The 144,179-nt window shown below is 40.4% G+C and overlaps 1 protein-coding gene across 1 annotated transcript; it reads right to left on the bottom strand.

Annotated features, from left to right (window-relative positions):
• Positions 1-45,668: 45,668 nt before the first annotated feature.
• NR5A2 (nuclear receptor subfamily 5 group A member 2) lies at positions 45,669-133,421 on the bottom strand. Its single transcript, XM_050900792.1, has 7 exons — positions 133,284-133,421; positions 130,632-130,750; positions 129,201-129,342; positions 125,819-126,465; positions 88,398-88,517; positions 75,208-75,355; positions 45,669-47,812 (listed from the first exon to the last, which is right to left on the bottom strand). Exons 1-7 carry the CDS (start codon positions 133,363-133,365, stop codon positions 47,565-47,567), a joined length of 1,506 nt encoding a protein of 501 aa, XP_050756749.1. The 5' UTR covers positions 133,366-133,421; the 3' UTR covers positions 45,669-47,564.
• Positions 133,422-144,179: the final 10,758 nt, after the last annotated feature.

Below are 144,179 nucleotides of genomic sequence, written 5' to 3'. Positions count from 1 at the left end.
AATAAGTCAACTTCAAATAGTTTTTCATCATGAAGGAAAAATACAAAATACAACAAAAATAACAACTGGTGTCACTTTTTCTATTGTAACATCTATTAAATACCACCTTTTAAGTTTTTCTTAAGAAGACGTGTAAAATAGTGCTACAGCAAGGCAAATGTAGGTCTGTTTCTGAAAAAATGCTTTATTTGACATTCTGCTTGCCATATCAGCTGTTCTTTATCACTGAGTTTGCTCTAGTTACTTCCTGTAACTTTAGCAAGCTGGACAACAACCTCTTTTGTTTAGTAGTTGTTTAATTTGATATAATATTTCATTTTTTAAATTTAGATAATTTCCTTGTAAGTATTAGAACATTTGGAGAGATTGGAATACAATGCCATACTCGTGACATCGTAGTAAACTGTAATCTGGTCACCTATTTAAAAATGCTGTGCTGTTGAGAGGTGTTAGACCCCCTGAGGCCACACCAGTTCAGTTGCTGGCAGTGTGCTGTGTAGCGATGATAGCTCTAGTTCCCCTGTGTGTGTTGCTCTTCAAATACGGACAAACATAATGTTCACGTTGAACCTGCATCCCCACCTGTACCAGGCTTGAGATCACCTGTTGTTATGTTTGGGGGAAAAGGTGCCATTTAGCTCCGGGGGTTGAGTGGCTGCTTGTGCTTTGTGTTCCTCAAGAGCTGCTCCTTCTCCCTGGACCCTCTTGGGACCTCCCCTGAAGGAATAAGCATGGAGCAGCTACAGCATCCCAAATACTGTGCTGGGAACCATTTGGGCTCCTGCTTGCTTGGGAGGAGGAACCTGCTAAACCCCTGCCTGAAGGGACCAGGGAATTTCAGCTGTTTTCCAGTCATCCCAACCACATCCTATGAAAATCTGTTAATTATGCATGCACATGCAATGCTTTGGGACAATTAATGCGTCTTGAAACTCAGACTGGAGAGAGTGTTCACTTGGGTTGTCTTTTGCAATTGCAGAGAAAACACGTTTTTAATTCTTAGTTCAGTCAAGTTAATATTACACAACCTTTAAACAGAACTCTTTAAGAGGCTTACTTAAAGCTGTATTATCTTACTGTGCTTTCGTATGGGAGGAACTTTAGCAACAGTGTGTAATATAATTTCAAATTCAGATTGTCCCTTAAGAGAGTTTCAGTTCTACTGCACTGACTTGGTTGCGAGCAGCCTTTTGCCTGTGAGAATCCGGGACAAATGCATGGGGAACACTGAGGGATGATAAGCACTAAGGCTTCAAAAAAGAAGCACAATCCTCTAGCTATGGAAGTATTAAATAAATCTCTGTGGCATTTCTAGTAAGTGGACTTCCTTGTGCATTAAACCGGTTTGTAGGGACAGAGGTACATTTTCTTGTCCATGTTTGCTCCCTTCCTTCTGCTGAGACAGTGGTGTACCTGTTATGATGGAACATTTATTCAGCTGGACTGAAACCATCAATTCATTTTTGCAGAGGTCACCAAAAATCCATCAGGTGGTAATGACACTCAGTCACTACTGATGTGGGCTGGATGTGAGCCAGCGATCTAGAGGAGGAAGGCAGTCTAACCCATTACCAATCCCCTGGAGCCATTGAGTCCCCCACTTTTTGCTCATCTTTCTGCTTCTGCAGCTCTCATAGGTTAATCTTTCTTCTTCTATGTCTAATGTGATAATCTTTCTTCTCTTACATATCTGCTTTTGACTTTCATGACAGTATGGCTGACAAACATCCTCAGCATTTTTCCTTCTGATGCAGAAGATATTAGTCAGTAGTGCAATGGTCAATAGCAGTTATTAAAAAAAGAAGGGAAAAAAAAAAAGAGAAAACAGAGAGCGAGAGAGAGAAGGAAAAAAGGTCCACTAAACAAAAGGAACTCTTTGTTTTAGACTTTCACACTAGGGAATAACTCAATGTTTTAAAATTTGTATCTTCTAATAAGAATATGGATATGAACGCCTGCTGCCTATATACTGTGCCTCTGGTATAGTGTCCTGTAATTTAGGGTACCCCATAACAGGAAAGCAAAAATACCCACCTCAGCTACTAAAGAGGAGTGCCTTGGCAATTGGTGCTTTTCGGGCTCTAGTGTTCCTGGCAGTGATGTGGAAATGTCCCGAGTCGTCTGAGTGCTGAGAACAGTCTCACTGTATTAAATAGCAGCACTCTTTCAGCATCTCGACCCTGCTGGGAATCAGGTTATGTTAACTCAGGTGCAGTGCTGTGCTTGGGTGGCTATACTGCTTCAGATGTTTATGTTGGATTGTACTCTAAGATACGTCTGAAAATCTGTGTGTCTATGGGCCAAGTGATAAGAATTCAGACTTGGATTCAAAACTGGATACTGGTGAAGATTTGCCTGGGCTGTGTTCATTTTGGGGCAGTAAAATCCAAGAATTCTTCCTGATTTTTTTAAATTGTTCCTCCTTACTGCTATACTGTATAAATGCATCCAAGAGAGTATTTCTAAGAAAAATTGCAAAAGGGGCTATAAACTATTAAGTCACATAAGTACTTTCATTCTGGAACAAGGTTTGCAGCCATCATGAGAATACTTTGTTGCTGATGGAGCGTACCTAGGTAGGGAGAGAAAATATCCTGTGACAAAATAATAACTTGCAGGAGTTGCTGTGAATACTTTGGGAAGAGTATGCGTGCTGAGATGCTTTTCCGTAACAAATCAAAGGCTATTTTTATATGCTTTGTCAACATTAAAAAAGCTTTGTTACTTGAATTAAGTCTTGCTGCATCACCTAGGATTAAAATGGGTCCTTTGCCCTTTATTGTGCAGTATTCCGATGAACTGAGAGTATAATAAGAACATCTCCCCTTGTATCCTGTACCACTTTCCTCCCCACCTCCCCTTCCAAAATAAAGAAACCAGGGCCTACTGTTTCTATTTAACAGAAATTGTTTTAAATTAGCCTGGAGGTGTGGTCACTCCTGTAATCTGGTGCTTGTAAACATATGATCCTGCCAATAGAACAGCATAGGGTATTTTAAACTGATATGAAGTGGACCTATGCCAAGAATCTTTTTGCAGGAATAATTAAGTCTATTTTTCAATGTCATGCTTTGCTCTATGCAGCCTCAGTTATAAAATAGTCCTGAAAATAATCTTGAACCTTCTGTGAGGAAGTAAGTTGGAAGTGTTGAAAATTATACTACGGCAAACACAGCAAGCCTTCTTTCACTGTGTAAGCAGCCTGTTATTGGAAATTTCCTTTAATTTACATATATGAAATTTGAAATTACTGTAAATTAATTGGTGCAAAGCTAATATTGTCACCACTTCCCTTTTGCATTTTATTACATCTTATATCTTTTCAGGAACAGTTTGCACTTATCTGTGGAGCTTTAAATGCTGCCCAAGTGAATAAACATTTCATTTCAGTAAACAATCCCCAGAAATAGATTTTTACTGCAAGTAGTTTGTTTTTAATAACACATGCTGCCTCTTGGAGTTAGATTCCTAAAGGAACTGTAAAATGAATTTCTATCGCAGCATCTGACTTCCCTTCTTTGTCAACCTTTTAACAGATGTGTTGGGTTCTCTGTAGTTACAGGTCAGCTTCTGTTTATTAAAAACAAAATTAAAACAAACCAAAAGAAAAAAAAAATGGGGGTGGCGAAAAGGAGTGCACGTATACCAAGATAGGTATTCAAATTCTAAATTGAAAATTTTGGGTCCGAAGCAATTTTTTTCAAGTAAAAAATGCTGACTTCTAAGACACTAATTTCAAACTCTGAGTGTGGTGCGAAGGTTGCTGTTAGGAAGTCAGCATTATGATTATTTATGGTGTCTTTTTTAGTCAAAGGGCAGTTTTCACTGCCATTTTGGGGTTGCCAGTTGTCGTGGTTTAACCCCAGCCGGCAGCTAAGCACCACGCAGCCGCTCGCCGAAACCAGGACACCAGTATTTTTCAAGAACGAACCTAATTTCTGGAAGAGAAACTGATTTTAAAGTATTTGCTTTTTGTGCATTTGATGTTTCACGCTTCTTTTAGTGGTGGGCTGTGGACATGTATCGCATGAGCTAGTCGTTTTACTGATCTGTGTAGGGCATGGAGGTGCTGACACAGGAGTTGTGTGGTGTGGACAGGGAGGAGTGTGCAGGAGCCTGCTGAGTTCAAGCAGGATGAGGTGCTACCCACCAGATATGTCCACGACACACCGGAGGAGTGCAAGGGCCCAGCACCAAAGTCCATTTGAGGCAGTGGAAAAATATCTCCCTTTAGTTTAATGGGCTTTACTGGGTGTTTTTTTATGCCGTGGGTTTTGAGCCACAAGAAGGCTATGCAGAAGCTAAGGTCTTCTGGCAAATTTGGAACTCGGTGAAGTTATCTGAGACTTGAGCCTGGAACTTTGAACAGTGGCCTTTCTCACCAAAACTGCATTCTGGGGATGCAGGTACTTTTGCACCCAAATCCAGTGATGTGTTTAATCTGTATAATTTAGATTTTATGTTTTCTGAGAGCTGGGCATGTTAGACTAATGATCATAATTTTTCTTTTTTTTTAAAAATCCCTCTTTTTCCAGCTTTTTTTTGTCAGAAATGAATTGTGATTCAATTATATATATTGCATTCAGCACTGATATGTGGTGAACAGCTGTGAGCACTGTTGCTTGTACCTGGGAATCTGAGGATATGAAAAGAGTTTCTGGATTGGGCTAATCTAGTTGTAAGGTATTTACATCAGCATAGTTAAAAGCAGAACTTGACCCATTAATATTTTATGTTTCTCCCCTCCTTTTTTAATATCTTTGGTAGGATGCCATATGTAATGTTTGCTACACCTTTATAGTGGATGGTATTCAAATCTCCTTTTAAAGTAGTGTAAAACAAAACATGATTTGCCTGGAAGAGGTGACAATATATTCAAATTGGGTTCTGCAGCAGAAAGCTCCCCTACAACTTGTACTTTTTTACATACGTATTTTTGGAAAACACCTGGGCCTGTCATTAGTTTTCTCGCAAAAATTTCGGCTGTGAGATTTTTGTGAACGAAAGAGAAAAAAATCAATTCTCTGTGGATTCATAGTGCTTGTATATGAGGATTAGGCTAATGCAGATTCACAGGCAAAAATCAATATAGATTTCAGAAATCTCTTCTGCTAACGATGGAACTGACCATGCAGTTCACAGCCTTAATTATGTATCTTCTTTATGAGACAATAGTAATATCTCTTCACATGGACATACAAGTTGAATTTAACCTTCACCCTATACTAATTTTTTTTCTTGCTGGGAAAATATAGGTAAAGTACTAAATATTATTTCCTTGGTCAAGGAGTAATAAAAATGATAGGCCATTGTATAATTTGTTCAAAATAATCATACTGTAAGGAATAGATTAACTTCTCCCATCTCCTGTCCTCCAAAATAACAAATATAAAGAGTATTTCCAAAGTAGTGTTGTCTACAGAAGTTGCAGCATTAGACAGAGGTTTACAGTCATTAGAATAGTTATCACTCAGATTTTATGCTTTTATGGAGTAATATCGCAGAGACCTTGTAATCTGAGGCTAATAAACATTTCTCAAGAGGAATGAAGGACCCATTTCTTTTAAAGGGCAGTATGTTTCACATGAAATCACCCACCTTATTCTGATAGTTATTGAAAAGCTGAAATGCAGTGAAACCACTAGTGGGTTTTTGTGCTTACAGATTGCAGAATGGTGCTCCAGGATGGAGTTGTCTGAAGGCATGTAGGATGCAGGGGTGATGCACACTCCAGTAAAATTTATGTTCACCATAGGCATATTGGTGGTTGTAACAGATGGGGCAGTCCTCGTGAGCTCTTGCACTGCCTGCCATGCTTCATTTTGAGGCAGCCCAGCCCTGTTGGTATTCGGCAGATTTCTTTCCCTAGAAAGGGTTTTCGTTCTTTCTTCTGGTTTCTGAGTAATCTATCCTGAGTTCCACTGCATATTCTGTTGAATATCAAATAATATATTAAGTCCGGTTTCTACCTTCCCACCCCTTTCATCTCTTTTCTTCTATCTCTCATCCACACACCATGGTAATAATTACTTCAGCTGTTTCTGCAATGGTATGTGGTTCTGTATTAAGGTGAAACTCCTCTGTGGTCTTGAACAAGGAGGATATATTTGAAACCAGTGTCTCTTGTGATGCTCACAGAATAAGCTGAGAGTTTTTGTTATCAGCTTCTCTGGTTTGATGCACCTGGAAAGTAGAAATACTTTTATTTGGTACCCTCTGGGGGACAAGCAAGGTTCCCAGCAAGCATACATCAAAGAAGCAAATTTTGCCACCTATTAATGACGTTTTTGATTTGTGTATTTTTTTTAAATGAAAAAATTATGTGAAAAGAAACACTTGGGTTAATTTGATATGTTGCTGAGCTGGAGATGCATCCATTCTTTGTTGCTTCTAGGGTAACGCAGCATACGGTGGTTATTGCTGGATTAAAGGAAAAGGCCCAATTTTAATTCCAGCTGTGATCATGTGATTTTTTTTTGTGACTTGCAAAGGCTGATGAGGAATGGATTTAGAATATGGGATTTGAATTTTATGACCTTGATATTCTCTTAAAAGGGAGCTTTAAATTGTCAGTTCTTTATAGATTGTGTGAATATGCTGGAGCTGTAATGTTAATAGAAGTTGGGCACAGCTGGTGTTGGTTAGAATCATCTTCTCGAGGACACTCCACCATGTGACTGCAGAACAGAGAGAAATAATTTGTTAGGTGTTTAGAGTAGTTGAAATTAACCAATTAGGCCTGAAATTGTCATTTTGAGATGTAATATGTTTATAACATAGAATGTGCAAAAGATGTTTTAGCTCATGATTAGGAACTAAAATGAGGAGGGAAACCCTAGAGATGATGATAATTAAGGTCAGATGGAAGAAAACTGTCTGGATGGAAGAAATGTAGAGCTCTACAGCCTTTTCAAAACTGTAGTTTGAGTTTGCCTTGTATCCTGCCATGGAGTAGCTGAAGTTTTAGTGTTCAGAGGGAGATTTTGCTGTTTTGGAGAATTTTGTTCTTTCCAGTGTTATGCTGAAGTAATATAGGAGGGGATTTACAAGGAGAATAAAATTCATGGATGGGAACTTCCATGCCCTTTCAAATACACTCGGCATTGTCCAAAAGAATAAATAAAATCTCTTGACTTCATGAATGCTTCCAGATACTTTTCCCATTTCCTTCCTACACCTTTCAAACATAAACATGCCACTTCTGTACTTGATTTTGCTTCTTTTCTTGCTAATTTTTGCATGGTGAATAGTCAGATTCTTTCTTTCTTCACCACAATTGGATTTTCCTTGAATAAGGTCAGTAACAGATTCTTCAAGGCAAAATCTGCCTGGTTTGTTGCTTTTTTTCGTACAAGCAGTATCCTTTCTTTAAACTTTCGTTCTTTGGGTTTCCAGGGTTCAGTCAATGCTTTTCAGTTGTTCTTTGCGCCTTTTCCTTCATTTTCACTGTTACTGGTTCCTGTTCAGTCTTCTCTGCAATAATTCTTCCAAATTCTCATCCCTTCTTTCTGTATCTTCCCTGTGACTGGCTGCTGCATTTAAAGCTTCGAACTGTATTTTCATGTTGATGACATCCGAATTCCCTATGAAATCTTTTCACATCTCTCTGGCTTTTTCATTCCTTGTTCTGATTACCTCCAGCTCAGTCCCAATCACTGTTAACATCACCATTCTCAATACTGATTGCTAAACTATTGATCTCGACTCTTGAGCCTTTCCTCCTGTATCTTGGCAGACAAACCTTGTTGGTTCTTCCTGTGTGTACAGCTTATTTAAATTCCTGCAATAAAATGCCTGTCTTTGCTTTAGTAACTAGTTTTCTTAACTAATACCATTTCTTCCAGTTTGGTCTCCCTTATTCTCTCTACAGTCCTGCTCAAGCCTGTGCAAAATCTTGCTTTCTTGTTCTGTACCTCAAGATACACCAAAGCCTGTCTGATTCACTGAGTGCTTTCTTTCCAACTTCCTTATCAGTGACAGGACTGTTGTCCTTTGCCTTGTATGCTGTTGTCCCAAAGTCCCCTGTTTTTTCTTCATCTTCCTGCTGTATTTGTTTCCTTGTTGTTTTATTTCCTCTGTCCCCTCAGGGGCTTCTTCTCTTCTGCTGTTGCATGCCCCATGGAGGTTAGACCAAAAGGTCTATACGGTATTTAAAAAAAAATAAAGATTTTGTTAGTTCAAAAGAGGAGAATCTGGTTTATTGTTCTAAGTAGTGGGTTATCGGTGCAATTCAGGAACTTGAACATGAAATTTTTCACCTTCGTAACTTGTTATTCGAAAGCAATGAGGTGACACTCAAGGGTTCTTATGAATAATAAGTCACATTTAGGAATAATTTAAACTCCAACTTTTTTTAAAAAAAAAGATTATTCTGAATTGATAGTAAAGAATCAATGAATAGAACAGAGAATGTTTAATAAGCTTACTGGAGGTCTGCAGTGCTGGGACCTCTTCCCAATGACTTAAAATGCATTTCATGTTGATTTTCCAAGGTTTAGGGGGATTTATACATGAAACTAAGAGCCTTTTCAATGTTTATTCCCCATACTTGGCAAGTCCTTACTGCTGTTATAATGCCATCTATTTGGACTGAATACAAATGAAAAAATAAAAACAAAACCAAAGCAAAACTCATATTTTGGTTCTACATGCCTCAGTGGCATACTAGCAGTATGTGCTTGCTTGTTTAGAATTCAAAGTAGGATGAGTTTTGTGGTTGGTATTTATGGTAGAACATTTTCCTCTCCAATAGTTGTTAGTATCATCCTGTAGTGAGTGGAGTCCTTGCTACAGTTTATGTTGACTGCTAAAGGATGTGAAAACTATGTGGACTGTTGTTCACAGGAGAGTTTCGCCATGTATTAATTACTTTTGAATCATGGTTAAGTTAGATACCCTCCACCCCCGCTTTTTCCAATGTGGGCGCACTCCTATGAAGGGTAGAAACGTAGTGTATCAGCTTTCACTTAAGAAATGCCAAAGCACTTCTTAGAATTGCTTCGTTTGAAGAGCTGGGGCTTTAAGAAGAAATACAAAGCTATTATGAGTTGAAAGTGAAGTTCTTAAATTGGGCGAGATGTAATACTTCCATCTCAGACCATATATATTTTTATACGTTCGGGAAGTAACAAATGTAGCAAATAATATGAGTGTATACTAGTGCAAATGTTGAAATGCTGTGTTACCTTCTAGCATTTGTATTGCCTGGCTACCCTGGGCTTCATTTAATTTTTAAATCTGCCTATTTATTTTGCATTTCTCTTAAATTTTATGGGCTTGTGAAGGTCTGAACACTGGAATATTACGTATTAAAAGTAACTCTGACCAAAAATGCTTTCTTAGGATGCTTGTGGAAAATTAAGCTGGTTATTTTCACTTTGGTATATTACGTTTTTCATGTATTCGTATCATACAGTTTTCTATACAGAACATTTTCCACATAAGGAGTGTAAAAATCTGCTAAAAATACATTTGCATGTGCAAACATACACATGTATAGTCGTAACTGCCAGATAGCCTCTGTGTTAAATGTCTTCTCATCACACCATTTGAGTCAGGCATTTAATGATAATCTCTTACAGTTATAATCTCTTACAAAGAGAAAAAAGTTTCAGGAGGATAAAATAGACGAATTTGAGTTAAATTGCCATGAGAAAGCAGTCTGTGTCTTTTATGACAGCCCTCAGTGCCTCTAAGGAAAAAGAGCAGCTACCATTGTGCATAAGCAGAGTACTTTGCTTTTTTTCTCCTCCATAATTTCTAATTTCTATTAGTTTCCTGGTTAAATGCACTAAATTATTTCTCATTCCTCCTCACGCTAAAAAGGATAACCTAGTATATCCTCACACAGAATATCTTAAATAATGCTGTTGTTGGCACCTCTCCTTTCCTTCTCAGTAAGATCCCATTTGCTTGTGCTTGAAAACTTCTGTTGTGCCTATTTAAATCATTTTAAGATGCTGTTTGCTGGCTTTGGCAGATAAGACTGATTATGGTTATAGCTCTGTACCTCAGGAAAGTGAAACAAGTGCGTATGGCTGTATAAAAATGCCCCAAACATTTGTTATCTGGAAAACTTTACCGGTCTGTCTTGCGAGATTTCAGGCTGTTCTTGTTGCTTGTCAGTGGGGAAATACGTCCTGTGTAGGTGTAGGCACTGCTGTTTCTGCTGGAGAACTGGGATCAGAAGGAGTGTGGAAACTTTTAAAAAACAGGCAAGAGCTCATCCAGCAGGATTAAGAGCTGATTTCTTAATATTGAATGAGAACTTGTAGGCAGCATGTGTTTGGGTTTTGAGGGACACTGGAAGTGAAGACTTTTCATTATTTATATTCCAACAGAAGCTCATTCAAGATCAAAATCCTATTCTGCTACCTACTGTTCCCCTCTGCAGGGACACTCCCTTGCCTACCATGAATCTTGAAGTCTGTCTACGGTTCTAGCTGTTACCTGTAAATTTACAGAATATCTGCTGAACTTCCTGATTTCCTAAGGATAATGTGGTGATTTCTCTGGTCAAAAACAATTCTGACCTGGAAAAGTAAATCATAGAATTATTTAGGTTGGAAAAGACCTTTAAGATCATAGAGTCCACCCGTAAACCTAACACTGCCAAGTCCACCACTAAACCATGTTCCTAAACATCACATCTACACACCTTTTAAATACCTCCAGGGATGGTGACTCAACCCTGGGCAGCCTGTTCCAATGCTTGATAACCCTTTTCGTGAAGAAATTTTTCCTAATATCCAATCTAAACCTCCCTGGCACAACTTGAGGCCGTTTCCTCTTGTCCTATCGCTTGTTACTTGGGAAAGAGACCAACACCCACCTCGCTACAACCTCCTTTCAGGTAGTTGTAGAGAGCAATAAGGTCTCCCCTGAGCTCCTTTTCTGCAGGCTAAACAACCCCAGTTCTCGCAGCCGCTCCTCATCAGACTTGTGCTCTAGACCCTTCACCAGCTTCGTTGCCCTTCTCTGGACACGCTCCAGCACCTCAATGTCTTTCTTGTAGTGAGGGGCCCAAAACTGAATACAGTATTCGAGGTGCGGCCTCACCAGTGCCGAGTACAGGGGGACAATCACTTCCCTAGTCCTGCTGGCCACACTATTTCTGACACAAGCCAGGGTGCTGTTGGCCTTCTTGGCCACCAGGGCAATGTCCAGTAGCTCTCATCCTGCACCATCTGCAGGCACTGCTTTGACTCCGATCCCTTATCTCCTCTAGTAATAGCTCACTTGCTCCTACTTCTCCTTGAGTACAGGGAGAGAAAGGAAGTGGAAACAGCAACACCTTCCCCATTCAACCTCCTTGCTTGTGATGAAATATGGAAAGGGGGAGCTTGCTCTGTAAAAATTGTAAAGGGGAAGCAAATCTGTTCTTCTCACAGCCTTGTTGGAAGGAAGGGGGGGGGGGAAGGCAAGGAGACAGCAAACGGGTACATGAGAAGCTCTGCCCACAGGAGCTTGATAAGGAGAGGGGCATGATGGCGCCCATCTGCCTGCTGTAGCAGGACTTCCACTTCTTCCCGGTTTTGCCTGTATTGCTAATACTGACGGTGTGAGCAAACGCTGCATGTATTGGGATGAAGCGTCACCTCTTGCTTGACAGTCACACCAAGCACAATGTTTTTGGCTCTAGCCTGATGAGAGGAGTACCTGACCAGAGGAGGCAGCGGAGATCAGAGCCAGCCCCTATGCTATTTGGTTGGTGTCTGTGGGGCGGGGAGATCAGTTCATTTTGCTGAGTGTGTAGAGTATAAGATGAACTAAACCAGCCATCTACACAGTTGCCTTATTGATACTTTACAATTAAAGGTTAATTTATTGTTGAAGTCTGTAAAATAATGCATGCAAAATGCTGCTGTATAGATTTGTATTGTGGGATGACAGGCAGCATACAAGTAAAGTGAGTCATAACCGTCTCATGTGGCCTCTCACCTGCCATCGAAGGTGCCCATTTTATGTAGCAGCCATGTGAATGTCAATTAAAAGGAAGCATTAAAAAATTAAGCAGTAGTTTGTTAAAAGAGTATTGAAGGAATTGTTAAATTTTCTTAAGATCGTTTCATTAACTGTTCTGTATCCTTTGGGTTTACCTGATGCTATCTAGATGATGCAGTATTTCTATTGTAAACATGAATAATTTCAGATACTACTTTACCTCTTTCTAAGCGCAGATTCAAAGCATGTGTGGCACGTAGTGCCTCCTGAAAACCTGCACTCTTTGCAGCAGACATTTCTCTCTTATATTTACTCAAATAGAAGTGGATATAGTGTTTTCTTCTCAAATTTTTGGTCTGACTCCTGTGACTCTGACTCAAGTAAGTAATGCCAGTAGCATGGGTAGATGGATCTGACAGGGTTGAGAACTAACAGCATGTCAGACGCTTTTCTCCAATGAAGGCTATAGATCAGAGCTAGGAATCTGCTGGAGCTGGAGAGGGTGACAGGGGAATAACATCCCTTTCTCTTCCATCGACAAGGGTAATAACTCCTGGCTCTCTAGGGACAGATTGTAAAAGCCAATAGCCAGAAGCTGTGAAGCAGGGAGGGTAGAAGAATTGAAAATTAAAGAGGGAGTGAAAATTTTGTGTAAGGCTTTAGTGAGATGTTGGAATAAACCATCAAGTGTCATTCTTTTAATTGCCTTATCGTTGATAGACAGAGTTCTTGCAATATTAGTTTTTATTACTTTATAAAGTTAAAATATTGGTAAAATACTAGTTAAAATGATTAAGACATACCATGCATGCTTTTATGTGTAGCTAGGTATCATATATTCTATGATAACTGTTGTTATTGAAAGAGTGTGGAAAAAATGTTTTACAAATATTACTTTAAAATTAAAGATCTTTGAATAGTAAAAAAAATTGTTTATCATTACAGTATATAGACATATTTTGAGCATGGTGGTGCTGTCCATTGTATACAAATCAGATCATGAATTCAAATGGCTATGTGATTTATAGTTGATATCTCTTCATATGTAAATTTTCACGGTGTTGAATCTTTCATAGTTCACAAGCATTTAAACTTTGGCTGTGTTTGTGTCCAGGAGGAGTGTTCCAGTACTACTAGATTTTGCTAATGTTATGATACCTGTGTTATACCATGAGTCTTTCATTCATTTCTTTGTGGAGCAGTAGCTTTTAACAGTTTAATGACAAACACTTAAAAAACCAAAACCATAATAAAAAGGCATAGCTCCTGGACTTTTAAGAATCAGAAGCGCTTAAAAGCGGTACTTTTTATATGAGTTGTTCTTGCTTAGTTTTTAAGCTGTGACTGGTGTTTAGTTAAATCTTTTACAGACTCAGTTCACTGAAGGTGACAGAAGTACTCACTTGAGCTCAATGAAAAGTAGACATGACAGTAAATTTTTCAGTCGGAGACAGGAGATCTTGTTATAGGAGTCAGTATGGGGGTCAGGGCAGAGCCTGTTGATGATTGAGGAAAAGAGAAGTAAATTCATTCTGCTTCAGGCACTTTGTCAAGTGCCAGTAGCTTACCATTGAGAACTAGTCACCCGTTCTAGTCTTACGGCCCTAGAGGTCACTCATTTGATATAAATCATAGCACTGCATAGGCTCAGCAACCTATTGCCATTTGAGATGAAATAAAAAAAGAAGAATGCTTCATTCTGAATTGAAATGACTGTGAATATCCCACCACATGTTGCTGTTTAATGCAATATGTGGTTAGATATTGATCTCCAAAATCAAGTCATTAAAATGTGCAGTTTTTGTTTATTGGAATGAAGCAATTAAATGGTTCAGTTATGCCAGACCTTACCTTTTCTGATGAAAACTATTGATTTCTTGCCACAGCTTTATAAGCGACAATGTTTTTGATTACTCTTGACAAACCTCCTTGGAGTGTTAATTAAAATTGTACCAGATGAGCAGGTGTGGGAGATCATTAGATCGCCCGGATCACACACTACACTTCATATTCTGCAGCCTTGCATAATGAATAGGGCACAAGAGGGGAAAAACAATATCTTCATCAGCAGAATTAGCATCTTCTCTCTCTTTTCTTTTTTTAACTAGGTGACATTACATTTTACAGTACATCCATTTATCAGCTATTGAATAACTTCTACTGCGTCCGATTAAATTCAATTTCTTTTGAAATATTATATTGCTACACGAACACAAAAAATTAAATACTCGGCTGGTTTGTGTGTGAATCCTCATAAACTCGTGATACCCACTGCATTCTTTCAAAAACAAAGCTGAAACTTTAGACACTTTCCTAGATAAGACATTTTAATAACGTCTGCATTTTTCTTTTGCTTAACTACATGATGGTATAAAATAGCATGAGAACTATTGATTATATTGGTTTTGAAAGAGCAAATTATTTCATGATTTATTAATTTACAATAGATTTCTTGTCAGATGCAATATTAATCAGTTGATAATTTTTTCACACCTTAATATTATGCTAAGACAATAACAGTCTATTGCATTTGTTGTACTTGTGTTGTACAGTACAAGGATGGAGTATGCTACTGATTATGAAGCCTGCTGTGATGGGCAGCTCTGACTAGACCATGTAAGGGGGAAAAAAAGGGAGTTAAAACAACTAAGAAAATTAAGGCTGTAATGTGAGGATGGGATATGTGTTTGGAACAGCAGAGAGAAGTGTGCAAAACATGATTGCAAACTGCTTGGCCTGTAAATAAAGAGCTTCAATTTCCATTTACATCGCAGGTGAGTCCTGGTCATCAGCTAACTGAAAGCTTGTGTGATATGTTTGTAGCTCGGCCCAAGTCTTACTGAGCTGGCAGTTTGGGGCTTAATGGTTTTAAACTAAAAACGGGGGGGGATATTTAAAAAAAAAAATACTTCAAGTAATAATTGGAAAACGGTAGTGCCTGAGCATCAGCAGCATTTGGGATAGGTGTTCTCTTGAACGGAGCCAGAGCTAGACATCTTATGCCCTTTGACTAAGTTGCCTTCTCTGTGCCTGTTTATCTTCCTGGAAATTAGACAAAACTTACTGTGTAGTACTTGCAGTTCAATGGTATTGCAGCGTTTATTTAATGTTTATAAAAGTATTTGAAATCCTAGCATAAATGTAAATTCAAATTGCAAATCTGATACACATTTCTTAATGCTTAATTGGCTGTGCATTATGCTTTCCAAACACTCTCCAAAATGGAAATAATGTTGAAAAGAGACAATCCTGTGTTAATTGTTCCAATTGCAGAATTATAAAAGCTAGCACATTACAACAATGGAAGAGAAGGTTTAGAAGTTACCTACACATTGGAAATGTAGATATATTATTGTCTTCCAGCAGAAATCCAGCTGAATAACTTGAGTTGTCCCATTGATTTAGGCAAGCAATATAAATGAGCTGGGTATTAACTCCAGTTGCAGCAGTGACTCCTTTACAGTAGTGGTCTATGTTTGAATGTTGTAACTTGATCGTGTTTTTGAGCTTGAATGCAGAATGTGTTGATCACCTTTATTTTTTTGACCTGATTCTGTAAGATGTGGATATTTTTGAAGTTATGTAAAGCATTCTTTAAATTAATGAGTTTACTACTTGCTGACTTCACTCGGAGACATTGCTTCTTTTCATTACATTTGAAAAGGATGACATTCATTCAAATGCATATAATTTGCAGGACAATTTTCCGTAGACTTCAAATATAATTTGGAGGCTCTCTCTGTAATCTTTTTAGAAAAAGGTATTTCTATTCCTGGACTATAATTTCTTCTGGGTTAGACTGAAAAAAAGGAAAGAGGAGGCTATTTCCAAACAGTGACTGAAATTGCCATGTACATAATGTTTGCTTGGTAGCTTCGAAGTGGATGAAACAAAATTGATTCTCGCAGAATGGTTTAACTTTGGATACCTCTGTAACAGCCAGTATCACCTGGTACCCTTTGGAATAGCCTTCGTGAGAGGCTGTGAAATAAAGTGGAATGGAAACTAACATGTACTCTCAGCCCCTGTCAGAGCTGAGGTATAATGTGAGAAACCTTGAATGTTGCTGCTTGTGTGCCACCTTTTTGGGGGATAAATAGTTTACTGCAACAGCTTGTAAGAGTCAAACTTATAAGAGCTAAACTTTGCAGGAAAAAGCCAGTGACAAAAAAGGTTAAATAATCTAACATATAACTGAAAGAGAAAGAAGAGAAGATCATATGCTGTGAGCATCTAGGGTGTGTTTTTCCATGTTATTCAATACTTTTGTTCCTGTTGATATGAGATTTAAAAAAAAAAAAAAAATTAAGATTTTCACTGGCATTCCAGATATATCACATGATTTATTAAATGATACTACTTCCGGAGGTAGAAGTAATCATGTAGGCATTGCGCTACATGATCAACATCCTAAGGGAAGGCTAAACGAAACTATTTCAGTTTTGTACCCTAAAATTGGAAATACTTTTTTTTTGTATGTGAATGCATCCACATAAGCTTTCAGATTTCTGTCTTTTCTGCTTTCCAAAAGTTAATACTTTTGTATTGTATAAAGCTGAACTGAAGTGGTGGTTATGTGAAGATGCAGAATAGTGGCAATAATAGTAATAATAATTCTCCTTCACATACTTCCTTTAATTTCAGGAGTCAAAGCATTTCACAATCAGTGATTAAAAGTGAAATGGCCAACATGCCTGAAAGACAGCTTTGATTTCCCGCAGAGGATGCATCACCAACTATCCAAAATGTAGGCAGCATATAATGTAGTATATTATTGGATAGGCATAGAAAAATCTCTGTGCTTCTAACTGTTGATTTCCTATCTTTTCTTCAGAACAATAACATCATTGTGTTTATTAGTAACTTTTTTCTTTTGTTGCATTCAAATGGCTGTTAGCCACATTGCATGTAAAATGAGTGAAACCTGGAATCTCTCAGGATTAGTGGTTCTCTTTATTCTTTGCTCCATATTGAAAATCATTCCTTTCAGCTGATGCTCTCCAAGCTGCTTGGAAGAACTTTGGCATAGTTTTCCTAACCTTTCAAACAGTAAAAGCAAAACTCTGCTTTGATTTAAAAAAAAAAAAAAAAAAAAAAAAGCTAGAGGACTTTGGCCCAGAGCCATTAAGGATGCAGGCGACTGCACTGCGGTCTGACAGCATATTCCACAAAACACCGAGAAGTTCTCCTCGGGGTCCCTGGAGTGGGCTGGGGCACTTTGCTTGTACTTAACATATATCAACTGTCACCCGACGGCAGTCTGTGTTGAACTGAACACAATGGAACATCCAGATGGTCTAAACAAAGCGAACAAATGTTCGCTGCTATTAAAAGCTGTTTACATCAACTTCCAGTATTTCATGTGCTGAAGTTTATATTGTGTCACTACTGGGGTGCTTAGCTCTATCCTCAGTTCGTATCAGGGATTTCTAAACTATTGTTGCTTATGTGTTAAAATAACATTCTGAATATGCCTGAAATACATGCCACTGAACATTTTTTTTTTTTTAAATAGGAAATTGGTCATTGTATGCTAATCACATGCTTTCAAATATTGTAATTGATTGTCCCATCTAATTTCCCTTTGCTTTTCCCCCAGTGTAGCCTCCTTCCAGCACCTCCTCCAACAAACATGCGTTGAGCATGTACTGCGCCGTGCCGGCTCCTCTCGGGCACATAGCTGATCACTACCGGCCCGCCTTGCTGCCTTAGCAGAGAGTGCCACCAGTGCTTGCTGGCTGTCCCATGGGGATGTTTGTGCGTGGCATAGTTTGCTTTCTTCCCTGAAAGACTCCGAGATATCTACTGCTGTCTTATTAGTGATTAAGATGTGTAAGTGACAAATGGACATTTTACATCTCCTTCCTCTGACCCTTATTCCTGGTGTCCACTTTACTGAAAGTCCAGATCCCTGCCTTCTACTTGCTAAAATAAATTAATTGGTGGGACACAAGCTTAGCTCAGTCTATTGTTTTTCCTGAAGCTGCAATGAAATTCTTAGGAAGACTGTGAATGAGGAAATCTTTCCAAAACAGTGCTGTATTTTGCAAGCATGGTTTCTGGTTAATTGTATACCATTCTCGAAAGAATGACCAAAAGTGCTTGAAGCACTAAAAAAACCCTTAATTGCACTGATTTAAAGAATTGAGAGATATAATATTCTTTCAAATATATGAGTGAAAGATCACATCCAAGCTGTTATCCATCTGCAGACTATTTGCAAAATACAAATCAACTGTTTTTTCAATTCATTTTAAAATGAAACCTAATCAGCCCTCCCTCCTCCCCACAAACATCAGATTGTTAAGGTCTTGGAGAAGATCGAATTGGACCGTTAGCCTTTTCAGGTAAGGACTTTTTTCTTTGGTTTGTGCGCTGTAGACCTAGCTGTTACTGGTCACCATGGTACAAATAATAAAATGGAAAAAAAAAAGATGCTTGAAAAACATTTTTAAACCACAAGAATCTAATATTGGCATTCACTATTTGTGGTGAATACTCTGTAATACCAGTTGTATTTATCCCAGCATATGTCATTCAGCTGCTTGTTAGTGATAGCACTAACAAAATGGACAAAAACATGCATATTTCTTCCAAGAGAGAAATCCTGTCACACTTTATAGGTGTTGAATAAATAGAGCTCTGCAGCATCGAAACAGGACTACTGTGAACATGTTCTGAAGGTCTATATGGAGTATGCTAGCGATAGTCTTTCTAAGAGGTTTATACCATGGAGAAGATTTTTGAAGAAGTATTGTAATTCTCAAAGTTAGTGCATTTACAAAGTGGTTAGGGAAATTATCATTCTGAATTCAGGAGGTTTCATTAATAAGCTATTAATATTAAAAAAGGATGGTAATTTTATAATACGTAATACACAATATTTTGCTTGTTTACAAATAGTAGTTGTTACTCTCTAAGCCTGTTAATTACAATGTTGAATACAAGAGTTTGGATACTACAAGACTTTTATTTTAGTATTGAGAAATATGTGATTTGCTACTTTGTAAGTGTGATTTTTAACTGCCTCTGTAAATGTATGAATGAACAATTGAAGCTGTCTCAATCTTACTTGGTGTTTTTAAAAACTTACAAAACAGAGGTAGTTGTAATAAAATGTAATGTTTTACAGAGCCATTTTTCTTTCTGACAACAATATATGACCGTAATGTAAGATAAAAATATTAAATTTTAATATCTGGTTTCACTATTAGTTGCAAAGGTGATACGGCAAATATCACCTTTGCATGGCTAAATCTCCTTTCCTTAGTGCAGTGTCTGTTGTACAAAGACCAAATCCTTGGCTTGGCCGACATCCTTAGGAATAAAGTTACTGCTGGTAATTTCCTTTGAGTTCTGCAACGCCCGCATCATTTTCAGAGATGAAATGGCTCCTTACAGACGTCTTTATCTGTGGAATGTAGTGGAAGGAGTCTGATACATCTCTGTCATGAAAGGTCTGTGATTCATCTTATTGTCCTGAGTTTTTCTGTCATTTTCCTGTGCCCTGAATTCTTGAACCTATCAGGTATACAGCACTGCTTTGCAAGGAGATCATCTCCTGGCATTATGGTGAACTTTGCTTGCAGGACACGTGCTCTAGAAACACCAGGGTAAGGTTTTGCACAATGAACTTGCACAATGTTTAATTCTTATGGGGTCAGTGCATCAGAAACATATGAAATATATAGAAGAAGTAGGGTTAAACCCTGGTGAGACTGGTGGCATAGCATTTGAGACTTCTTTTCTAGAAGGTCAAGCTAGCTCCTGTGTTATGTTGGAACATGACAATAAAAGAACCGAATATTATTCTGCATTATAAAATGATTAATTTCTGATGTTTCCATTCCAGGGGGTTTATTGCCAAAACTATAGGAAGCGGATGCATGAGAAAATGTTTTACAATAAAGGTGACATCATTAATTTTAAGTATTTCACTAAGTGAGACCTTTCTCAACCACGCAGAATGATAAAGATTTTACTTTAGTTAAGGGAGCCCCGAGAGGTATCAGGACAGAAAACCTTACAAAACCATGGTTCTCATGTTTGACACGGGTCAAGCATTGTGCCCGCTGTAGATGAGCCATTTGGAGCCAGATTGTCAATCCAAACGCAAGCTGCTCCGTTTCCTGTTTATGCCTGTGCAGAGTTACACATCCGGACTCGCTCGCCTTCAGCTGCAGGTTTTTCCGCACTCCCTAGGAGATTTCTTCCTTAAAATGGCTTGTTATTTATCATGTAAGTAAGCCACTGGAATTTTGTTAATTCCTGTTTTACTTAGCACATGCAAAATGATATGGTTAGCTAAAGGAAGATAATGTTAAGGTAGTAAGAGTTACTGATACTACTAATTAAATGACCTTTGCAAAACAAAATCTGATCAGACTATGCCTGAATGTAGAGAACCGATGCCAAGTTTACTGCTTCACAGAGGCCTGGCCTATTGTATATCTGACCTGAGGTTATCAGCAATTAAAACCTGGTCTAGTAATTTAAAAATAAGCTTTTTGTATATTACACATTTACATTTTTCCATCTGTCATAAGATTAATTAAACATGTTTGCACCATAAAGGGACATTCTTAGCAGAGCAGTTTGCTTGGTATGTCTATGAAGTTCCTCCACGGACAGAGATTGTTAGGATTTTTTTGTTATTCAGCAGTATAGCTCCTAAGTAGTGGTCTTTTTTTTTTTTTTTTTTTTTTTTTTTTTTTTAAACACCCCCCCGCCCATCCAATAAAGTGAACTGGAAACCAAACATACCTGACAGTTCACTGTGCTTTGTCCTTTCCCCTTAAATTGGAGCACAATGAGAAATAATTCTGATTATAGCCAGGTTAGCCCTGTCAGAGTTCTTCTGCATTGGCTAAGTTATGCCTTTCTTTAAAGCTAAAGTTTTACTAAATTTAATGGGCTTTCTTGTAGGTAGCAAAGAGCTTCTGTTAATTACCTACATGCCTGGCTTAAAAGGTAAAGGAAGGTAGTTACTGAGGAAGGAGATTGCTAATTAAGCCTTACTTCCAAGCAAATGTGGATGCTATTTGATAAAATGACTGACAATGAACTACATATTCCTCCCTCCACCTCTTTTGTTGCTTTACTGTAATTAGAAATTAGATCTTTAACACATGCTACACAGATTGATACAAAAGCACCAGACTGAAGTTCGAAGGGATTTTACTAGCCTAACAGTAGACCTTCCCATAAAATAACTGATATAAGGCATGAGCAGAGTAAGCTTATAATAAAAAGTCAGAGTATGTTGAACCAGCATAATTGCAAGGAAAAAAAAGAGCATTTTGCAGCTTTTCTGCAAATTTGACAGAATTAGGAGAAGTCATATTTTCACTGTACTCAGCAGGAGCAGGATTGGACATGATCTTCAGCTGGGGTCAATTGGCCTAGTTTTAAAGTTAATGGCCCTTTTACCCTTTACACTGTCAAATAATATAACCTGTGAGATACTGATAAAGACTTTGACAAAAAAATCTAAGCACCTATAATGAAAATTAAGAAGTTCTTCCTTTGATCACTTATTCCTATTTTGTGAATAACTCTGTTAAACTTGGTAGCACTATCTTTGCTTATTAATATGATTTGTATCGATATGGTATCTAAATACTTGCCAAGGATTAATGGGTTTTAATTTAGTGATACCACTATGAGACAGAAAAATCTCATTGTTCCCATTTTACAGACTGAAACCGAGCAACTTTATGTAGTGATTTGTGTAACTTAGTGTAAGACAGTTTGAGACATGTCTTAAGCCCTTGGTTTTTCCAGTCTCAACTCAGAGGCGGGCTCAGCCACTCATCCTACAAACTTAAGTGCCAAAGATTCATACCTGATACCTGTGTTCTGAACTTTGTCCCCATTCAAAACTCCCTCCCTCCCTCCCCAACAAAAAGAAAACCCAAAGCAAACAAAAAACCCAAACAAACCACCCCAAGCCACAAGTCAGCTTTGGAAAAGTCATTACAGAAAATATCATTCATATACACAACTGAATGAATTCCTTTTCTCCCAAGGGATGATTATATTTAATGATAGAGTAGAGCTGAGGTTTGGAAATTTGATTTTAATAGATGTTAAACTAATCATTAAATGCAATCAAGTTTATCTCCTATGTTATTTGAAGTCAAAAGGGTGGTCAGAGTCTCTTTCCAGACATTCCCTGTTGTCTTGATAAATTTTGTTAAATAACAGCTGATGAGAGTATTTATATCTTGAGTAAAGTGAGTATTGTTTGACTATAATTTTCTATTTTTATCATCATTTATTGTCTGCTTCTTACATTTTGATGTTCTTGATGTAAATTGCAGAAAATAGCATTTTAAACCTTTTTTCCTCAATTGTCTTTTCAGTGCACGTAAGATCATGAAAACACTCTGCAGTACCCAAGTTAACTTTGGAATGGTTAAGCAGCAATTCCCTTGATGACCATGTTCACATTGTGAGATGCATCAACACACATGTTTTGTCTATCAGGCCCAAAGAACATCCCATTTAGGGCTTTTCCCCACAGTAATCAAGGCTGAAGACAGCAAAACAGCATTCCCTTCAGAGGATGAAGCAATAAAATGAGCTGAACATTTGTTAAAGGCTAAGACCTGGTACTAATTCCTTTTTGCAATATATTGTAGTGTGACTTCAGTTTCCTATAGTGAAGGCAGCCAAGGTAAAAAGTACCAGACTGCAGATTAATTTAGCAAAAACGCGTTGCTGTGCATAAAGCTCCTTAGGGTTCAGACTTGTTGCTGGTTGAAGCTGGCCTATTGACCCTCGTCCACTCTAGCTGGGTAAACCTGCAGGTCTTTGCTAAGGTATGTTTGCAGCATGAAAGGTCTCAGGCTCTAATTAAATGCAGAACGCATGTAAATAGCCTTTCCAGATGTTTTAGTTAATGTAACTAGTATCAGTCTGAGCCTAATGCCTTCCTTTATTTAGGAGGTGAAAGAGTTGGTGTGAAATATTTGTGTCTTTGAAAATTTTAAAACATGCTATTTGTTTTTCTCTTATGATTTTCACTAATTTTTGTCTTTTATTTATAGCACAACACATTTTGCCTACAAGAAGCATATCGGCTGCCTTTTCCTGGAAAAAAACTGGCTGGCATAAAAGCAAAGAGCCTGTGGATTTGGCAAGATGATAAGCAGAAAGATTGTCATTAGTTTCAAAAGATTTCTCTTCCATTTGCAGTGGAATATTGCATTATGCCTCTAGTTGAGAAATGTGAATAGTAATTTCACTTTTATGCACCTTGGGATGGCTTGCTGGAGACCACTCAAAACTTTACTTTAAAAACCAAACAAAAGCAAGGCAAACAAAACAAGCTGTGTTCACGGTTTTGTTTTAAAATATCGTAGGCATATTTTTACTAAGGACCCAGTTTTACCAGCCTCTTCTCTGTAGAATTCTCATCTGCTCTGATTATTTGATAAAGGCTAATTTTGTCGGGTTGCTTTGCCTTTGTTTAGTTTTTGGTTGTTTTTTTTTTTTTCCCAGAATTCTTAACCTTTCCATACTTTCAGTGTATTTTTAAATTATTGCAAAAATTCCCCTTCCTTCTCCTGTGGCTAGCAGGAAGCCAGCAGGATACCAATACTGCTTACTTACGGAAATTAAAAACAAAACAATAGGTAAGAAAAATAAAGAAATAGAACAAACAAGAGACACTATCTTTTCTGTTAAAGCTTAATGTGTTGTGCATTGGTTTTTCAATATACCAGAGCTTAAAGTATTGAAACTTCCCCGAGAGAGTTTCTGCAGAATTTGGATCCTAGTTATTTCAGTGTCTGCAACTGAAATATGGTGGTGAACTACTAGTCCTGTCTGTGTGCCCATAAAATGGGTAAAAAAGCAGTAAGCCAGCAACAGTAGCCTTGCAGCTCAGAGTCCATATTTAAGGTGTGATAGTTTATACGGAGAGGCAGTCTGTTAATTTATTTTTCTGGTACCCCTGCAAATGTTGGCATTTACGGGACTTGCCAGGCAGGCACAGGTGATGTCGGGTTGTCTGCACACGTGTGTTCATCGTACCCTCAATGTGTGAGGTCTCTCGCACTCTCCTGTCAGTTCCTTCCTGAGGTGCTTGGACTAGCCTGTGCCACTGCTCCCAAGCAGAACCGCAGGGCATGCCAGTGGAGCTCTTTCCTTTGAGTGCACCAGCCCAGACAAGGGAACCAACAACTCCTCATTACCATGCTCGTGCAGTTAAAAAAGACCTTAGTAAAAAAGAAAAGGAAAGTATGCTTCCATCTTCTTTTCTCTTTCTCCTAGTGATGCTAGTGATATGATTAAGTGATCAAGTTGCCTATTTCCCCTTGAATCAAAATATAGCTTCTTAGGGTGTCTATTTGAAACATTTTTTGATGCAACTACTTAATTTGCATTTATGTAACTTGTAACCTACCCCTCCTTCCAAAACATTGATTCCAAGTTCTCAGTCTCGTATTTTTTTTCCAAAGTTGCATATCTTTTATTTTCTTAAATCTTTATTCTAAGTTCATCAGCACGGTGGACATATGATCGGAGACCTGTATCCAGTTCAACATCTTCACTCTAGACTTTGGGATAAATAGACTTCTCCATTTGCCACTGACACATGTGTGAAGAACAGCTCGTAACATGATTGAACTCCATTGATTTTTCATAAAAGTTTAATAAGATGATACAGGTCAAAAGCTTTGCCAAATTTGCAATAAATTCCTGTGGTGATCTGAACAAGACTTAGCGGAGAGCGCTGACACCAGATGAATTTAAATACACATTGAATTATATGGAGGGTAACGAGGACTTGAAACTTTTAGGTTAATAATTTTGAACATTGGACTTCAGATTATGAGATTTATAACTTTGCATGACTCTCCTTGTTTATGTTTTGTTTTTGTTTACAGGTGACTCGCACATAGCTGCTTTAGTAGGTAACAGATCTCAGAAAAATAGTTGAATCACTCCCCCCCAAAAAGGAAACCTCAGGTTTACATGTGAGTAAATAGTTTCACATTTCCCCCTGAAATAGTTGACTAACATTGCATGAGTGCATTCAAGTCAGGTGAGGCTCCAGCTGTGCTACAGTTTTAAACCAAATCCGGGGCACAACTGTGTCATAAGTTCCCTGAGCTGGTTGCAGTACGAGTTAGATGATGTTTAAAAATTGGCTGGGCAAAATGCGGAATCAGTGGTACAGCAGTTACAGATGTCCTCTGGGCTTACAATACAGAAAACACCTCTGCAGAAAGCCTCCGTAGCCCCTCCAAGAGCTTGGAGTTGTCCCCAGGTCCCATCCCCTCCTCTGTGCCGGTCTGGGAGCACTGAGCACCGATGGGGGAAGCCTCGTGCAGCACACGGCTGCTGCTGTGCTCGTGGCTGCAGGCCAGAGTCGCGGGCTGAAGACTGGCCGGGTCGGTCTGAGGAGTCATCCCTCAGGACATGAATTTTTCATGAGCAGCAAAACCTTTTTATGGCTTAACTTTGTTCCCTGAGCTTGCAGACTGCAGAGGAACAGGATGTTTATTGTATGTACGGCGACCGTTCCCACTGAAGAGGGGCTGCCTCTAGGGTGGGCATAGCTCCCTTCTGGGGGCTGTGCAACCATACCTTGTAACGATGTTGTGTAGGTGCAGGTCCTGAGGACCTCCAGTGGGAATGGGGGCTACACCTGGGAAGTCTGTGCCTGGCGGTCCTTCTTTCCCTTTTCAGGAGCAGGAGGCGTATTTTTTCCTCTCGTGCTTAGTACTTGCCTCTTCCCAGTGCCGGCAGGCGTGTTGCCTGTTTTTGCCCTCCACACTGAACTCCAGAACTCGGTGCAGCTCTGCTCGGATGGAGGGGACAGCACAAGGATTGAAAACCTGGGTTTGGTCCCTGACCCTGCCACTGAAGCACCCCAGGACTGATTCATTCCCTTTGCTTCTCTTTAGCTTGATTATCTCCTTTGGAAAAAAAAAAAAAACAACAAACCACCCCAAAACATCATCACTCCCACCTTTAGAGACTTATGCTGCCTTCAGTGGTCTTTGGGCTAGAAGTCCCATGAGTTAAGATGAGGATTTCATTAAATTCCAGTCTTGCCTGTAGTGTGATAGTGGTTCCACACAGCTTTTCAGGAAAGTGTGTGCTATGTTCCTCTCGAATGCACTAAGAATAGAATTTAATGCAAGTAAGGTGCCATGTTTAATCTAATCCTCAGGTTAGCATTATCAAATGATGTTTCAGATATAGGATATGGTAAAAGCCTTCTTATCATTAACTGATGTTTTTGTGTCACATATACTATATGGACGACTTCATGAAAAGGTGTAGAATTTTCTTTTGAATTCAAAAATCACAAAATATAGTTTGTTGAGAACATTAATAAGTTTTGGTCACAGGTTTTGTGGCATGGGGCAGTATCCTATTAAAGATAACCAAGAATGCCAACTTTCATATGAATCTAACACACTGAAAAATGAGCTTTGTGCTCCCTTGTTAGCTGGGCAGTATGAGAGGGGACAATTCAGTGCATAAATCTAAAACCCTCTGGAAAACATTCTTTATAGCTCCAGTAAAGTCCTCTAGCTAGTTCAGTGTTTGCTGTTGACACCAAAGACACCTGTATATTCCTTAATGTACTGACATGTCCCAGAGGGTCACCAGTAAGAATAGTGCATTTTCTGGTATGGCACACAGTTTTTAAAGGTTCCTCTCTATTATCATCTTCATTGCTGTCCTATAGATGAAAAACCAGACAATTTTCTATTTGCTTTATGCGCTGCCTCAGTGCAACGGCTGTGTCCCAGAGCGATGCACTCCAAGTGTCAACTACAAACCCAAAACTGGTGAGAGGATTCTGCAGGAGCTATAAATTCCCTCTTCTCCAGAGGTTATTCTGCACTCACCTTTGGTGTGCAGAACTTATTTCTGTGCTTGGGTTAATGTTTAGGTTTTCTTTGTGGGTCATCTTATATTCTAAAAACTAAATTGAAATCCTTCTGTTCACCTATTAAATTTGTGGGTTCTGTATATTGTATAATATTTTTTAAGCAGGAGAATTCTTTTTTGAATTATAGTTCAAGTGAAATAGTTATTCTCTCTATAACCTTTCCTGTCAGTACCTTTCAGAAAGACAGTCCAGCAATGGTTTAGGTGCTGGTATTTTATAATTAGTATCTTATAATTGAAATAATGTTTTCATATAATTTTAATTTATCCAGTACATATGTCAGGCTCTAGATCTTTGCACAATATCTGTTGCTACTAAGATACTGTAATTTGTTAGTACTTCAGCATCTGATCTGTTCTACATTTCCTTCAGAGGTGTGTCTTGATGATGTTTCCATTAGTATTTATTCTGATAGAGTGTATTTGTGTGAAGATTAGGACCTGGAGCTGGTTAGCAGGTTTCAAAAGTCATCACCCTGGAGGGAGTGCTACTTTAGCTATGTCAGCAAGCCAAGGTGGCTCACCAAGGAAAAAGCATCTTCTGAGCTGAGGATGGACCCAGGAAAGGGATATGGAGGACAGGACTCTGTTGCCCACTGGCGGGTGGAGAGCACAGGTCTTGCCTGCTGCCTCCTGCCTTTCCTCCAGCTCTGCTCTCAGGTGTAGCTGGAAGGGCAGGGTCCTATGGATCACCTAGCCCTGTGAGGCATGTTGAATACTGAGGACTAAGCTACTGGACAAGGTAGGAGATGAAAATAGTTTATTTTCCATTTCTGTTCTGCACTCCGTAGTTTTCCCCAAAGTTACTTGGGTTCAATAGGTTTTGTTCCCCCTCCCCCCCGCCCCATGTTTGTAAAGTGGGAATTCACCTAGGTGAAATATTTTTGGGACCTACAGGGGAAAGGGACTGTATATATGCAAAGAACTGCTTTTTTCAGGTCTGTTATACGGTAGTTGATTTTATGCATAAGCAAAGTTATTTTTATGAGGTCTTTCCCACCCTTTGAAAATTGAGCACCTCTTTTTGTTTTCTTGGCTACATTTTCTCATGAATCTCTTACTCTGCTAATGTGTGTTATTTTTTTCCTTCTCTGCAAAGACTTGTGATTTTCAAATGTGTATGACTAGCATTTATCCCCCCTCCAGTAATGTTATGACTACTTATGTTTTATGCTTCTGAAGGATTCAGCACTGTGGGAAAATAGAGAATGCTGTGTACGAAAGAAATAGAAGAATATTAATGTATTCAAATGAAGGGAAATAAAAATTGAATCCAGACTCACATTTGCCTGTAAATTATTAGAAAGTGTACAAGTGTAATTTAATAGAGAGTAACTTAACTGTAGCGTAGTAATGACATACTTTATCCTGCATGCAAACAATAAGAAATGTGTTTTTTCTTCAGAAATAGAGTTGATGTGTTAGGCAGGGAAAACAGTGTCTCTTATAGGTTACATTAGACCATTGGAAAATATTAATGTAGGGAATCGTAGAGATAAGACTAGAAAAAACAAGTCGGCATTCATAAAATGGGCTTATTTATGTATAAATGGATTTCTTTATAGGGGTTGAGTGTTTTTGTCTTCAGCCAGACTCATCCAAGGGATGAGCTCTGAACTGGGGATGCAGTTAACTCCAAACACTCAGGAAACTGTAAGCACTGATTTCTGTCAGAGCCCTCTGCATTGTCTCCTTGTCTCCTGTTTGTCTTCTCTGCCCTCCCTGCCATGTCCCTCTTGCTTTCCTCCTCCCTCCTTGGCAGTTCTTGCCCCCCTTGCTTTGTCTCAGGTCTGCTCACCTGCCCATGGAGAGGGACCCTAATGCCAGTACGTGGCACTGACGTCCACAAGACTGTCTGAAAGTGGAGGCACTCCAGGAGCCACCGAGTTGAGGACTGCCAATGCCGGCAACATTGGGCTCTTACCATTTTCACAGCGGCTTTGTGGCCCAGCGTAACTTCCGCTGTCCTGAGCAGGGACAAAGGACCCCCAGAGAGGCTGCAAGACATCCCAGCGCCATCAGCACACACCATGCAGGTAGCAGGAAGGACCAGCTGTTGAGCGACAGTGACCTGTGCGCCAAACACAGCCACCTCTGAATAGCAGGAGCTACGGGAGCACGGAGAAGGAGGGCAAAAAGAGCCTGGAGTTTATGGGGAGCCGTATGTATGTAGAAATAGGCCATGTCTTCTCTGGTGGGAGAAACGTGCTGCCTTGGGCATGCCATGGTGTGAGCGAGTGGGGGGAAGATCCCTGAGGAGGGGGCTTGGCTCAACCCTGGGGATGCTCATAGGAACTTCAGCCAAGTGCTTTAAAATTAAATGTGTTCTTGTTTCCTGTCTGGGAAGAGCTGTGCCCTTAGGAGATGGGCAACTCTTTGAATGTAGAGGGCTTGTGTTTAAGCTAACTTCTCTGGTGCCAGAAAAGGAGGAGCCCAGCGAGCGTGGGGCTGAAGAAAGGGAATGCAGCTGAAGGCTTTGTATATGTTACTATTGTTTTCAGCAATAATTGAAGCACCTGCATAATTGTGTTTGAAGTGCTTTAAGTGAAATTAATGAATAATTTATGAATAAATAATAGGAGGAAAGATTTACATTGTGGCCATAAAAATAATTTTGGATTAAGCTTTTAAACTTTCACCTTTGTATGTCAGGCTCTGTAGTCCCAAAGAACAACCAAGCAGCTTTCATTAATTTTTATTTCCCTTTTGCCATGTAATTTGCACGGTCAGTTGTTTGTCAGGGTGTGGGGCACTAGTCCATGGAGTGACGGGCACCTTTCCTCATTCAGCCCCTGCGCGGAATTCCCTTCTGCCACCAGTCTTTGAGCCTGGGAGACAAGTGCTCTTGGGCTTCTGCTCCACTGCCTCCTGTGACAGTCTGAATGCCTCGCAAGGTCCATTGGGAGAGAGGGAGAAAAAAAGGATGTGTTTGTCCTTCAAAATAGAGGCAAGCAAATATCAAAACACCTGAAAGCTTGTAAGACCTTATCTGAAAGAAGGAGCTTCAGATCCAATGTTCACCATCACCGATGCTTCGAAGAGCTCCCTATCCATGCTCTAGTTTCTGCTTTTGCTTTTGCTAGAGGAGTGACAGTAACAGAGAATCATAGGTCTGAAATTTTCCATTGTTGATGTTGCTTGGGTTTAGTTTTTCTGAAAGAGTTTTGAGGAAGGCACTTTCTTCTCATTTTCCTTCAGTTTATTTTTATTTGTGAGGATTTTTTTTTCTTTTCTTTCTGCTTTTTTTTTTCTTTTCTGTTTGTTTCCAGATGATAATTTTGTTTTCTCCTTTCTGTCTTTATTTTGCTGCAGGTACTTTGTTCTAACTTTTGTACTTTCTCTTCTGTTATGTTCCAGCCTGTGTTCTGGTTTTGACCTTTGAACTTTTGCAAAATATTCCTTTCCAAAACACGTATGCCTGCATAACCTGATCTACTTTGTAGACATACAGACTCATTGGTCAGACTGTTTTTTGGCGTGGTTTTGGCAATCATGCAAGAAAACATCTAGAGGAGACCTACATATTCTGTGTGAACAGTGGAATGCAATTCTTCTATATCAGAGAAATTAAAAAGTGATTTATTCGTACAAACATTGCCTGTATTGCCAGGTGATTGGTGTTACTGTCTGCACTGACTAAAGTCTCACAATATCACAGAAAGGCATGTGATACAGATGATCAGTTAAAGTTTTTCTTAAAGGAATTGAAACAGGGTGGAAGACCTCTCTCTTTAAGACAGTTTTTTCCCTCCTGTCTTTCTGCAAATAATCTGTTAGTAATTTAAGATATAGCTCACTAGTATGGTCTATGTTCTATGTTGCTGTCATGAAATGAGTAACTAAAAGGTTAAATTTTCATTTCATTAAGGTTCTCCATAGATTGCCAGCAGAGGAGAGAGTCTGGTGAGTAGTGTGGGGTGTGTGAATAATACGATGAGTACCCATCTCACTGTTTTGGTGGGTTTTTTGATATGTCACTGCAAAAGTGAGTGGAGTGTTTAAAAGTAGGGAATTTTTTTGAAATAAATCCCATCTCTTCTCCAGCAACCCTTTTTGAGGAAGGTTGTCTTTAAGAAACCCTTCATTTTACAGAGCCTTTGCTGGCCGTTTTAAGGAGGAGCTGGTTGTGTGCAGCATTTTGGTGTGCCTGCAGAGGGGATGATCAGTTCCCCTTCCTCTAGCACCGTGGGCAGGGGCTCAGGGCAGAAAGCAGGTACGCACCAGCACTCCCCTCCTCCCCAACTATGTGTAGCCTGGCATAATAATCCACGCTGTGGATTAAGGTGTATTAGGTGGTGGACTGTGAAATAGCTTCTTAGGAATATTGATATTTATCAGTAGATAACTACAGTCTTCTGTCCCTAGTGAACACTGTTATTTCTCAGAAATTTAAAAAAAAATAATAACCCAAACTCATATAATGTAAATAAGTTGAAAAAACCACAAAACTCATATTGAGAGCTTTCTGGCTGTTGCTATGTTTTGGAGTAATACATTGTCCAAGATATGGCACTGCTATGATATATTAAACTAATATATCATAAGAGTGTCATAGCTTTGATGATGTATTAATGTAATACATCGTTAAGGTGCCATTGCTCTTATGATGCATTACTCAAAACATTACCAACTGGTTGGGTTAGCACACAAGCATCTGTGTGTATGAAGTAGTGTTTCTATACCTAAAACTACAGTGAAACTTAAAAAAATCTTGCACGTGCAAGAACAAGTTAGGAAGATCTGAAAGCCAAGGGCTTCTGAAGAGAGGCTTGAGCTGGGTGGGACCAAAACGGAGGTCGGAGCTGTGTGCTTGCAAAATCTCTGTCTGAATGTACAGAAAATATGGGGAGGGGAGGAGAAAGTGCCTTTATTGGAACCAATGGCAAGTTTTCATTCCCTTTCAAAGAGCAATGTGATCTGTGCTATAATACATGAACAAGTTCAGCATTTTTCCAAAATGTCTTGATGTGATTTTTTTTTCAGGGTACTTTTTGCAATTTGCCTTACACCTGGCAGTTTGTTATCATATTTTCTGGGAAAATTAGGTTGAACAGGTGACGTGGTTTAACCCCAGCCAGCAACTAAGCACCACACAGCTGCTGGCTCACTCCCCCCGCGCCCCCCTGCCCAGCGGGATGGGGGAGAGAATCGGGGGGGGGGGGGGGGGGGGGGGGGGCGGGGAGTAAAATTCGTGGGTTGAGATAAAGACAGTTTAATAGGACAGAAAGGAAGAAATTAATAATAATGATAATAATAATAAAAGAGTTAGAATATATAAAACAAGTGATGGACGATGCAATTGCTCACCACTTGCTGACCGATGCCCAGCCAGTTCCTGAGCAGTGGCCCCCGGCCAGCTTTCCCCCCAGTTTATATACTGGGCATGACGCCATATGGTATGGAATATCCCTTTGGCCAGTTTGGGTCAGCTGCCCTGGCTGTGTCCCCTCCCAACTGCTTGTGCCCCTCCAGCCTTCTCGCTGGCTGGGCATGAGAAGCTGAAAAGTCCTTGACTTGGTATAAACACTACTTAGCAACAACTAAAAACATCAGTGTGTTGTCAACATTATTCTCACACTAAATCCAAACCACAGCACTGTACCAGCTACTAGGAAGAAAATTAACTCTATCCCAGCCGAAACCAGGACAACAGGTTTTATGCAGACATAAAAGCTCTTTTGCCTTGGCTTTTATTTGTCAATTTTTTTTGTGTATGTCAGCCATTTCTGGTTTCAGAAAGGAAAGTAGGGTAGGTTCTGGTAAGCAGTGACCGTCTTTCAACAAGGTTTGTTTTTACCACATTTCCAGACATATCCAGTTTTGGACAAGCTTTGGAGAAGCATTCTGAAGCAAACTGAAAAATCCCCCTCACCCTGAACTGGATATCAAACTTGAACAGAAGGTATTACAAAACAGGTTAAATACTGATGATGATGATGATAAATACTCATCTCCTTGTTTTCTAACAAAAAGACTTTAGGTGTCAAGTATGCATTTATCCTTATGAACTTTCTATTTCTTGCTGCCTTTAAATGCACTGTAATGTTATGGATGTTATTGACTGCGTGTATGTCCTTGAATGGACTGTATTTATTGCGTGGTTTTGTTGAAAATCCAGCTCACAAATGCTCTAGTCTCGCAATGGTACATATTTATTAAATTTAAATTTTGGTGTTTAATCTAATTAATCTCTTTTTTGCCATTCATAGAGCTGGGTGCAAGGTTTGCCCATTATTGATATATTTTTTTCATCTACCATGTTTAGAAACAGAAGGATGCAGAGGCAGATGTAAAATACAATTCTTGGCTGAACCCATTGAGACAGAAGTTCAGGAACATTTCCAGGTACCAAAAAACAATCTTTCCAGTATAAATTGCTCTTTTGTTCTTTATGATGAGAGGTGTGTATAAAAAGTGACATTTCTCAGGTTTCACCCCAAGCAATATTTGCGTAACTTTACCCACTTTTTTACATCACAGTATCTTGACCGCTAGATGGCATTGACATTGTTAGTGTAAGTGGGGAGGAGATGGAGGATGCTCAGACCTCCTCCCTTCAATGGCCCCCATCTTCCTTCCTGCCATTGAAGAAGGCCAACCGGACGAGAAAATCCTCAAGTACCCAGAGTTAAGACCATACCAACTGCTGAATTTTCAAGAGGTCTTCACTGATTACTGCACAGTCGCTGCAGAAATGTTGACGCAACCTACGTGGGAGATTCCTACTACTGGACAGTTTTCAACTGACTGTGAACAGCTGAGATTACACCTGCAGCAACCCCAAAAATAACATGTGGAAGACACTGGTGCATAGACTTGCCAGCAACTGTGTTATAATGCATTCACAGTGCTTAGCAGACTACTTTTTGTCTTGGTTTTTTTTGGTATTCTGATAATCTCTGTAATGATTATTGCTATAGTTGAGTTCTCCTGATCCTGTCACCACTCTTGCTTATGATTACTGGAAATTATGACGTTAGTGGGTATTCCAGGCAACTCTCGTAATAAGAAGGAGTTATAGTTGGCATTACCAACCAGGGATGTTAAAACAGATCTGTATATATAGATTTACATCCTTTTCAGGCCAACAGAACAGTGTTTTGCAGCATAAAAAGTGATATTGGAAAGTCATATTACTGTCCTTTAAGACCGCTGGTATGACCTTGGCTTTGCATAACATTTTTGTCTTATTTACGAAAGCCTAGGTGGAGAGCTTGAAGAAAATCTTGGGAAGTTGGTTGTGAGAAGTAATTTCTCTGGAAAAAAATATGATGAGGAAAGTTATATATAAGATACACTTCTAACTTTTTCATCTGTCACTCTTTTGATATTTTTGAAATTGGGGTTCCAGCGGTGTGCTCCAACCTCAGTACTAGGACTGTGCTCTGGCCGCTACATGGGCCTCACACCCTCCTCCCTTAGGCAGAAAGGGAATTTATATTCAGGTTTCTTCGTAGCAGAAACACAAGCTTGTTTGTATTTAGTCTGGGAAACAATAGGTGTTTTCTGCTAACCTGTGCAGTACTGGAGGAGCGTTTTGTTGGGTGAAAGTCCTAGGAGAGGTTTCTGCTGCTAGGTTTGTCATGCTGTTACTGATACAGAAATGAGAGAAAAACCACACAAACAAACCAACCCCAAACCTTTTCCAATGGTTCCTTCAGTCACGATGGCGTCTGTGTGTCTTGTTGGCTTTGATGGCAACTCAAGTAGTGTAGCAGCAGTGGCTGTGATAGGTCACAGGCAATTCAACAGTTTGGCATATTTTGTGACAAGAAGCAGTTCCTAGACCTAACACATGTTGCCTTGCTAGTCTCTGCATGCTTGGGAGGGTCTGCTGCTGTGTGTGCGTGTCATTTCTGTTTCAGAGCTTGATGTCGATTGATATCAAGTGACTAGCTCTGGCACCAAGAGGGTAGCCTGCATGACATGGGAACTCGGCATCTCCTCAGTGATGCCCTAGACCTTCTTTAAAGGTCCCTTCTGACCGAAACCATTCTATGATAATAGAAGTTTGCTTCCACTGACTGATCGTGTTTCTTTTGGGATGGCTGTGTAAAAAAGGGCTGTGAAAGCCATTTGTGCTTGGAGGTACAGCAGGATGAGATCAGTAGTAGAACCACAATCCCCTTTTTCCAGAAATGTGCTGATTAAAATATCCTAGGTGGGTTCCCCTCCCTTAAATTTGCATTATTTGTGGAATTTACATATCATAAGTAGCAAATTAATTGTTTTAAGAAACAATGCTTGTGTTCCTCCAATATAGCAGTGTATTTTATACAAGTAGCTGTAGTCTTTGACTGGGGAGTCATTTATAACCTGCTATTAGAGGCAATTATTTTAATGACGGTTTAGTGACATGACACCAGACTTGGAGCAGATGGGTAAATGGATTCTCAGAAAACTATGGGTTTTGTTTTGTGATTATTATCTAGTTTTTGCTGATTAAAATTGAGGCAGGAGGTGGCATAAGAATGAAAGTAGCAGAGTCTGAAAAACTGAGAGGCAACGAAGCAAGTGAACTGTTTCATACGGGTAGTAGTAGAGAAGTATGAGAGCAGTTCCTTTGTTAAGCATTAAACTTTTTCAAATGCGTGTTGTTGTAGTAGCTAGGTACTCAGCCAGGTCAGGGCTTTGTCATGCTAGTGATAAACAGCTTCCTGCACAATGGATGAAATTTGATAGTTTTTTTTAAAAAAAACTATCATAGAGATTATATCAGTGATATTATTAGAGAGCAGTACCTCCCAGTTGTAGACATGCTGTATTTCAACCTCTCTGAACACAAAAACATTCAGTGCTAAGGCAACGTGATAGAAAAACTCATGGAAACGGTTTGACATTGCATGTTGATTCTTCACTCTTAATGTACTTACTATGTGCTGCATCAGCCAGAGCTGGAGTGTGAGCGCACGGTTCTCAATGTTTGAAATTCACTGTTTTGAAGAAAAAAAAAAAATAGTAATAATTGAGCTGTAAGAGCTATGCGCTGTTGCTTTACCCTTTACTAAATTATATGCCACCAGTCACAGGTCGGTCCAGTCTATATGGGTGTATTTGAAATGTCAAGTGTCCCTCAAACTGAGATTCCTCTGCAAAGAAGCTGTGAACGTGAAGCATGTGCGGACCTTCCCTGGGAGTTCTGTAGTTTGCTCCGTTGCCCACAGCTTAGTTCATCAGGAAACCCTTGGTAGTGTCAAAGAAGAAAGGAGACTCGTTCTTACCTGGAGTTGAACGAGGAGGTCCAAAGCAGAATTTTCTTAGGGATATATTTCCAGATTAGTCTCCTTTCTCCAAGGAAAGTTGGAAGTTGTGTGCCAGGACCCTGTCTCTTCTCCTACAGCTGGATTTAGTTACTACATTGTCAACACATTTGCTTTAATATTGTAAAACAATCCATTACCTTTCACTCTGGTTTCACAGGCTTAATGTTTCTAAAACGTTTGCTGTGTGGAGACTTCCTTCCCAGCCGTGGCTCTCGGCTGCAGCTGGGCACAGTCACGCTCTGCTCGCTGTCCCAGGCAGCGCTGGCGAGGGACAGCCAGGCCATCTCCCGAGGGGACGGTTCAGAGCAGAGGAGGCGAGGCAGGAGGAAGAGGCTGGTGGCCTCTGGGACTACTTACTTGGAGATGTCCCTGTAGTAATGAAACAGCTAGTCAGCAGCTGCACTGGGGCTTGCACATTGGCCAGCTCATACCAAATTTTCTAGTGCTGGCTCTGCTCCATTTAAAGCTTGAAAATCAAACCAGAGTGATGTTTTTGGCCACTGAGTTAGGCCTGAGCTAAGCTTGAGGGTTTGTGCTGCAGGTAGGTGGGGAATGAATAGGACGAAGGTTAGAGGAAGAGTGAGAAGCACAAACTTCTGGTAACTTTATAGGGGATATTTTCTCGCTTCTGGAAAGAAATTCTGTAACTGGTATGTTTCAATGGATTTGTCTGGCCTCACTGCAAGGTTGCAGTCGATTTGGAGAGCAAATTCTTAAAAATCAGTGCAACTCTCAGCACTTTCATTGTAATAGTATGATGCAGGGTCCTGGCAAGTTTTGTAACATAAATTTATCGATGTCAGTGCTGGTTGTACATGCCAATGACCTAAGTGTTGTTGCAGCTCTGACAGTGGTAGCGTGTGGTCTTCCTGAAAATGTCTTAAGTTATTATGTGTATTACTAGAAACTGCCATGTATCCCTCTTTAAAAAGAGAGGCTGGTCTTGGAAATCGAAAGAGCTCATTTTTTTATCTATTAGCTTCACAAGGAGTTCCTTATAACTATAACCACTGACCCAATGAGCCAAGTACCTCCATCAAATGTTTCACTTAATGATGTCTTTTATTACAGTTCAGCGACCCAATAGACTGAGTATCTGCATGGTGAGCTAAGTGCCTCCAAAAGCTCAGCAGTAAAACTTTCTGCACATCAAGTGCTGTGAAAATGTTCTCCCATGACTCGAGCAGGCATTTTTTTTTTAGTGTAGCTTAGAAGAAATTACACAGTAGCAAAACAAATCAGGAGAGTCAGTGGCCACAAACCTACAGGTAATAATCAAAGATGAGTGTGCTCAAGAGAGATGTTTTACAGTGTGTCGATATCACCAAGCACATCTCTGTGCTCAGAACTTCAACAGCAAATACAGAATGAGACCCATTCCTAAACTAACTGCGAAGTTTTATATTTGGAAGTGATTGTTCTCTTAAATGCAGTTCTACCTGAGCTGCTTTTCTTTTTTTTTTTTTCTTTTCTTTTTTTAATGACTCCATGCAATCCTTCTGCCTCCTAGCTCTTGCAGAAAAACGCACTCTTGGATTGATTAGCTTGTGGAGTTTACATTTTGCAGTGCATTGGAGTGACCAGAAACCAAATAAACTATGGTATGTGAATGGGCTATGGAAATAAACTTTTGTGTAATGAAGTGAATTGACTGCCCTAAGTCATTTTCAGCTTCTTTCTTTGCCCTAATTGGAATGAATTACTTTGTCCGCATTTCTCTTGTGGCTTTGCATGGCTTCTTGTAAAGCCTTGTCTTTTTAACTTTTCCATTCTAACTTACCTGTGCAACAGGTCTGCTAACTACCTTTTAACAGCTCAGCCTGTAAAAGGAGGAAAATGTCCATCAGCAATGTCTCCTTGGTTGTACCCGTCATACACGTGCCATGTGAGTGCTGCTCGTAAACCAACCCGGGCTGGGACACAGAGATCCTTTTGTAGTTTCTGAGGTATATGCTGCCTACAGGAATGAGGTATGGCAAAGGTCTAAAACTCAAGATTTTTATTTCTGGGGAAGTTCAGATCCTTAAGATCAGTTTTGTAATGCAAGCTCAGTTTCTTGGAAAAGGCCCCACTTAGTTTTACGTTAATAGAAGATGTGTATTTGGCTTCATGTCAGAAATAGGAATACAGAGAGTTTGAAAAACCTTTGAAGACTGTTACAGCTGTAATTGGTGTGTTTTGTCTTGGGTGGAGAATTTGAAAGGTTTATTTCGAGAATATACACTCTTAAGGGCAGGAACTGTTACTCATCTGTGTTTGGAAAGCAGCACCAACACAATCTGGATAACAATAATACTACAGAAGGCTGAAAGAACAATTAAAGAGTGGAAATAATGACCTAAGGGAGGAACACTTAACTTAGCACGCCGATGACCGCACATCGTGCGTTTGGGGAAATCCGAGGGGGGAGAGAGACCAAGAGGGTTGTTAGCAAGGCTAATAATCTCAGAAGAAACATGTTGAAATCTCTGCTTACACTTGATTGAAATGATATCAAATAACCTGAAGAAAAATCCTTTGAAACGGAAAGAGGGAATTTGTCCTCATTTGTGTTTGCTCCCACGAGAGCTTGCCTCGTTCTTCAGTTCTTTCTCCGTCCTTCCTTAGTACCGTGGGACAGGGGGAGTCTGTCAATAACACACCATCCTCAAAGCCAGGCTTTATTTGTGAATGCCAGGAGATGTGCACGACAGCTGCCTTCTGCCTGGTAAAGCCAACCTCTCAAGGCCACCCCTCCGGAGCAGCCTGGGTGCACTCGAGGTAGCCGGTCTCCCTCCAAGGTGGACACACTAGTAACACCTCACATCCTGATGGCACTTATCAACTATTTCTCGTGTTTGTTACAGGCTTTAAATGTTATTGTGACAAATAATCATGTTTCTGGAACAGCGCAGGATGTAGGTCAGCCTTGGCTGTGTTTTACAGGTGGGAAGATCGAGGCAGCGCATCCTGGGGATTTTCCGGGATTACAGGGGAGTTTGTGACTGCAAAGAATTAGGGATTCCTGGGTTGTCTGCTCTGGATCTCCAGGAAGCATCTCTCACACAAGCTGTACTACAGACCTGAGCCTGAAATACCTCATAACTAACAGACCTATCGAAATAGAACAGACTTTTTTTTCTTTTCTTTTCTTTTTTTTTTTTTTTTTTTTTTAAAAAGAAAAGTGGGGCGAGACTTTTTGCTCTTTTTATCTATCTTCTGGAACACGTCAAGTATGTCTGTACATACACTTTTTTTCTAAAATAATTCTTTAAACTACAAACATTATTATTTTCTTCCTGGCTACATTAGTTTGTATTGTATTACTTATGGCTTTCATGAGAAGACATTAAAACAAAGCAGAACAACTACAAAGTAACTACCAGGAAGAAAACAAGGTTTTTCTAGTGTCCTTGGCCTCGATTTTATCACCCTAAAGTGATCACTTCCTTTCTGGAGCTTTTTTTCTTGTTTTGTGTATATTATTTCTGTTTGTAGTTGTTCACATGAAATCAACCTCCAAACAGTGCCAAAATGTAAATTTAACAAATTAGGTGAGAGATAAATCGGGGTGAAGCTCATAGCATCAGTACAGTGATCCTTTAATAAATCAATTATAGTCTAAATATTTGAAAATATCTGTTATTAACATTCTGCTATTTTCTTCACAACTCCCACACTCAATAAATGGACAATGATTCTGCATTATTAATTACTTCCAAGTATATAAATGGGGGAAGATAGTTCTAGAGCAGCAGATAATCCCACTAAATCTGCCTCCTCTATTCACAGGCTGGCAACCCCTGACACCAACGTGCTGTAGCATCACACAGGGAGGAGGCAGGCTGTGCAGTGCTCACTTGCAGCAAGTGCCCCTGTTGCCTCCTTGGAGTTGTTGCTCCATCTTGAAGAAAACATTACCGAGACGCTGTTGATGCTGCTCCGCCAGGACCCTGGCACACCAGGTGACGTACCAGCCAGTTTTTCTGGCAGCAAGGAAAGGTGTCTTAAATCTGTCAGCCCAGAAAGTACAGTGGGTTTTCTTTTTAGTTTTCTTTTTTCCCTGCAGGATGCCCAAGGGATAAAGTTGTGTCAAAGTCTGATATATAAAAAAACAAAGAAAAAAAAAAAATTTGTTCCCTTTACTCTTTTTGGCAAAGGCTGTTCTCTTGGTTATGTTGAATATTGCTAAATGTGTTGTTGAAGCAAAAAAAGTTTGTCTTAAAATAATTTAATCCTAGCCCTGATGCCGCTCCTCTGTTTAGATTCCACTATTAATATTTATGTGCTGTTCTTGAACTAAAATTCTTGGATGTTTCCTATTTTCCCTCTGAAAACAATGTTTGGTAAGTATTGTTGATCATTTAGGTCTGTAGAGCTGGTCATTGTAAGCCAAGACACAGCGGACTGACTGGTGACCTTGCCTTGCTTTTGGCTGGGGTTTCTTCAGCCTGGTCTGAGCAGGCCCAGCAGTCACTTTCCTGTTTTGACACTTGTGGTCACTTTGCTGCTTCGAAACATGCAGACAATACTGTGTCCTTGACCTTTCCCCCGTCCCCAACATATAGGTAACTCTCCTGAAAATCTTGATGCGTTGGGTGAAGTTGACTTGTGAGTTTTGTTTGTGATACCAAGAAAAGGAAAATTAAAGCGGAAATGTGTAGCATGAATTGGGGTGGAGGGAATCTGAGTGGTACGAAAGGAGTGGAAAGGCAGCAAGAGGCTCACATGAGGAATGAGGGCTGTCACTGGGAGGGAGTGGGGAGGTTCAGCTGGGTTTTCAGTAACGTAAGTGAGCAGAGGAGGGAGACTAACATAAAGAAAGAAAGAAACAAAAATCGTGAGGTGCGCCCCAGCCCCACCTTCTCGGGGTCCGCGCCTCTCTCAGCTTCAGCGTCTGAGGTTCTGTATGCAAAGACATGCAGGACTTGGGGGAGGTTGCAACTGCAAATCCAAGTGGTGTGGGACTCATAGCAAGGTCGTCTTAGGAAGAGTAGGACGTTGCTGTAGAATATTTCAACTGAATTTGCTAAGTGAAAAAACAATTTGCCATAGTTTGTGAGGCAGCTGCAGCGTTTGATTTTAAATAAAAACATACTCTAATAATAAGCATCCGTTTTCACAGCATGAGCTGAATGAATTGATTAAACATATTCAATCAATTATTCCATGCCATGTTTTTTATCTGAAATTTATATACATTGTAAAATAAAACTATGTTTATTAAATTAAAATTAAAAACAATATCACTTACTGTGGCAGGTCCCTAAAATACATAAATGATAATTTATTCAGACCTTGTTAATACTTCAAAGCAATGATAATAATCCAGCATATTTTATTTAGGTTTTTTCCTTTAGATTAAAAGTGAATCAAGATTAAATATTTATGAAACATAAATATCCTTGCGTCTCCTCCATGTCCGTGTGCTTCCTTTTTCTTTTCTTTTCTTTTGGAGTTATTCCTCCCTTGTTATCTCTTTTGCTTTCTACTGTAGTTTATGGACTGATCATAATAGACATTTACAATACTCCATATTTCTTACTGTGGAATTCAAATGCAGGCAGTCCTACAGACCTTCTCTTAACATACAGCTGTATGTGCTGCTTTGCTATAGGAAGTAGAGTCCCTTGAAGAACTTCCCTTCTTTGATGCATGTAGGTTGAGATCAAGTTGTAAAGAGCAGGACAGCTGTAGTGATGTAGTGCAAGATATAAACACCACAGTATTGATTAGAAAGGCTTGCCTCACTTTGCTGTTGTTCTGCGCCAACACTCTTCTGCTCACACGAGTGGAAGGACACCACTGCGAAACAGGAGTCGAGCCGCGCGGATGACTGAAGCTCGGTGTCCCCCAGGGAGCAGTGCCTCATGAAATATTTTATATAGGAACTGAAGTACTGGATGTTTGAATGTGCTTTAGGAATTCCCATAGGTGCCATGTGGCGTGTGTGCATGCGTCTGTAGGCATGCCAGCAGCTACTGAATGGCCGTCAGCAGTTTCTGTTGTACAAACAGTGACTTGTTTGGGGTCCTTCCCACAAACACGCTTTATTCCCTCTGGTGCAGAGTCCCTGTTTTACTATATAATTGCAACTGACAGCCTGGATTGGTAGTATCCAGCAAACATTCAGCAGCATCAGTCGCAGAGTGATTGACGTGAATGCTGCACAGGGAGGCTCTTGCTCTGTGAAGGTTTTGATTTGCAGCAGCATGATAAACAATTGGTGTTACTGGAAGCGTCCTAACATCCTGCATCTCAAACTGAGAGTCATTTCATGCTTTTACAGGGAATTTACTGATCCTGAAGCTTAGGAGGAGCAAGATGTGAATGGATAAAATTATGACTCCAACGCTAGGTTTTTCTGCTGTTTGTTTCAGCCTGTGTTTTATTACTAACTCATGTTAAAACCTGTAGTCCTTACCGAGGCAGGGCACCAGTGGTCTGAGCAGGGCACTACAGCTGAGCCACCATGAATACAGACAGCATCAGCATTCCACCATCTTGCTTTACCTTGCGTCTGATTTATCCACGTGGGTGTGCACAGGACATACGTAGCAGAAACTGCCGTAAGCCTGATAGTTAATCTAGGACTAAAGGAAGTTACAGTGAATAGGAAAGAGGGGTCAGGACCTTCTCGGGGCAATGGTGAAAACTCACCTGGTATTGCAAGTCCAAGCTTGCATGCCAGACTTCAAGACTGTCAATAAATAGGAGAGGGTTTTGTCTGCAGAGGAGCAAAAATAAGAGGTATGGGAAGTATTTTTGATGAAGAGAAGCTTTGTCTTGTCCCACTGATGTGTGCTGGACAACTATCAAGTAGCTTCCAGTATTGCTCTCTTCAGCTTAGGTCCACTGACATCAGGGTAAGCATGTCTGTGCTCCATCTGAGGGTCAGGCCCTCTTCTGCCTTTATCGTTTAGCAAAGGTTTTTCATATTGTTGGCAAATTGCCCTTAGAAAATGAATCTTTTGTCTACAGGCTTATATGCAACTGAAATTGCTGGACGGGCGCAGAAGTATTTGGGCTCATGCCAGCATCACAGGGTTATATAGCTCTAGGATCTGATGCCCCTAAAAGTTTATCTGTAATTTTCTTGGCTTGCTGTTAGTTTAATGCTCTTTGTCTGCCATTCCAAATTCCGGCAGACGCACCTATATAAAATTTCCCTGGAAAACAACAGCAACCATATCAGAGAAGGAAGAAATATTGTTAGAACTTTTGTGATGTATCTAGACTATGGGCTTCAAATTAGGGGTTAAAAAAAAGTGTTATTCAGTATTCCAGGAAATTGTCAAGATCGCTAAGTATTGTACTGACTTGACTTGACCTGTGTTACATTGAACTCACTCTTTCCATGTTTCCAATAAAAACATACAGCAGATTGTTCCAGAACCAGTGTCAAACTCAGTTAAAAATAAATCCCCTCATAATTTAAATGCATAGTGTATGTACTAAATATATCGCCCAAAAATATCTCTCATAAGGAAAACTATCTAAAATATATCAACCCTGAAATCTCCCCTGGGTCTTACGCAAAATCATGGTTTTCAGTTATGATTCTTAAAAGTTAAAATGATCCTTCCTCACTTGTAAGCCACCTAATCCTATTTGTTTTACTCTGTTTTTATTGCAGCACTGAATCAGCTTTTTTTCGTTCAAGCGCAGGATTTGTAAATAACTAATTATAGCCCTGTTTTTCCCCCTTGAAGCATTACCATTTGGCACCTCGGAGAACAGCCCCTTTTCAGCTACCAGACAGTTCAGGGGAAGCGGTGGACTTGGTCTCAAAACAGTAGGGTACTGCCGACAGGCTCTCTTGGACCACTTCACCTCCTGCTCTTGAAATGGCAATCAGATGAGCCAGAGGGCAACTTTAGGAAAATATTTTTCTCTAGTAGCAGTAACATCTGCCTCCTTGGCAGCCTCCGCTGGCAGTTGCGTTGGAAGCTGTGGGTTTGCCCCTGGCCCTGCCACGTATTTACATTGCTGAGAGGTTATCCTGAGCTCCGCTGGATCCTGTTACCTGATTTTCTTTTGTTCTGTCATTTTCCCTCCCTGATGCTTTGGCTGCTTAACTCTTTATGGGTAGCGTGTAAAGCAAAAATTAAGTGTGCAGTATGAGACAAAAGGTATTAATTTGAAAGCATTAACTGGTAAATTCCTTTTGGATTAGAGATTCAGCTTTTCCGATCTGTTTAGCTGTATTTATTTTGCTTCTGCCTAGGCAATTTCACCATCGCTGTGTGAGCTTTTGAAGGTGCCGCTCTCCACATTTGTCTCTTCCGCTCTGCATCAAATTCTCTTTGGTGCTCTTTTTCGCCTGCATTTTACTCTCCTCTTGTGACTAACTGATTTTTGATTGGTGCTTCATTTCAGTGGAATGATGTTATTACAAAGACAATTATAAAGTAATCAGCATGGGCATATCAATATTTATTGAAATACTGAAAAAAAAAAAATTCCATTGGCGATGAGAAACTCCTGGCAAGAACTGACATGACAATATGTATTTCACCGATACAGTAAGAGAACTTCAACTTCAACAAGTAACTCACTGCACATTCTAAGAGTTGCATGGATTTAAATCCAAGGCAGCTGCAGAACATCTGTAATACAAATAGTCAGACTTTACAGATTGTCTGTTTACAAACACAGAACGACTATAATAAACCAGCCAAAGCCAAACCCTTTGAATTTTAGTCTGCTTTTACTAATATGTCCTGTAATCAATAAGGCAGTCAGAAGCAAATGTCTGGTTACAAATTAGTTAACAATTAACATGAGGGGGGGTTTTTTGGTGATTTTTTTGTTGTTGTTGTTTTGTTCAAGTACTTTGGGCAATCTGGTGGGATTCTTGGAACCACAGATGTGGGCAAATATATGTTAGTTTATCTGAAAATGTTTCCATTGAACTGTACGAGTAATTGTTCTTTTCTTCTACGCCCTTATTTTAATTCTTTTGTCCTGTATATAGATAATGGTGCTGTGAATACAGTTAGCAACATTTTTTTAAGCTTTTTTCTCAATATTCAGTGAGATTCACTGTAGCATTTCAACAGGAAAAAAAGAGAAAATACAGAATGCAAACACTTGAAATATGCTTTGTTTTTCTTTCAAAAAGGAAAGAATGACCACACTTATCTTGTACGCGTGGGTAAAGGTATTTCACAGCCACCATCAACTGCCACCCGCATCTTACTTTCTGTTAATTTAGTTTGTTTGAGGGAGACCGCTGTTATTTAAATAACGCTTGCATGTCTGCTGTGTGGGACGACTAAAGGAACTGTGTTTGGTTTGCTTTTGGTCCGTACGACAGTATGTGTGTTCTGTGATATAAGACAGGCATCTAGGAGTCACAGACACTAGGCTTTGCTGTGTTTGTACCCTATGCATGGACAGAATATTAGAGCTGATTAATACAGGCGATTAAAATAGTGTGCTTTGTACTAATGCAGACGTAATAACTGATGTCTTTGGTATACAACGTATGAATGGTTGGAAAAAAGTAAGAGAAATGCACCTTTTCAAGTTCACATGAAACAGAAAAAGCTATAACTCACATAATTTACAATAGATTTAAATAAACTACATTTAGGATTATGAAGATTTACAGACATTTAATCAAGTGAATGATTTTAATTTGTAAAGACCCTTGTGTGTCCCTGAACTATGTTCCACTAACTTGAAGACATGCTACAGTAAACACATATATTTGGCTTCTTCATTCTGGCTATATCTCATATAAAGATGAAACCAAAGAACAATAAATTAGCATCATAATTGTCTACAGTGAAAACTATCATATACAATATAAATAAACTATTCAAAAGCCAGCAATCTTCATGAACAAAATTAAAGGATTAGGATTTTATACAGTTTCTACAAGTGATTGTGCAGCCGATAATCTCAAAAATTAAATTCAAAAAGAAATACCCCTATTGATTTTAGTGTCTCACGACATACAGTAACTAAGTACTGGTAAAATAATTACCAATTTAAAAGAAATAATAAGGAAATCACTGCTCTGCAATTTTATCACAGCTTTTTCCCCACAGGACCTAAAGAATGTAAACACGATGTTTTTGTTAATGTTAGAGATTAATACTTTATTTTAAATGTATGTTGATCCACACCTGCACAGTTACCTTTAAGGGTAATGAAATAAGGCAAGACTTTTAACTGTGGCACTACATGTTAATACTGATATCCTCATTTGGACAGAGAGAGAATTGTTTGTTCTTCTCTAATATTTGTTCTGCAGCAGACTTTGGCCTACATAGACATAGCAGTATCACTCTTCTTTCTTTGCGTAAAAGACGTGCATTACCTAACTTTAAAAAGAAAAAGTTTCATTAGATATTGGATGTTTGAGTTGAGATTTAGTTTCTTAATTACCAGCAATTTTAAAGATAATTTCTTAATAAGCTCCATGGCATCATCAGGTCATACAATTCTTTTGTCTATTCTTGCATCACTACATGCATTTTTTTAAAATTTTATTTTTAGTTTTTTAACATCAGTATTTGGTGTCCTAAAAATTTTATTTTTTTTGTCAGAGAAGGTATTGTTTGTGATGGCTAAAATATCTCCATTTCCTTTATTTGGAAATGACCATGAATATATAGTAGAGCCATATTTTAGCCCCTGCACTGGTTAAGTAGGTAGTTGAATTGGCTAATTTGTTTTGGAATATTTATCTTAGCTATTTAATAGCTATCCAATAACAGCAGTTGAAGAGGGATACTGCCTGATAGAACAACATGAACACGTGACAAAACAAACTTCAGAACATAGTAAGAATGCCAAGCTAACTGGATAACAGACTCTTCATAGTAGCGATTTGCAGGCCTGAGAGACCGACAGTCAAAACCAGCCTCTTAGGATTTGGTGGCGATACTACATAGCACGTGGCCTACGCCAGCTCTCTCTCACAGATTGTTGAATGGATGCCACATCATTTATCACAGAAGAAGTAAGTGTTGGGTCCTTGGAAGGATGACAGAAGATGCTATAGATACAGTTTTGCATCTATTATAACTGTTTTAGAAGTCCTGCGATACAGTGAAGGAATTTAGTGCGCTCAAATTCCCCACTATCTTAGCTCAGTAATATGGATCAGTTTTTTTTCTCCTAAGTTTCTTCATATCGGCAATCAGCAGAGTTAAATATACAAGAATCATTCTGTCCTTTTTCATGTTGACATTGGTGATAGTATCCACTTGGTAAGTTCACTTCACTCCAGTATAAAGTCCTATATAGATTCCTTTGGGGATGTGTAGCATATGATTCACAGTTTGCAATACAAATACCCTGATACATCACTTATTTACTATTAGTATTTGATTATTATACCATTTTGCAAAGTCTTAAAACCACGTTTTAATTAGTGTTGCTTGGAGCAGTTCAGAATATTTTTTTTTTTTTTTCCTTGAAAGCAGAAGCTCTAATGGGTATAATTTATGCTCTCTTTGCATGCAGCATTTCAATGAGAAGGTTATTACACGGCACATCCCCGTTCAGGTGTTTGTAATAGAGGTATTCTTCAGCCTGCATACTGATGGCCCGGATTTCTGGTAGTCGCAGGAGAAGCTGCCCAAATTTGTCTGTTTGCTGTGGGTAATTACACATTGTGTAGTCCAGCAGAGCAGCATTCACTTGTTCCTGAACACCTTCCACAAGCTGGAAGTTCTCAAGATTTTTGACATCTGAATGATAATAAAAAAAAAGTAACAACAATTCAGTTGCATTTTAATTCCTGTTTACGAAGGCAGTGTTTCACTAAATGGATGTATTTCTTTTCCTCCTGACAAAAGCATACTTTACAAGCTGCTGAATATTCAGTGAACCCTTTTGCCAGCTTTCCTGGGAAAATGATCACAAAAGAGCTTTAGCGGAGTGTCTTGTTGAAATTCTGCATATACCTCAAATCAATTAGACACCAATGGAGTCTGAGCAAGGTCAGCTCTTTTCATAGCTTACAAAAAGAAAGGTTGAGGATTCCTAAAGTAGAAGACCATAATATATTGCTAGCAAATGAGTCCCAAGAGGAAGGCCTATCTTTAACCTAGTATGTTACACAATTCATATAATTCTGTATTAATTTTTCTGACCCAAGGTGAAATCTGTGTCCAGGGTATGATGTAGTTAATTCTAATAAAAAGTGACAGGGTTCTTGTTTCTGTTTGACATTTTCTAAATGATTCTGAAAGCCTTTGACTTGTCTAGCCTATGTTAATGAACCATCTGGTACACTCCAGTGACTGCCAAAATAATCTTCCCTACTAGAAACTCTCTAAAATATATATTTCACTGACTAATGATCTTTATAAAATGAAATCATTGTCCTTTGGGTGGAATACCAGATAAGAATGGTGCCCTTTAACCTGAATATGGTTTCTGAAATCCAACACTGATTTTTTTTTTTCCTCTTTTTTTTTTTTTTTGCGGGGGGTGGGGGGGGAGGTATTGGACAACAGGGGCACTTACATCAGTAAGGCAGGTACAGTTTGTTCACTCTGCCTCTGTTTGATTATCTTCTGTTCCTATACAGCAAGTTCAAGCTCTGGAAACGCTGGTCAGAGATAAATGCCAGTATATTAACTCCTCATTATTTGCTTCCCTGTGTAAAAATTACTCTGATGGCATTGTCTTTTGACATGTCTGGAGAATCCAGAAGTTATTCTAAAGCTTGCAAATTAAAGTGCGGCTATAATGCAGAAAGCGTGAAGTGATCAAAGTGCTCTTGCTGGGAAAACTTGTTTTGGTTGGTGTTTGATCATTTTATACCATCAGTAGAGCACTGTAACACAGTTTCTTGTAATGCTAAAGCGCGGTGATACTGAGCATAACTATGCTGCTAATTCACTTTGAATGAAGACAAATCTGCTTTTCTATGGATGTTCTTGGAGCACAGGAGATGGGGAATTTGGCAGAATTTGGTTCATTGTAAATGCCAGCCTTTGATTGGAGGGGAAATGAGTGTTTTCCTTTGCAAAACAGGAACACACGTTGGTCCCTCAATCCATCAGCAGCCTGGGAGGCTGTGTAAATTGGGTCTCACTGCACCTTTTCCTAGAAGTGCTTTAAACAGAGCAAATATTGGTTCCTGCACATAACTGCGTGCTGGAACACGAGGGAAATGGAGGCGGCAAACGTTTTCCTCAGGACAAGAGGATAGGAAGGATGCCAAGGGTCCCAATGGCAGCCCAGGGTAGGACGCACAGCCTCCAGGGCCCGAGTTACAGGATTTGAGCAGGAGCCTCTATGGAGCGAGCTGGATGCCGGCTGCAATTCAGGTTCACTCTTGCATGAGGTGAGGTGAGTGTTTCCTGCTGTGGTCATTACTGCCTGCCTCTTTCCTGTCCCAGTTTCACAGTGGAAATGAAGCAAGTGGCTCCTGGATTTGTGCTGCTTGTTTGGGAACTGGGGACACGACCTCCATCCGAATTTTGCTAGCTGGCTTAAGGAACTTGCTAGCAATACTTAAATTATGATGGCTATCCAACAAGAATCGTCTGAACTTTGCATTATCCAGAGTGAGAAGAACTGGAAACTTCAAAGCTGCTGTGCCTGGTCCCTTAGCTATTCAAACTCATTTATCCAAAGTCTTTTTGCCAGTGTCTCTGGAGATCTTTGGATAATCATGTTTTCATGTATTACACTGGACATTTTCTCACACAAAATATAGCTGTTTATTATTTTACATACCTACATAAAACTCCCAAGGTATTTTGTAGTGAGTGTAACCTGGTTTAAAAATTGGGTGTTCTAAGCATATTTTTATAAAGTTAAGAAAGGAACAGTATCAACTATCACAATTAATTTAAATAGGTTGCTTTCAGATGCAAAATGCAATCATGAATGAATTGTTAGAACATAAGGAATTCCCACAGAAAACAGGGACTATGCTGGAGATTAATCTGTGTTAAACAGCAAGATAAAATGTATAATGATTTCAGAATCAGTATTTCGAACTTTTTTCCCCTGTTAAAAATAACTTTAAACATCAGGAAGTTTTAGAAACTGTTAGCTGATTCAACCCCCATTAAATTCAAAGGGCATCTTTCTGTTGCTGTCTGTCTGTTTTGACTCATACTGTGAGGTTAAATTGTGCTGAATTCTTGGAAAACCAGGTTCATTCTTTTTTTTGCTCTCTGTCTAAATGTTACTGCATGGAACATATATATTGGCAACATCACAAAATCAACTTTTACAAAGATTAAGGAGAAACAAAATCTGAGAATTGCAAATTTTCTGTATTTTCCTGCAAAAGTGGTGAGTTCAATCTATGTTTTATAGAGATGCATTCTGTCTTCAGCTGTATTGATATCATAGTCCAAGTCAAAAGGAGGCATAATATTTTATCTATATCACCCCCATGTACAGGATCAGTGGCTTCTGGCAGTAGGTGTCCCTGTGCTTTGTACAGGCGTTCCTATACTCTCGTCAGCTACGTGGCCTGGCTGAACTGCATGGAAGTTGTAGAACTACGGGGGAAGATGATCTGTGTTGGGTTTTTTTCTCATCTCAGTGGACAGTTCTTTAAATACTCATACATGGCCACATAAGCACTGAAGTCAGATGTAAAAACAAGTCCAGTTAACACTAACAGTAAATAAACAGTAGTTCTGGGGCTTCTCTACCACATCCAGCCTGATGTTGATATTTGTGGTGAGGCTCAGTGCTTGTAAACAGATGTTATTAGTTAACCAGTGAAAATATGTAGAATTTTCCTGACTGTTTCTATACCGAATCAGATACTCATAGTCCAAAGGATTACAGTTTAGGGCATCACTACACAATTCATCTGTGTGTAGATCTCTCCAGGACTGCAATCGTAACAGTGGGGATGTAGAGGCAACCTTATGACCAGTTATGTATTTTGGAGTGACTCTTCATGAAGTAACAAAGATTTTTGGATATGACTTTTGATAAGTGCTCTCATCTCATGTACATTAACAATAAATGCTGCAGTAAAGCAAACAAGACAAATTGAACAGAGCGAGAGAAGTCAGAGGGTATGTGCTGAGACCACTGTGTAAAGCTCCATTGTCATGTCTCAAGCTCTCGTATGATATTTTGTATATTGTTAAAAAAGAGGTTTGCCAAACACATAGTTGCAATGTAAATTATGTAGTTATTTCTGAGAGAGACTCACAAACTCTAGCTCTAATAAAGATGAATAACAACAAAGGAGAACATGTGAATATTGTTAGTTCCGGTAGCTCCAAGTTCTGCAGGTAGAACAAGAAATGCTATAAGTTTTCACTTCTGGTACCTAGTATTTAGCTGATAGCAATATAAACGTTATTAAATAATAACTTTAGTTTGTAAGTAGATGGTTTTCCTGTGCTTTGGATTTGTTTTTGTTCTTGATATTTATTATATCACTCTGGCTGAAGGGACATGATTTAGTTTTCCAAGTATTTCCTTTTTGATAAAGATCCTTTGAATGCTAATGAGTTAACTTGGTGAAATATCAAGCAATGCTGGTGTAAGTCTGCTGAAGGCAGTGGTGTACAATGAGCGTGAAATCTGCTACTGATGTGTACAGCACAACAGTATTTTACACTTCCATATAATTCTTCATTCCTGTCTGCTTTTTAGAATTGGAATGTCTCTTATCAATCTTTACATCGGTTAGTAACAATTTAAAGTACACATGTTTAAGCTTAATGCAAGAAATCATTTTCCAAGGTTTAGACGCTTGTAAATTAAATGAGTAGGAGTAGGTCCCCCCCTCCCACCCACACACCCTTTAAATCCTAGCGGCTAGAAAAAGTGTTTTGTGTTGCTACAGTAAGTATCAGTCTCTTATCTCTTCTACTTTATTCACTCGGGGACTAATTACCAACTTTTTACATGAAACAGCCTTACTGTGAGCTCACAGTGGGGCGCACATCTTTTTCTATCCTTATTGGAAAGTAAACCCTTAGGTCTTCTGGAATATATTATATGTTTTACAAGAAATAGCAATTGCTTTTCTGTCAAACAAAGAATTTTTGTTCTCTATAGCTTACTTTTGACGATTAAGACAAAAACAGTATTATAGTGTGTCAGGATCTGCTCTGCAGTCACAGTAAAGGTCTGCTAGTATTCCCAGAAATCCCCCCATTTTGATTATTTTCTACATCTGTTATAAAGCTGTGCATTAAGCTGAAACTGCATACAACATTCAGCCTGAGGAGAACACTTTTGCATATTTTCCCCAAAAATGGGTCTGGTCTTTAGAGGGGGAAAATATTTAGGTTTCAGAGAGATTTTCTCCCTCTCATATTCCAAACATGAAATACTGAAGATTTGGTGGTCTACTAATCTGCAGAGAGCTTCCCTTGGTCTGGGAGTTTTGAAAAGAAAAATGAAACAGAATAAGAGATTTAAATTTGACAAATAGTAACTCCTTAGGAGCAGCGTAAATATTTCCCAAAGAAAGCTAGTTAAATTTTACTGCTCATGTCTTTTATCAGATCCTCTTTCTATATGAAGCGACGAAGAGGTGTATGCACACACAGCTCGGCTGCCTCTCTGCATTTTGCACCATTGCAAGTCCTGGTATTGCAAGGACGAAAAAAGATTGTGTTTAGGCTTCTCCACAGGGAGAAATTTTTCACTTTCCTAAGGCTGGAAACAGTCTTACAGATACTCCAGGCAATAGAGTCGATACCAGCCCAGGTTTGAGCTTCCTCACCCTGAATGGGCTGACAAGCCCCATCATTTAAGGACTTTATTAAAACTCAACAAGTCCCAAAGCTTAGTAGCTCTTTGGAATGACTGTTAAACCTGTAGGTAAAATATGATGTCTTCCAGACTCCTAGTGATGGTATTTTTGTCCAGGATGGTCTTCAGGCTCATCCTCTGAGAGGTTTGTCTGTTCTTTCCAGCCAGACTGCATGGCCTAATAAGCAGCATTGCCTCCGCTTAGAAACACGGCGTTTTATCAGGGAAAGATACAACGTGCCTCCTCAGCCCAAAGTCAGGCTTTCCGTCAGGGGCTTTGGTGTGAGGCCAATTCCCATTTGACCTTGAAGATGGAATATGTTAATTCCGATGAAGGTTTTTCCCCCAGAATAGTTCAAAGAAGGGGGACTACCCAGGATGGAGGTGACGTTACCAAACCTTCCTCTACTTAAACACAGCTTTTTCCTACTTTCTTTGCCCGCTTTCTGCTAGCCTTGCAAACTCTCTGGGTTATGGGACTTAAAACACAGGTAGATTTTGACATGTGATAAAAAATTTTTTGAGGGCAAGAGTAGTAATGGTTGATAAAGTGCCAATCTCTGAAAATTACCCACAATTCTCCTTCATTGAAACTAATGGCAACAACAGCGGTTCCATATAGCACATCTGTCACGAAGGCAGATGTATGCCATTCTATAGCTAAGCCTTCTTGACAGACAAAATGCTATAATGAAGGAAGATTTATGGTAAAGATAAGCTCCTCACTGCAAAATTCCCTTCAGTTTTATTACAGCAGGGTTGTGCTGAATATTATTTACTTAGAAGTCACGGGAAACAATTTTTGATAGATGTGTTTGTTAATCAGTGGTGAGGCGCTATATTTAGCACTTTCCAAACCTTTACATTATAACAACAGAAACCACTTTTATTTTCTTAAAGACTCCCAAGTCCAACCTGAATGCGTAGAAAACTTTTCCTATCTTTAAAAGGATTCTTTTTTGGCAGTGGTTAAGCTATCTGTAACAGTGCAACGATTGACCTCTGACTGTTTATTAGGGTCATAAAGTAATTTGCATTTTCAGTTGAACATAACATCAGATAATGGGCACACTGTTTTGAAAATCTTGATTAAATTCTTCTATAGCAATGTATTTCATTCACACCTAAGTACTGGGCAAAATGATATATATTTTTAAAGCAAGAATAAGATGCTTATGAGAGAACAATCTGTAATTCTTAGTCTGAATCCTATTTTGTCCCCTCAGTATTCAATCTTGACGGACCTTTGGTTTGTTTCAGAACAACTCAGACTCAACTAAAACATATTTTGTTGTTGTTTTATAGTGGTAGGCTTCGCTCTATTGTTATTTAAAATATTGAAGCGTATTTTTCTATTCCAAAAAGGTTGTAAAATGACAGATTCTTACTGAGAATATAATCTCCTAATGTCTATTAAGAACCTTGCTTATTGACTTTTGTGAAGAATTTTATAATTGCTTTTGCTACTGTTAGCTCTGCAATGGAAAGGGAGATATAAGGAAATAAGTTAGATTCTTCTCCTTGTGCAACTGTGAAATTATTTTACTAAATTTCAGTTGTTTCTGTTCTTGCAGTCCCAGTAAAGACAAAGGGCAAAGCCTAATTTGATCTCTCGACTCTTTGACTGGTGTAATTACTGAGTCATCACTCAGGAAAATAAAACAGCTTGACTTTCAACAGCTCAGGCTGAATTTACTGACTTGAAAGTTAAACAAACAAACAAAATCTCCACCTGCTTCTCATCCTGGCACCCCAGGAACCAACATCCTTATTACTTGCAAATGAGGCATACGTGATATGGTGGTCGTTGAAACACAATAAAACAAGATCCTGCCAGGCCTCTTTGGAGGAAGTGCTGCTCACAAGTCCTGGCCCAAAGTCCACAGCCAGCTACACCCTTAAATAGAGTCCAGTGTTTTTCACTGAGACTCATGAGGAAAAAGCATGGCCAGGTACAGCCACACAGCCAGGACTGTGGAGAGCCGGCTGGGATAGCTGGTTGATGAAACTATGGCCCAGCCCAGAAGATGCTGGGACAGACCACAGGCACCAAGTCCCAAGCAGTGGTTCCACTGCTGGTGCTTCATCTTAGCCGTGCCTAAACTCCAGTACCACCTCACTTTCTTTCACTTTCTAAAGCTTCCTCCACACCTGGAGTTATGCCCCTGTTGATGTCCCAGACTTGCTCCTGCTTTGGGTGAGCAATGCAAAGTGTTGCTTGTCTCTTGCTCATCTGGGACTGAGGGCAGCCTGTCTATTACCTGAAGGCTTATTCTGTAGGTCTCTTAATCCATGCTTAGCGTTCACTGATAGGATTAGGTTCCACATAAGAGAGGAGCTGCTGCTTTCTTTGAAGACGCGACAGAGGAACAGGAATTTGAACGGCACTTGCTCTGTTGTGTCTTCAAGGAAATTCCCCAAACAACTGGAGTCTCCCACCATGCCAGAGGGTGGTCTTAGCTATTGCTAGCTACAGGCTGTTCTCAGTGAAGGTGTGCTCCAGTCTTTGGGTTGAAGCTCTGCTGCTGCACTGAAAAAATAACCCTGGGTGATTTAAGCCCAAATTTATAGCCTGCCTTTGTAGGCTGGTGGTGAGGGAACCTGCCTGGGCTGATGTGGGTTTCTGGTTCCTGCTTCCCGGTTTGTTTGTATATTTGACCTCATGACCACTTAAGGTAAATGACAGACCACTCCTAGAAAAAAAGTCTCAATCTAAGTCTCTCTGTTCCAGGAAAGAATTGTGTAACCACTGTCCTCTGGAGCCATGGTCATATTTGTATGCCAGCATATGTTGATAAACTGGGGCAGAAGTGATTTCGTGAAGGTCTCGCAGGTAAACTGAGAAAGAACATGACTCAAAACTCATTTTTCCTAACTCCTCACCTAACCCCAGCTTCATATTATATGTCTGGGCTAGAAATGTTTGTCTTCTGAATATTCATTTGGAATAAGCATAGATAAGAAAACTAGTATGTTAATTATCATGCTATCAGCAGGCTTCAAAATATGTATGTGCTTAAATGCAGACAAATCTACAGCCATAGCACTCGTTTATATCACACTTACAGTTACCAGGAAAAAAAAAGCAGATAAAAGCAGAAACCAGGCTTCTGATAAGAGTTTAAAAAAATTAGAATAAATAGTAAATTTGTCGAACCAAATGGTTTTCCCAGTTAATTTCGAGACATCATTTTAATCTTCAATAGCGCATGAACAATACAGGATTGTTGGTGTTTTAAGGGAACTGGCTGTCAATGCCTACAATTTGTAGGGTGTGAATAGTTTAAGATGTCATAAATATTTATGAAGTTCCTGGGAATGGTGATAGGGACATCATACAAAATCCTTGAAGTTATGAACTGAGGCAGAAAGGGTGTTATATGCAACTTGCAATAATAGACAGTAAGGTATAATGTAGAGAGGAGCAAGAAACAATCTATTATTTAGCTGAGAAGAAGCTGAATGTGTAGAAAAAAAGGAATGAAAATTTTAGAAAGATTTGCTTTTATCTAGAAAATATTTGCTCTGCCTTTGCTTAGACATTTGCAACTTTTCTGAATGATTGGATTTATTGCACTCATGAGAGGGTTGCACATTATCCTTTCCCTTTCTATCCCTCTCCTACTACTCGAGTACTGTTTAAAATACGAATAATGGACCAGATTAATCTTAGAGGTATTTCTACTGCCACCACTGGAGCTACACCAAGAGGTGATATAGCCCTAAAAGAAGAAATATAAATATTTTCTGGAAAAATACCGAATATAAATTTCTACTGAGGTTAAAACACAGAAGTGCAGCTGCCACTGAAACCCTTTTGAGTAGCAGGCTGTATCCTTTTATAAAGCCCATCTGTCTCTGCAGAGTATAAAAAATGCATGATCATAAAAAGCAGTACTCCTTAGGGGAAAAATCTCTCTGTACTAATCTTGTAGTCACTTTACAAAACAGTTTTTAATCCCAAATTTGCATTTGATTTTCAGTCAGGAACTTTTGTGGTTTTTGCAAAGTTTTCTTATTCCATTAGAATAAGATATGAGGTACAGTTTGTTCAGGTGGCAAGTCCAGACTATGAATAAACCAACGTTATCATATGAAAGAGAATTAAACAGGCAGATCCAAGTGGGGATATATTAAGCCAAATTTAAGCTCCAGTAGTTGAATTTAGCCTGTACTAGATGTCTGGTTTGCCTCAGGATATATTCAGCTTTCCAGCTAATCGACTGAGGAAAACTGCCTCAGGTATGATAAAATTTACAAGAGAGCTCAGTCGAATAGCTCTTGTTATAAATACTAGCTTAAAGGCATTCTTCTGGTCTTTGGGATCAGGACTGTATTTGCATTTAATTATTATAGTTCAAACTTTTTTGAACTTGGTTAAAAATATCAGACCAGCCAGTTATATCATTAGAGTGGTTTCCAGATAAGGGTGGAATTTCATACCACTTTTTTATTACTTGGTGAATTTTGTTTGGCTTTATCCTTTTGTTTAGATCCAAAGTCCCACAGGAGCAAAAATTATTACAATAGATTCTCTTTAAAAGAAGGAAATATAGTTAAGCAAAGGTGTTTTAGTGATATGCTGATCTAAGAGGTACAATACTCTGCTATGCCTTTCTGTCAACATAATTGACAAATAATTCAGAGTTTTAAGTCTTTTGCGACAAGTAAGTATTAAGTATTTTGAGACAAGGCTTAGTGTGAGACAATCAACCAATCATCTTTCAGACACTGATTTGAAAAACCTATTTTTCCTCTTTTTTGAGACTTTTAAAGACATGATTTTACTTGTTTTATGTGTCAATATTTGCACTAACAGGGGTTTTTTTCACTGAACTAAGTTGTATCAGTGGAAGATGATTCTAGTTTAGCAAGAACATGATAATCAGCAAGAAAAAGACAGTCACCTCTGCCTGTGTAAGATATGGGAAGTGGAAATCAGTAAAAGAACTATTCTCTTATATATTGTGTTGAAATAATATAAAGCATTCATTTAATTGTTCAGTGCTGAAAGCACTACAGTAGAACCACAGTAGAAACAAATACGCGACTCCTATTAGCCAGACATTTTAATTTTACTATTATTATTTAGAAGAGCTAGACTCTACTTCGGGCAGTTACAATTATTTATTATGTAAACGTAACTGCAGACAGCTCATGAGACCATTGACGGTACATCGAAGCCATTGTCTCTCAGATGCTGTTTCAATTCCCTATCAAATTAGCATTGACAAAAAATTTGCTGGCTTAGATGAAAAGCGCCGATGAGTTTGGTCCCATCATATACGTGCACATATCAGTCATCACATCATTACCACGCCTGACTGCAACAGCCCATGAATTTGCTTAGATGCAATGCACCATGCACTGGTGCTCCTCACTGAGTGACAGCAGAGCTGGTGGCCCTGAGACAGGGCTCCTGCCCCGTGCCCTCTCTCCCCCTGGCTGGCCCCGGCTGCCAGGCCTCCTGCTAGGTGGCGGAAAAAAGAAACACTCACGTTCTCCTGTGCTCTCAGTCTTGCTTTCATGGACGGTAACCACAACTAAGGTAAGTAATTTTCTGCTGCATTATTTCAAAGGATATTGTTTCTGACATTGTCTATTGATCTGAATGAAAGTTGCAAATTTCATTTTTTTAGTGTGACATGTGTCTGCGCTTAGTTGTGGAAGTGGTTTGGCAAACGAGAGTGACAGAAGCCCAAATGGGGACATCTGCAACTACACTGGCACTCTGCAAGTGTCAGTGCTGGCACGCAGGAAACACTGGAGAGGCACCCAGATGTGTGTCAGCCTTTGGACTCTTTTCCCAAAGACTTTGATGCGTATACCACTGTTGTTCATCCTCATTGCTTACACTTTTAAACATACAAATATGAAAGCTAAAGAAAAGCCCACCTGAAAGTCCCTCTGGCAACATGGTTACTCGTCAGTTAAACAGATAGGGTAGAGAAGTGTGGAACAGAGGAAATACTCTTACACCTGCATTTCAGATATGAGGCTCTCAGAAGAGAGTTTTATTTCTCAGCTACCTTTGATTTCTTGACAAGAAGTCCTGATCAGAAAGGACTGGAGGCTCTCAGATAGGGTAGTGTCTCAGCACATTTTTAACATTTCAATTGCTCAGTAAGAAACAGCAGAAATAAGTCAGGTAAACTCCAGATTTGCTCAGCTCAGACTCGAATGTTTGGTCAGATACGGATGAGATGCTTTCATAGACAACAGTTATAAGTTTAATGTGAGGAGCATGAATTAAGGGGCTTCAGATCCCCATTAGCCTCTGGCTGGAGCTGCCCCTAACGCAGTGCCAAAACCCTCATGTTCCCTGCGCAAGGGCAGACGTACTTTCTGGTCCCCTGATGCCACATGCCAGGTGAAGGAAGCAAGCGTGCCTCTGGCACTGCATAGTGGCTGCTGTGATGGTCTGCAGAGGGGCTCGGGAACGTGGGGGAGCTCAGCCTCCTGCAAACTGAGGGTTGCACTTTTCCTGCCCTGGCCAGGCTCGCCCCACCAGTGACATACATGCCCTCAGGGTCCTGGTAATGCTCTGCCGAACCCCTTAATGCTTTATTGAATTAGACTGTGGATTTTGCCTTTATTGCTTAGGATCTGGAAGGATTTTTAATTCTAGATCCACTTCCACCTAAATCAACACTCATTGGATTAAGGTCGGTTCTAGCTAGATCTCACTGTACTCTTCAAATTAGGAGTGTTTCCCTAACTGTAGGTATTTTTTTACAGACAGGACTGTGAATTGCCATTTGGAATGAAATTTCTGTTCTGTTTTTCATTATATGGTAAAAGTTATATGAGTTAGTACTATGAAAATTGTAAAAGCAATTTGGATTTCTTTAAAGGTTAATTTTCCTGAGAGTTATGTCCAGGCCAAGAAATAGTGCTTTCCTGTAACCTTGTGGCCACAGCAGACAGTGGGATACGTATTTGGCAGGATACAATTCATGTAAGTACACACGTGCATCCTCATGGAAATGCACAGGCTTTCAAATCTAAGGTATTCAGCAACAGTGCATTTATAGCTGTAAATCACCATAGTCTCAAAATGCCAAAGTAACCACCAACTCCTGCAGCAGAATTGCCCACCCGCCCTGCAGGAACTCCTACCCGATTGCTGCAGAAATGGCCTGAAATGCCAAATGCCCTGGACATGTCCAAGGCAATACACTCACACGTTTACTGTTCTTGCCATTCTTTGTTTACATTTACTAATTGGAAGTTAATGTGTTCCCAGAGGCAAATAAATATATTTAAACTAAAAATTATACTATTTTTCCCAAACTGTGCATTGAAAAGCACCTCAGTGCTTTTCCTAGTGCCCAGTCCTAGGAGCACTTTTGAGTCTGTGGTAACACTGTAGTACCTCTTTCACCTCTATTCTATCTGTGTGTTTAACGCAGAGATTATTGGTCTGTTCTCCTTAATCAAAGTCCGCTTACTTTGACTAGCAAGCCATAGACCAGTTCAACAAAGATTAACACAATTCTTACCACTTCTGCCCAACCAAACCTAATGAGCTTACAGTTAAGCACAGCCCAGCAATACTTTATTTATTTTGATATTAATTTCCTGTGTCAGCTTCAGGTTTAAAAAAAATACACAGATCCCAGCACAGAAAAGACAAATCAGGTCTAACACCTGGAAAAAAAATCACATATGGGAAAAACTTGACATAGAATAGAGTGGTGTCAAAAATCCTGGATATTTGATGTTTCAAATTCAGACATTCTTCATTCAGACCAAAATAACAGACATTTATAGTGTACCTTACTGCTGGTGACTATTCAACAGCTAGGTGCTCTCACAGCATGGTACTCTTTATGTGCACAGTAATGAAAGTTTGCTATTGATTTTTCTGTAGCTGCTTGTAACTATTATAGTTGATACATCAATAGAAAAGGAAAGCACAATGTTTCACAGGAGGCAGAAAATCAGAGAATACATGATGCTGTGACAGTAAATCATAGCATAATCTCAAGAATTGATAGATGGTTACTGCTAACTTGAAACCCATGGCTTTCTCTGAAAAGACTAGCCTATAATCGCCCAATATGTTCTAACAGACTGACTGCCCGTAATAGTGGTAAAGGACACAACACAATGTTTCATCTTCAAAATAATGGTTTCCACGAGCCAGGTTGTTTTGTTGTGGTGGAATTCGTTTTGTGTGTTACTGCAGAAGGAGGGAGAAAGAGTGGTTTGACTGCTATTTAGACTAATATGTAAAGGTTGCAGGAAAAAGAAATTTTTTTTTTTTCCCCAGAAAAGAGCACAGAAGGTTTTTTTGTTTAAAAAAAAAGAGGAAGAGAAGTTGTTATTAATTTTTAACTTGCAAAAGTCTGCAGTTAGTTGAAAAGGAAACACAAAAGACCTGATTATTCTTGAGATCAAAATATTGGAGCTGTTTTGTCAAGAAAGGCAAATGCAGAGAAGATACATTTACCACGGCTGTTTCCAGTTCCACGGCATCCTGAAAGGGAGCCAAAGGCACGTAAGTAATTGAAAGCTCTTTTAAGTCTCTGCTTCTCTCTGCCGTGTTTTTGAGGGGCACAATGATCTCTGAATTTTACAGTATGCCTAGTGAATTTTTAGCAGGAATGTTCTTAATTGCTTTGTTCCCTCTTTACTCCCTGGCTCGTCTCTGGTAGTTTTATCTATGGTTTTAATTAATAGTGAGGGTCTTTTTTTCCCCATCTCAAAACAGAAAGGGAAGAAGAAACGCCAGTAAGGGCTGGCCAGCTGGAGCACAATGTGCAGTCTAGATGACACCGCTCCCACAGTAACCTCTTAGCAATGTTCCTCTCTGAAAGAATATTTTCAGTGTGTAATGTTGTTTTCCAGCACTTCTTTAAGGGATGTGAGTCTGATGCCTGTCCTTTTCAACCTTGCTGGTGACTCCATTCTCTAAAGCCAAATGTCTCCCAGAAGAGATGGACTTAGAGAAGAGGAATGGACTTTCTCAAGCTACCACCCATCCAGTCTACCTCAGACTGGACTTGAAGAACAGTCTGTATCATTTGTTCTGCTTAGGCTATGGATTTTCCCCCAGTGAAAGACTGGATAGCATCGTCTATCTTGTCTTGAGCAGTTCACTGATCTGTATTACAATTTTTGGTGTTGGGAGAGACGAAAGATGCTGTTGTAGTGTCATTCCCCGTTCTGTTGTTGAAATCTTTCTCTTTCCTGAGATGAGACTCTTCTTCACCTGGCAAGCAGAGGTGTTGTGCAATATGTTTATAATATAGGTCAAACCCTCCCAGTACTGGAGATTAAATTAAATGTAGGATTTTCCTTATATAATCTTTGAATAATCTTATAAAGAAGAACTCTTAAAATTTCCTTAGGAGGATGGCCATCTGCAGATTAAACTTTTGCAAGCCACATGGACTGTTTTGAGGCTTACTCTTTCAGTTTGTCCCATTCTCAATGGCTCTGCACAGGACTAGAGCAATACAGGGAACCCCTGCTCTGAGAGGTTCATCCAGTCTCGGTAGCAGCTTTGCCAAAGCCTAAGGAGTTGCAATTTTCACCCCCCTCCCCTTTCCTGCCAGCAGAAGTCATCGGGACACACTCCAAGGCACGAGCTTGGGAAAGAGTCTTTCTACACAGTCCCCTTCTGCCTCCCAATTCATGATCACAGCTGCGTTCAAGGCTGGGCCATAAAGTTTGTTTCTGAATTTTCCTTCATTATTTCTTTCCTGTTTGCTTCTATTTCCTCCCTCTCCACCTCTGGCTTGGCTTTGATCACGGTTCCATGGTTTCTCTTTCCTTCCTGGCCTTTCCCCCCTGTTTTCTTGACTCCTTTCCTATCTCAAGCCCTCCAGCCTCTCTCTGTTCCTCTGATCCACATCACTGCTGTCCCTCGTTTTCATCAACTGCTCCTGGCTCCCGCTCTGCCCAGATATCCTCTTTTCTGCCACTCTTCTCCCATCACTCTTGTAGATCCTTTCTTTCCCCCTGGCTTCCTGTTTAATTCTCCTGCTACTTCTTTTCATTGTTTCTTTACAGTATTTCACCTCTCTATTTTAACTCCCTCAGAGACAGCCATTGCTTTCATTTCTCTTCCAGTGTCCAATCTTGCACAAGCAGCGAAGGGATAAGAGGGGAATTTGGCATAGTCTGCAGTGCGTCTCTAATAAATGACCGACAGCCACCCATATATAAACTTTCAGGTAAGAGCCTCTGCAATGTGTGCTTTTAACTAGAAATACATGAGGAGCAGGTTTTGGTCTATACATTCTGGTATAAAAAGTATTTAATAAGTTGTCTGTTGCAACTGCAAAATTAATTTAGCCGTTGTATTCCTTTAGCATGTTCCTCATTCAGTGAAGCATTTAAGCACGTGTTCAAATTAAAACTATAGGGTGGTCTTACTGGCTCCAAGATTAAGAATGTTCATTCATTTATCTATACCTTAATATATAGCCATTTATTCCCATGTGATGCTGGGAAACGTTAGCTTTGGCTAACAAAAGCGGCTGCTGATGTTAAACACTTTTGCCAATAGCAGCTAAAAAAATTCTATATAATCCCATACTTCCTCTGTTACATATATAATACTTTCAAACTTGCACCTTAAACATCTAAAATGTATATTAAAAATGGGACAGAAATTGTAAAAGTATTCCAAAAGTAGAGACACATGTAAATGTGGGTTATGTACAGGTAATTTTTCCCCCTTACAGGAGCTATTTAAAAGCCATACTTACTAGTATTCTATAAACATATTAGAGAGGGAAAAAGTGCAGAGCACACTGATTGGCTTAGTCTGAAATCCCCACTGTCTCCACACAAAGGCAGCAGCACAGAATACAAATATTGCTTGATACCCATGTTTCTAATTACTTGCGAGATTTGTCTCTAACAAATATATGACCTAATTTTCTCTCAAGCATCTAATCCTATTGTTATTTCAAAACCTTCTAAAATATGCATTTTAGAAAAAAACAACGTGAAAAGAAAAAGTACTTGCTGAAGACAGTTAATCTTTTTTTCCATGGCTTGCAGCTGTCGGACAAGCAGACAACATAAAGCAGTAATGATCAGATTGGATCAAATTCATGCCTCAGATAATGCCATTGTACTCAACAGTTACATGAGAGATGAATTTGCAACATTCATTGCATCTTACGAAATAAAATCAGGACAAATCAACAGTGATTATTAAATTTCCTCTATAATTTAGGGTAGTTTATTCAAAAAACTCAATCAGCCATGAAACAGAAGACTATCTCTGGAATTCCTGCAAGAATTTTATCATTCACAACTCCTACACCCAGGGCTGAGATGAATGATTAAAGATTTATTTGTTAAAAATACTGGTTTAATTCTGAACTATACCTTATAACCCCAGCATTTGTATTTTATTCCTTTTATATTATGTGTTTTTTTCACAAAAATAATTGATTGGAGATTTCATTAAGATAGATACATGTAAGATAGACACTGTCCTACTTTCTTTCATACTGCCTGCACAGTGTGTGGAACCTGCATGGGAGGCTGGACTAAAACCTGTCGGCTTACTGAAAAAGTGTTCTCAGGAGCAAATGGTTGTTTATCAAAGTCGTCACTCCGTACATCATCATTTAGCATCTATAAGAAATTTAAGGACTGATTTTTAATTGTTTGGCTTTGCTATGGGTTTTGACAGATAAAGTGAAAGGAATATGTCTTTGCTTTTGTTTCTCTATAAAGAAATCAGAAAAAGCAGAGAAATGAAAAAACAGGGCAAAAGAAAATCCACTTTGTCCTGCACGTGCTAACATGCTAAAATTCACTTCTAAAAATAGTTTCTCAAAAGATGAATTTTCAAATTTTTTGCAAAGTTTTAGACCCTAATATGAAAATACAGCAAGGAACTACTTTCATGTTGAGTAATTTATAAAGGAAAGGATCAAATTTTCTCAAAATCTATTCAAGGTATTTTAAATCAGATTCCTTTTAACAATGGTCTCTGTTATGGTATCTGTAGATATGTCAAACAATGTTGTTTCAATTTGATTGTACCTTACATAGTATCTTTAATACTCTGGATTTCACCACTGTTTACGAAGATAGATAACTATTGTCTTCATTTACCGGATAGGGTAGTTGAGATAGCATTTAAGAGACTTCAAAGCTCCATAGCCAGTAATGGAGTCAGAAGCAGAATTAGAGACAAGAGTGTTGATTTCTCTGTTGGGCAATGCTGGCTCCATGAAAGGAGAATGTCACTCGTGAGATGATTCTGAAATGAGGTTTTGTTCATATTCATTTGCTTTCCTTTCCCAGAGGATTAAAGTAGAAAAGTGGAATAGCTCTTCTAGTGGCAGAGTGGAGTAGCCAAGCTGCTTTGCTTTAGACCCAGAGAAGAGTTAAATGTTCCAGGAGCAGACCGGCTATTTAACTGTTTTCCTGGCCCTCATCATCTCTAATAAGAGATTTATCCCTAGTTTCCAAGGCACTGTGGGACATGCAGCAGCGAGGGACTATATAAGACTGCTGACAACTGCTCACATTAGAAGTTATCACATTTGAACTTCGCAAATGGAGAAAAGTTTGTAAAAACTGTGAAATTAGGAGACTCATGATAAATTTAAACTTCTTGCCTATGAAATTTACTTTCACTGATTTGGGGACAAGAAAGGACCTGTATAGTCATCATCGTTACCTCCTTCAGCCTTCTGCTCAATGCAAGCCATAGATCTCCATCCAGCAGTTGGACATCAAGTCTATAACTTTTGATGGAGCTGTATCATAATAATTTAGAGAAGCGGTCATCTTGATTTCAGATTTCAAGAAACAGAGCCTCCATTATACCCAGAGATGAGGTCTTCCAAAAGACAGTGATCTTCACCTTTAAATTTGTCTATTTCTAACACAATTAATCCCAAACTAATATTACATAGCTAATCGGCTATGTAATATTACACAGCTAATCGGCTGCAAATGTGTTCTCATTGACTTCCATGGGATGTGCACAGGAGCCATTGTTTACTAGGTTAAACTTTTACCAAATACCATGTTGCCTCATCATATTACATCTCAATTACCACAGCATTTCTTCCTTTGGCCTTGGCAAATGGTGCTGCCAAGATATCCTTCTGAGCTCATTGCTTCCCTATCTTTTTGCATTTTGCCTTTTCCCTGCTACATCAGACATAAATTGTGTTCACTTTCAAGGTCTTGTAGCTGTTTCCTCCCTACCTATCATCAGTCATTCAGCATCACGAGGTCATCTCCTGCCTCTGACTTTCCCGCAATGCCATCTCCATTTTCCACTCACCACCTTCCCAGACCAAGTATTTTCTGCTTTCTCTGTTCTGCCTCTCGTGCTTAACATGTGAGATCTATTTATCCACCTTCTTCATATTCCCTCTCAAAACATTTTGCTGTGACATTTGAGACAAGCCTGGGCTGTAGGTGTGCTGGAATTGTGCCTGTCTTCCTTGCATTGTCTGCCAGTCAACACCTGTTCTTCATCACATATGTAGACTGTATACTTTAAAGGAGCATTTTAAAATATCACCTGCCATTAAAGATTCCAAATCATAAAATTAGGAAATGTTACTATTCACAAGTTTGTCACAGTGAAAGGATCGTCCTAGCTAGATGTCTCATTCTACATTCTCTGGTTTCATTCCCAGCCTACCTGCAGAAGAGATGTTCATTTCAAAAAGTCTATTTGAAATACTGTTAGTACAGCAAAAAATAATCAAGAATCCAAGGGGGCAAATATTTTGTCAGAAATTAGTATGTGGAAAAACGTACTTAAATAAATCTTGGTTTTATCTATTAGTCAGCTGTCAGCTAATAATAAATTATATTCAGTCCCTCCCTTGTTATAAATACATATTGATTAGTTTTAAACTCTGAACTGCAGAATGAGTTATATCTGGCCATTGCTAAACTGCTCTCTTCACTAAGAAAAAAAATCCCCAACACCTATTATACTGCATTTAATTAAGACAAGCATCAGCTTTATGTACCATTATTTGCTTCTGCCAAGTCTCTATGGCATAAATATTGAGCAGTCACATCTCCTGAATACCAATCGATCCTTCCTGAATTCCAAATGATTACATAAAGTTTAGGAAATGTTTTTTTGCCAGTATTATCCTCCAATGCTTACTGTAGTTAGACATTAGGGTTGAGATATGAGCCTGGATTTGACAAGTGTGCAGTAAGTTTTTTTCTAAATTCAAATGTAATGTGGGGAAGCCTGAAAGCCCTGGCTGAATGCTAATTGTACAGAACCCCTCAACTCCTTGCTTACTGGTGTTTACCAGGTGCAATCTTACAAGTACACTTGGGTAACAGAATGGATGAATGTGAGAAAACTGGTAATGGATTTATTAAAACGACCTCATAATAACAGCCCAGTTATACATATGTATCATAAATAACATATATGTAAAAAACCAGGTGTAAAAGTAGTTGTATATTTACAAACTACCAAAAGTAAAAACGGCTAGAGTGACCCATTTGAAGAAGACTGCATTAAACCCTAAGTACTGTTACTGTGAGTAAGAAGCGAACACATTTGTGACGACAAGTCTGTCCTTGGATAAGTGCTCCATTACCGGCTTGCACTGGCTTGCCAAGGAAGACTGTCATGGGATACTTTTAGCTTCAAATTCACAGGACCTACTTCAGATCCTGGGACTGAAGGTGCTTTGTGAAGACAAAGTAGTGTTATCTGTGAGCTTCTTGGTATCCTGCCAAAGAACCACCAGGCCTATTTTACAGGAAGGAGAATAGAGTCCCTGAAAACTACAAATGGCTCACACCTACCCAATGAGAGCATGAGAATGGCCATGCTGGCACTCTGGATCATCTAGACCACTGTCCCGTCTTTGACAGTGACCAGGAGCAGATGCCCTAGGGAACAGTGTAAGAAAAAGAAAAGCATGGAGCGATACCTCCTAGGAGCAGTCGCCCAGGCTTCAGCAGCTGGAGGTTAGCAACAGCCAGAAGTAGCGGGTTTTGTATTTCATAGCTTTCAATGGTTTTTTCTTCCGCTAAGTTCTCCAGGTGACTTTGGTAACCACAAAAACTTTCAGCATCCTCTACATCTTGGAGTAAGGAGTGCCAGAGCTGGATAATATGCTGTGTTGAAGAATGAATTCTTGCGTTTTGAGCCAGCCACCTGCTAGTTTAATTAGTTTCGTTCTGGTACTAAAATATCAGAATGATGGGAGCAAGAAGAAGCTTTTTGGCTAATTCTTGTTCTTAGTAAGTTCCCATGTTTTGTGGACTGTGCTTTGAAAAGCTAGTGCAGTCTTATTAAACAGAGAGTGTAAAAGGCAGATCTATATTTGTTGAAAGTATAACGTGATTATTAGAAAGACTGCAATAAAGATCTATGTGCCAAAATTTGCTAGGTTATGCCTTTATTTCTGTATTACACTTAGGCGTCTATAATCCTGCATGAGTTGGTTCTTGTCTAATTTTCCAGCCTTGTTTCCTGTTTTCCTTTTGGTCTGATAAAACCTCCTGCCTCACTAATTCCTTCATTTCATTCTCCTGTTATTTTTGTTTGTGTGCCCTTAAGCATCATAAGTACTACAAAAATTTAATCAATATTCTTTGTTATATTACTTCCAGTTGATGCTTATACGCTTATTTTCCTATCTGCATACAGGATACCCCAAATTAAACCCTCAGCAAAAACTGTGGAAGTGAAAATATGTACAGCCCCATGTTTCATCATTGTTTGCTGCTGCATTTTTTCTTATCTTTTCTGTATATTTAGATTGCAAGCTCACTGAGGCAGAGATTCTGGCTAGTCTGTAAATCTAATAGACCAATGATGTTACATAAAGTATATTACAAAGTGCAATAGCTGATTTAAAAATGTGGGTGTTTTTTCAGCTCCAGAATGTTGCATAACTGCATTGATGTGAGTTACCGGAACCAGGTGAAACGGAGCACAGGCAGGCTTTGTGCTGCTGCTCCTTGGGTGCATGTTTGCAGGAAGCTCCTTCTAGTCCTGTGAGTGGTGAGGGTAGAGTCTGCCTTGAAAATGCTTCATTTCAGCCTGTTTCATCTGCATGAAGATCTTAGTAGGCACTTTTCTTTTCCAAAAGTGCAAATGGTGGAGCCCAGTACCTCCAACACCTCCTCCCATCTCAGCTCTGACACTTTAGGGAGACTAACTGCAAGGAAAGATTAATTCGCTAATATTCCTCTTATTTAACAGAAACGGGAATGGAGGGTTGCAGATCTGGATGGATTTCTGCTGAACCCTTAAGTAAGGCTGTGGTTTGTTTGAAAACTGAGTTCTTTTTTTGTTTGGGTTTTTTTTTTTGTTGTTTAAGCAAGAGCCCATTGTTTGCCATCCACAGCGATTAAATGTTTACCATTTCTACAGGACCCTCTTGTCTCATGTTAAGTGAGATGTGAGATCAATAGTGGCTCTGCAATTATTTGTCCATTGATAAAGCCTTCATTTGTTAAATGAAGTACATTTATCTGTGTCCTGACAATGATAAGGGAGCAGTACCAGTCAGCTGCTGCTTAGTCTAGCATTTAGCTCCACAGGCAGACAAGTGCCTGGACGTGGGTCAAATGATGTCTAACTTTCTTCCTATTGGCATTTCACTTTACAAACTGCTCTGATGGGAGGTTTGACAAATCATCCTTGCTGAGTTCAGATAATAAAAACTAGCAGGACAAATGGGAAGTTTTGGTCAAGAGAAAACAATGGCTGATTTCAGGTTAAGTGACCAGTCTGTAAAGCTACTGAATGGTAAAATGAAGAGATCTGTCACATCAGAAGATGATAGAAAGTATCCCATGTAAGGCACTCATTTGGTTCTTCAAGCATCATTTAAATTTAGTCATTTAGCAAATTTAATTGCTGAAAAATTCATCTGAACTTTATTCTGTGATAGGAAGCAAATCAATGAAACAGTGAGACAAATTTTGGCTCCAGTAAAAACAGTGTGAAATTCTCTTTGGCTTTAGTGAGGGCAAGATTTCACCCCAGTGGAGCATGCCAATCCATTTCAGCCCCAGAATGAGAGAATTCAATGCACATGTGGGGTGAGGTGGTTTTTTTGTTGTTGGGTTTTTTTTTTTAATTTCTAATTCTGATTTACGACAAAGAAAGAAGGGACTTTCCAAACTAATGTCAAATTTCGTAATGAAAATTCAAAGAGGCGGATAAACTAACACATTTGCTTTTTCTGTCTGTAGTGTATCTTGATTCAAACCAGCAATTATTAAAGACAAAGAAACTATTTGTATTTATTTTTAGGCTTACTTTTTGATAATATGTACTGTGGGCTATACTGGTTATATGCTGTAGAAAAATTAGGTGTATTATTACTCTGGGATTAAGGTAAAGAAATTGCATTATCCTCAATTTGGCTAGCTTTGGGAAAGCCAGATGTGTTTATTCTCATTTAGTGGTAAATTTGATAAACAGTTATACAACTCTGTGATCAGCATCTTTCTCAGATGTGCTCTTTCTGTGTTTTGGACATGAGTTCATAAAGTAGTGTTAAAAGTAGGTTTAACACTCAAGTCTGTCAAAGATTTCTTTATTCTTTCCCAGTTTTGCAACATGTGCCTGGCCACTAACTTTCCATCAACTGTGTGATTACAGTTGCTGAATTGTCATGGCTCTGTCTTGGTTCTTTTTGCTTGAAAGAAACCTGTCAAATGCAACTAAGTAGTTAAGAAAATCCAGGTTTGCATATCTCTTGAGCTACTGATTTTTTATCCACATATCTTCAGGTTGTGGAAAAAAAATTGGCTGATATACATGAGTTAAATTGTGGTTTGGTATGTTGATTACCTTCACTCCCTTAGTTGGAATTAAGGGGAGAAGACCTCTCTATGTGAAAACACAGGAATGATGCCCCAGAAAACAGGCACGTTTTGGGGTTTGCAAATATGATGTAAACCTCAAAGAAAGGTTGGCAAGGATAATCGCTATCAATTGGTGTCCTGATTTACTTCAAAGCAAGCTAATAGCTCAAGATAATTGAAATGGAGATTGATAACAGAAATTGCTATTTCTAGGCCACCTAAACAGAAGAATTCTTTCAAATAAATCATACTGGTAGATGGATTGCTCATTTGTAATAAAATGCTTTGGCTTCAGAAGTCCAGCTCATCTTCAAATAAAACATTTGATCAGCATCTGGTGTGCCATTTGCAGCAAAGACAGCTGTTGGTACAGAATTCAGACATGTCCATCAGAGATCAAGTAGGGGAAGAAGTGACTAGAAGATGGCTTAGCAATTATACCAGGCTACAGAACCAAAATTATGAAGGGCAATTTTGATCACACGACCTGTTTCTATTTGCTTTACTGTGATCTCAGGTGTCAGTTAGACTGGTTGATTTGTGTAATGCTCTTCTGGTACACAGTGAGAGAGGAAAGCAACATATGTTTGTTTGTGTAGTGAGGAATTGCCACAGAGGACCGACTCACGGAAAGATTGTGATTCTTTAAGGGAACCCTGATAGACTAGTGTAGTAGATCTGTAGATCATGTAAGTGGATCAGAGTAATGTGATGGAACTTAAATTTAGTCCAAACTTCCTATGTCTTGACACAGTAGTTGACTGACCACTGATGGTGCAGTGAAGCTGTGAAGGAAGGGGTCTCTGCTGGTGCTTTAATGTCCTTATGAGTCAAGGCTCTTATTATTCTAAAATACAGCTGAGTTCGAACAATGCACAAGATGGTAATGTCCAGTGTGATCGTGATGATTGTGCCGGTTGTAAGGACTGATTTTTTTCTCTGACTTTTTAACCTGTGGGAGCACAAGAGCTGAAGGACTGACTCAGCTGAACTGCTTATCTACTGAGAACAATACTCCAGGTGTGATGGACTTGTTCCTCTCCAGAGATTGGCAGTGACAGGACTGAAGGATGGCATGATGAACCACTGAGGGTAGACAGACAGCCAATCACCGAAGTATGAAGATCCGTGGACATGAAAGAAGACTTTTATGTACAGAGAGGTAAGAACTACCTAGCTGTAAAGGCATTTGCTTTTTATAACTGATGGAGGGAATTTAAAAGTTACGTAACTCTACACATATTAATGCTATATAGAACTAGACTAAAGAGATGTCACACTTAAGAAACTAGTTACCAAACTCTTCTGGCTTATTGAATAATTGCTGAGCCAACTGTACCATTATATACTTGCAATGTTGGTCAGATGGGCCCAGACAGACTAGATGGCTCACTGGAGAAAGGAGCTGAGCTCCTGTGCCTGGGTGTATCACTCACTGGAGTGGGTATATGCAGTTTGACTGCAGGAAGAGTTGTGCACTGCTAGCCACAAAGGCTACAATAAATATGCACCTGTCTAAGCTTCAACAGCATCTTCTTTAATGCTACCATCAATCAAAAGCATTTTTCTGTATAAACCCTTTGGAACCTTTGACAAGTAGATAACGAACAATTACCTCTCTCAATTAAAATCTAGCAATCAAAACTGATATGATTTAATTGTGTTTTGAAAAATTATTGTAAGTGCTTTGGGTTTTGAACATTATTTTACTGTTAGTTTACTAAGATAATCACTCCTGAAATGCTAGGAAAAAAGGCAGAGACAAAGTTCTTTGCCCTGAAGGAGATTGCCATCTTGTGAAGAGACAGGCAATACGGCACAGCCATGAATAACAAACAGCTTTACAAGGCAGCCTCGTATCTGTACGGTTATAAAAAACAAACAGCTTCTTCTCAATAAATTAATTCTGTGGATTATTGACTTTGTGTTGCCTTTGAGAGGCTTTATATTAGACATTTATTTTTCAACCAAGCACTATACTAAAGAACAATAGCATAAGGTTTTATTGGTTTGGTTAACACTGTGGCGTGAACATCCTTAGAAATGTAAAAAGGCTGGTATGTCTTGAAGTGCTTTTTATTCCATTAAACGTTACAGGGCCAGATTTTCAACAAGAGCCAGCTGAGGTTTTTGAAAAATTTTTTTTTTTTTTTTATTAAGTGATATATTTTTGGCATTAGGACCAGTTTCCTGTTGAGATGCCTAAGAGATGTAGATATGTGTCAAATGCACCTAAATACTTAGGTACAATAAATGCTTCCAGGTATTTATGTAGAATTTGATGCTTAGCTAGTTTTGACAGCCCTGCTGAAAGCCTACCAGCGTTGTTAGGCACTTCAGTGTCTTCAAAAACATGACTCACTTTTAGGATGTGAGGCATCTTATTAACTTCAGCCAGACAATTCATTCATACTTTTGGGCACAAACTTAGCTGGAAAGGGTATCTGTGTTTTTCATGTCAGTTTTGTCATCGTTCTCATTAAATATTTGCCTCAGTCCTGTGGGTCAAGTGGTAACATCTTTACATTTTATTCTTTGCAGAATAACATCTTGCTTTCAGTATTAGCAAATGGAATTATGCAGTATGCTAAATAATGAACTAATCGGTTTCAAAGGTGTTGAACCTTTCTTAGCTACATCACTTTTACATGCAAGTGGTGTGACTACAAGGCTCCTATTAGCAGCAGAATTAGCTCTTTTTATAGTAGCATAAATGAGAGAAAAACTGGATAATCTGGCTTGGTACAAGCTTGCAAGGTATTCCTGCCCAACTGCTTCAGAAGTTGAGCACACTACCTGGCAGAATTAGAAGAACTAAAGGTGTAAGAACGATTCCCAAATCAATGCAAAGTACTACAAGAGCTGATGAAAGTGATCAAACAAAAAGGCCACCTAAATGGGAGAATTTTCCAAATGCACTTCACTTATTCAGCTAATTTAAAATATCACTGAACTGAGACGAATTCTCTAAATATTTTATCAGAGGAAAGCTACAGGCTCTTTAGACGTTTCTGTGCCACTGTCTAATGACTGAAAAACCTACTTATTAGGAATTAGGAAATCTGAATTCTTGCTATTCATCAGATTAATTCATAAAACATAATTTCTGCAACAGACTTGCTTTTCCTTCTTTGAATCTAAGACGTGGAAAGTAATGAAGCCCTGAATACAAAATGTTAACAGTTACCAGGGAAATCCATCATCTCTTCCTAGGATTCAGAATGTACATACTTCATAACAGTCAATTCTGTTAGCATTATTCTAATTTAAAAAATAATTCTTATTTTTTTCTGCATGTTTTGTGTCCTATACCTCTGAAGTATTGATCTTTTATGCTCCCTGTGTTTAAAGAGAGCTTCATCTAAAATTTTCCAAAGCACGTTCAAATTCTGTAAACACCACATGGAGGGACATATTTAAGACAGTAATCGATACTTTACAGTGTAAGTAAAACTGTTCCTTTTAGTCTGATTGCAATTGTATTATAATAATTTATTTGTAGAATTTTATTCCTTTACAGAAGATTTTTTTTAAAACTGAAAATTAAAGAAAAACATTACTAACTGTCACCATTGCTGATATTTCTTTCATTGTTGCGCTTGGCTCAACTGTTCACTCTCTTTGTAGACAAAATACCTTTTGAGTAAAACAGGAGGTTTGGCTATGGAGGTATGGCTGGGTCTGACCTTATTTATGTTTTTAAGTCTCTCCTTTCAACTGTCTGCCAGTAAATAAAAATTCACTTGGCCAAAGTTTATTTAGACCAGCTTTGTTAAGTCAATAAAGTGCAAACCTGAAACAGAGGACAGGCAGAAAAATCTGTTCCTATGAAGTCAATAGGAATCCATCTCCCTAAGCCCTTTTTTATTCCTGGCACCGGTGATTTTTCTTGACTGATTGATTCATTGGAGGGCACTGGTTTAACTAATTTGCCTTGCATAGGTATTGTTCCCATTCTATGTCCTCTCCACCAGTACAAAACAATCTTCCCTTTAAAGGTTATTTCCTAGCCAGATCTGTCATAAAGCTATTATCATTAATTTGCACTTTAAGAGTTCCTTTCACTTTTTAAAAACTATGAGATACATTCCTGATTTATGGGTTACGATGTGACAGCCATCATATGCAAAGAAGTTTGTTTATACTTACCACAGATGCCTTGAAAAAGAGGGATATTTCAACAATATCCCCACTCCATCTGCTTTACATGACTATATTCAGTATCATAGAAAAACATGGCAATCTGTATTTTCCGCTGTTCTCTAGAATTTCTAATAGAGTTTTATCCTTGTTCTGGAGTATTCAGAAATCGCATACAGAAATACAGAAAGCTTGTAATACTCTATTAAATTCCGTAGGTTTTAGGAGTCATTTCCATAGAAACCCGCTTTTAATCCTTATACATAATTTTCCTGCAAGTGATAATTAAAAAATAATCCTCAGATTACTGCGAACCTCATTAAATATATTTCAAAATCATGGTTTTCAGGAAAAAAATTAAGAAAAGTAAAATATTTTCAATGTTTTTAGAAAAAAATAACAACACTATTAAGTATGAAAAGTAGAGTGTACCTACCTAAACTAAACAGCACCAGGAATTTGAGACATACAAATTCTCGTAGATCAAACTGCAGGGAACGAAGCTTTGCTACTAGTTCTTGTGCATGGCTCATAAGATTGTTGAGGGTGGCTCCAGCTTGAGATGCTATTACGGAATAATCCACCTGTAAAAGAGAATTGTATTTCTGTCTGGTTGTCACACCTGCAGAACCACTTTAGGACGTTTCAAGCAATCACATAAAACTTTTATCCAGGATACTCCTGGATAAAAAAGAATCACTCTCAATTTAATGATGTTATCAAGTCAAGATTATTTTATATACAAACCTATTTTAGGACAACGGTATATATTGAAAATATTATTAAACTATATATCTTAATGGTATGTCACATCAGTGTGAATGCTGGTTTGTCTGTATTAGCTTTTTTTAGAAGTTTTATATATGACAACTGCTTATGACACTGGTAGCTGTCCCCATATCAGTTTGTTTTATTCATTTGGTGTCTCTTGTTCTTATTGTAATTTTATGATCCTGCAAAGAAAGACTGATGAAGTGAGCCTTGCGCCTACGCTGGGTGTATTAGTCCAGAGGGACATAACAGTATTCATGGGAAATGGTCCAGTGTCCATAACTTGGCCAGAAACATCTATTCAAGCCCAGAAATGTCGGTGTATTCCCACAGGAAACAGAAGTATTGTGTGGGTGGTTTCTGTTCTCCTTAGCTACACAAAATCCTGGTATTTGTTGGAGTTGGTTCCAACGGACTTGTTTTGGCAAGTCCTCCCATGCTAGCAAAGGAGGAGCAGGCAGGTGCGTGACACAGGCCAGCCGCACTTGCATTGTCCCGAGCAGCAACCACAGCGCACGAAACTACTTTCTCTGGGGCACAGAAAAAAGTGGGACTGCTCTGGGGGTCTGCTGCCCTTGTCGTGATGCCCATTTGTTCTCGGGGGAGGCTGACCTGTCTATGAGCTTTCCAAAGTGACACCTGTAATCTCTACAGAGATCCAACAGAAATCTGGAATTAATACACCATGTTAAAAAAGGTAAGATTCACAAGCAAAGTATATTTAAAGCCTTTCATAGCTGACACACCCCTGGATGATCCTTGAATCTCGAGCAACCTCCCCGCTGCTTGCAGACTGAAACTTTTTTCCGGCTAATGCCAGTCCCATTAAGGGCACGTTTCCATGCAAATGGCCGTACCAGCCTCTGCCACTCTGAAGATGTGCACCGTTTACTTTTGCATGCTTTGTGATGGGATAGTGAGCAGTGGAAGAGTGCTCGGGTACCGCAGCCTACGGGAACGCTGTGATGCGAAGGCGCAGCGCAGGGGCTGGGGCCGTGGTGAGCTGGCTCCGAGACCGGGCTGAAGGCTGTGAGACGGGGCAGCTCCAGCGCAGTGACAGGAGCGTGGAGCAGGGTGCAACTGCTTCAGGGGAAATGCCTTCAGCTCGGCCCTGTTTTCATCAGTGTGTTACATATCCCCTACAAGGGCCACTGTCCCGTCAAAATGGCCAGGTGTGTTGCTTGCTCCTGTATTGAACTGCTCCTGGCCAACTGGCTGAGACCTAAATGGCTTATTGACACATTTTAAAAAAATTTTTTTTCTTGCCTGGCTACTCTAATATTACCAACACCTTTCTCTTTTAGGAGCCTCCATAACAACAGGGAAATTGCTAACCATACTTCATGTAAGCACACGTAAGTGAAGTCTGGCTCTAAACTAAGACTAAGCACAATGGTAAGTGCACACTTTGGGTTAATGATTTGTTTAAAGGTATCAGTGCTCTAATCCCATCTTTAAGGTCTCCCATAATAAAGTAGTTAATAAAGAACGGCCAGGTATCACCAGAGGAAACAGACCAGTACTGCAAAATTTTGTTTTTCTAGGCACTGATCCCTTAAAACCTATTTTTTAAAAAAACTGTTGATGAACATGTATTTTGAAATATGCTTTTTGATTTTAAAACTATTGAATTGATTTTGCTCAAGTATAAACAGCAGTAAAGCAAGAAAAAAACCTGACAGACTTTAAACCTGACAAAATTTCAGCCAGGAAAGATAGAGAGATGAATGAAAGGAACTAAAAATAACTTCTCCTAGTGATGACCTTAGTATAATCAATAGATTACTGACTTTTAATAAGACATTTTATTTATATGTACTCTTAGTGCTCCCAAGACATTGACTGAAGGCAACTGTACAAGAAAAATGAAGTTACACTTTTTGTATGGATGTTAAGAATAACACTGCTCCAACTCTGTAAAGCATTTAAAGCTGTGCTTATGTTTCAATTAAGTCAATGGATTATGCTTAAGTATCCTGTGAGGTAGGTTTTATTGCTCTCTCTTACACCTGGGAAAACTGAAGTAGTGACATTAAATTGCTTACTCAGGGACAAAGAAATCTGTGACAAAACTAGGATCTGGTCTTTGGAAATCCCAGCCAAACCATCTTTCATAAACTACTTTCTAATTAATCTATTATTTTTCTCTCTCTCTATATATACACTTACACATATTTCTTTATATGTAAGTATAGATACTTACATAAATAATAAGAAAAAATAAAGTAACCTACCTCAAATGCTTTTTAGTCGAAGAGCAGTTTAATATAGTGACATGATTCAACTACTTCATATTGAGAAACTGGCCACACATAAATATCAACTTTCACAACTTAAATTTCCCTTTTGTATTTGTTAAGAGAGGAAAAATAGCTCAAAATCTCTCACTGAGGTTCCAGTTTGTGGGGGAAATATGCTATTCGCTTCATAATAAGAAGTTAAGATGTCTGGATGTCAAGAATATCAGTGGCCTTAGTGCAGCGATTATGCCGTAATGGAAAAACCCAGTAGATGCCTGGATCTCCCACCATCCCTCTACTGGAGAGCTCTCAGGCAACCTGCTACTCTTTCAGGTGCATTTAATATTTGCAGCACCAGCAAATTTGTCTGGGAGGCAAGTCCTCATCTGCCACTCACCAAGAGCAGGCTGTATTAAATTTTTATATTTATTGACATTTCATTACCATAATTGACTGCAGTTGGTTCTCTAGTAGAAGGCACAGGGCTGCCTCCTAAGCAGGAGAATTGGTCCCTTGAGTAGGATTTGCAATTAAAAACAACGCAGAATGGATTTTTTTTTTATTGTGTAAATATGATGAGTTGAATTTTCAGCTTTAACTAGAGAATACTGGGTGTGCAGAAGGCTTTTTTCAAGAGTGAGCAAAATTATGAGTCAGTGGAAAGACGACCCCCAAAGGTGTCAATCAGTTTATACAAAATCAACTGTGCATGAAAAAGCCTCAGTTAATGTCTATTCTGAAAAAGTAGTCACATTAAAGATCACGCTGTCCTGCTTGCTTGGTCCTGTATGCAGAAATTGATACTAAAAGGTATTAATTCTTTTACCTTCCAATTCATGATTAAAAATGCTTTTAAATGACAAAGATTAAAACAGCCTGGATCTTGAGCAAAATGCTTAATTGCATACTGAAATCTTAGCATTTACTTTATATTGTACCATTAATTTCATTTGGTAAAAACAAATCCACAACTGAAATAAATTATTCTTGCTTCCCAATTAATAGTATTACATTTCACAGTTGATTTTGATGTTGAAGACGGTGTGTTGACTGGCGTCTTTGAAAACAGAAGCTTTGGTGAAGCTTCCACATAACCTAATTTGGAAGTAAAATGACGGGCGTAAAGTTACGGCTGCACAGACAAATGGAAGTGTGAATTCCTCACGTACCAGTACACAGTGCTATCTTGCATGATGAATATAGTAATGATGAAGTAATGATAGAGGCTTAATTGGATTAGCTTGGTACCAAAGCAATGCAGACAGAACAGCACTGAATAATTTACACTGCTGCCTGTTCTCGCCATTCTGGTGCTGAAACTGGCATGTTTAAGGTTAGTATGGACATCACTATGTATGTTATACTGCAGGCTGTGCTGTAGCATACCATTTGCTAACTGAAGTGCCTAAATGTAAAATCAGATACTCAAAACCTCTGCTCTGCTGCCACCAAACTTTGTGCTTAAAGTCCTCACAGCTCCACCTTCCACCAGCCCTTTGGGTGCCAAACTGCCTCTAGGCATGGCTGGGACTACCCAAGTCGTGACAGTGGTAAATAACTGTGTGTCCAGCTCGTGATACAGCTCTTCTTAGATTTATGGACTATGTGGCTTTCATCTACCTAAGGTAGCAAAAATGCCAAAGGCAGGAGTTCTTCAGCAGGCCAGTGGCTGGAGCCACTGAGGTATGGGAAATCTGGGGTCAAATCTCCGGTCTAAAGAGTGCATGAAATAAGTAAGACTATAGCCTAGCAATTGGGGTGTCTTTCTGAAAGTGAGAAATACCAAGTTTCTTGAGGTAAATATGGCACATCTTGTGGATATCTTCTGATCATGAGTATTGGGCAGAAGGAGGAGGACTTTTGGCCTGGTTTGGAGAGGAAGGATTTGCTTGGTGCTTAACTGTAGGAGGGAATTTCCAGCTGGAAATCCTGAGTAGAAAAATGTGCGTAAGTCCCTTGGACGGGCAGCATTTGTGTCAAACCTCTCTCCTCAGCCTGTCTCAAGGCTACCTCTTACAGTTACCACCTAGTTTGCTGCTGGCCTTCCCTGCTCCCTGTGGTGCAGAAGTAAGGGCTGGGTGGGTAGATGAGGCTGCAGGCTCTGTGAGAGGGCAGGGCAGTACAGAGGCACTAGGATTAGAGTGGTTTTACTTGTTGATGGCTGTTACCAGGTACCGACTATCACTGAATGCCATTCCTTTCAGCCAGAACAGGAATTGTGCAAGTAAGGAATAAAGCCCCTGCTGTGGCTGTATACAGTACCTGTATAATGAACAAATGTTCTAGCAGATCAAGGTAGTTCAAAAGTTAGTAAAAGATTGATTTCGTATTTAATTTAGTAAATTAGATCACTGTGTGTTTGGGGCACGATGGCAAAGGAGGCAGTGGGTGCCTAGGTGCAGCAAAGGGACCGTCCCGCTCCTCCCTGCTCTGCTCCGTGCAACCCTGGCCAGCACAGCTGGCTGCTGCTGATGGGGGGCTGCTCCCCCACCGCTCCCTCCTCGGTTACAAACTGCACTGAAAGCCTGGGGAGTGGCCTGTAATGGTCTGCCCTGGGTTTGGAAGTCCTGACCCTGCTGAGAGCCTGTGAGTTGGCTCTAGTGTATGGCTGTGTGGGTGGATGAGCCTTTCTCTCAGAAGGATGCATTCAGCACAGTATAGAGCAAGCAAGTTAATTTACTATCACAACCATAATTACTCTTCCATTGTTTCCTGAAATATATATTTCAGTGGCAACTACAGTGGTTGTTAAACTAATTCTGAGCTTTTCATATAATTAATACTTTCATTAAAAACATTTAAAGCGGTATTTGTGTTGTGTTTCTAAGCAAATGAACATGGAAAAACACTTTGAAGAGGCACCTATGCACAAAAATTGAGGAGGACTCAGCATGGACAAAACCAGCAGATATGCTTATATCAGGTTTGGATATATTAATTAAAATGACTTATACAGCATAAGATGCTTGTCATTTTAACGTGATACACAATAATAGAAGATAATGAATTAAGTTGCCAGTGGACCTTTCCCCTAGGATGATGTTATTGTGCTTGCTAATTAGCTATAATATGCAAATAGTAACACTCCAAAGTACTGCATTTACTTTGTCTAACAGTTTCAGAAAAACTAGTACGTCAAGACTGGAAAAATTCTATGCCCTGTAGTTGATCACATATAGATTCATTTATAGTAGATATATTTATGTTATAAAACACATAATAATCAAAGTTTTGTTAAGTTTCATGTAAACAGCTATTTTAATCAGTGCTATTAAATTTTCCACTCTAGTAATGATGACTATTGGGTTCTTCATATTGCTAGTATGAAGATGTTAAAGTAATGTGCAGAACATAGCTAACCTAGAGTACAATAGAACCCATTTCTTTACCAAAGTGTTGCAATGCACTTTGTGTTTTTTATATAGAGATGAGATGATATGGAATCACTGCTGAGTTTGAATATCCATAAACTTCATTGGAAGACAGACCATCACTGGAAATTTTTTGTGAATGTTTAGGTAACATCACAAGGGCTGTGCTAACTCACACTGTTTCTTCAGGAGCTTTTAACCATGTAAGTTCATTTCCCCTTATTACCCTCTTATCTTACCCAAATTTCTACTCTACTATTTTAAATCCTTTCTCATTGATGGAAGACTGGATGTGCTCACTTTGAGTCCCACCAGTATCACTACTCCAATAGGCGGTTGGGACAGACTGATGTGGTGCTTTCTTCTTTGAGTTGGGTGTCTCAACAACTTGTCTCTCATGTTGGGCAAGCTTAAAATCAAATATGGGACTTTACATGAATTTATATGGAGCAATTAGTTCACTAGTATGGGACTTGTATAGAGGACTAGCAGCCTTGAAGAAATGCTGCCAGACTCCAGGCAAATAGCTTTTGTTCTCTTTATGGGAGCGATGTGTACAGAATACAAAAGAAAAGTGTTTCCTATGAACACAACAGAGTTAGTATGTGGGAAATGGAACAGTTTTGGCGTGCAAGGATTCCTGTTGGGTGCCCTCTCCATGACTTTTTACTGGAACTGGAATTTTAGACTTAAAACCATAGTGCTATGATGGTTTCATGGCAACATAGCAAAGCAAATGTAAATTGGGATCAGTTTGTTCACAGGTGTGTCCATAGCTACTTGGAAGGCTCAAAATGTTTAATTAGTATTTGGACAAACCTGAATTGGGCACTTCATGATTATAACTGAATTTTGATGTGTTTTACCTAGTTTAACTGACAACATCTAGTTCAGCCCCAAAAAGCAGCTAGCATAATAACTTCATAAGGCGTGAGGCACTTTTAACAACTAGCACAACCTTGTTTTCTTTTCCTTTAGGCAGAAACCACTAGAGTGAGGAACTGTGCAAGCCTGAATACAAGAGCACAAATACTGCACTGAACAGCAAAATAATGATTGCTTGACCTTGTTTGTATCCACCTTGAATCAAATCCTGTGTTTGTTTGCCTATGTAAGGACTTCTAGATTTGGCCCCCAAATGCCAATACCTCTTTTCTGCCAGGTACAGCTACGAAGGCTCACTGACTGCAATCACAAATCTAATGGTGTGGAAAAAAAAACAAAAACAAAAACAAAAATTACTAATTTCCAAGAACTTAAGAAGTAATAGCTTTCCATTAGATATCCATTAGCTTTCTATACCTGCGACTAGTGTATGTATTTTTAGTCATTTCTTAGGATGAACAAAAAAGCCTGGTTCCTTATCTACTTTTTTTTGCCAGGTCTGTTCTATTGTCCTTCAGAGACACTCCTTCCTTTAACACTCTTGTAATTTCTTGTACAACAGTGATACTTCTGCAAGGGTGATCTTTCTTTGTGATACAGTCATCTGTAGCCCACAGTTTGAACGTTCAGCTGCCTCTTAAGAAACTTTTCAGTGGCAAGGTGATCTTTCCTTGAACTTGCAAGTTTTTTCCCTAGACAAACAGATTCTCCAAAGGCCTCAGAAAATACATTGGGATAGTAGAAGCCTTCTTTGCAAGTGGGTAAGTCTAACAGAGATTACATTGCCACAGAAAATTCCCCAGGCCACACATCACCACCTTTCAATAAAGTACAGCTGAAAGATCTACAAAGTATCCCATCGAGGGAGAGGTTCAAGCCACAAAATTCTGATCTAAATTGAAGTTAAATTTTGATGTGCTTCAAAACACAACACTTTCAAGATGTTGGTTATCTCTCATGCTCTTCTCTGGTGCTATGCTTTAGAATACAAATCCAGGTGGAAATATGTATTTGTGTGATGACTTTAACTAAATCAGTAGTTTCAACAATCTCAAAAAACCCTGAGATTTAGGCACATTTTTGGACAGCCTTTTTAATCTGAAAGGCTTTGACCAAACTCAGCAGAGGGAAGATTTGGCAACGAGTAGAGTGTAGGTATGAAAAAAATGAGCAGCTTGTGTCTGGGCAGCCGAGGCTACAATTCCTGTGTTGTGTGTTGACTGCTGCATGAAAAGGCATGAACAATGATATTCTGTACAGAGCTTTAGTATCTACACTGTGTGTGCTGGCAGTATATTGCTGGTGTAGAAGATACAAAAGGAAAGTGCTCAAGTTGGAGGAATTAAAGTTCTATAATTAGAAATGGTCTGTTAAAATTACATGCCACATGGTAAGCCTACGAAACTTGGCGTGTGGAGAGCATATTGACAATGATTTACAATTAACCACCACACTGGAAATCACTCGTTAGCTGTTTTCTATTACGAAATTTGGAGAGTTGAAAAATGCATTTGTGCTACTTTATTTCCTTTTGAAATGGTAATTGCTACTGCTGAGGGGCAGTACTTAGTGCAGAAAATGAAGTATGCAGCACAGGGAGGAACTTGTTTCTGAGGAACTGCTGAGGAATTGTAATGATCTGAAAAAAGTGCTTTCTTGAAACACATAAACACAAAAGAGCTTCATTTATGAAACTCCAACCAAATAAATAACAAAATAAAATAAAACACAGTCTTTTTTTGTGCAAGGGCCAGTGCTTACTATTTCATTGCTGACTGCACTTTTTCCCCATCAAAGTGGGAACAGTGGATTGACACTGGGTAAAACTCATAAGCCAATGGCTTGAGGGAAATGCAGATGTATGGAAATGTGATAGGAATGCCCTAAGGTAACGGGTTTTGAGCCAATGTGTTTTAAAATTATCGAGTGTGCTTCTAACTACTAGCCCGTTTTAGATACCTAGTACAGAACTGACAGTGGTATGGCCCTGGGGAGCGGGATGAAGTTTGACTTTTGTGTCTGAGGAACACAGGCTGTGCAGCCTAAGTGGAGAAAGCAGGTATGTTCTAATTAAGTGGTGATAAGTTCCCCTCTTACAGCTTCCCCCTTGATTGTGATTGTAAAAAGGACTGTGTTTATGAGTAGCTTTTATGGAGGGATATATTAAGGAAAGCAAGGAGTGAGGCTTCTGAGGTCTTAAATTCGCTAACTCCTGACAATAATCATGATTTCTCAGGTAATACAGTAGGCTATCTAGCTCAGGTCCTCAGTTTAAAGTTAATATCTTTGAAAGCCAGATGATTGACTGTAATTTTGCTCATAGTGTTTTGCTGGTAGCAGTAAATAAAAACATCTACAGCACTTCTCATCAGAAGTGTCAGAGTGCTTTCCACACCTTAATCAATTAATTTTTATGAGATGGTGGTATGGTTATTTGCCTTTCTCTGCTGGAGGAACTGAAAGGATCAGGGCAGCAATCAGAAAGTGTGCAGCATTTAGTGCAATAGCAACGACTCATAATGCCTGGGTCTAGAAGTGTGGCTTTCCGGAATGATTTTACAGTTAATACAGAGGAGACAGACTGTCCTGGTTTAAGCTGGGATAGTTAATTTTCTTCCTAGTAGCTGGTACAGTGCTGTGTTTTGGATTTAGTGTGAGAATAATGTTGATAACACACTGATGTTTTAGTTGTTGCTAAGTAGTGCTTTTTTTCCTTGAAAGTTAAGGATTTTTCAGTTTCCCATGCTCTGCCAGCAAGCAGGTACACAAGAAGCTGGGAGGGAGCACAGCCAGGGCAGCTGACCCGAACTGGCCAAAGGGATATTCCATGCCATAGAATGTCACGGTCATTATATAAACTAGGGGGAGTTGGATTTTATTTCTCTCTCTTTTTGTTATATTCCTTTTCATTACAATTATTATTATTATAATATTTTATTATTGTTGTTGTTATTATATTTTATTTTATTTTAGTTATTAAACTGTTCTTATCTCAACCCACGAGTTTTACTTTTTTTTTCCGATTCTCCCCCCCATCCCACTGGGAAGGGGGGAGGAGTGAGAGAGCGGCTGCGTGGTACTTAGTTGCTAGCTGGGGTTAAACCACAACACAGACACAGTCGTAATTGTCCTTTCATAAACACGTTTGAACTGGTGTTGTGTCTTAGAATGACAACAGACTGAGTTGATGCTGCCAAGATGGTCCATCTTGACACTTAGGAAAAGAAGCAGTTGTACTGGATCAGCTTGGCTAAACAAGTAACTCACACCTGAGCTACAATGCAAAAAGGCAGTATAGAGCAGCTGAAGCCAGGAATGGCTCAGAACACGTAATTTATAAGCACTGTCCAGGCATGTAGGGATGATGTTAAAAAAGCCAGTGTTCAGCTAGAGTTGAGACTTGCAAGGGATGTCAAATTGCTAGTTAGGGGATGAACAAGGAAAATGTGGGACTGCTGCTGGATTCAGCTGGTGATTTAGTGGCAGCAAACACAGACCAGGCTGAGGTACTCGGTGCTGCCTTTGCCTCAGTCTTTACTAACAAGGTCTCCCAGGCTCTGTGCTTTGCATCAGGGCTCAAGGAGGAGGAGAGTGACCAGCATCGGGTATAAATTGAAACAAAAGAGATTTGGACCAGAACTAAGGAAACACTTTCTCCCCATGAAGATAGTCACGCAGTGGCACTGGCTGCATAGGGAGGTTGTGCAGTTTCCATCCTTGGGGGTTTTCAAAGCCCAACTGGACAAAGCCCTGAGAAACTTTGTTTGAGCAGGGGGTTGGACTAGAGACTCCTTAAAATCCCTTCCAGCCTGGATTATTCTGTGATTTTAAGATCTGTGGCTCTGGCAATTCTAGATATTTTAAACTGTTTGCTTAGCTCACCCTGCTTTGTCCGTCTAAATAAAAGAAGTTCTTCAATGAATGATTTTCACCCATGAAAATCATTTAAATAGATGATGTTTTAAAATAAATGCTTTTGAATGACAGATTGCATACAACTCACGTACTGGCATAGTAGTGGCATTTCTGCAATACCTCAACTACCAGCGGTCTTTCTGTGAGCACACGTGCCACGCACAGCCCAGCGAGAGCAGGCGCACTCAGTGCAGCTGTACCCTCTCCTGTAAGCAATCTGGCTTTTAATCTAGGATGACAGTGACCAGAGCTGAATGAAATCAGGACAATACAGTGGCATTATGTGTAGATTTCAGACTCATTCCAGTTTCAAAAACAGCAGTCAGAGACTGCATATTTACTTCAGATCTGGTGCCTCCCTATTTCTCAAGGAGAAACTGTGGTGCATACATGGGAGTATGTTCTCCAGCCATTAGCAAGCGTGAAATGGGAAGGAGTCCACCCATAAGGGAAGGGGCTGACTGTAGTGTTCTTGTTTGCTGTTCTCGTAATATGGCTCCTTGCTCTCCAAGCAGCCTAAGTGCAAAGAGGAAAGTATAGATGATGGGAGACTCTGGGGGTGCTTGCACCAACTTCAAAATGGCAAACTTTGACATAGGAAAGCTAAATTGGGTTGAAAGGAGGACGAATTAAACCTATTTGACAAACCTGGGGCAAAAGTGGATGCAATCAGTCCAATTTACCCAGGTTTTAATTTAGTTGGAGACTACAGTTCTGCCTGGAAATATACAACTTCCAAAACCAGCTGATGATTTGCAAGCAGTACATTTAATAAGCATCCTGCTACCTGTTGTCCAACAGTGATGAAATGCTCTGCTTTGCCTTGAAATCATGTACAGCTGGGGGTTTTTTGCAAGAAAAGATAAAAGTGGCTAATGAGGTAAGAATTATTACTGTGGAAAAATGGGGACAATGGCTAGAATTTAAGGGTATTTAGATGTCTCTAATGATTTCAGTGGGACTTAGGCACTCAGTATCTTTAAAAACTGGCTAATCACATAACAAATGAGACACTAATTTAGCAGTTCTCTCAGGAACAGAAAACTGTCAATATACTTATAGCTTTATAAACAAAGGAATAAGCAAGCACCCTGTGTGGTAAATAAAATAATTGCCAGTACAATTGTCCATGTTTTGCAGATGATGAAATGGAAAGGGGATCAGTCATTTTCTCAATAGCACCAATATAAATCAAGAGTAATGCAACTAATTTTTGCTTATATAATTAGGGAGTACAGCTTTATTTCAGATAGGTTCGTGACTTTCCACAAAGGTGCAGGAGTCAGTTCCATAGCTAGAATTTGAATTTTCCCACTTCTTTGCTTGGACAAGTCGATCATTTCTCCCTTCTATTGTACACCTTTTAATCATAAATGCAAACAGTTATTTCTCCTTCTGATTCTTATAAACACTTGTTCTTAGTGTTAAGAAATGGCTACAGTTTTAAAATTATAACTAAAGCTGTAAGCAGATTCCACAACATGCAGACACAAATGATGTATCTTAGAAAAAGGAGCTCTTTCCCATGTGTGTATAAATTGAGGCTGTTTAGTTTGCAGCTACTTAAATACCGATGGGCCATCGCTTGGTTTCACTTTGAATCAGGAACATAATGTACAGGCACACTTTGCTTCTCTTTGATACTGTGATTTTTCTTCTGTTACAACCAGAATAAGAATCTTAGGAATAAGGTTCTTATTTTACTGTCAAGTACTTTGTGCTTTGGACAGTATGAGGGAGACAAAACGTTCTATTTCCTTTGGATTTTCTCACAGTGTCCCTAATATTTGCCACATGATTGCTCTTGCATTTTGGGAGATCTATGCATCTGACACCTGAAGAAAACTAACCCTTGGAAAGCTGTGCAGAAACTACAGGGTGCATACCCTGAGACAGCTCCTGAGACAATACCTGCATTTATAGCCTATGGACTAAATAATTTTCCTGGGATTAGATGTCTCAGCTGCCCAGTTTCTCACACATGTGCATACTTCTCTAAAAGCAAGATATTTCTGAGGTAGTAGCTGCAGGTTCTCTAGGTTTCTGACCCAGCTAGTTATTCTTTTGAGTAAACCATAATTCTGAAGGGAAAATAAGCTATAATTGCTTAGACCTAAAGCATCAGGTTTGGGAGCGTTGTTGCTGTCAGAAACCATTTTAGCCCCAAGGAAATACAACTTCTTGAGAAACACTTCTCATCTGCTATTTTTCAATCACTGAAGTATACAAGTATATTTGAAAAGCAAAGTGCTTATGATTATATCTGCTTTTATAAGTTTAACTGTAATCAGCAGACTAGGAACAGAGTGCACAGGTCATTTTATCTACATTATTTGTGGAGAATCTCTGAGAACACAGGAGTGCTTCTGACCTAGTCAAACTCCTGCTGTTTTGAAAATGATTATTAAAAAGCCATCAATACTTCTCTGAGCCCACATACTCACTTGTTGCCCGGTAACCAGAAGGATGGAACCTTCTTTCCCGTGTACCACTTGCCGGTAAATGTGATCTAGAATTAAGAGTTCACTCCAGCAGTTCTGAAGCAACTTCATTTGGTCATCAACCTGTAAAGCAAACACGAACGTTGGTGGCATCACTCTGGAAGTAAGTCTTACATCACACTACAGAGTCAGTCCTCCTTCAAGCATCTGGTTAACGGTATAAGAACAGAAATGCTATCAAAAATTATTCATCCACAAAATTACTATTCTCAGCTGAATAAATAGGGCACTGCTGAAACCCTTATCCGTAAAATGTATAGAATATTTACTACTGATTACATTCTAGGAAAGCAGAACTACAGCATTGTTATGCAAAATAATAATAGTAGTATATTTATGAAATGCTCATGCAAATGGGATATTATTTTTACCCAAAACAAGAATAGCAGAAATAATGCTAATGTGAACTTTCCCATACTCCCCATCCTTGAACCTCAGCTTCTGGAAATAGTGAGGAATCTGCAGATTCAAAAGCATTGTTGCTGCAACAAGCCCAAGTCAGAGGTAGGTCCCTTGCAAAGGAAAAAGTGAAGAAAGAGGTAAACTCTCCCTCTAAGAATGGTTGTGGTACTATGAAAAAAGAAGAAAACTTCTTCATAAACAGAAGCTGAGCAGCTTCAGGTGTCACTGGCAGGCCAGAAAGGGCTGTGCACAAGGCAGTAGTGAGCAGTGAGATATATCACTGACTGCATTTGGTAATAGAAGGAACATACTGGGCACTTAGCACAAGCAACCTACATTAAGTTTTTGTACAATATTATTTGAGATGTACATATTATAAGACAACAAAGTATATCACTAAACTGATTCCTATTGCAACTGGATTGCATTCAGTTTTATTCACTTTAAAGACTGAAAAATAATTAAAATTTCCATGGAAATGGGAGAAAAAATTCACAAATTAGTGGAAGGCAGACTATGAATTTAAGTCATGGTAAGCAACAATATCCTCTGGACCTGTTCTTACTGAACTTACTGATTTCTTCCTAAAATCAAACAAAGTCTTTGACCTCAGACATGTGTCCTGAAAGAGCTGAGATGTGTACGTTAACCCTGCTACAATTAAGTGTCTGGTGCGGATGTGGTAATAGCATGTATATAGTTAAAAGGACTCTAAGAACCTGCATAGATAGCAATTCCTGAGCAGATTAAAGATGCTATAAATTAGAAGTAAAAAAGAAATTAGCAAAGAGAATATTTAAAGTGGAGAAATGCCTAGAATTTCTGAGACATGGAACTATTAAAATTGTTTTTCAGGGGTTCTAAATTTCAATCGCTATAGAACTAGATTTCATAATGCACAGGAAACCACATTACAAGGAGCAATCTTGCATGAGCTGAATTAGATAATGAAATAGATGTTTTCAAATTTTATCAGCTATAACCTAACAAATTTTTGAACTTTATTCTTTCAAGCTTGTTTTCTGGTTGTGTGGTAGAGAAGGAAGTAATGTTTGTTACTAATAGATTTTTGTAGTGTCACCTGTGAAAGTTACCTAGTATTGTCTCCCTCTTTCCAGTCCCTTGCCATATATCTCAGGCTTTACCATCTTAAACATCGAAGTCCCTGTTTGCCTCCTTCATTCATCTTAACTTCCCTTCTCCCCACTCACAGTCTTCTCCCAGCTCTTCTTGTCCCAGCTTCTCCCCCTTAGATATCTGTCTCAAATTATTCCCTCTTGGTGGACTATGCAAGCAAATGAAATCAGGAGAGAAAGGGAGCAGATTAGCACAAAGCCGATGGGGAGAAAAGGGCAGAAGAACCCGTGCGCAGCAGAGCATGTTCTCCTGCATAGCCTGCACTAGGACCCTCGGTTCTTGCTTTTGCCTGCTCCCTGACTGCAGCAGGTATCTGTGCTGGAAAACTGCACAACTCATTCCCTCCACTACTGCTTTACCTAGAGGATGATATAATTTTCATGGGGTTTTTTTTGGGGGGGTGTTTAAATTTTATTTTTACACCCCCCCCGCTCTTTAAAAAAAAAAAGAAAAAAAAAGAACAGGGAAGACTATATCCAAATATCTGTGCCAAAATAATATCTTAAGGTTGCAAAATCAAGCGCTGCAGAATTAGTTAATACTTGTATTAAAATTGTCTGACCTATTCTTATTTTATCTTCAATCTGTCCTTGTATTATAACAGATTTTAATGCACAGACACAAAAGGGCTGAATTAATATTGTGCAGACACTCTCAGTTCTGATATTTCAAATGTTTTGCATGCTTTGGCTTTCCAGTATTAAGAATAATCTTTTATCACAGTTGCTGTTCTGCCTACAGTCACAGTTAATACATGTATGCTCAGATAACTCCTATAAGCTACATATCCATTGGCAATAGAGATGGAGGAAAGAAAGAGGCGTGGACTCTGTAGATGGATATATTACTAAGTCAAAGTAAAGCTAGTGCTATCACAAACTCAGCCTTGCTCTGTCCCTATGCTGTCTGTGCCCATGATAATTCATTTCTGTTCAGATCACAGAGCAAGGCTGATTCTGTATTAAAGATCTCTTCCTCTGCTCACAACATGTATTTGACTACAAAACCATTTCAACCAAGTGACTTGTTAGCTCAAGGGAGGACAGTAAATTACCACATTGATATAATCCCTACCAAAACTTGGGCCAGGTTTAAAATAAGGCATTATTTGAAGAAAATGTTTGAAATCTACAGATTCTAGTACTCTTGCTTTTTACATGAAACTGTTTTGTGATCATTTTCTCCTCTGTACAACAAGGTGTTACAAAAATCAAATAAATCATGCTAACATGATAATTTCATCCAAAATTAGCATTTCACACAAAGCTATCACAGCTTACATCTGAATGAAACAAACTGTGAGACAGTTTAAACATTCAGCATCCATGTCATGATAACTAATACCTGAATAAGAGGTCAAGCATTTGATTATATTATAAATGACATATTTCCAGCTAACCCATCTGTCTCAGCCACAGGCTTTTGCAAACAAACTACACTTTACAGGTCTGGCTTTCTGAAGGCCCCAACAGCAGCTAGTCTGCAATCAAAGCTTACCTCCCAAGCTTTATGATATCATTACCGAGCCAGTGCTGTGAGAACAGTATGAGACAGTAAAATTACAAAAAAAAAAGTTTTGCACATAGTCTGTTCCTGCTGTTCTACAAGACTCATGAAACTAGCAACAGTGAACATCTGCTAGTGGTTCACAAAATCTGCTTCTCCATATTCACTGTGATTTAACCAGTGAAAGCCTATAAAATGGATAGCACAAAAAGCACGATACACATCCAAAACACGGTATTGCCTTCAGAAGGCTATTAGATCCAGCTGCTTTTGCCATTTTAAGAAAGTTGGTGGGGCAGCAGAATGCTTCCCAGCTTGCACTAGGAAGAAACAGAGATGACTTTAAGGAGGGTCATGGATTACTAAAATGTAGGGCAAGTGATCAATTCCAGCCTACTTCTGAAAGGTGTGTAGATGAGGAAAAACACATACTTTATCTCTGCTAATGCATATGAAATGAAAAATAGAAAACAACATAGATCACATCATTGAACAAAAACAGTAACACATCACTTCTTATGTTAGAATGAGCTGGTAAACTTTATGATGTGTGTAACTTCAGCCAGAACACAAACACCTTTTTGTTTCTGTGGCACGTCAATAAATGAGTTGCAGAAGCATATTATCTGGCAAAACGAAAAAATCAGCCCTTCACCAAAACAAGTATGTGCCTTAAACTGATCCTGAAGGCAAAGAGGCTTAAGTTTTGGTGGCCAAAGTGGAGAGTGAGTTCTGAAGAGGAAGGTCCTCTGCAGAAAAAGCACCTTGTGGACTTCAGTCTTCTGACTCCAAAGCCAAAGCATGCTAGTCCACCATTAACAGGGAAAGCAGGAGAAAAGATAAGATTCTGTGACCAAGATAACTTAGCTTCAGTCTGGGACTTCCCTATAATCAACATAATTTTCAATCATGGTATACATTGAATTAGAAACAAGCTCATAAACTTGTACTACTGGCTAAACTTTGAGGTTTTTCAGTTTGTGGGTATCTTTAAGAGTATTATGAATGTTTTAACAACAACAAGAAAAAAGTGCCCTTTGTCCCAACTACTGGGAATGCTTATAAATAAAAATTGAACGTCATATGGCCAACAACTGGCTGCTGCAAGAACACTCCCCAAATTTGCAGCTGCTCCCTGCCATAACAGAACATTGACACAAGGATAATGTAACCCATGTCTTACCTAAGCAAGTTGTCAAAGGAGATAGATACCCATTTGACAGCTATCTAGCCTCAAGCAAAAGTGTGAGTGAATACTGTGCCCAGATGGTTAAATTTAGGTCCTCTTTGGCCAGTGGCATTCAGATGAAGACACACCAGTGGGGATAGCATAACTGGAAATTGTTGCTGAAGAAATGGCTTTTAAGGAAAGATGTGGAGGAAGCTAAGGGAGGGTGTGTGACTCAAAAGAAATAGGAGATAATTTCCAGCATGCAGGGTGGCATGAAAGAGTAATAATGTTACGAGTATGAAAGGAGTAAAACATCACACTTGTAAAACTGCTGCTAAGCGACAAGGGAAGCAAAGAGAGTGCTTAGGATGAGGCTTTAAAGGAGGGGAATGGGGAGGCAGTGCGGTGAGAGAAGACATAAGGGAAGCTGGATGTCAGGTAAAACCTTGAAGGTGAGCATGATGAGATTGGATGAGATGCAGATTTAAAGGGTTTGTGTGACAGTAAGTGATGCTGCTAGGGCAGAGAAAGAGCAAGTACTCTGTGTTAGAGCAGCAGAGGATGGCAGTTGTCGCCAGCACAGGCAGGAGAAGTCCCAGAGATGAAAGTAGGCATGTGCACTGTCTACTGTCTCAAAAAGTAGAGATACAAAGGTGGAGCAAGGGATAGCTTTCTGATAACATTAACACATGGTAATAGGTAAATCCTATTTCCTATACCAAAATCCTATTTACCTGTGCTTACAGTGAGGACAAGGAAGCATGTCAGAATTTGGAGTCATCCATAACCTTGTATCTCATGCTGTTTGGACTACTTGTAGCATATTCCCCAAGTCATAAGCTGGAAGACAAATGGTCATTGCCACAAGCACCCAGCGCCATCCCACTGTGCTGCCTACTAACTACCAAGCTAGCCAAAATAAACATAAGAGCATAACTCATTATGCAAAAAGGGTCTCCCAGCATCTGGAATGCCAATAGGTAAACAGGCAGACATGGTGAACGAGACACTGCGCAGTCAGTTTGCCCATGCGATATCCATTGACGGGTGTTTTGTGTACAGGCAGATGGCAGGATGCAATGCACTATATTCTGATAAAGTTTTAAGATTTTGTTCTTCCCGTGTTGACCTGGAAACATATCTTCAGTGACCTCAAAGTAGAAGTGTACACAGTATCAGTATTCATTGACAATGTTTCAGTATTGTGACCTCTGTGAAAGAAACCTTTGGCGCTCTCTCTCTCTCTTTCTCCCCCACCCCAGGAGGGAATGACTACTTGGACAGCCTATTTGCCGCACCACTCGGGAAGGGCTGGCTGCAGCCTGCATGCTCCCGTTGTTGTCCCAGCTATTGGCCATCCCAAAAGCACCAGAGCAGAAGTGCTGGGTCGGGAGGAGTTCATGTGTCTTGGGGTACGAATGGATGAAGGTGGGTCACAGTGCAGTAGGAGAGTCTATGCCCCAAGCGTGGGAGAGTCACTGTGTTCCCTACATTAGCTTACTCTTCAATTTCACTACAAAATAGTGTTCCCCATTTAAAACTTTAAAAAAATCAGATTTGTGAAAAGAGAGAGGCAAAGAGATGTGCCCCCTCCACCAAATCCATTGACTTTTTTTCCCAGGGGTTTAATAGAACCATGGAGCCTGTGATACTTCTTTGTGTTCGCTGTGAAAGATTCACGTGGTGTCGCTCATCTGCACAGTGAACTTCATACTGTTAAATAGCTGAATACAGGTTTGAACACAGAATTCCCTGGTGGCATGCTCGAGTTCCTCCACTGCCAGCTGGAATTATAAGGTGACTTTAAATCACTTCTCTGAGTTCTCTGCTAACAAGAATTAGAAAACAGGCATGCATGAGAATACATTTAGACACAACTATTAGTTTGCATAATTTATCTTACCGGTGTAACGCAAGCCATGTAGGATATTTCCAGGAGTGGAGGAAATAGACTCTCAATTTGAAGTGTAAAGGTCTGATCCTGAGCACTGTGGTGACACACTATATCTTGGCGGGACAAAAAGATGGTCTGGGGTTGGGGATGGTAGTGTCATATTTGTCTGCTAAACTCCGGACTCCCACTCAGCTGGGCCCTGAGCTTTTGGTACGGGGCTCAGTGGAAGTTTGTCAGGCTCATTGAGGCCTCTGTTGACACTGCAATACACAACCACGCATTATCAATTGCAGTTAAAGGAAGGACTTATCTCAGAAATGCTGGTTACTCATCTGAAAAACTATTTGTGCTGATGTTATAGATGAGGAAGGCTAGTGCGACACAAGAGTAGTATTGTTGTAGACTGTATGCTTCCCACAGCACAGAACGTTAATCATTATAAACTTTTGTTTTCTCTGAAGAAGAACATTGAAATTGCCAAATAGTAAAATGAAGAATAATGTGTATGCTTTGCTGAAATGCACCTTAATCTTATCAAAGCCACACTGTGTCTTTCTTTTAGGAAAGTGTTTCACAATATTTAGCATACTGTAACCAACAACTGCAGATTTATTACAATTTTTCTTCTGAAGAGGTATTTTCAGCCTAACGCTTGATGAATTACCTGTTAAAAGTTTCGGGGTCATGGTTTTTTTTGTGTTGCTCTAAGTTAAATATTTTCCTTATAATTATTGTTGCAGATTCAGTTAAACAATGCACTCACTTTTTACCCAGTCTACACCTCCCTTTCTGAGAAGTTGGAGAATCCTTTTTCATCTCTTTTCATTTGCATCAACTTGCACTATAGTTTTGGGCTTTCTGTAACTAAAAATTTAAAAGGGTATCTAATGCTTAAAAAAAAAATTATGATTGAAATTTATGTGATAAAACCATGCTGGATTCAGCTGAATTGTTTTTACTTATGCTTCTAAAAGGGAATGGCAATATAGAAATAACATGAAGCATTCATCTCATGGTGCCACTTTTAAATTCTACGGCCATTGAATAGCCATTTCCTAGTGAATATGAAGTGATTAAACATCTGTCTGAATTGTTCAGCCTGAAGCATACAGGTTCAAGGCATGGTTGAACTTTCTTTCAAATGTAGTTAGGAGATCACTCACAAGTCATTGCAGACATATAGCTCTAGTTGTTACTCCATTTTCTTATGCTATAGTGAAGCAAATCGCCCCAAATCAAAGTTTTATAAGGCAAATGCACTCCAGAGGCTAATTTTTACTCCTGAATGCATGCATGGTTTCCAAATCGTTACATAGGTAGAGAAGGACTTGGACTCTCCAGATGGGTTGCTGCTAACAGTGGGAAACCTCCTGTGCAAGGTTGCTGTCAAAAAGCAGCACGTAACAGCCAATGCGGTTTTAAAAGTAAATGCACATAACTTTCAGAATCAGTGAATGCCCTAATAAAATGTGATTACTACCTATAACCTCAGTAATAAAATGCTACAAAGTTCAAGAAAAAATGATTTAATATTAACTATGATTGTTCCACCTCTTTACTAGAAACCTGTGTGTTATACAAAATTTCTAGGTAAAGGCAGGGAGTGATCTTTGCAAGCCCATGTTGGGTTAGACGACTGCCCTGTTGCCGTCTAGCTCTAGTGTGAACTGAGAATAAAATCTGTCCAAGTTTGGTAGCATTTTACATTTTTTTGTGATTTAAAAATGAAAGGAAATACAGAAATACTTCAGTGTGTGCCTTTTTCTGCTCCTTTACAGCATGTAAAGAGGCTGTTATAAAGGTGCAATTATACTTGGTGTGTGCCTGCGTCTGTGTGTGTGTGTGTATACCTCTTCCGTCAATAACTTCTGAATCCATCAGTCAGTGTCAGCTTATTTCAACAGGGAGTTCATCTATCCAAGATACTAAGTTCCTATATGCCTTGTGTGAATCAGTATCCAGATAGAGGAAAGTAACTGCTGGGTACCATGCTGAAAGAAAGGCTAATATGCTCACCCTTTATTCAACAGAAGAGAACCGAGAGGAAAAGAGAAGGACTAAAATGCTTCATTAACTCCCTGCTCATGGAACTATTAGTATTTGGAATATCAAGCCACTTTTCAGGTTTTTAAAGGACATAGATAAGGAATTTATAGCACAAAGCAACATTATACCTTTGAAAATCCCCACACTTTTACCCTTCCAAAATGTGAAGTGGTGAATATGTGGTGCGCATGCTCTGAATGGCGTGTGGCGTTTCCTGCTTAGCGAACGAACACAGGGAGAGTGATGGCTTTGCAACAGCTTCTCCCCTTGCATGCTCCTGGACAGCTGTGTGTAAGGTCACTGTGAAAGAGGGGATCAAAGCAGCAGTGACCAGCCAATTCCCGGTTTCAGTGCTAATCTTCCATTGAGTCAAAATACTTTAACTAAAAGCAGCCTTGAGCATCAGTTCACACTCATCCTGTTTTCTTGCAGGAATATAACACAAGATGCATGAGTCTAGGGGCCTCAGGTTGCTGAAGGGAGTATGGGCAAGCAGCAGGTGGTGATCCTACTAAAGAATAAGACCTCTCTTCTTTTATGGATCTTTGGACTCCATTTAAAGAATATTCCCCTCTGTTAAGAAGAAGGTAAACAACAAATCTCAGTTCTTCAAACATCAGGTGAAAGGGCTGTTACAATAAACTTTGTGTGTATATATATTATATACTGCGTCAAATGCAACATATAACACTCCTATTTTTTCTCCTTTTCCTCACATTTATCTCTGTGCAAACTGCATGAAAATTACTTAGTATTTCACAGTCAGCATTATTTCTGATGAATTATAAATGTGTTTTTCTCAGGTTCTTTTTTGGGTGGTTTGGCTTTTTTTTAACTGAAAATAAGAAAAGAATTTCTTTTTAGTCCCAACTGAAAATTTTGCTTACAACGCAGTGTTTCTTCCCTGTCAAAGTGAATGCAAAGATAAGGAAAGAGGAAAATTAATTCTTCTTCTCAGCGTCTGTTTCACAGGGTGAAGAAGGAGGTGCCTTCTTCAGGACTGGACCCATAGAACTGACCTTCAAAATCCTACTCCTGTGAGTATCTCTACTGATGTTAGAACAGCATAAGTTTATGCATAGTTGGGTCTAGAATTTAAAAAAAAAATCAGACAGTGCTATGTAGTTTGTGTAGCAATTTTGGTACTAAAGCTGGTTTGTTCCCTTGAATTACTCTGGAAATACACCTGGTTTTTCTGATGTCAACAAACTAACCACGAAAATGTGCTGGGCCATATTCTTAACTCTTCACTTGCATGAACGTAAGTCCTTTGACTTTCACATAAACAAAATCAGAATTAGGCCCACTAGATTCATTGTTAGCCTTGCGGGTCTGATCTGCTTTTTAGGATGCACAATGATGTCCTCCGGGGAATCAGAAGACAAGACTGAGTCTAGTAAATTTTATGGTACTGCTGGTGAATTTATTCTCAATATATTGAATCAGCAGTTTCACTCTATCCTACAGCAGCCTTTGATTAAAGTCTCTGTGGTATTCTCTAAGTCACACGTATTTTAGTATTATCTGAAAGGATTTCTAATATGTAATGTTCCTTTCCTGTTTGGTGATTTATTGGATAAATTATGATTTCATTTTTCTTACAGCTACCCCATTTTGCCAGCTGACACTTATTCTAAGAGTCTATAGGTAAACTTTACCTCCTACATTAGCTCTCATTTGTAAAATTTCTTAGAAAACAGCAACATCAAATTTTGACAGAGATCAATACAACATACAGGGGTGGATTGTTAATATTAAAGACAAAGTCCTAGTAAGAACTGTGGAATTTATTTTCCACAAAATAAATATTCTATTAAAACTCAATCAACTAAGTATAACATGGAAAATATTTTTAACTTGTGACACAAGAGACGTGCTAATTTCAGAAAGACTCTTTAATATGGTAACAGGCAGGCAGAGTAATCTCTCAACACGCTTAGGGTCCTGTTCTTTCAAGTGCTGCATGCCCCAGAACACTGGTTTTTGCATGCATTAACACAAGAGTTACTTAAATTGGCTCTTGTTTAAATTACACTATGTGGTTACTCTTCTGTTTTAATAGGGTTTGCATTTATTTCCAGTACAGCTATTCAAGGGGTGTGGAGAATGGGAAAAGAGCAAGCCGTAAGAGAAGTATAACCTCGCTCTTTTAACAGGTGACACCTAAAAAGGTTGGTTTGTGTACACAGGGTGGGACTGTATTCACAGTTATGCCAATGGGAATATGCAAATAATCTTCTGATGTCATGATTAAAAAGGAGTTACTTTAATATTACAGCAGTGTAAATGAGAGAAGAATAATTTTCCAGGTAAGTATTAGTGATACCCAGGGTTGGACACCAATAAACCACACAAAGAATCTAATACATTGGCTGTTCCATACTGTCCTGGTTTTGGCTGGGATAGAGTTAATTTTCTTCTTAGTAGCTGGTATAGTGCTGTGTTTTGGATTTAGTGTGAGAATACTGTTGATAACATGCTGATGTTTTAGTTGTTGCTAAGTAGCGCTTATCTTAAGTCAAGGATTTTTCAGTTTCCCATGCTCTGCCAGCAAGCAGGTGTACAAGAAGGTTGGAGGGAGCAGAGCCGGGGCAGCTGACCCAAACTAGCCAAAGGGGTATTCCATACCATAGAACGTCATGCCCAGTATATAAACTGGGGAGAGCTGGCCAGGAGGAGCAGATCACTGCTTGGGTGTCGGTCAGCAGGTGGTGAGCAATTGCATTGTGCATCACTTGTCTTTTCTTGGGTGTTATTTCTTTTTTTTTGTTATATTCCTTTTAATTACAATTATTATTATATTAGTAGTAGTAGTAGTAGTAGTTAGTAGTGTGTTTTATTTTACTTTAGTTATTAAACTGTTCTTATCTCAACCCACGAGTTTTACTTTTTTTTTTCCTCCTCCCCACCCCACTGGGAGGGGAGAGGGGGAAGCAGCTGCGTGGTGCTTAGTTGCTGGCTGGGGTTAAACCACAACACATATCATTTCTAGTTATCATCAAATCAGCAGTTTTCTATTTTAAATGTTCTTTATCTTTTGATTGCACAGCATTGCAATCTTTTCCAGGAATTAAAATATGTTGTTTTATATTTTACTTTTCATAGTCCTCTTAATACTTTTGACAAACATCCAACTATATAAGGGCAGATATTTCCTTCTGCCCATACTTGAATCACTGAAACATATGGATCTGAAGTCTCAAGACTGGGAGCTATAGTGTGCTAAGCAGGACAGAAAGTCACCTGTAATACACCTTTGGCAATAGAAGCTGGTGCTATCGTAAAACACTGCACTCGCCATACAAATGTATTCCACTGTGTTTTCCTCTGTTTTGTAATAGAACAGCCAAAAAAAGCCACAGCAAAAGCAGTGAGAAATCATGAGAAACAGTATCTTCAGTCAAGATGTGAAAGAAAATGGTATACTGATAAAGAAAAAATACAGAAAGGTTGTCTTACATCCCAAGAGCTGCAGCAGCAACAGTAAGTCACTGGGGCAGAGATTAAATGACAAAGAAGACCCAATGATAAGGGAGAAATTCAGCATTATGAATGGGGGTTGTCATGTATTAAACCAGTATCCATCTGACTTGATAGAAAAAGTTGCTTAAAAACACCACCAAAGGAAGTTGAAGTCATACAAGAAGGTTGTGGAGAAGCAGTGAGAACCAGTGATGCATGATCCAATGAGCTACTGTACATGGGAATGATCCAAAAGACTTAGTACTTCTCTTTACATCTTAAAAGGCTCTCGGCATGCATCTACTACCATCTAGTTAAATCCTTTCGACTATGAACATCATCCTCAAAAAAATTAGCTCCTTTCCCGACAAAGTCAAGTGTAAAAGAGCAGACAGAACCATGCTATTAAAAATCACAGGAAGTGTTGACTGAATGAATGTTTAAAGACTAGGCAAGTGTGTATTAAAATGTGTTTTCCATTTATCCTTTCCTTTGGCTTTGTTTCATTTATTCCCACTTCCTGTTTCCTGTATTCTAATTTGGAAATCTCTGAAGTATCATTAAAATAAGGTTGTCACAACTCTGCCCAGGTCCCATACAGACTTTAGTACTGCAGTTAGCATTAATATTAATGTTTAAAAATATCCTTGAAGAAACCGCTTTTATTTGGGCTGCTTGTTATGTTGGTGAGAGGAACTTTTGCAGTACAAAACAGAATGAGCAGGAACCTTACAGGTAAAAACGACTGTGGACTGTGACACGGCTCAGCCAGCCTCTGACTTTCTCTGCTGTCACAGCTGGACACAGGTATCAAAATTTTGAGTCTCTAAATTGGGTTCCTACATGTCTGTATGCAACAGAAGATTAGCTGTGAGTTTAGGAAAAAGGGAGACAGTCTGTACATCTAATTTATTAGTTTTTTCTTAGCTCATCTCTGAATGACAGCAGGGGCGATGAACAACAAAATCAGGTTGCTCTGATTACTTCCCGTTCACCCACGAGTACGCCATACACCACAACTATGGGAGCTAAGTTTTAATCAGACTGGCAGAAACTTGGTCAATGGGCAAGAGCTTGTAATAAAATGGCAATATTTTCTTCAAAAAATAATTTTTTGCATAGTTTGTGTTCAAGTGTCTGGCAATCTACTACTAATCTAGGTCTGAGTACCAGTTACTTTGGTTTGTAATTAAGTTTAATATGAGTTTTATTTTTGAAGATTTACCATGACTAAAATATTACTTTGATACACAAATGTAAGAAGATTTATTGATTAATCCCAGATTTATCCCGGACTTATCAAAGGAAAGTGCATCGCGACTCTGCCTCTATAAGTTTTTCTGAGGTGTATTAGAACTTTTTTTAACATGGCTACATAAGTCTATACCAGGGCAATTTTGCTGGTACATAAAATAGCCTGAATGATTTAGAAGTATAAATGAATGCAAGATTATACAAATATTCAGCATCATTTCACTGACAGGTAATGGATTGAATTCTCTCTTTGGCTCTCTTTTTTTTTAACTAATCTGCCTGAGGGTCTGTTTCTTTTAGAATATAAGGTCTTTAGGGAAGGGACTGCCTGTTACTCTGTTTTTATGCAGTACCTGTTTATGTTACCGTAAATCTAATAGTAGAAAAACGTTGCCTGACTGCATGGAGCATACATGGACACTTCTCTGTAAATAAAATTTTCTACCTTTCAATTTAAACTGCCAGCCCCCAAAATAAACCCAGAATGTCCAGTTAAATAATACAACAAGATATTATTAGTGAAGCGCACTGTCTCCTCATATAAATATAAGCATCAGCTATACAACATCAGGAGAATATTTTGCTCAATATTTTTTGTACTGTGACATAACCATATAACCTGACATCCTATGTAACACCATCCTAGGTATAGTATTATACAGTATCCTGAGCCTGGATAGTATATAAGAAATTATTTCATTATAAACATCTTTGAGACTGATTCTACAATTCATATGCAGACAGAAAGACAAAAATGCCTGGGCTTCAACAGAAGACTTCAAGGAGCCAGTCCTTAGTTTTGTTGCTTTATATCTGTGAAGGCTCTGATAATGCACACATTTTTTAAGTACAGCCTAACATAAGCCAACTTCTAAATTCAGCTTCTGGCGACAGCTCCTTTTATATTTCCTCTTGCATGAGCACACACAGCACCAAAATCCAATCTACTGTGTCAAATATATGCATTTTGCAAATATATGACTATTTGATAAATGGAGTTGAATCTGGGTTTTTTAGGTTACTTTTAACAACTGAGAAATGTGCATAGTTTATTTTTTAGCTCACATGTTGCATGCAAATTGCCTTTTTCTACAGTGCAATGTGCATATGAAGTTCTCTGAGATGTCTGAACTAGATTCACTGTGAGTACTTATCCAGAATATGCAATTAAAATGTAATTCATTTCTAGATATCATCAATATTCTGTCATTGCATAAGGGGAATGGACTAGATGACCCATGAAGTCTATTCCTACCCTCATATCTATTATGATTACCTTATATTAGTAAAATTGCTTTTTAAGGTCACTTATATGTGGTGGTTCCCTTTACGCAAATATTTGGTACATTTGGCCATTCATATGTATTTCTTCATGCTCTGTTTAGAATGGATTCAGTACAGGTAGAGCATCAAATGAAGCAAAAACCTGATATTTTGTTGTAAATAATTCATAAAACAATGTTACGACCCTTATTCCCCGTGAGGCATCCACATAATCAGCCACCCAAATGAAGCAGCGAAAACATCCACTTTCTCTGCCATGGGTGTGCCCCTGACAGACTCCTCAGGGTCAGAAACCCATCAATCTCTTTTCACACATGAGCTAATCAATTCAAAGAGGGAAGTGCCAATGAGCTATTAGATCAATATGGTGAAGTATGGAGATTGATCTTATCCCAGAGTGACTACATTAACAGACTCGTCAGTGTGACCTCTGCCCTGCGGCGCACATTATACAGGATTGCAAGTCTGATATCTGAATGAAGACCTCAGGTCATTGCTTTTAATAATCTGCTTTGCTGAAAGAATTAAAAGTAAATCTGTAAAGGGATGACTAATGAAAATATGAAGTGCTTTCTTCTCCTCTAGTCTTGGAACGCTTGCAGAAATCACGCCAGCTTTTCATAGCAACTAGCAACATCGACTGTCTCGCACAGAAACCTGCTCAGCCATGCCTGGCTATTGGCATTTGAGATAACACATATAATACAACCAATGATATTTTGCTCTCCTGCCACAAAAATTAATAAAAGAAACCAAATACAAAACAATAAAAAGTACTAGCTGTGTCAAAATCGATAAAAGTCTTGGGTGAATTACTCCAATTGGTTTACGTGAACTGCCAGATTGAGAGCTATACTGGAGTCCTGGTGGTCTGAATTATTTAGCTTGTGTAAGTGGGATCGCACTAGCTGCCACTGCTGTGAAAGTTTCTCACAATGCTGCCATGTACTGAGCGTACCGCCCGCCAAGCAAAATGTTCCCATACTTGCATGAACTCAAGGTCCAACCCTGGGAGTCTTAGTCTGTTTTCTTTTAGGCCAAAGGACAGTGACTTCGGGGGGAATTGATCTGATCAGAGGAACCGGGCTTCACAATATTTAGGAATATGTGCATACATCCTGCAACACTTTCCTATCCCTTAATCAACCTATGCTGGTAAGTGTCACCAACTTTACAGGAAGTCTGTACATGAAGTTACCACAAGTAATACTATAAGCAACCATTTCAGGCCTCTCGTTTTTAAAGACTAATCTTTTTGATATATAGTTTCAGAGATGCTGAAAAAACGTACACTTTGTTGTCTCAGAGCATGATATTAATATTGTTAATATTTTTAAAACCCTGAATAATCTCATTGCAATGAAATATTTATGTATATAACACATTTTAATACTGTATTTTTATTATACCAAACATTTTTATTGTTCATTGTATAATTGAATCAATGAATTAGAAGAAGGTTACTAAAAAAGGATTAATGCATTTTTAATGAAACTGTATGATATAACTTCTGTTAGTCACTAAGAATAATGGCAGATCTATCAGGTTTATACAAATAAGAGCTTTGTGAGTTTATCTGAAAGCCCACATAATGGCTGTCATTTAGCTATAACCTAGAAAAACAGACTTAGCAATCCTATTCAGGGTTTTAATTCATTGTTTATGTATATGATCTCTCTTCCGCCTTGTGATCAGATCACCTATCTAATCATGAAAATATGAATCTGTTTAGCAGATACATCTATTTCCAGTTGTAAAACACTTTTTGAAACCAATGCTCTTTTAAAGTCTAAATGGAAGAACCGAGGTAGCCATACAATACCACTGGGAAATGTTTCTGAACTCTTAGGTTAATAGACAGGGGAACTGGTGAGAACTTTGCACTTTAATAGTGAGAATGTGGATGTTTCAATGCTCGCACAGCTTGAATCCTAAATTAGCCCACCAGCCTAAACTATAAATACTTTCCAGGTAGAAACTGCTATGCTTAAAAATATCCCCATAGAAAATCCTTATATTAGTATAGTACTGATCGAAATCTTAACACTGCACAAAATGTTATATAGAAAATTAAAACAGCAGTTGCAAACTTGGCTCTGAATCCTACACAGATATTGTGTTCTTTGCAATGTAGCATTTAATTTTCTATTATTTTGCAATGGATATAAAAATAGATAATGAAATTTTATATTAGTACAAGATCTATGTATTGTGGAGGAGGGACTTTATAATGACACCTTTAGAAATGTATTTGCATTTTTCAATGGGAGGTATGTTATCAAATTTCTTTTAAAGAGAAGGATTCTAATATTTCTTCTATCTTTAAGTAGAAACTGAGAGAGAGTATATGTGTAATACATACATGTGTATGGTACACAAGATGCTCAAGGACTTGTGTGAATTTTGTGAGACCACATAATTCATAGTGGTGAACCACAATTAAATAAATCACACCACCAAAATGAGCACACATTTTTTTCTACCACTATGATGTGGTTTTTACATCATGTTCTTTCCAAACAAACTAAAAAGCTATTCTATAATAGAAGAGTTTTAGATTTAAAAGGGTTTTAGAATTCTGATATTACATTTGTATCTTTCCACTTATAAAGCAAGGAACTTAATACACATCCAATAGTACAGGCCTCAGAAGGACTTTGATTCAGGAAAGCACTTTACACATTTATTGGAGCATTTGTCCTGATCTCACTGATGGGAAGCAGACGCTTATATATTTCCACTAAAACAAAGGTGATTCTTCTGAACAGGGGCAAGGGAAAGTAAACATAACATATACAGAACTAAAATACCTTTTCCATAAATAATAATAATATCTTTTTTAAATTCAGTGTCTCACACTCAACAAGTGCCGGAAGTAAATGCTGCCTCCCAATGGAACATGAAGCTTGTTTCGCAATAAAATAAACCACAAAATTTCTAGTCCCATTGTTTTATCAGATGTTCGGTCTTTAACTTACTTCTAGTAAGAATTGAACAATTTTCATTCTGGATTTCACAATCAAATGTTTTGTTTTACGAACTTCATATCACGGGCTCAAAATGCAGAGTTTCTGGAGTAAGGAGGATGTTTTTTCCCTTTAACAACAACTACTTGAAAACAAAAATGGATTAGTGGTAGAGTTCAAATGAGGTCATGAAGTTCATGATAAATACAATTTATCTTATAATTCTGCAATTTCCCACATAGCTCCACAACTTGTAACTGCAATATCACTGTCACACATGTGCTATGAACAGATGCATCTGTCTGGTCACAGAATCTATCGCTGCATTAGGGATATCTGCTCATGGCATCTATTTAGATGATTGTTAGGTATTTGAGTACAAATAAGTGATACACATTATTTTATAATCAATGAAACATGTCACTAGCTTCTGTGTAACACAGGAATGGCTGAATGGATTTTTTTAAAAAAAACCCTCTTTCCAATTTCCACTGTAAGCAAGCGCTTACAGGCACAGAACGTTCATGAAAACTTTCAGAACAAAAAGATAATCTTCTGAGAAAGTTACAATAGATTGAAAATACATGTCTAGAGTTGAAATGCTTCCTCCGCCTCGACAGAATAAATAATAAATGCTTTCTAGGTAACTACTGCAGCTCTTTTGATAACATATATATTAATAAATTAAAAATGTCTGTAGATTGACAAGTGTTTTGTGGGCTTATACTGGAAAGCCAATAGCTAATTATGAAAGCCTGACTTGACTAATCAATTATTCAGATGAACATTAGGTGCCTATTATATGCGTAAACATGGGAATTATATTTCCCCTAAGTAACTTTCTAAAATAACAAACTCAAAACACGCAAATTTGAAATAGAAAGAAATGGCACTATTATGCACTTATTGCATATGCAGAACTCCCACTGAATTATTCAGGGAACACTAAATTGGGAGCCTTGGTCTTCTGACTCTGAGCAACACAGCAATAGCAGCACATGCGATGTTGTATTTGTTATGCACGTAATATTGATTTAGCTCGTTCTTGCTGGTCATGTTTCAAATTCACTTCATGTTTAGGAGGTAGGGGAAAGGAGAAGTATCCCTGGATTGATATTTGCAATATATTTTTACGCCTGTTGAACACCAGATTATCTGATAAATTAATAAGACCATGGCTTTTGAGTGCAGGAAGAATAAGCCTTTGAAAAGGAGCACAAGTGAGGTAATGAACTGTTTTGAAAAGGTCTATATTTGCTTCATTCCCCACCCCCTGTATGTAAAGATTGGGAGAGTGCTAGTATTACAGAACGGATTCACTGGTGTTTCATTTAATTTGCGAGGCACAAAACACAGTAAGGTAATGCATAATCATCCTTTGCATTTAGAAAAGACCATGCTCTTAAACAGAATACAGCAACAGGGAAACCAGAAATAGATGTGACCAGACACCTGCTGACAAACAGTGACAAATCCCACTGACACTGCAGTGACCCCCAGTTAGTCAAGATTTAATTAAGGGGTATAATTAAGTCAGTGGAACAGAACACTAATGAGTGGTGTTTTTTTATATGGGTAATTACACATAAGAATACAAAGTAAGCAAGGCCCCTAAATATATCATTAAAATGAACAGTATAGAATGACAATCAGAGCTTTAAGTACTTTTTTTTTTCTTTCTCTGCAATAATGCAGGTTGAAACAACACAGCTCGTCAAGCATCTATACAAATGCTAACAAATGCTATTGGCCCAATCCTGCATGTGTCTAAGCACGTTGGTAACATGACCTTGGTGGCACAATGCACACCAGTAAGGCTAGGCGTGCACGGGTTTGCTGGGCTCTGTCTGTCATTGTGTTTGCCTGTGTTTGTACCATGCAGGGATCACTTTGGCTCATCTTCTAACAAATGACATTCTGTTGCTACTCTCTTACAAGTAACACATCCTCTAGATTTCATTTATCAAGTGTGTTGATTACAAGGAAGGCATACATTACAAATTGTTCCTATGATTATCTGCACGTTGGGCGCAATATACCTTTACAACCAAACAACAGAGATTTCTTATGGCAGTGGTATTTTATGCCTAATCCAGTTCTCTGGAATTTATTTTGGGAATCTTTAGGCAGTTGAATGAATAGCTGAAATATCTTTGTCTATGTGATATTTGCTTATATTTCAAACAGAAAAGTATTGTAAAGTAGATTTACTAGACCAACATGTTAAACTGGGGTGGAAAACATCATCATGAATAATGATAATGATGGTAGGGGAAACCCAACTTTCCTATGGTCTTGAAGATTTAAAAGAATGCCTGTGTAGTTTGGGGCCAGCCCTCTGCCAGGATTACTCTATCTGTTCCCAGCTGGTAGCCTGCAGTTCATGACAGCCGTTTATCCGTTATCAAAGCAACAAGTGGAAAAGCAGATCCTCCTGCCTGCTAACACTGTTCAGTTCTTTCTGTAGAATTTCTGCTTCTAAATCTTTCCTTTTAACAAGTCCTCAGATTTCCTTCCTACTGCTGCAGGAGACACTAAATATGTCTCTCAAGTCTTTAGCTTGCTTGTCTAACTTAAACTCTGCAGGACACTAAAGGAAAAGAGAATAATTGCGTTACAACAGGACAATTTCTACAGGAACTGACTGAAATGCAGAATGAGCCTGATCCTGCTCACACTAGAGTGCTGAGAGTTTAGCAAATGAGTTCAGTGACAGCAAAACCAAATCCTAATTACTCAAACAACACAGTACTGATATAACGCTTAAATTACAATTTCAGACTGAGACATGAGTTAGTCTTAAATTTGATCTACTAACCTACTAATCTACTTATTTATATAAGCACAAATTTTACTGTAACAAAAGCAAAGCAAACAAACTACATTGAAACTTATGACATATATACTGTGCTTACTTTGCTTTTTTAGTAGTATAGGAAAAATAAAAAAAGGTAGACCTGAGAGATATTTAAGTATAATTAAGGTGAATTCTTTCAAGCAAAATCTATCCACAGAAGCTGAAGTTATTTGTTATTAAAACAAATCTAAATGAATATACTTTATATAGTAAAAATATACATCCCACTCCTTAAATCATGCTGTTATAGAGTAATAGGTCTTAGAAACGCAATCCTATAACAGTTACTACAAGTGTATTTTTAAAATCAAGAGAACAACTTAACAAGCTGTCACGTAGGCTACGTTAAATCATAATATATGTTAAGAGGTTTTAATTGTTTTTTAAACTCTGTTTTTTAAACAGATTTTCCCACGATTTACGACAGTTATGCAATGACAGAAGATGCTGTGGGAATGCCAGCGTGGCAGTGAATCCAGGACTTGCTCCCTCTCTGAACTGAGGCCTTTGCCACCAGGCTCCTCCATGCACACATAGGTGCCTTCTTGAGCCAGCCACAACAGATAGAGCAGGGGCCAGATCCTGCCAACACTCTGCCCTGCCTGCACTGCAGTCCTATCACACTTAGCAGAATTAGACCTCTGTATCTAACCCTACTCATTTAAGCCCGTTAGAGATTTTTAAGGCATGCAAAAGCACGATTTGGCTCTGGGTCCTCTGGCGCTTTGCTAAGAGGTGGGCAGTAACGTCTCATTTTTACGAGGCGCCTGAGGTAACTGTTCTGGATAGGGCCCCAATAAACGCAATCTTAAGATATGGAGTCACTATTTTAATTTTTTCCCACGAGCTGGAGCAGAACCGAAATACAATAAAAGAAGAGAGGTTGTAAAAATTATGCAAATTATTTCCCCATTTTTATCTTTCTGTGGGCATGTGCCACTATGAAATACGGGATTAGATGGAGCAACTTCCACCTGGGCTGCAGACACATGTGTGCATAATGGATCCCTGACATCTTCTTCTCCCCGAATTTCGTCCCCACGAGGCTGCCCCTGCCCAGGCGCGTATGAATGAACAGAAGCGCCTTTCATCCCCCACTTGCCTGGCGCTTCAAAAGGAACTACGAAAATAGCAGCAACAAAAATCCAGCCGCCTGCCAAAAGGCCCGCACACGTCCCATTCTCACAGGCATGCGAAAGGTTGGAGAGCTCAGCAAAATTTTTATGTACGGGAGCAGGCCCAAGGAAAACTCACACGCCATAACCAATTGTGGACAGAGGATCATCTATCAGCAGACAAATGCAGGAACTCCAGAATGTCTCTCCTCAAATGAAATAATATATCTTTGAAAGCCAATGCCCGTTTTAGGCCTGAGGCCCATATATCAAGCCTGAGAGGCTTGTGGATACGCTCCAGGGCCATTAACCTTCCACCTGTTTCCCCTTGTCCTTCAGGATGAGACCCTGCCCTTGATTTTACTCCCTTCCCCTGTTCATCTTCCGACAGAGTGTAAATGTAAAGCAGAGGGCCTGCGAAATAATTCAAAGGCAATGGACCAGGGACATGGTTACAAATCTCTGCCACTGGCACTGTGACTTATGCAGGCAGTTTGTCACACATGAGCCAGGTGACCTCTGTGACATAACAGAGAAAAATATCGCCCGAGATCAAAAGATGAGATTCAGAGCACTCTAACTAACTCTGGTGTACACAGCCGTGCTACGCGGTGGCCAAGGGTTTCCTCTCTTCCGAATACTGCTCGATCTGCTCGCTAGCAGGCAGGCCGTGCTCCTGCTAATTTCAGTAATCTCTTTTTCTCCTGTCTCTTCAGAAATCTTTCCTGTAACCTGAACGTCAAAATCTGCCTCCTCCTGAAGCTTCTCTTTTTCAAAAAAGATAATTAAATTGACAAGGAGAGACAGCAAAATGTCATTCAGCAGATAAATACTAACACATAAAAAGCAGTATCATTGAAAATGGTGGAACAGTCGCTTTTGCAAATGGGTCTGTTTTAATCCAGTAATTTTTGAAATCCTAAGTAATACTAAAACTTTGTATGAGCACATGCTGTCTCTGGTATTGCAATGAGAAGTCTTCAAAGTCTAAAACATTTATTGGGATTCAACTGTCATGACAGTTAAAATGAGAGTAGAGTTAGTATTAAAAATGATGTAATGCACCCAGATAACACACATCTATACTGATCCGTATTGTACAAAGAGATATACTACAGAACCAGAGTCACTGAAATAAAGCCTAATCAGATTGATTTTTTTTTAAATCTTGAATTCATTTTTCAAGCTGTGTGCTACATAGGAAGTTTCCCAGCTGTTTTGTACATTCAGGACTTCTCTGCTGGGTGCAGACAAAAGAATAAGGCCTAATGCAGTGTTTCTCTTTCACTCCCCATAACCTAACACTATGTCTGGTATGGACATTTAATTTTGTCTATTTCATAAATTAAAAAAACCCCACAACTGTCACAGTATCCCTGGCATGATGATGAAATGAGAAATACAACTGTAGCTAGATCAGCCTAAATCCCGTTCTAATCCTAAATCACTTTGGCACTTGCCAACACCTAGTTGATGAAAAACACAGTTTAACCCATGAATGTATATAAAAATACATGTATACAGACACACACACACAAATTCAGCACATATTGCTTACAAGTGTGCTAAATATTATCTCATTAGCTATATCATTCTGTCTTATCACATGCTGACTTTGAAAATTTTGCACAGAGTTCAAGCTCTTACCCAAATCATCTGAAAGGGTAGTGTTCCACTATGGAAATATATCTAAATTCACTAAATCTAAAAGCATAAAAAAAGTTGAACTATGGATAGGACTTGAGGCTAAACCATGCAGTAGTTATAAAGAAATGCACAGCTGAAAATCATTTCATGTTTCCCATTGACTAAAGCCTGACGTAGAGCATTAAATGACTCTGTTGCAGAACACAGCAACAGTAAACACGGTAAATGCAAAATTAATATTACAAAAAGATTACTGTGAAGTGTTACCACATGCATTTGTAAAAATAAGACAGTTGTTTGATTTTACAGTGCTAAAATCTTTTGCTCTTGTTCAGGCCCTGTGATTTCACATGTTTTCCTCTTTTTAATATCTCTAAAAAAAGCCTGCCAGAGATACAACAGTCAGCAATTACATGCGAGTTTTGTCACTGGTTTCAGTGAACTCCAATTCAGATCCCAGATGTCTTCATTTTTGAAAATACCTAGAGCGTTACTTTTTCATGTAAAATATAGGAGATATATCCAAGAGTTCTGGCCGTCAGATCTTTAGGTCTCTCTGACACTCCTACTGAATATATTAATTTGTATTTAGGCCTGATTTCACTTAGGCTTTCTGCATCTCTTTTTTTTTTTTTTTAAATATATTTGATGTATCCCTGAAAAAATTAATATTTAATTTAAAGAACACCTAGCCCAATCCATTGCCTCTTACAGTAAGTATGATCTAGTGCATCTGCTTTTGTAACATTCATGAAATTTGGAAATCAAGGCTAGGCATCATATGCTACTCTAATACAGGATTTTGCTCATTTGAGTGTTTGATCCATTTTGAATGCCCAAATGGCCTATTAGAACTTCCAAGACATAAAGAAACTACTTAAAAATGTTATTAGATGTCTAAAAATACTATTATATGAATATAATAAATCATAATCTTTATAAATACACACTCAGATACACATGAAATTATTTGTCCCATTTACCTCCCACCATGTGCTCTTTGTGTAAATAGCTACTGAGCATCAAATATTTTATAAGATTAAAGGTTACAGCACCCTGATTCTAAAGAAGAGAATTTGACTCTTGTTGGTTTTAATATAACATAATGTCTTGTCTTGAGGAAAAAGCCTTAAATTTATTGGTTGACATACTACACAGATGCTGCAAGTCCAGTTAATTGTATTTTTGAGTGCTTATGCCTCCCTGATTCAGTCATTTAAAACAAAAGAAAACAAGGAGTATTTAACATTTAAAAATAATAATAATAATAATAATATGGGGCATGAATCATTCCTTACATTCTTTTCCAGCTACAGGCAATTTCTGTTGGGAAAAGTGCCATATAGTATCGACAGTGACAACAAATTGTATTGTCCGGTGAACATCTGTTTCCGACTCCCACACTGATATTGCAGGTTGAGTACTTTTGATTTAGTCTTCACAGGCTGCCTGACCACAGAGGAACTGGAAATTACTGGTACGTTCAACTTTTATTATTGGAACACAGGAAAACTTTACCATCATGCTGGGAAGTTCTGTGTCTTTTGAAATATTGGAAAAAGGGTTATATTAGCACAGAAAGTCACATGCGATAGTTCTTATGAAGAAGGAGAAAAGTGGCTCCTGTTCATTCATGGTGTCTGTCAGTACATGTGGGTATACAAGTCTGAGATGAAAATCTCAAAATGGAACAGTATTTCTGTTTTCAAGATGCAAGGTTTGATGGCGAGGGGTTGGGGGGGGGGGGTGTTCATTTTTCATAAAACCAGCAGCACTGCAAAAAAGGACCAGATTCTCCCAGTCTTGCTCCATACGTAGTATTGTGTCCCTATACAAAATATTTCTGAAATCCAAAGCAGTTTCTATGGGGCGGAGCAGGCTGAGGTTTAGTATGGGTTGCAGGATCTAGCCCTAGAGAATGTCAGTCTCAAAGAAAGAACTGTTCTTTTCTAACTCTCATTTATTGCACCAAGTTACTATGATAGCAACTCATAGAGAAAGGCTGTGTTAACTAGCTAAAATTATTACTGTTAAAAACTCAAAGACAATACTAAGCAATCTTTTCAAAATTGAGGGGAGTTTGTTAGAATGCTCAATGTCATTTTTTCTCACAGTTATGCCGCCATTTGTTATTCAGCCTGGATAAAAAGGTAGGGTTCCGCTTTGGCAGGGACAGAGAAGAAATGAAGATACATTCTTGATAGGCACCATGTGCCAGTTTGATAAAGCTCCAACTCCTGATCTGTAAATACACCAGCCAGTGCTGGGATAAACTACTGAAAACTATCCTCTTTTACAGAGAAAGAGGGAGACAGAAAGAGAAACTCCACTGAAACTCCTGTTAACACTAATTAGAGCTGCCAGCATGCAGGGGAATCAAAGGCAAAACATGTGGAGCTCCCACTGAAGTCAAGAGGAGAAGGACATGCCTCAAAGGAGAAGCATGCAAATTAAAAATACATGCTGTTCAAGATTACCAAATGAGCTAGCCATGTAAACACTGACGTTGAGGTGTAACCCTTCCTACCAGGAACACTCCCCCTGAAAGTTCATTCTTAGGAGAGAGCATTGTCCTTGACCACGCTTGCAGAATGAGAATCTATCTTGTCAATGACAGGTCCAAAACAAAGTAAAGTAATTGCCATGTGTTTGTTTCTACTTAAAGTTGTTATTATTACTGTTGCTGTTGTTAATATTCTTGTTGTTTATTCACTGTATTATAAACAAGAACCATTGTTTTCCAAGTCCTGCATCAGAAAGACAGTTTTTTGATGCTACTCCTTATAGCGATTTTGGATTTCTCAAAGACTAGAAAGTCTGGGTAGAATCTTAGCAACATGGCCAATATTCAAAATGCTGTTGGGAGATTCTAGGTCTCAGCCTCAAATGCAGAAAATTGCCTCATCTTACTTTTCATGAGTGTAATATGTACTTATATATGTACTAACCCAAACAATACTCCAACACTATTTGCTTATGAGTAGCTTGCTTTCTATCTCCCTCTCTTCTCTCTATCTGTAGATAGATGGAACTTCAGTGATTGTGGAGTGGTTACAAAAGAAGCTGAAGCTATTTTATACCGTGGAGACGTGGGTATGAGCTACACATTAGACTTGGCTTCCACTTGCACACTAGATGATTTGCACCACCACCTTATTTAGTCTCGTGTCCCAGCAGCCTGTCTACTACATCCCTACCATCTCCCACAATTCTTTCTAACATCAGGGTTGTTATGCCCTAAAACTACTGCACAGACAAACGGGACTAGAACTTTGGGCAATTGTTGCCTGTTATTCTCCCTACATGTTTTTGCTGTTACCTGAAGGAAAGTTAATAGTTTGGATTAACTATCTTTGTGGTTTTATTGTGATTTTTACTAAGCTCCAGGAGTAGAAGGATGGAAAGGAGCCACTGAGCCACCCACTCTGAACCTTTTTCTCAAAGATTTCCACCTTTTCCCAAAAGGGTGCACAAGGAGTTTAAGGGGTTGGCACTGAAACACACTGACTGTTGTTGAAGATCTCTGTGGGATAGGTCAGTGGAGCCCAGAGCCACAAATAACTGTAGTTACTGCCTCCTATGTAGTGGTTGTGGTACTAACACTATTCCCAAGAAAGAGAAAGGAAAAGAAGAGAAAATAAATAACAAAAAGGGCATTTAGAAATAACACATAGCAAATGAAACGTAAAAACTTGACACAGGCAGCTTTACAGAAGAAAACAGGAAACTGGTAGATGCTGTGAGTGAAACTGGAAATACACTATTCAAGATCTTAACTTGCACTTCTTATTCGGACAAAATTCTCACTGGCTTCAGTAAAGGTTTCTTCTGATAAGCAGTATAAGACTGAGCCCATAAGCACAACCCGATTTACACTGAAAATTACTATATGCAAGACTGACTTGTTCAGCTCTCTATTTAGGAGAGTAAGCAGTTGTAGGTACACATTTATTTCCTTGTACAGGGAATTCCGGCCATAGCATGGAGATGAGGATGGTTCCCAGCACTCTGTTACTCTTTTCTCCACATAGCTTGAAGAGGGATGAAGTAGATTAGGGGATGACTAGACAGCCCTGTCTCTACCTCCCCTAAAGTGCTGGATTAACCCTCAGACTAAATAAGCAGCTGGTGCACGAGGGCTGCAGTAAACTGCTTCTCGAGTGGTGAGGGATTATGACTCAGCACCACCAGTCACTGTGTTTGCTCATTACTCAGGACAAATTGCGAGACTGCAGTAAGTATTCCCCAATAAATACCAATAGGTATCCAGATGAAACAAACAGACGGTGCTGACTGTAACACCAGAATAAAGATACAATTCTTTGTCACAGCCAGTGTCACTTAGTCAAGGTGATGTTTCCTGTATTCAGCAAGCATGCCAGTAAAAGAATTTCCTTGGCATACGGACAACGTGGAAATGTCCTTTTAAAATCAGTTAATACCAACAGAACTCATGAGCTAGCTGGAACCATTTCCTATGCTATGGAAAGAACACTTGAATAAGGTTAACCAAGACATTTCACCCTCCCAACCTCCCCCCTCCCCATCTATTTCTGGATGTCTTCTTTTGTTCACCCTTTGCTAATTATAGTGGCCTTGCTTAGGTGATATTTATAGTCTTAAAAGAGTTGCCTGACTTTTAGAACACTTTATTCATGTATATTTCCTGTGTTTATTGTTGTCTTAACTAATTTTTTAAATTAAATTTACTTGATCCAAGATTTTATTTAGCAACAAATATCAAAGAAACTTTTCTTTCAACAAATGCAAGACCATTTGTTTGTAAAAAGCATTTTTCTATTTCTGAATTTCTGAAAACAGATTTTAGTTTCTTTCCCTCTCCAAGTGATGGGTATGACAGATGATTCCAGAATTAGACAAAATGAAATTTCTTTTTTCAGCACAATATGATTATTTGGTATCTTATTTTACTAATTTATCATATCTTTTTTTGTCTGTAATGGTTGCTTTAATGACTGGGGTGTTCCCAAGACACAGTGTTAAATACTTGTTTGCCCAGACTACCGTGATGTTTACCTAACCACCTATAACTGAACTTCTACCAGCTACAGAATTGGAAAAAAAACATTGAGAATGTCCACCTAAAATTATAGCTTCACTTTCCCAGTGGCACTGTATTTTATCTCTTTATTAATTTTCCTTAATTCCTTCTTAAATCTGCCCTTTTATTTCTTCTGTAGTTGCTCTACAAATGTGCCTGTAGCAATGCTAATAGCAACAACTTTCAGTCCCTATTTCAAAACAGCAAATAAAGGACATTTTAGGGAAAAATTTGGTGCGTGTCTTTCAGCTCTACTGAAAGCAGATGGATTTGGGGAAATGTTAAAGCAAAGCGTGAGACTAACTGGTGGTTCGCCTTTCAGCAGAGACTGTTTCTCCTTCCCTGGTAGCTGCCATCCACTCAGACACACACAGGCAGAAGTAAGGGCACTGCACCTCTGCGGGGGACAAACCCAGGCAGCTACGGCCCCGTTCAGTGTGCTGGCGCCCCAATGCCTGTTTACATATCTCTGTTTTACCCCCAAGCAGTGTTGCCTAGCGGGACCAGTGAAGGGCAGAGCAGCCCGTTGCAGCCCACTCCTAATGGCCACACGGGGAAGGGGGTGGCCCCTTCCCAGGCGGGCTGCTAGAGCCCCTCAGCCCTGTTCCCGCCTAAGTCGTACATGTCTTGAGCCCAGAGCTGGGCGCCAACCCTGACACACACCTCGCCCTGCCCCACAGTGGGGTTTGAGCGCTATGCGGGTGCAGAAACACAGGCAGCAGAGTGGCTGCCCAGGGGACAGTGTCCAGCCTCGTGTGGCACCTCAGGCTGCCCACCCATGCCCCTTTTACACAGCAGAGTCAGTCTCAGGTCAGGGAGAAGGAACGTGTGAGAGAGGCAGAGCCGCAGCCCTTGAGTTAGCTGCTTTTTTAGGGTTTGCTCCCAGCGTTATTTGCTGATGTCCTGTGCAGGGCACAGCTCCTCTTCCTGACACAGGGCCCTGAGGGCACCTGCAGGCACTAACAGCCCCACCTGGCCCCCACCCATGGCGCCATTTAAGCTCTAGCCGAGGCCCTGACCCTCCCTGGGCTGCCTCACAGGTAAGGCTCCCTCACTGCCTGTGCGTGCCCTTGCCTTGTCCCTTCAAGTCATGCCTTGTCCCTTCAAGTCATGCCTTGTCCCTTCAAATCATACCTTGTCCCTGGGGCTGATGAGGCCCCCCCGTGTGAGGGTGGTGGGGTGGGCCGATCTTGTCAGCACCCCTGGGGCCTGCCCTGGTTTGAGCACAGGGGCGGCAGGCCCGTGTCCCTCAGCCAGGCTGAGGTGGCGGGGGCTGCAGCGCCTGTCGGTTTCTGTGGCATGTGGAGAGCAAATGTTTCAGATCAATTTTATAATGTGGTAAGATAGCGTGCCAACATTAACTCTGAATAAAACTGTGCTTTTTATTCAGAGTTGAAATGAAATGTGATAATTAAGAGGTTTCTTATTAGGGGGAAAAAAAAAAAAATCAGAAAACAGTTAAAGGCTGTCCTAAAGATAGTGATGTTACATTTAAGTTTGCTTTTAACTGCTCTTTCCAGCCAGGTGTGGGAAAAGTGGGAAAGATTAAATAGCTACTTTATATGTCACTTTTAGTAAAAGATCTGTATTGCACTCACTTAATAGAGTACCAGATTTTGGACATTGCCATTGTCTTCACATTGGCTGTGATGGAGTTCAAACCAAATGTTTATCATTCATTTGGATATTTCTTGAATAGCACTCAGGTTTAAACTAATTTTTGAAATATTATTTCCTCTTGTACTAAAACTCCCTTTCTTGAGGTTGCTATTGTTGCATACTGGCTTATGGGGGGTAGGGGGAATAAGCAACTGAATTTTATTTCCAGCACGTGAAATTTTTTTTTGCTTCCTTTTGGAAGTAGTCTTGTAACTTGAGGCTATGAAATAGAGCAAACCATGATAGCTTTGATACATGAAAAAAAAATTAAATCTATGGCTAAGTTTTTGGCTAGCATAAAATGACATGCTTCCCTGGCAATAGAGGGGTGGTTCTATTTTAGAAGTCTGAAAATCTACTTGTTAATGCATACTGGCCAAAGTTTGGAAGTGGAGAGATACCAGATAGATGTTTAAGTGCAGTCTGGCTCTTGATTTTACTCTCTCTATTTGAAACTCCATTTTATAATAATTTTAAAATTGGAAATGGAAAAAACTTAAGTCCTCTAGTATGGTCCTGTGCCTATATAGCTGTATAGTGCATCCAACCTGTTCTGACTGATCTTACAATTTACAGCACAATTTGAAAGCTCTCAGCTTTAGGCCTTTTCTCCAATGAGTCTGATGACTGAATGTTGTGGAAAGCATCTTATTGGTGCTACTACAGGTAGAACACAGTTCCTCATTCTCCAAGGTCTTTGTTTTGTTCAGGTGTTGTGCTTCTACATGGCTGCCATATGGTTGTATTCGTTGCTTCATCAAGCTATGAATATTCAGATCTCTTAATCTTTCTTCATAAATCACACTTTCCTCTGCTTTTCTTGTCACTTGTCAGTATTTTTCAGCCCTAGAGCTGAGCGGATTATGTGAGCTATTGACTCCACAGTGCTGTATATACAAAGATGATCATCCCTTGATCTGGAGCAGCTTACCTCTACATATGAAAGTATAGAATAACATTTATATTATAGGACTTCAGCAGGGCTGACAGGAAGTCTGTAAGTGACTTCAGTAGGCTAGGATTTCATCCTTACTGTAGGTGATCCTAAAGGCTACAGGTTAACAGAAGAACATCCTTAAATCTGAACAGCCTTGATAGATTTATAGAGGCAAACTTTTACTGTAACTGGGAACCATCCCATACAACAGAAATATCCTACAGGTATCATACACAAGTGCTAGATCTGAATGATACAGGTATCATACAAAAACTCTGGATCTGAATGAAACAAGTTCTCTTTCTGTAGTAAGATTTACTGCCTGGTTGTAAGAAATGTCATAATTTGCAGGAGGGAAAAATGACTTTTTTTGTGGCAGAAACTTGCAAAAAAATGGAGTTCTTTGCAAGTGAAGATCTGTCATTCTAACAATAAAACTGTGACTTTCTTAAGCAAAACCAGGAAACATAGCTATGACTTTCCAAGAGACTGGAATTGTTTAATTTTTAATGTGCAAAGCTCTCTCCATCATTTGGCAAAAAGAGCCAATCCTCACAGCAGAAAATAACAGTTAAAAATAGTGGTCTGGAAATAAAATAGATTATGTTAACATGGCTGAGCATTCACTGTTCAGTTTCTTAGCCAGTACAGCAGTCATTATCAGAATTCACTTTAATATCACTTTGGACTAGCCACAGCCACATCTAAGCCACAAGATCTAAAGAGCACTATTTTTTTCATCTTGCCCCACAGCAATGTGATATATGTTTGGTAATGCACCCAAGTAATCTTTGTACTGTCACTGCTGACAATTGTCAAACTTAAATTGGAAACTTTTACACTTTGAAGGAAAACATTAAACCGTAATATTAAACTTCTGGTTTGTGTAACAAATGCCTCCAACTCACAGATGGACATGCAAGTGTGGCTCTTCCCTCCCATCAAGGCTGCAGTATCTGCTTCAGGCCGTGTGGCAGGAGTGGCTGTAGCTATGTAATTCCCCATGTCCATACTACAGCCTATTATATCTCTACTTGTCACTAGCATTAGGATGGGCTGGACAGCTTTTGGAATTGTTACTTTCTCAAATTTTCTCTAATAATTAGTAACAAAACATTGCTATTGCATCACGGCTGTTCATGGGAACCTGGGTAAGTTTGCTACAGTGAACTGGTGACTGCAGATCCGCTCAAGTGTAGAATTGGCAGTGTTTCAAGAAAACACCTACATGGAGCATGGTTCTTAGTGTGATGCTGAATATTGGGTGTTAGATGGAAAAATGACTAAATCCAGAGTGACTGAACTCAGTCTCGTGCTATCACAGGTGATAACACCATATGGCAGAGCGAAACTAAAGTATCCAGCTCCGACATGAAAGGGTGTAGGAGAATGTCATCTTTCTTCTTACCCCTACAAAAAGTGCCAGGGGCTTAGCACTGAACAAACTGTTTAGAAAGACTGCAAAATGACATGCCCACGTGCTGAAATACAGCATTTAGTCACATCCTTTGTTCAGAGGAGAGCCAGAAGAAGATCATGAAGTTAACTTCTAACAGATTGTTCCCCTACAAGGTTCAGTTATGTGGCAGGTATAATCCCATGCTTCATTAAACCTTGGTTTCTCTGCTGAGGCTTCTTTCTATAGCAATGATTTTACTATTTGTGAAAGTACATTAATGATTCTAAAGCATTGGTTGTTGTCCTGGTTTCGGGAGAAAGAGAAATACTTTTCCCTTTCCCCAACTTTTTTTAAATATTTGAGAAATATTTTTTTCAGATCCAGATACACTTAAGCCAGACTAAAAATCAACAGCTACACATGACAACATATTAACTAATCTGATTACTGATATTAAGGGAAATTCTGGACCTCGGTTTCTGGCAGCTTCCCTGATTGAAAGAACATTGCAGAAGTTTTATTTCATCAGCTATGTTAGTTACATTTCCTGTCCTGATAAACGCATACTACAAAGTCCAAAAGCACTTCAAGTTATATAATTGCCTTTGATTACTTAAGTCTAAATAATATATCAACCTTTCATCACCCTGAAGACGAACTTTTAAGGTATACCACTGCTGATATTTTTTTCTCAAAAAAACCCAACACCCTATTTTTTTTCCTATTCTGTGTTAATTCAGTTTAATAATTCGATTTCTGTACTGTAATTCCTTATTTTCTATGCATTTCTTGATACTTAATTACATGGAGACTGAAATTTGAAATCAAAGCTGATGTATTAACAGGAGTTCTGTTAATGCTATTCACAGTAAGTTTGCACTGCTTTAAGAAATAATTTGAAACTCTGCTAATATAGTTGTGCTTATGGGGAATACATGATACAAAACTAGGCCTCTGTTCACTTATTAGCCGCCAAAACATCTGTGTTACCATGTACAGTAGAGGTTCTACAGATAGGGTCCTTTTGAGATACGTGGTTAAACCATTGTTTCTTTGGAGGCCACATTTGCAGCTAGTGTAAGCATGGACAAATTTATACTCATAGCAAGAAATCTGTCCCAGAACTGATACAATCTGACATCAATGAATGGCCTAAATTTGCAAACTCAGTGAATAGTTCTAGGATGAGCTTCTTTAACATGAAGTACACTGGCTCTTCCTGCAATCATTCACTAAATGGGTTTGTGCTCACATAGTACTTTGACCTATGACATCCTCACTAAAATAGCCAAATAAGTCAAGGTAATATTTTTTGTGAGTCACAAGTCCTTTAGTGCTTTTTTTGTAACTATCAACATTTAGTTAATTTTCTGATCCTCAGCCAGGAGAAAGTATCCTGAGGGCTGTTCTACAGTGCAGGTCCTGTTTTCTTCCGGCCCCAAGCAGAGACTGCTTTCTCTTATGGGTTGAGGAATACTTAGCTTTGGAAGTAGTTGTTGAATTTTCCCTGATGCGGGCTGATGAGGAAAGACCAGTCCAGTGGAACTCTCTGCATCCTTTCTTGGGGCCCAGTAACCTTTGGACTCTAGAAACTGTTGCAATATTTTCTTTTTAGCTTTGTACAAAGACCTTTCACCTGACTAAGACAGCTGGCTACAAATCTAGCATCCCCAGGGCATTCCTGAGTTTTCTTAGCTGAGGATAAGATGGATATATCTTACTTTTATATTTACTGAGCTTTCAACAACTCCAGAATAGCAAACAAAGGCCTTCTTTACTATGACTGTTAGTATCATCATGAGTCTACTGGGAGGTTATCTCCGTATTCTTATTTCATCTGTGTATAAAGAACTATTCAGAAACATTTCTCACTATGAATAAGCAAGTAATATGTGATGTCAAAACCCAGAATTTATGATTGAATTACTAATTACAAAGTATTCTGACTTCACAAGACAGATAGGTATGTTTGAGATTTTAGCAGGCGTTAAATCCAAAGTTACTGGATTGCAACTGGCTGCTTTGGATCTTTCTCTGACATTATTACTAATCCTGACTACTTTGCTTCATTAATATTTCCATTAATTTCTGATATCCAACATGAAGATGGGAGGATCTGCTCCTTAGCAAGTATGAGCATTAGCCTTAAATTACATGCTTAAATTCATATACAGGTCAAATTCTGTAAAACACAGTGCATGCTGTAGGTAGTTCCACCCAGTCAATATTTTTACCTTTTACATGCTTACATGTATAACACATTCCAAAAGAGGTGTTGACAATTTGTAGAGCAACAAGTGAGACAATTGTGATAAGCATAAGCTGATAAAAGCTTCATGAAAAAGAGTTTTAAAATATGTTTGTTATCACTTGAGATCTCTTTAAAAAAAAATCAAATTTTCAGCCAAATGGAAAGAAAAAGAGAAAACTTAAAAACTGTAGTTCACTGGTGGTTTTTTATTTTTATCTCTAGGGTAAATGTGGCCTAAACCACTGATGGACTGGGACAGCATTTTTTTATCACGTCCTCCTCCTTTTCAGTCCCTCCTGAACTGTGCTAGCTACAAGTCTCTAGGTGTAGCAGAAAGGAAAATATTTGCCTTTTATATGAATTGAAGAGACAAATGTGTAAGACTAAATTTAGAATGCAGTGAAAGAATACAGTAAAGAATTGCAAACATGCTATTTAGTAACTCACAGCCAATTGTGCAAGGCATCACTTATGACAAAATCATGATGAATTTCATACAAACTACATTTAAGCTTTTTTACTGTTTAATTATTTGAGCAATTTAAAATTTTAGTCCCAGAGATCTGCAAATGCACCTGTCGTATCTGAAAGACATTTCAAGATTCAATTGTTCAGTTTAGACAAGTAGGAATAATAAGAAAATATCTTCTCAAGCAAATACATACTTCTTAGCTGTGTATAGGTAGGGAACAAAGTTAGCTGTTCTGAAAATCTAGTTGCATCTTTATCACAATTGCCTCTTCCCTTCCTTCTGCATTTAAAATCTCTCTGTCATATCCTTAGGTGGTTTTTTTTCCCTCTCCCACAGGTATTCATGTTCCGTGGAGCAATCTGAAATAGCTGCTTTTGCTACCTTGTTCAGAAGGAGCTGAAACCATGGATGGATAGAAGAGAGCTGTGTTCAGGAAAGGTTTGGAAACCCTTTGTTTAACTCTGATCCTCTCCTCTCAGCTGCAAAAGAGATGGTGTTACCTGGTGCTGTTAACAGTGTGGAGTCTGATCTAAACATGTTTTGAGCACCTCACTTTTTTGAAGTTGAGAAGCTTAAAGTTCTTAGCATTGTGTGTAATCTGGTCCCTAAATATTGGATGTGAATGGATTTCCAAGTGTGTTGTTATTGTTCTGGAATGCTGTGCAGTTTAGTTGATCTTGTCCAATTGAAAAAAAAAAAAAAAAAAAAAGATCTGGATATGCCAGAAGGTATGAAACTGTCTGAACTCTAAGTTTCTAAGATGTAAAGGGTACAAATATTAAGATGAAACCAATGCCTTCTAAAAATGTGTGAAAGTCAGTTCACTAGCCAAAGGCTATATGTAGTGAATTTCTAGCATATATGTATTTCCAGAAGTCTGTATATACATGGTAGTGTATATATTCATCCAGAGCCAGGAGAAGTTGGTCAGCATTTTCATGAAACAAATTTCTGCATCTTTTGTGTCCATACTAGTAAACATATGTTGGTTGAAGAATTTCATCCAGGCTGAGGTTGGAGGTGAAGACCATCTCTAAAACTATTCCCAGTACAGCGTGTTGAATGCTTATAAAATCTGCCTATTAATTAAGTCATGGAACCATAAAAAGTAAATGTTGCTTGAATATCTTTTCATATTCTCACTTCAATCATAACTGGAATTTTAAGGCAGATCATAACTTAAAAATTCTTACACTGAAGAGTATCTAGTTCTCCAAGTCTCAGTGATTTTTAGCATGGTTGCTCCAGACTAAAGTAATCCTCAGTGTATGGGTAGAAAGATCTGGTCCCTGATATTTAGGACATAGTCTATTGGAAATGTAATATGTTTGCAATTTTAATTTTTAAATTATTTAAAATGGGTAGCATGGCTTACAGCTTACTGTAAAATTGTAAACAACTTGGACAGCAAACAAAGATGTGATGGTCTTTTCCTCTCTTTAATCCATTTTCTTTTTCCCCTCTGAATAAACTTCCTTCCTTCTTTTTCTTTATATAGACTGAGTTTTTAACGGTTCCTGCAACCATTCGCATGAAAAATTGGAGAGAAGCTAGAGTTGTATATGCAACATATACAGCTTGCTTTTCTTGGAATCAGGCTTTATTTCATGTGTCTGCGTCATTATGGTTACGACAGAAATACTGTTGTGGCAAGCATCCTGACTGCAGCTTTTTAATGGGATCTCCCTTCTGTGCTCTTGATTCATGTAGATTTAATTGTCAGCGAACTTCTACAGTAATTGTTGTATTTAGATATTGTATTATTTTCCCTTAGCTTGACAGTAGTCAGCAAGAAATTATGGGTGGTCACAAAACTTTACAGATTTCAGCGGCAAATAGTTGTGGCAAAAACAACTCTGTAGCAGACAGAGATTCAGTAACTAGCAATATAATAGGGAAATTTAGATGTGATTTGAGTTCATCATCTTGAGGTTTTTTTGAGACAGAAGATCTTTATTCATTCCAGGGCTAATTTCTGTATCAAGAGAGTGGTTAAAAACTGTAATTTATCTCTATTGTCTGATCCCAAATTTCTGGCTTAAAATTTCAGACCTGACCACAACAGACCACAAAATTGCCTTAACAAAAAGTCTGAGAAATGTAAATGGGGGAATTTCTGGCCACCAGAGAGCTGTGCATGAGGATTTATTGGGTGCTCCAACAAAATTAAGAGCCTAAAGGTCATTGTAGCCAGCCTAGATTAAAGGAATCCCCCACGTATCAGTGATGATGAGAACCAAAAGGACTCCTTAAGGTATCTTCTTCCTCCTTGCTTTCTGGTCTGTGTATACCCTGCTTAGGATTCAGCCTTCATGGTTAACTACACACACGAGAATGCACAAAATAATATCCCAGTGAGAAAGTGAATATTCCAAATACGGACTTATATAAGGAGTGTACAGAGATGGACAGAAATGGCATTCCCCCATATGTTAAATGAGGCAAGAAAATAATTACATAAATGAGCGCAGAATGGTGTAACAGGCATGCTTACAACTCTGAGTACAAGCCATACAGTAAGCAATACTGACAGGGAAGGAGTCAAATTTATGCGATGCCCTATGGAGGTTAATAACAGTTGTGATAAATAATAAAGTACAGAAGAGCTGAACTGAAACTTGAACCTCTTTGCTACAGCTAATTACAGGCTGAGGTGGAAGACAACTACAAGTTTCTCCTCATAATAGTCTGCCTACTTCAAGCCAAATAGATTAAGAAGGAGATGCTGGGGGGAAAAAGAAATATATATATAAACCATACGTTCTTGCTTGAAGTACAACATTGTAACAAATGGTATTTTTTTTCTTGATTGAATGATAATATAATGTAAGATTGTTACCTACCTTAAGTTCTCTAAAAAAGATGCTACTCCTAGCCCACTCAACAATGGAGAAGAGGGTTTGGTCAGCCATTTTACACATAAGCCCAAATGTGTTGAGCTTCTCATGTTTGCTTCTGTTGGCTTGCTCTTGCTGCAGATATGCCATGATCTTAGCTTGGACTTGCGGCTCATCTGGCTCACATTTCAGGAGTTCCAATATCAGATGTGGAATACTTGCTGGTGAGCTTGTTTGATAACTATCCATGTATGAGTAGCCCATTATTGACTCTGGTGAACTAGTGTAAGGGTCAGGGTACTCAGACTTGATAGCACGGCTTGGAAAATGGCCATAGGTTTGGTAACCTTGCAAACTGCCATGGGGCGGCATTGTCATACTAATTGGAGAGGTTACAAAGGGACTTCTGTCATAGTCTGTAGGAGGCAAGGCAGTATGGTTCAGAGGTAGGCCTTTGGAGGCAGAATGGATGTTCTGGATTGCAGAGGATATTGTCAGGTCAGTTGGCATTGCTTGGATCACCTGAGTCATGGCTTCCAGTTTAAGTCCGTTTGCTCGGATAAGAGCTTTCTTCTGCTGCTTCAATGCCCTGTCTCTCTTGTACATTGGTCCAAACTTGTTTCGACCACCACGCATTCGGTCAGCTCGCACAGCTGTCAGGGGAGAGCAGGAAGTAAATCATAATTAAAACTTGGAATCAACATTCTTTAATGAAACATACATTAGGACAGAGCAGAAATGTAAAAATGTAACTTTGTTGGTTTGGTTTTTTTTCCCCTCAAATTCAAAGTAGCACTTTTATTCCTAAAGAAAAAGATTTTATTTTGACTTAACAAATGTCACTTTTTTTCTGGTAATTTAAATATCACATGCATATATTACTAACATAGAAGGACTTCTCTTTACATTGATTAGGACACAGGGACAAACACAATGGTTGGCTACAGGAATTTCACACCTGCTATGGGATCATGTGGAGATCTCAATGTATATTTGGTTTTATGTCAAGCTACTATGTCATTAAGAAACAAGGGCTGATGTCCAGAATTTGTCTGAGACGTATCCAGCGGACCACATTGTCTCATTATAATCATTCCATTACTGCCTTCCACCGCAGCAAAACATCTGAAACGTAAATTGCGAAATGTTCAGTAGTCACAAAGGGGAATACGTTTTTCTTGGTGAAAAGGAAATATTTCCTTTTGATTCTGTTCAGGTTGGTGTAAAACTTTAAGAGATTTCTAGTTAGCTGAACAGCTCTACAGAAATGTTTAGCTGCAGTTGGAATGTGCAGAGAGAAAGCTGTCAGCTTGCTGCCTTCCACAGAGAAGGTGGAAGTGAAACAGAAACTATTGACACTGTTCTGGCTTGTAATATCTCTGGAATTAGAAATAATTAAAACAAATCCACCTCAACAGCTGCCTTGGGAGTCATACTGGTGGTCTCTGTCACAGCAGTGTCTGTCACCATGGTATATATGTAATGGACTAGCAAGGAGCTCTCACCAAGCCCACCTTGCCCAACGGCAATTGGATTGAAAGAGGAACCTTTGACAGTCTGGTGACATGTTGAGACTGCTGAGATTGCTGGAGGTTAAGTTCTTGAGCTTTTTATCTTAGGGATTAGTAGAACATTAAAAATTTATTATGAATGCTAGATACGCATAATACTGTACATTATCATAAGGACGTTAACGTTTAATGATTTTTTTGGTCCATGGCAATTTATGCACTAGACTTTAAGGCTATATATATCGCTATCAGGGAAATACACATATAAATGTCACAAGTATTTACAATTATGGAAGCACGTGTTCTTCCAATTTTCTAAACAAAGGAAAAGAAGTTTTATGGATGTGTGGATAAGGAAGCTAAAGTACATTTTCTAGAGTATCTTTAAAACTACAGGCACTTTGTTTAAATTTGTAGTAAAAATGCTGCTGCTAATATTGCTGTTGAATGTTGATTTGGAGCAAAATGCAGGAAATTAAAATAATTAAATCACCATGCTGGTAAGTGTAATTAACTTTAAATCTGTACACAGAGTATCCTTCCAGGTATTCTACAATTAAAAACTGTGAGTCAAATTGGATTAGCAAATGCTTTGTATAACTCTTACAGAAATTAAGGTGAACTGCATGTAATCACGGCAGACAAAATTTGGTCCTGTATCATTGTCAGCAATTGAGAGGAGTTAAAAGTAGGAGCAGATAAATGTATTTTATCCTTATGCTTAATGTCAACGAGAAAAGGATTCCGAATGTCCTGTTATTGTACTATTCGAATTTGGAAGAACATGCAGCGATTCAGGATGTTTAGTGCAGTGTGTCAGTGCTAGCTCAGTCTTGTGGGCAAATAGAATAGTATTGAATCCATCAAACTGCAGGAGGCTGATTTTTCTGTTTATCTTCAGTTATATCAACAGCTTTCCTTTGCCAGACTCAGGTGATTGGGTCTTACCCTTTATGGTTCCCTTAACGGTTTATAGTTTCCCTCCTTGGCCTGATTTTTCCTGGTTAAGCGTTTAGGGTGAATGCCATTTCAGTACAATTGTAAGAATAAGGAATTTAGGAGCTTGTCCTTGGTCAAGCAGAAATGTCATTTGCTGTGAAATCTGAATTTTAATATTTTATGTATCAAAATTAGAATGAACTGTGTGTGATTCTCAAATTCGAGTCAATGATAATTTTGCATTTGGTTATCTCAAAGGGTATTGTACACTTTTCATTGTTCTCTGTACATGAGAAAGTGAAATGAAGTCAAAAAGTATACTTCAAAGTGCCTTATTCTCTTTCATTTGTAATAGCATCTCAGGTGTAGCATCACAAAAATATAGGACACAACTTTAGAGATTATTTGGTTCCTTAATCCTAAAGGCAAGTTGGTGTGAGAAAAACCCTTATTTTATCTGTTTCTTTGTTTTCTGCCTTATTGTCAGAAGAATATATATAAAAAAACCAACCCTAGATAAAATATAAAGAAAATCAGATCACTCTCCATAGCAATGACTAATTTTTTTTCTAATCTGGACACTTCTTGAATATTTCATGTTTAATGTAAATTAAGTCTGTTTAAAAATCTGCAAAACCATTCTATCTAGATCCATTCATTCACAAACTCTAAAACACTGAAATATCAAATTATATGCATATACGTAAAAATGGATTATCGTTTTGACCAATTGTTAGTGATTTCTCATTTACTCATTAGATTTTTTTATAAAGCAACAATTTCATTAGGCATACAGTCACCTTTTACTATAATTTCAAAAACACGATAAATATGTAGCTTTTTTTAATAAAATAGCATGTAACAACATATGTAATCCTATAATTTTCAAAATTAATCTATAGTATAGTTGACAATATCAGCAAGACTATAGCTCTTACCTTCCAATTTCATTCCAACACTTAGACATTTTTGAAATCGACAGTAAGGGCATCGTTTTCTCTGTGTTTTGTCAATCTGGCAATTCTGATTTTCTATACATGTATACCTTTTGTTATTCTGGACTGTTCGCTTAAAGAATCCCTGTATGATAGATACAAAAGTTAGCCTGTTTTGCTTGAATAGCATGTTTCAGCATTTTATTTTTTGGAAATCATTGTAACATATTTTTCAGACACCACTCAAGCACTTATGAAGTTACATAGTTTATTTTAAATTACGGTGAGATGTACCCAGGAGAAAACCACCAGAGCCCAGAGGAGGTTTTCTTGTGTTAGTGCTATGTTTTATAGACTTATGTCAAAGTTTGGTAAGACTAGCTGTAGTCTCCTGTGCCCCTAACAGTGGTAGCAGAAATAGTGAGGCTGACCAGTTCCTTTTGTATTCTTTAATCATTGCAAAATTATTAAAGTCTTCCTTTTAAAGTAGTTTTACATGAAATAAATAGGGACACTGTTGCAAAGATAACAGAAATACAGAGTACCTCTGGCTACTGTGCATCCCAGTGGTGCATGCTAGAGGCATAATAAGTGCTTGTTCATTTCTCATTGATTATTTTTTAATGAAAATATAATGTGCTAAGTTAATTTTTCCATGCAACTAAATATTTTAAATCTCATTGTTCTGGCAAAGGAGTGTCCTTTACAGTGCATTACTTAAGTAACCATAAAGAACTTCAAAAAAATTTTACATGACAAATTTGACATGTCATAAATTTGTAAGTATTTAAACCCTTTAGAATAATAGAACCATGCAGATACATTTATCTTCCAATATGATAAGTTGCATTTACAAATATTTTATTCCCAAAATTAATGAATGATCTAAACCAAATCATACATTAGTTACTTGACGTGATGTGTCAAGTGAGCTCTGACAGTTACAGTTTGTATTGAAAAAAGTGCATGGTCATTACAGTCACAGAAATTTACATTGTAATATTGAAGGATGAAAAAATCTTAAGAAAGCTGCATTAGATTTTGCAAAGCTGATCTGTATTGAGGATACTTTTTCTACTTTATCCTCCAGGAACAGAAATACTCTGGATGTATATAAATCAACTAAAATCGATATTTAGGACAGTTAGGAATGAAAGTTGTTCTAGAACTACATCACTTCACAACAGCAAATACTTAAAAGCAGCGATAATGCAAAACATTCCAAGTTGTTTCCATTTGTGCAGATGAGATCTCTCCAAGAGAATTCTAAATCCTAAAGCTTTTTTGGTGGTTAATTTTTTTACATGAATGTAACAAGAAACATATCAGAAATAAGCCAAATTATTACACATCTCTTTAATTATCATTTTTTCTGCTTATATTTGAAACTTTTTTTGCTGTACTTGTGTTTGTATGAAGTAATTAGTACAGAACCTTGCAGCTTTCACAGGTGAGAAGTCCATAATGGTACCCAGACACTTTATCTCCACAGACTGGACACAGTTCCTCAAGGTCTTCATCATAAGAGTAATTCACCATTTTAAACTGAGACACTGAGGAAAGGAGAAATAGCACATTCAGTTAGAATTTACATTAATAACTCAAACTTTCTGCAACTGTTCTCATCTAGAGAGAAAGCTCACTTAAACACACATACCACTGCAAATTGGGGGGAAAAAAAAAGTTTTATTTTTAAAAACCCAACTTTCATTGAGACATGCAACTCTCCATCAACAGCAAATCTGCATGATACTTAGCAAGTGGAACAAAAACTATCAGCTCCTTAGTTTTATGTTCTAAGTATTTATATTTACAGAGTGCCCTTAAACTACTCCTTAGTTTATGGAATCATAAACTAAATGAATTGATTTAAATCCGAAAATTATCAGGGGCAAGCTTTAAAAAAGCAGAATGAAAAGATTAAGTGTTACTTGTGTATTTAAAGTAACTCAGTTCGTTTCCTTTAAAGTTTTCTTTCAACATCAGCCTGCAAATATTTACTTAGCCTAAACTTGTGTCTTACAGACCCAGCACTTTTGCGTCGCGTTAAATGCAAGTTACTTACTTGCAAAACCAGCTTAAAACAGCGTCCTCCGCGCCCCCCAAACTCGTTGTCTCGGGGTGACCGCCACCCCTCCGAGCCAGCTCGATCTCCCACCCTGCCCCAGCCGATGGGGCGAACGCTGCATGCCCAGAGCCCCCGAGTTTCGCAGCCAGCGGTCCCGCGGCGACGGGGGAGACGCTTTTTAGCCCCCGTCGGCGCGGCTCCCAGCGGGTCGGCAGAGGGATAGCGGGCCGGGACCGCCGTCCTCGGGGGATGCGGTCGGGGCCTGCCCAGCCGGCGCCCCCCGGTACCGGGGGCTGGCGGGAAACCTGCGCGCCGGAGCCGCCTGAAGTTTCTGCCGCTCGGGGAAAAGGCGGGGAGGAGCCGGCCGTCGGGAGGGGACGAGGGGGGGGTAAAACAAGCTGAATGAAGGCACAGAGCGCGGTCACTCGAGCCGGGCTCCCCCCACAAAGAGCCCAGTCAGCCGCTCTGTTTATTCCCAAAAAGAAACCCCGCCGCTCACCGCGGAGCCGGTTTCCTTCCCCTTCCCTGCTGCTAAACCTCCGATCTGCTCGGCAAGCGCAACAGCAGCGGAGGGCTCCTGAGCAAGGCGAGAGGCGCCGGGCATCGCAGCGGCTCCGCTTAGGATGTCGCCTCTTTGCCGGTAACCCCGCGGCTGCCACACTTCGGGGTACCGGGGCGGTCAGAGTCCGCCCGAAGCCTCCGGACCGGTCGCCCGGCTGGGGGCGCGGGACATGCGCGGGATCCGCGCGCCCCTCCGCCAGGGCAAGGGGGCTGCGCCCTGGCGCTCGGGGGAGCTGCCGGGGAGCGCGGAGGGCATTAACCCGCCAGCACACAGCCGGGAAAACGTTTCCAGAGCGACCTCGGCACGGCCGGGGATCGCCGCCTGCCAGCGGCGTGGGGCGGACACGGGCGGCCGCAGGCGGAGGAGGAGGAGGGCCCGGCCCTCCCCTCTGCTCCCGCGGCCGCGGCTCCAGGGCCCGGTGCTGGGACGAAGTTCCCCTTCCTCGCAGGAAAAACCAAGTGGGAAAGCAGGGTTTTTCCGAGCGCCGTGCCCTGGCTCGGAGCCTCCTCCGCGGGCGAGGAAAAGGGCGGGGGGGCCGCCCCCAGGAGCTCCGAGGCCCCCGGACCACCCCGCCCCAGCTTCCCAGCAGGCTCCCGGGAGGAGAAGGGATAATTTCGAAAGAGCAGCCGGGACGGGAGTTTCTGCCCCGGGAGAGGCGCGCAGGGCGGGGCGGCCCGTGCCCGCGCACCGGGCTGCCGGCTCCGAGGCAGGGAGCCGACCCCCCCCCGCGGCGGCCCTCGGACGGGCTCTCCGACGCCTCCCTCCGCGCAGCGCTCCGGCCCGGAGTGGGGCACCGGGCACGGCCCCGTCCCGCCCCACAGAGGCATTTCCAGCGCCACGCCAGCTCGGGCATCCCGCTGCCTTCGCGGGTACCCCGCAAGGGCGCAAATCCGCCGCGGCGTCGGGGCTCTATACTGGGAAGTTTCGCACCGTCGCCGCTGCCACCTGCGCTGTGCCTGCGGGCGCCGCACCCGCGGGGCAGAGCCCTCGGGGCCCCGTTTCGGGACGGTGTGTGCCACACGGGGTGCTCGGCAGGACTTCCCCACGTAACTCCCTCTGCCATAAACTTCGAGTCAGTTTTGCGCGGACCGGGGACGAGAGCGAGCCCCCCCGGATCTGCAACGGGGCCGGTGTTCTCGAGCAGTGACCGGCGGGGCGTCTGCACCCCAGGGAAGGTTCCCGCCGGCCAGATGCTTGACGGTTCCCCGGCCGCGGTTGCACCTCCTGGCTGGGGCCTTGCCGTCGCCTCGGCGCTGGTGCCCCGGCCCCCAGAGCTCGCCCGAGCCACGCTGGAAGTTGGCCCGCGAAGGCAGGGGCTCGGCGGGGCGCGGAGCGTGCGGCGGCGGGGGAGCTCGCAGGCAGCAGCCGTAAACTTTTTTGGCAGGACGAAGGGGCAGTTTGCCGAGGGGGGGCCGAGCGTGCGCGAAGGGGGAGTGCCGTGCCTTTCCCCCCTTACCTTGCATGTTTTCCGGCATCTGCCCCTGTTCCCCATTCGACCGGGCGAGTCCCAGGGCCTCCGTCTCCACTTTGGGCAGCATGACAAGGCGGCTGCGGGCCGGGCTGGGGGCTCCGTGTCCGTCCGCGACACCAGCACCTGGACACGGCAGCACAGATTTAGCTGGAGCAAGGGGCGCTCGGCGGCCGCTGCCTCTTCCTCCTCCTCCTCCTCCTCTTCCCTCCCTCTGCTCCACGCCAGCCCTTGCCCTGCTGCAGCGGGAGCACGAGCGGCCCCGGCCGCCGGGAAGCGCCGCCGGGAAGCGCCGCCGGGTGCCCGCGGCTGGGGGAGCCCCGGAGCGGTAGTCGGGCTGCAGGCGGCGGGGGCGGAGAGGAGAGGAGGAGGAGGAAGACCGGGGGGTGCCAGGGAGGAAGGAGGAACCCCGGGAGCCCGCAGCAGCTCCGCCCGGGGCTCAGCGCGGCGGCAGCCCGGCGCCCCGATCCATGCGGAGCGGCACAGTGCACAGGAGCGCTCTGCCGCCGCTGGTGCTGCTGGACAGGGTTCCCACCCCCGTCCCCCTCCTCCCTTCCTCCCTCCTCCTCCTCCTCCTCCTCCTCCCCCTCTTCCCCCCGCCACAAGTGCGGAGGTGCCGAGTCGGGACCTCCAGCCCCGGGCCCGCGGGGAGGCGCTCCTTGAGCCCGGGGGCTGCAGGGCGCGGGGGGCTCCGGCGAAGGGGGGCCCTGACACCACCCTAGCAGCCAATAAGGCAGAGGCGGGATGAGCAACACCCCCCGCGCACACACACGCACCGCACACACACGCACAGGAGCACACACACTTGTCCAGCGCGCTCACCCCCTGCCCGGTTGTTAAACCGGGCTGCGGGGTGGGGGCCTGGGCTGCAGCCACCCCTTCACACCCCAGCGGAGCCCGACGGGCCACCGTCCCCGCCGAACCGGGCTGCGCTTGTTCTCCCTCCCGCGGTGTGCCTCCTTGCCGGCGGGCAGCCCCGCTCCAGCTCCCTTGGGGCCGGCGGGGCAATCCCCCCGCCCGGCCAGCGGCGGCTGCGGCACCCCCGGCCCTCACCTTCCCTCCGGGCGGGCGGAGGTAGGCAGCGGAACCCTCTGCGCTTGGAGAACCCTAGCCCTTGCGGCCACGTTGCCGCCGCGCAGCCCTGGAGCCTGAGAAAAGCAGACGGGAGCCGCGCTTGAGCTCGCTGTACCTGTTCTGGCTTTTTGGGTCTCCCTCCCCTAAGCTTCTTGCGAAATCTGTCGGTGCCAGTTGCATCGTTTGCACAAAAGCCAATGCCCTGGCAGTGCCATCGCTTGAGCAAGAGCCTCCCTTCCCCAGCTCACGGTGCAGCAAGCAAGCGGCACTCGTTTCCAAGTTGTCCCAAATAACTCGTTTCTCGCAAGCGGGCGCCTCAGCGGCGAGAGCCGCGCGGCGTGGCGGGGGGCCCGGGGGTGGCGGGGTGCTGAGCCGCCCGGCGAGCCGGGCCGGGGCCGGGGGTCTGCCCGCCCCCGCTGCCCTTCCCGCCCCTCCCACGCCCGGAGCGTCCGGGGGGCTCCGCGCCGCTCCCAGTGCGGCGCGTACGTTTGGCGGTGTGGGATGAGCGATGTTTGCACCTTTGAAAGCATCCGAGCCCCCCGCCCGAGCGCTCGGCTGCCCGTACTCTTCTGACACTTTAATCTCCGTTGTGTATATTAAGAGCTGAAAATATTTGGCGGTGAAAATTGCTTCCGATTGCAAGTGAGGCGCGGAACTGCCTGCAGCGCAGTGGATCGCATTTCCCATTGGTTGGGAGAGAGTTTGTGAAAACTGACCCTTGTTGTAACTTATTAAATACTTGTGACGGTCGCAAGGTGACCAGCGGTGGAACAAGCCCTCCACGTGCAGAGAGCGGACTCGGCTGTGCTCTTTCCCAGACAGTTTGAACTTTTCGCATCCAGTAACTGGAAGGACACCTTTGCGTAATTCAGCGCAGATCCCGAGCCAACCCAACACCAGCACCACTGGAGTAGAAAATGTCTCTTTCTTTCCTTCTCTGTGCAGGGTTTAACATTTTGGGGATGGACCCAACGCGCAGAGAGGCTCGGACCTCTCGGACTCCTTCCATTCTCACCTTTTCCCCGTTCCCCTTCGGGCGGGAGGGCGAGCAGGCGAACTCTTGATCTATATCAACACGTTATCTCTCAAGTTATAATTTCACCGTTCAGCAGTTCGCCTGCGACTAAGTTTTAGCACAGCAGGATGGCGAGCTGCGGGAGCGGCTAAGGTGGCTAAGGCGGGGTCGCTGAAAACCATCCCGAGGGAATGCCCTCGTTTCTAGGCAGAAGTAGCTCGGGCTGAGACCCCGTCTCGGCCCGTGGGAAGTTGTTCCCAGATACATTAATTACAACCAACCCCTCTCGCAGGCGTCGCCGTGTAGCATCGCCCTGCGCTGAGCCCGGGCGGCTCAGCACTGGCGGCGTCCGCAGCGCAGCGGCGGCTCCGCTCCGTTCCCCCGGGCGCCCGCCGGCAGGGGTTCGGGGCTGCGGAGCGGGGGTCTCCGCGGCGCGGCGGGGCCGCGGCCCGCCGGCCTTGCGAGCCTGCAGCCGGGCCGCTTCAGCTTGCTGCTGGCCCGACGGGTGGCCAGAGGACCCCGGGGGCGGCTCGCAGAGGAGCTTCGCCTCCTCGCAGACCTTCTCCGCAGGAAAAGGGTTGTCAGAGCACAGCTCTGGCTGCGTTTAGAGCAGACCATGGGAAGTTCAGTACACATCGGCAGGACACGGCCGGACCTGGATCCTGCAGCCCGCGGGGCTCCGTCGGGTCAAGAGCCGGTCCCTTCTCTCCCGCTGGCCGCCGGGTGGGTCACGCCGCTTGGCGACGCCCCGCCGGGGCGCTCCGTGCCGCCGCTCTCGTTATTGCTGCTCTGGGAAAGCCACCCGCGTTTTAGGCGAAAGCCGGGGACGGAAACCCCACGTCCGGACACGGCGGGCGAAACCAATCCGAGCGCAGCGGGGGCCGGGCGGGCTGCAGCCCCCGCGGGCAGCCCGGCCGGGACGGCCGCCTGTCCCCGCCGGCGGCTGGCCCGGGCCGGGCCGGCTCCCCCCGGCCAACACTCTCTCTCGGGCACGACCCTAGCACCAGTCCCCGGGCTTTTCGCTCCTACTCGTGGGCTTAATGCCATTCCGCCGGGGAAGGGTTTGGAGCGAGTTCAAACTGTACATCGCAAAGCCACTCCGCGAGCTATCGCTATGGATGAAAATACTTCGGAGTGGTTATTAAACATCCACATTTCTCCGAAGTAACAGTTTAGGGCAGTACATATTATAAATGATACCTGGTCCCTTGTGGCTACATTTAATTTAACATGGAGTTCTAGCTCTCACGATTGCCTTGAGCAACCTTAATTACCCTTTCTTCTAATCTCTTCTCCATTCCTTACTAAGTTCTCCAAACTTTTTTTTAATGTGATTTCTCTCCTGAGTTTGCCTGCCTTGTTCTGACTTTGCCTGAAGGTCTTGATTGACGCGTGTAATTATAATTATAAAAGATGATGGCTCGGGGAGCCTCCAGCAGCCTTGATTAGTACGAGGAGCAAGACCTGGAATATTTTATACTTCCCTATTTAAATGTATGTACATTTACATTAAAAAAACACTATCTAATTTTAAATAATCTGAAGCTTCTTCCACCTCTTTGTTTTCAAGGTAGAGGGTTCTGTGTGACGACATTTCAAGAAAAGCTCCAATTTCTTACAGCTTCAAAGAGGCCACAGAATCTGGGCAAATTTCGACGCCGTTTTCCCTAAACAGGGACGTTTCCAACTTGGAGGGTCTGCTCGATGAGCAACAAATAGCACGCTCCCTTCTAGCTTTCTGTCGGAAAGTGTCCCGGAGAAGGTTGGATTTATCTTCCCAGCAAACTAGCCAAAGAGAACTTTTGGGGGGGAATGTTCAAGACAGACTTCGCAGAAGCAAATGAAAATAAATAAATAAATGGAGGACGGAAACTTTCCTGCTGGGAAGTCTAAATCCAAAGCCGATCAAAAAGACTTAGAGGGAAGTATTTAAGAAGGAGAGAAATCCGCATTCTGTCCCCCCTTCCTTTCCCGCTGAGCATTCCCGTTTGCCGCCGGCCCAGAGCCGCTCTGAGCAATGACTCGCTGAAACCGGTGGCTTCAGCCAGGTGCGGGGCGAGAGTCACCGCCACGCAGCCTGTCCCCGGCGCAGCGGCACAGCCCCGGGCACAGGCTGGCACAGCCCCGGGCACAGAGCGGGGCGGCCCCGGGCACGGAGCGGCACGGCCCCGGGCACAGACGGGCGCGGCCCCGGGAAATGCCCCGGAGAAGGCAGCGTGTGGCAGTGCGGCAGGCACAGGACACGTCTGCAGCTGGGAAAGTTTACAACGCGAGTTTGCTGCTTCACCTCACACACCTCTCACGCCCAACTTTACGAGGCTGTTTACACCAGGAAAAGTGTGTCCAATACAGGCTCTGCTCTACTCTTTTTCCCCCTTTCCTTTTCTTTCCTTTCTTTCCTCCCCCTACCCTCCTTCTCTTTTCTCTTCTCTTCTCTTCTCTTCTCTTCTCTTCTCTCTTCTCTTCTCTTCTCTTCTCTTCTCTTCTCTTCTCTTCTCTTCTCTTCTCTTCTCTTCTCTTCTCTTCTCTTCTCTTCTCTTCTCTTCTCTTCTCTTCTCTTTTCTCTTCTTCTCTCTTTTCCCTTTCATCTCATGTCTTCCCCCTCTGCTCCTTGTCATAAGCAGATCACCCCTACAGTACGAAGGGGAGAGTACTTCGAAACCTTCCAAATCTCGTAGCCAACGGGCTCCTCTCATCACTTTGCCGAGGAAATACTGCTTTTAATTCCTAGGGATTCATTTAAGCGGAGGCTGTTATTGCCTCCAACTCAGGCTTTAGAAAGTAAACTGTCCCCTCTAGAGAACTGGGGGTGGGAAAAAACCCCAACCCCCAAAAAAACCCCAAACACAAAAATATACTTTTTTTGATCCACTGTCAGCGAAACAGAGTGGGTGCTTCAGGCTGAAATACTTTCTGTAAGAAAACGCACATCACAGAGGATCGCTTTCCAAAGCCTATTGCCTTTTTTCTGCTGCGAATCATTCACTGTTGCCTTACGGAGAAGTCGATCTCTCTGGTCTGAAATGGAGAACCATTTCTAAACAGTCAATTATTGACCGAGAAGCTATTTCTAAAGCCCGGCCAAGCTTACTGCTGCACGCTGGAATGCACTGCTGCCTTATAAACACCTGGCAGCAGCGTGATGCAAAACTACAGGCGACTCCGGAGTGAGGAGTGAGCCGGGCCAAGTGGGTGGTAAAGCATCGCTGTGATTGACTTTCTTTTATTGCTAAGTGAGTCATCAGTGAGGTGTCGTAACACTTCACCTCGTCCTGCCGCTGTCTGCTCCGGCCCTCCCCGGGTCGGGGCGCAGGGCGCCGCGGTGCCCCCGTCCGCATCGCCCCGGCTCGGGGCGCGCTCCCTCCCGCGGGGCCGCCCGCCCGAAAGGCTGCACGCGTGTGGGCAGGGACGGTTAGTCATTCCTTGCTGCGAGGCAGGTTTCCGACAGAGATTCTGCTGAACAAACTGGAAGGCGTGGAAGGGCTGAGGCCCCGGGGAGGTGCGAAAGCTGAGGCACCCCCGGGCGCCCTTCGGGAGGCGGCGAGCCCTGCCCAGAGCTCGCGGGAGGGGTTCCCTGGATCGATAGCATCAGCAGCGAACATCAGCCTTTTCCACGCGGCAGCCTTTATCCATTAGGACACTTAAGGATCCCGTTTTGCAAGCAGGAACTCTGCTAGATTTTTTTTTCCCCCCAATAAATTACATGAGTTCCGTAGGGAAAACGCCTTCTAATCCCGCACTGCTCGGACCTGTTGCCGCTAACGGTGCGACAGAAAAACGTGCTCTCTCTGATCGCTCCTGCCTGCTGCGGGGCTGGCGGCTTCCCCTCCCTAACGAGAGGCGAGAAGGTGAATCCAAAAGCAGGGGCCCCTCTCCGCGCCCGCCCGCCCAGAAGGGGAGCCGCTGCCCGGCACAGTGCTACGCGGTGCGGCACGGGCGGCAGCGCTGCCGGCGGGAACCGCCGCGGGGCCAGGCCGAAGGGACGCCGCAGACGGTCCCGGCGCTCCCCTCCTCCGCCGCGAACCCACCGCCCCTTTCCAACACTGATAATTATTTACTTTTCTGATGAGGCTCTTTTGTTTCTGCCCGTGCTGCCCTTTTGGAGCCGAGTGTGGAACATCTAGTTAAAGTTAGAGCTTGGTCTGGAAGTAGAACTCCAAACATATTTGTATATAAAGCAAGGCTCCTGTCAGGGCTGAGCGCCTGTCTCTGTATCATAAGAGATAATTGATTTCTATCCTGCACAGACAGGCTTAAAAATGAGATTTCTTTTGCTGAGGCAACTGACCTTGATCTGTTGGTGGGGAAAAAAAGATGGTTTAGGTCGTCTTCTTCCCCCCCCGCCCCCAATAATTATGTTTTGCAGCTTGGAAAACTTTGTTTGAAAAATAAGTTAATAGCTGATCTTTATAATGGAAAAAGTTTAAGCTCATATATGTATATATATCTCTCTCTGTATATCTATCTCATATAACATTTCTCCACACATAAGCATAAAATCATAGAACAAACCATGAGAAGATAAACTAGGCATAGTTTATACTGAGAAATCTTGGTAAGGATTGTGTACATATGCATGTCTGTTCATTGTATATAAAAATGTATTGATATGTAAGGTTGCATATCTATGTAATATATATTATGTACTCATGTAATATGTGAGTAATCTAGAGACTTTAATAATAATCTGTCATGAGAAGTTGTAACGGTTTTCCCCACAATGCAGCCAAACACAACTCCTGCTGCAGATAATTCTTCCCTTTCACCCTATATAAAGACAAGTTTGAGAGCTGACCTTTAAATTACCCGCACGGACGAGTGGCAGGAGGCGTTTTGTCAGCATTGGAGGTTTCCCTCTGGAGACCACTGGCATCATCATTGTTACTTTGCCTCATGTATTTGGGTATTTAAAATCAGACTAACTAGAAAAAAATGGGTGTAAGTGTAAATACTGCCCCTTTTGTAGATAGCTCATTTGCAGTCTAACGACAGGAAAAGTATTTAATGGGAAGAAAATTGATAAAAGTAAAGAATACCAGCAAAAGTTCACTGTTACAAAAAAATCACCTAAAGCTACTGCCTTGCAGTCCTCACACAGCCCAAACAGTTCACTCCTGTGGAAGCTTTGCCTGCATCATTGCTGGCCAAAATCCTAATCCAAACGTTGAAAGACAGTATTTGCTATCTTTGTTAATCATATGAAATTTCATTATATATTTATTCTAATAATAATAATAATAATACAGAAAACAAACCTTGCCAGTCTCAAGAGCACTAATTATAATACTGTAAACTGCCTGAGGACATACATTAAAATTAAGATGGCAGTAAGTATTATACAAGCTGAAAAATTTCACAGTAAGAAATAAGTAGATTATTTTTCTTCTTATATAACCATTTTTTCAAGTAAATGAAACAGTTATTTCTGTTAAATAATCATAGCTGATGCTTACAAAAATTGCATAGTGTCCCTGATGACACTAAGACAAGAGGCTGATTAGAGGAAAAATAAAACTAGTCAAGTAGCTTTGTATTGCCCAGAATCTGGTAGAAGAAAAAAACCCTGGCACTTTCATAAAAATTTCGTAAGTCCATACGATGTTCTTCCTCTGGAAGATAGGATGTACTATTAAGATTTTGTGAATTCCAGCTGCCTCTTTGACTATATGACTGTAAACCTAAAAGCAGGTGTCAACAATGGGTAGTACCCACTCACACTCCAGCTCCAGGCTTGTTGTGTTTGCTCTCCAAGGGACAGATCCACTGCTATTTAAATTGGTGGAATATGATTTGCATTCATGGGAGCTGCATGAGGCTCTCCTTGCTGTGAGAAAGCTAGGTCATTCCTGCTGGGACATGTCACTGATTTATACCAAAAACTAACTTATCCCCAGATGGGTGAATGCACTGGATGCATCTTTGCAAAGCAGGTGCTCCCTGACAAGGGCACCTCTCAGTCCCTGTGGTGGGTAGCAGCAAGTACCCCTGGCCTGAGGGGCTGGCGGGGTGAGGACTGCGGAGGCCATGGCAGCCCCTCACAAGCCCACCTGCTCTGCCTCTGGTTGGGGAGGAGAAAGTGAAGGAGGTGCTGGGAAGGACTGGAAAAAAGTGAAAGTCCAGGGATGGGATTTACTCTTAAGAGCACTTGGCCCTGCTGCTGATTGTACTTACACCCTGGGAGGACAGCTTTTTCTTCCAAAGAACTACTCTCCAAGTACAAATAAGAACAGAATCCAGCTCCTTCCTATTTGGTTCCCCCACCTCCAAGCAGAGGCCTGCAGGGTGGTGCCAGTTACATTTAACCCTTACAGGTATGCGGTGATCAGTTTACAGTGCTGAGTTAGATGCACTTTTCAGGGATGCCACCATGGGCTCTGACTGCCCAGTGTCACGCAGGGGCAGAATCCTCCCCCTGAGCGAGAGCACACAGGATTTCGGAGAGTTTCACAGGATTTAGACCTGCTTTTTCTGGGCCATGCTTTGCGAATCTGTCCTGGTATATCCGTGATACAGCACATGTTTAAGTGCGTTTTGGAGGTATGGTGACAAGAGTGCTCTGCTAACTTATGTCTGCCACTAATCTGTTTCTCATATCCACATGATTTAGGGAACCCAGACCTGCCAGTCTTTTGGAAACCGTGAAAATGGCACTTAGTTGGTCTAAATATGACAGATAAGAGTGTCTTATTGTCCCTTCCCCTTGGGTTGTATCCTTTCACCCTGAAAAACCTTATTTGAGTGACCACTCTTCAGATTCATGAGATGTATTATTATTTTACTATCCCATGCTGAATGCTGAGGAGAGAGGACCAGAGGCTCCTCCAGCACCTTTCCCTCCCTGGCAGCCAGAAAGAGCAAAAGTCAGAGCAAGGCCCAAGAGAGTGAGGCCCAGCTGGGAAGCTGGACTTGCCCTCCTTTTCCATGTGTTTCTGGGGGCAGAGCTGTGTGGAGGAGCACCCCACACCTGTAGAGAAGCACCAGAGGGTCTCTGGCTTTGACTTCTCTGCAGCTTTGCTGGGATCAGCCCTTCTGGCCCAGGTATGGCCTGACCCTGGTCACAGCCATGTCCAACAGCCTGGGAGTGCACTGTGCCTCTGGCTGTTGTGGATGGGATACCCTGACAGCACTGTCGAAGGGACCACATGGCTCCCTCTGAGGAGAGGCACCAGGAGCCCACCTCAGAGTGGGGCTGGCACCAGGCACAGCTGGCCAGGAGGCAGGCGGTCGTGGGCCTGGTGGTGTGATCCATGGGGCATTAGTTCTCCAGCCATCCATTTACAGCCCAGCAAACCTCGCTACTGTGTTGGGCATGGGTCTTGCATGGGAGGTGTAGAGCAGGTGAAGAGGGTGAGAAGGGAGCCCCTGGGGGCTAGCTGCCTGGGACACAGCCAGGTCAGAGGTGGGAGCCCTTCCCGTGGGCACCCTCCCCTTCCCCGGGAGAAACAGCAGCTCCACCCAGGAGATCAAGATCAGGTTTCAGCTATGTTTGAGGCTATTTCCTGCAGCTGTTGCTGCACCCTCCATCCCCATGGTCCCATAGACTCCCTTGATGGCAAGGTGCCCATATCACACCCAGCATCAGGGCGAGCGCCCCGCCTGCCATGTGATGACGCACTTTGGGGGCAGGAGGAGGAGAGTGAACCCTGGTTCCCACACGCGCTCCAAAGCTCCCTTCTTTCATCCTTGCCATAAACTGCTGCGCCGAGGCACAGCCTTGCAAAACCCTGGGCTGTGGAACCTGCAGCGCTGCTGGGCTGGCTTGCAAAGAGCCTTCCACTCCGTGAAGGAGAGGTTTCCTTCAGCAAGCCTTCTCCAGTCCTGCTCGGCCCTGGCCCTGACCTGGGCACAGGCTGACAGGGCCAGGGATGCTATCGCCCTGCCAAAGGAAAGGCACCTCGCTCCTGGTGTCTGGTGAGAGGGCAGAATGACCCGAGATAGGAAGTGCGAGGAGAAGGGCAGGGAGGCGGTGGGGAGAGGCACCTGCTGGGGCTCAGCCACAGCCACCGCAGCCCTGGCAGCCTGGGGCAGCTGGCTGTGCAATGCCCCTCATGTCTGCAAGCCAGAGCAACCCACACCTGCCGGCTTTCTGATGGGGAGCGAGTGCTGTTTCCATATGCTACTGAAAGTATTCGCTTCTTCGCTGCTCTGAAGTCTTAACCGACTTCTATTATCCAGCCCACGTGCACTGAATGATGATATATCTGCATTTTTAGCTATGAAAAAGAATCTGCATTTGACATGTGTATTACAGAAAAGACCCGAAAACATTCCTGAGGTTTTCTTCAACAAGAATAGTCAGGCCAGAAGCAATTTAAATCTAATTTTTGCAAATGTTTATACACGCACGCACACACACACATTTTCACAGTTATTAGCAATTGTAATAGATAAATATACCATTAATTATCCAATTATATATTTGATAATTGCATTATCTCTGGAGAAAATTGTTATTCACTGAATCATCAGCTGTTCTCTTACATTTTTATGTTGTATCATAAAATTGTTTTTCGCCTAAATACACGTGCAAATTAATTAGTTTTGTTGGCTTGCCCAATTGTAACAATTTTTTCAGTTTGGACAGCCCCAAGTCTAATATATTTATGCGGAGTCTTCAAAACAGTTAGAAAACTGTTACTTACCAACTGATGTAAGTCCATGTTTTATAGATTCCTGTATGATGGCTGTGTGGGAACCAGAAGACATTGTTAGGTGTAAATATACAGTACCCTTGGGTGCAAGGTGTACAGCATTGAGTACAGAAGAGGTGCAGCCTGTAAACTTTTCTGGCCTTG

This window comes from Gymnogyps californianus, chromosome 8, assembly GCF_018139145.2.
Source record: "Gymnogyps californianus isolate 813 chromosome 8, ASM1813914v2, whole genome shotgun sequence".
In the NCBI taxonomy this organism is placed as follows: domain Eukaryota; kingdom Metazoa; phylum Chordata; class Aves; order Accipitriformes; family Cathartidae; genus Gymnogyps; species Gymnogyps californianus.
Note: the sequence above shows the minus strand (reverse complement) of the source record. Positions and strands in the feature narration are given on the sequence as shown.

What these genes read in the sequence shown, in the direction of transcription:
- NR5A2 (XM_050900792.1), bottom strand. Translation starts at nt 133,365, where the DNA reads ATGCTGCCCAAAGTGGAGACGGAGGCCCTGGGACTCGCCCGGTCGAAT. An exon ending in TCACCTGTGAAAGCTGCAAG is followed by an intron (nt 129,343 to 130,631) that starts GTTCTGTACTAA and finishes TCTATCATACAG; the next exon opens with GGATTCTTTAAGCGAACAGT. An exon ending in TGTTGGAATGAAATTGGAAG is followed by an intron (nt 126,466 to 129,200) that starts GTAAGAGCTATA and finishes CTCCCCTGACAG; the next exon opens with CTGTGCGAGCTGACCGAATG.